The 144,179-nt window shown below is 44.5% G+C and overlaps 1 protein-coding gene across 1 annotated transcript; it reads left to right on the plus strand.

Annotated features, from left to right (window-relative positions):
• Positions 1-3,924: 3,924 nt before the first annotated feature.
• Positions 3,925-115,987, plus strand: PTH1R (parathyroid hormone 1 receptor; the record flags this gene model as incomplete). The annotated part of the gene is made up of 13 exons (XM_080639528.1): positions 3,925-4,266; positions 64,310-64,415; positions 82,181-82,291; positions 83,860-83,978; positions 94,870-94,964; positions 97,732-97,918; positions 98,915-99,068; positions 105,065-105,125; positions 106,902-106,968; positions 110,518-110,612; positions 113,317-113,458; positions 114,707-114,748; positions 115,625-115,987. The coding sequence occupies exons 1-13, from the start codon at positions 4,192-4,194 to the stop codon at positions 115,985-115,987; spliced, it is 1,617 nt and encodes a 538-aa protein (XP_080495654.1). The 5' UTR covers positions 3,925-4,191.
• Positions 115,988-144,179: the final 28,192 nt, after the last annotated feature.

Below are 144,179 nucleotides of genomic sequence, written 5' to 3' on the forward strand. Positions count from 1 at the left end.
CCGGCTGGAGACCAGTAACGAGTGGTGTCCCTCAGGGATTGGTGTTGGGACTGGTCTTGTTCAACATCTTTGTCGGTGACATGGGACAGTGGGATTGAATGAGTCCTCAGCAAGTTTGCCGATGACACCAAGCTGTGTGGTTCGGTTGATATGCCGGAAGGAAGGGATGCCATCCAGAGGGACCTCGACACGCTTGTGAGGTGGACTGATGCCAACCTGATGAAGTTTAACCTTGACAACTGCAAGGTCCTACACCTGGGTCAGAGCAATCCCAGGCACAGCTACAGGTTGGGCAGAGAAGAGATTCAGAGCAGCCCTGCAGAGAAGGACTTGGGGGTGTTGGTCGATGAGAAAATGAACATGAGCCGGCTTCAGTTTGTGCTCGCAGCCCAGAAAGCCAACTGTATCCTGGGCTGCATCAAGACAAGCGTGACCAGCAGGTCAAAGGAGGTGATCCTGCCCCTCTACTCTGCTCTTGTGAGACCTCACTTGGAGTTTTGTGTGCAGTTCTGGTGTCCTCAACATAAAAAGGACATGGAACTGTTGGAACAAGTCCAGAGGAGGGCCACGAGGATCATCAGGGGACTGGAGCACCTCCCGTATGAAGACAGGCTGAGAAAGTTGGGGCTGTTCAGCCTGGAGAAGAGAAGGCTGCGTGGAGACCTCATAGCTGCCTTCCAGTATCTGAAGGGAGCCTACAAGGATGCTGAGGAGGGACTTTTCGTCAGGGACTGTAGTGACAGGACAAGGGGTAACGGGTTCAAACTTAAACAGGGGAAGTTTATATTGGATATAAGGAAGAAATTCTTTACTGAGAGGGTGGTGAGGCACTGGAATGGGTTGCCCAGGGAGGCTGTGAATGCTCCATCCTTGGCAGTGTTCAAGGCCAGGTTGGATGAGGCCTTGGGTGGCATGGTTTAGTGTGAGGTGTCTCTGCCCATGACACAGGGGTTGGAACTAGATGATCTCAAGGTCCTTTCCAACCCTAACTATTCTATGATTCTATGAAATTAATAAATACCAGCCCCGAGGCATCCCCAGTCCAGTCCCATGCTCCATACATGAGGGACCAGATAGAGACAGGGGACCAAAATCTGGATGTAGACGTTCCCTAAACCTTACCACCACCTCCTCCTCCTGGTAGCAGCAGAAGGTGAGGGCATTTTAATATATAAGGCTTTTGCCTTCTTCTCCCATCTCTCCAAGAGAAAAAACAGCAAGGGAGCTACAATGGGGCCCCTGAAACTTTGCAGTGGATTTTTTTTTAGCTCCTTCTCAGAATGACTATAGAGCCCTGAGTACATATTTGCTCAGTCCACCTCACACTTAAGCACACAGAAGGCTCCCCTGGGGATAGGGCCTCTCCTCCCATTCCCTCCCCCAGGTTGGGCACACTGAGCTGACATGAGCCATACCCATACCCAAGAAACAAACTCCAGAAGAGCTGGAAATACTTGCCTGGAGATTCCCCAAGGAATCCTTCCTAAACCATTATGCACCCCCCACCCCTTCTTCAGCCCCTCTCCCCAGTAAGTGTCTTTGTAATATATTCCATGCTGCAAGAGCTTGAAAAACATATTTGGGAGATGTGAATGGGGTGGGGTGAGGATGGCTTTATTGCTTTTAAATCTCCCTCCTTCAGCATCCCACTCCACATCTCCCCCCTCCACATCTCTCCCTTTCTTCTTTCCCTCCTCTCTCCATTCCCATCTCTCCCCCTCCCCTCATCCTCTCCCTAACTAGAGGCCCGTGTCCCCCGCCAGCCGGAGGGAAGGGGGTAGGACAGGAATGGGCCGGGGTGGGATGGGTGGGAGGGATGCAGGACTGACCCCGTACTTCCCAGTCCGGGCACCGCCAACCAATGGGGGCCCGGCCGAGGGGGGATGTTACACCGGCCCCGCTCCTCCCGCAACCGGGGAGACCCGCCGGGGCTGGCGAGGAAAGGCAGAGGAGGAGGAGGAAGAGGTGGAGGAAAAGATTGCATCAAGAGCAGAACTTCCCTCCCCGTCACCCCCCCTTACAGGAATACAGGAAGCCCTACTCTACCTTCGCCTTGGAAAGAGCCCCTTTTCATAAAATTAGCTGAAGGCACCTATTCACAGCCACAGGGCAGTGAGAAAAAAAAAAAAAAAAAAAAAAGAAAAAAAAAAAGAGAAGGGAAAAAAAAAAGCAAGCAACAAACCAACTGTAGAGGTTGGGGTTGGGTCTTTTTTTTTCTCTTTTTTTTTTTTTTCTCCAAAAAATAAGACAGAAATGCACACAGCTCCACTCCGCGAAAACTTGATGTTTTTACCGTCTGCTCGCTGACGGACCTAGAGAGGAGGTTGGCGCGCTTTTTTCTTTACTATTACTTTTTCTGTCTTTTCCCTTCCTTGCCTCCGTTCAGCTCCTCTAAAACAACCGCTGCTTCTGCGCGGAAAAATAAACCAAAAAAACCACCAAACCACGGAGGAGAAAAAAAAAGGCAACGGGGAGGGGGGACAGGGGGGACGGACACAAAAAAGAAGATAAGGGAAGAAAAATAAAGGGGGAGGGGAAGAAAAAACCTGAAACACCACCACGACTCGATTTCCAAAGTTCCCCAAGGAGTCAGCCCGGAGCGCAGAGCCCCGTGTCCGCCTGCGAGTGTCTGCTGGCGTGTTGCATCCGTGTGATTTCCAGCCCCCTCCCCTCTTCGGTTCTCCTCCCACGTCTTAAAAATGATAAGGGGATGGTTGCCGTAGCTTGCTTTCGTCTCTTGAACAAAACCGCTGGCAGCTTGGCTTTGGGGAGATTTGGGGGGGGGACCCGTTGCTACACATAATAAATCTTTTTTTTTCCTTTCTCCTTAGTTTTATGAATGAAACCGGCCGGCTGAGCTGGGAGTAACATCCCTGCCCTGAAACTCTTCAAAATTGGTGAAATCCAGGCGGGTAGCAGCGGAGGAAGGGGGAGGGAGCCGAGCGACGGCTCCCCCGGGTACTGGGGGGAGCTCCGCAGCGACGTGATCCACGTCCCGGGCAGCCCCGAGAGAGCCCCGAGAGGCTGCGGGCTCCTCTGCCAGGTTTCTGAGGGCTTGTCCTGGGAATGGGACGGAGGACGCGGGTGCGCGAGTAGAATATATATATATATATATATATATATATATAACACAATAACAATAATAATAAAACAAAACCCCGAGGATTTCAGAACATTTCGCGGAGTAAGTGAAAAGCGTTGCTGCCGCGGGAAGAAAAACAAATCTAAAATAAACTACTTAAAAGGAGTGGCGAAGGAGGGGGAGCGATATTTCAGCCCCGTGCTTTCATGCCGTACTCAATCGGCTTTTTGAAACTGCAGATCCTTTGAGACAGAGAAGGGAGAGAGAAGCAAAAAAATAAACCACCCCTATTCGTAACTAAAACGCACTGCAACCTTGAAGGCTGGCAGAATAAACCTATTGTGGAGCTGAAACGCGCCGGGATATGCAAGGAAAAAGCCCCCAGAGTGCCACTGTTTGCGAAAAGGTAATCACTAAGTGAAAATATTTCCAAGTTTTCGCTTTTTTTAACTTTCGACTTTGCCGTTTGTTTGCATGCCGAAAAGAGAAGGAGAAAGAAAAAAAAACAAAGCGCTTTGCCCTCCACACACACACCCAAACCCCTCTGAAACTAAAAGATAAAATTACTGGATCTAAAAATAAAGCAGTGGTTAAAAGCCTCCCCCACCCTCTCCAATCTCCCACCCCTTCCACCCCTCTCTCGCCTTCTCCTTCCCTCCCTCCCTCTCTCTCCCTCTTTCTGTGTGTTTGCGTTTGACAAAGAAATTATTTGAACTTCCCACTGCCTCATAAAAAGGAAACAGAAGAGCAGTTTTGACATATGGATGTGATTTTTTCTGCTACGAGACAGATGCACACGGAAAACAAACAGCACCAGGGGCTGCAACTCTGAAGGGAGCGAAGTTGCTCTGCTTCACATGGGCTCCTCGGCTGCGTTTCGGGAGCTGCCCAGATCTCCAGCCATGAGAAAACGAAGCAAAAGACCGGGGTTTCTTGTCATGTGCCTTTCTGGCTAAAACTGTGGAAACAAACAAACAATCAAACAACACACAAATTCTGGAAGGGGGGGCGGGAGGGAAGGAGAAGGAGAAATCATCTGCAACGCTGGAAGACCTCTCGTCCTCCTACTTCCCTGAGCAAGCTTGGATGCTGGAAGAAGCCTCTTGGATATGGGATCATATCTGGTTTATCACAGTCTAGGTTTGATCCTCTGCTGCTCCGTCTTGAGTTCAGTCTACGCTCTGGTGAGTCCCTCAACCTTTTCCTTTCATATTCTTGAACGATCTTGCACGGCTGTTTCCTTGATGAGTAATTTACTGTATCAAGCATTTAGAAGGCAGAGTGCTGGGTTTGCTTTTTTATTTTTTTCAGCCCTGTGGCTTATTTCGCTGGCAGATAGTGTGTGCAGTTGGTCTCAGAGTTGCTGCACCAGATGAAATTAAAATGTCTGTATGTCTGTGTTTCCAAAAGAGTTTGAATCACTTTTAAACCACTCCGGACAGGAACGCATGCAGTTTGACAGGAGTCTGGGGAAAACATTTAGGGGATCATTTAAAAGACACCTATGGGTAAAAGGCAACTTTTCCTTTCCTTTCCTTTTCTTTTTTTTTTTTCTTTTTTTTTTTTTTTTTTCAGTCACCACCTCTCCCCAAGACATCAAATTTAATTTTAATTCAATCTTTTTAATCTGCAAATCTGCTTAATCTCAGCGAAACAGTACCCTCCTCTTTGGGATTAAATTTGGAGAGGACCTTACAGTGCAGAGCTTGCAGACAGTTTACACTCAGGAGCATGAAAGTAGTATTAACCCTTTGGTACTTGTCACTGTTTTCACCTGTTCCTGCACACGCTAGGAGCGAATATTTTTCCAGAGGTAGCAAAGGGCTGAAGTCTGTCAAAAATGCCTTGATGATGGCAGTGGGGAATGGGCTAAGAGCTACAGACCCCCTCTGCAGCCCAAAGTGGTCTCCAAAGCCCTTCTGCAGAAGTGAAGGGAAATGTCATAGGGAATTGGCCACCAGATATTAATCCACAGATGGGCATGCTGCTCTGACACGTGCTTTCCTTGCTTTCTCTGTCCCTGGAACCACCACTGTTGTTACGATTTCTCAGTGCCTTTTGGTGTAGGAAGGGACATGACCACCACCTAAAGCGGTGTCTGCTTTCCACGAGGGATGGTGATGTATTTGGAAGAGAGTAGGCTAACCCCGACCCTGGCTACAGCCAGGTCTTCCCTGACCCTCCAAGAACCATCACCCTGGGCGCTGTCCCCTGGGTTTGCTACCTTGTGCAGTGCTGGTAGGGGGGTACTGCCACCATACACCCAGCATCATGATAGAGGGAAACATCAATAAATGAGAAGAAACAGCCCCTTGGAAAACAATCATTGTTGCAGTCCATCCTTGCCTTGCTGTATTTCTAAGCACAAATAAACCTTTCAAAACCCAAAGAAAATTGGGGAAACTGGGAGGACCACTTGTAGATTTGTTAAGTTTTTAGTGTGTTTGAGGTTTCTCCCCTGTTCTGGGTTGGGATTAACATCTCCATGACCACATCTGACTTTGGGGATGATGTATCATGACAGTATAAGTCCTGCAGCACCTGCTACGTCCACCTCCACAACCCTGCTGCCGCTGAAGTCAGCACCAAAATTCCTGCTAGATTTGGTGTCATTGTTGGAAACAGTGAAAATCAGGTTCATGAAACAGGCAGATTAGAGCTTGGCAAACTTTAGGACCCAGAATAAACAGGCAAGGCTTCAGAGTGCGTCTCCAGTCCCATTCCCGGTTTATGCCTCTCTCTCGGTACATCCCAGTACCTCCAGGAGGGTGCTGAGGAACAGCCAGTGAACCAAGCATCATCCGTCTTGTGTTCCCAGTGGCTATCTTATTTTTGACACCCGCCTCACAACAGACACTTTCAGATCACAAGCCATTTGCTCAGCAGCACTGGTAGGCAACTGGATCACAGCTGAGCGTGCCCAGTGCACCAACTCAAGGTGAGCTGGACCTGGGCATAAATCTAGAGTAGAACAATAGAATCACAGAGGAACAAAAAAGCAGGGAACTTCACTGGGAAGGCTAGGGAAGGAATGCACAAGAGTATTTGCTCTTTTGTATTTCCAAAAGCCTCATACCCTCCTGTACTGATATAGGGTCCTGCCACAAGAAACCCTATTCAGTTTAATAAGGCCCAGATTGAAGTGCATGTTTCAGACACTTCCCGCGCTTTTCAAACTCAGTACTGACAGCTAAAAGACTTGCCAGAAGGTTTGAAAAGTTGTCCTGACAGTTCAGGGGCTGAGATGTTGTGTATTTCTTCTGGCATCCCCTTAAGCAGAATAAGTAGTTCAGCCCCGTGTCACCCCACTGTACACCCACTTGCAAGGCACGGAATAACTTGCAGGATGCCTAGAGCCCTGTTTATTTTTGCTGTAGTTATTTCTTTCCCAAACTAACTTGATTTTTAAATGAACTCCGAAAACACTGAATGGTGTTGACTGCGTATTTCAGCAAGGTGATATCTTGATAGCTACACACGATATCTTGATAGCTACACTATAAGAAGGGTCGTATATATACTTGATATTTGGCTAGCAGGTCTGAGTGTGTTTTATGTGCTGCTATCAACAGAAGTCACCCAAGTGCCTCATTCTTAGAAGCAACAAGCAAAAATCAATGAGAGTAGCTGCAGAACGCTGGGGATGCAGGGACTTAATTTAGAGCCAGGCTCCGTGGCAGCTTTGAGCTAAACTAAAAGTGGTACCTCATCATTCACTCCCCCAGCAAAGCAAATCAAAGCTATGTTGTGAGTTTGAGTCAGGAGGATTTCCGCAGACTGAGGCAGACGATTGCTCAGAGCTTCAGGGCACAATTCATATGTCTGAGGCTGGAAGACTTGAGTCTTGAGAACGGTGACCCTAATTGCTGGGGTCTTTGCAGCTCCCTCGTTTTGCACTTGAGAGTTGATGATGCGGAGATAAGGCAGAGAATTACATATCCCAGACCTGAAGCTGTCACTCCCATTATGCCTTTTTTTTGCCAGCAAAGATGATAGTAAAGGAACTTTTCAAAGCAAAAATGCTGAAGTAGGGCTTGGAAGTGGTTTCTTTGATTGCCTGAGCCACTGATACATCATGGGGCAGGATGCTGGCACTGAATCACTACTCCACAGCATGCAGACTGCGTGTCCCTACATTCACTGTAAACCAGGGTGGGGAAAAAAATGCTGTGGGAATGAGTCCTCAGAGTTAAAAGTGTCTGCAGAAATTGTGGCCCCCTCCATGAGCCTGCAGCCACACAAAATCCATACCGAGATCAAGATCTCTGCCTTGAGCTGTTGAGGGGCAGCTGGCAGGGACAGATGGCTGTCATTGATGTGAGGAGAAGTACTGGGTGAAGATCTGCTCTCCTCCAACTACCCAGAGAATTGCCGTGTGGATAACATGATTAACACCTGCTTGAACAGTGAGGGGAATTTCACCTGTCAGTTGAGTGCTTTGAGCCTGAAATCTTGTGGAGTGAGGGTGTAAATTTGGGTTAATTCTGCTATTTGGTCCAAGGGCTGGGGAAGCAAGATTGTCCTGAGCCAGATAGCCCTGTAAATATGGGCTTGAAAATACGATGTGTGCAAAAGGAGCTTTAAAAGTAGGGTTTGACATCAGCAGAGCAAGCGAGAAGTTAACATGTAGGCACTATGATTTTATCAGAAAGGTGCTGTCTTGCAGAAAAACCTCTCTGTGTCCCAGTCCCACTCCCAGCCAAAACCTCCATGGTTTGGTCTGCTGACGCCTTCGGTTTTCGCTTTGTTTCCTTCTATTGCGCTTCTCAGCCTGGTAGTCTCCAACCCAGCAATCATTAGGGAAGGTATTCTGCATAATAATGATGACAATGAGGACAGTGATGATGACGATGACGATTATGATGATGATCATCATCATCCACAAGTCGTCTGCAGAGCCTTGGATCAGAATAGCTCTGTTTTGGGAAACAGGTATGAGCCTGAGCTGGCTGCAATCTGCTGAGCAAAACAGGACACAGGGGATCAGATCCATGACAGATATGAAAGGGGTAGCAAAAGGGACCCTCCTTTACTGTGTGTGGGTCTTGCTTTTCAGCAGTGCTCAGTGCCTTGTAGAAGGTGCTGCGTATTAGGGGGATGCTTTTTGGCAGCAGAACGGTCTCAACGCCTTTCTGTTTGCTGCAGCCTCTGGTTCCCCAGCCCTGGCCCCACTCAGGCTGCTTGGGCAAAGCTGAAGCTTCCCTCCAGTTTTGCAGAGAAGCTGTAGCACTCTCCCAGAAATTCAAGGGGTATCCTTAGGGGATTTGAAACCTTTTCTTGCAGATATAACGCAAATAAAATACAAGCTCAGCCGAGTCACCTGGAGGAAGCTCCCAGCCTCTATTCCTGAGGAAGCTGCATCCACACAAGCATTGGTGTTAATCTCTGCTAGGAAAGTCCAGAGTAAATTAAAAAGTTCATGCCAGAGTGATACTTAGGTCACTAACAAGCCAAGACCCCAGTGCTGAGGCAGCAAAGCAGCTACATTAAGGAGGTGCTGATCAGTGTTTTGCTCTTTGACTTGTTTCTTGTTTCTCTGATCAGACCCACATCTTCATAGATCAGGAAAAGAGAAGGATTTGAAGTTGAATAATTTATAGGTGGAAGGGAAAGAGAATCATATTCTGATACAGAATATGTCCCATAACAAAAAGAATAATAATAATAAAATAATCCTATATAGAAAACCTGCAAATCCCAACTAGCTATCTAACTTCATTAACCAAAGACAGGTTCCAAGTGCAGGGAAACAATATCTGAAATTTTCATTTCTCCACACACACTTGGGAGCATGCCCATCCCTACCCCGTGTATTTATGAAAGATACCATTTTTGTTATTGTACTTTGGGATTAGCAGATATCCCCTGACTATAAAATACTCAACCACAAAATATAAAGCAAACAAGCGTCTGTGTCAGGGTAATGCATGGGCTGTGATTTCATCCAACGCGAGCCAAAAAAGTTCAGCTGCCTGGTGGCAAGTCTGACCTGAGCAGGCTGGGTTTGGTGTGAGCTTCTTGCACTGGGAAGAGGAAAAGCAACCGGGCAACTGTGCACACAGGGGTGTCAAGGCTGGAGGAAATGAAATCCGAGGTGTGCCTTTCAGGTCCAGGCAGTTGTTGTTTGGTTTCTGGCCTCCTAGAAATAGCCCTGGAGTGGTGCTTTGAGATCAGTGGGATTATTCTGGCTGGGGTGGTGTGTCTGCAGTCCCTGAGAGGGGTACTCCCAGCCTAGACAGTTCAAGCAGAGACAGCTGCTGCCCCTGCCACTGTCAGCCTTTTCTCCCATGTGCCTTTGAAAAACGATGCTGAGAGTCATCCCACAGCTGCGCATCTCATATTGCCTATCTTCCTGGGCTGTGTGTACTGATAAGTGGCTGGGCTGTAAAGATGCTGGCTGGAGGATTTCCCTCTGCTCTGGAAATGCACTGCTCAGCCCCTTCATTAAATTCAATTGAAATCAGTCCCTGGTTTGTAAAGTTATTTGGAGCACAGACACCACACATCACACAGAAACAACACCCTCTCCATCGCAGATATTACAGGCAGCTTCTGACCATGCAATATGGGGTGAGGTGGTAAAGCACCTCTTGTGGAACTCAGATATAGGGCTGGGGAAATCCGGCTCCCTGGGTTTGGTGGCAGAGCTATGGCTCCAGCTAAACCTTTCAGCCCTTGAATTTTCCTTGTGCCTGTAGACCAAAAGGAAGAAATAGCAGAGCCAGACTACGGTTGCCTTCGATTTAATCCCCTCCCAGGAACCATCCCTCATTACTGCTGGGCAGCTCCGTCCTCATCCCACACTGCTGGGAGAGGGTGAAGAAGTGCAGCATGCATTTAGATACAACCAGACTGTGCAGCTCTCTTACCTCAGGGCTGTCACTGGACTCATCTCACTCTTTTGAGCTCTGACCTCTTCAAAGTCCCTCGCCCTCTGACACTGCCTGGATCAAAGAGAGAAGCCAGCAGGGATCCCCCATCATTTTTGATGGGCTGTTTCTCTGCAAAAGGGCAAGTGTAGAAGGGTTTGTCTGTCTGCTCAGCTCCTGCTGTAACGGAAATTTTGGTGTCTCTCAATTAATAACCATTATTTAAAAAAAAAAAAAAAAAAAAAAAAAAAGGAAGTATTCCTTAGGGCAAGCCCTGACTGAAAGGAAGAACTCAAGAGAATCAGTCTATGTTAAAGATTAGACCATATCAAAGATGTTTTGCTCTGACATGGAGAATTTGCTTTCTCCAACTGTATCAACAGAGATCTTGATCCATAAAACTTCAGACTTCACTGGGCCTTGTGAAAGCTGCTGTGCTAAAGATGATCTTTGTGTTGGTAGCGATAAATAAATTACCCTCAGGGCTGAAACTCAGCCAGCAGAATACCTGCCTTGTTGGACTGAGCTTTGCTGTCTTGTGTCGCTGTCTTGTGTCATGAGAAGAAAACACCCAAACTCATGCTTGATGTACCTGGCTTGTAATTAATCCCTTTATTTCCAGAGGCCAGACTGACCCTTGCCAGTGATTAGAGGGGCTCTGTGTTTTAAGAGTTTTCCTTTCTCTTTGGAGGCTCAGCTTGGACTGACCTCTAGAAACCTGATTTTCAAGAAAGGAAAATTTTGGACTGACAGCATCATCTTAACAGATTGTACTTTGATCTTCCTGTAACACAAATCCGTTTGACAGCATTCAGGTGATGATTCAGTTGTTGAAATCTTCTGCAAGGCTGGCCTGTCTTTCTGGCTGTATTGTTTTCCTTTTATCCAGCAAAGCAGAAAGTGGACTTCTCTGCCCCTTTTCTCTCTCACCTCTCCAGCATGCCTCGTTCAATTCATTTTAGCAGCACAGGGGCTGTGTTCCTGTCTCCCTTCTTCCTTCCTGACCATGTGCACCCTTCCATGAGTCGATTCAACTCACTGAGCTTGCACAAAACTAACACAAGATAGAAAAAAGAAAATAAATGTAGAAGGTTTGTAGCTGGGTCAGTGAATGGCATCTGCACAACAAAGGCTTGGATGAATCCCCAAGTCACAGGAGGGAGACATTGGGTCACGGAAGTAGGGTCAACACAGGAGCAGCCAGCCATGTACATAGGTTTGCCCTGACACAACGGTTGTATAGTTGTATTACGTTGGCATAAAACCCACCAGATTCTCCTTTTGACAGACCTACACTGCATTGTACCTCTCCCGCTCCTTGGCAATACATACACGCACTGCAATGTGAGCTCAGTGTAGGCTTCATGCTCCCTCTGAACCTCCCCTCCATCGGCGACACAATCTGATCGATAGCACGTTTGGAAGAGTTTTCATCTGAGCAGATGAGTCTTGCACATAGTGCCAAGTGGTGGTGCAGGATAAAAAAAGCCAGGGGTATTAGATACGACCACAGTCTTGGGATTTTTTTGGGAAAAATGAGTTTAGGCTTGTAGACATGAGGTGTGTGCCACTGGGTTTCAGGGCCAGTGGACAGGACCCAGGCTTTGTATTTAGAAGTGCAGACGTCAACAAGGACTTACAAGACTCAGAGAGTACCAGCTGAGAGACAAGCTGAGAGACAACAGTTGGTACTGAGTGACCTGCTTCCTGTTGTTTGCAGGGACAGTGAAATGGTCAAGCCAAACCATTTCCGCTATGTCCAAATCAAGGCAGGCGTTAAGCCAGGCAGGACAAGGCATCCTGCCCTAGCCCACCTCTCTGACCCTATCGAAGTGCAGACCAAATGAACCTTCAAAGTCCAAAGGTGCTTGGTGTCTTTGAGTCTTTTACCGTAATGACCTTAAGTATCAGCTGCCTGTCAAATAAAGACTGATCATCAAAAGGAGACCTGGCCTTTTGGAAAAGCCCTCCTCCTAGATCAGTGTCTGGGGCAATGGCTGGAGACAGCAGTTGCTGTCTCAGCATGCAAGGCAGGCTGGTTATCTCATTTTTCACAAGGCTGCCCTGTTGCTAATCAGGGTTCCTTGATGTTATCTTTACTTCAGTCTCCCTTCTCCTCTCTGCAAGCATTTCAGTGTATTTATCTGCTTGGTCTTGCCACACTGAAAGCAAGAAGCAGCCTCAATTGCACCTGTAAAGGCTGGTTTGAAAGTCACTGGGTGTCCTTAGAAAACCTTCTGTCCTCTTCACTAAACTTTGAGACCTAAATATCTTTTTTCTGTATGTTTTCACAGAAAAGTGAGTGGTTTGCAAATCCTACCTCATGCCTGCTGTGTTTCAAGGGAGGAGGCACTTTGTAAGGAGCAGGAGATGGTGGGGAGCTACCACCTCTTGGGCACATAGCAGAGGACAAATATTGAATTAACTGAGATTCAGTGGGGTCTGGGGGACTCTGCCACTGCTTAGGACTACTAGTAAGTCATTTAATCATCATCTTATTACTTTGATCTATTCATCTGGTTTATATGCCTTGAGCACTCAAGGGATTGCAGCATCCCAGGAGAGCCCCAGGCCCATCCCCTACATCATCGATGGGAATGGTGCTGATAGCAGGCATGGAGTGGGACATTTTTTAACTCAGGAGGAAAAGGAGAGTATCAGAAGCTGGAAGGACCCTGGCCCTGCTGTCTGAGAAAGGCTAGAACCGCTGGACCCACGAGAATGTTTTGAACCTCACTTTGTTCACACTTCCCTGTTCCCTGTGCTGCTCCCCTGCTCCATCTCCCTATTGCATGGACAGCCTGTTCCGTCATTTCTGTTGCTTCCTTTCACAAGACTAGGGAGAAAGCAATAGTTTTGACCAGCCTGGAAGGCACATGGTGATCCCTCCCTGTAGGCACATGGAAGCTCACCAAAAGACAAAGTTTAGGCACAACCTCGCTCATACCCAGACTGTATCACTGCCATTTCCCTTACTCACAAGACCTGAGAATAGACTCCAACATACTTGTGGGTCCAGAGGCACCTGAAACTGTTCAGCCATAGGAAACAATAGGCTGACCTGTAGAGTAACTAATTTATGGATCTTGAAACATGTTAGGCAGTGCCTGATCTCCTCTAGGAGCAAATACGCAGTAGCCTCTTTTGTTTTGCAAAGATACAAATAAAATTTCAGAACTCAGTGAAAACCACTGGACTGATTTCCATGAACTTCACATACTTTTATTCCGTTTATCCTACTTTCACTGCCTACACCCCTGCCTTGGTTCAATGTTACCTTGACTTTCTTCTTGACTCCTACATCCCAAACCATTTCTCCTTTCAGACACTGAGCTAAAGTAGCTTTGAGACACCGGCTATGGCGAGTGATTGCAAGGAAATGACCTCTTTCTCCTGGATGCACTCAAAGAGTAAGATCGATAAAGCAGCATTATGTAGAGTATCTATTTCATGGTCAGCAATTTCACTCAGCTCAGTAAAAATGCAGCAAAAAAGATTAAAATAAAAGCAGGAGGGAGTTGATAATAGATGGGACTGCAAAGAGGTGACCAACACATGAAACTTCAAAAGCTAGAATTGCTGGCTTATCAAGAGCCATCAGCTTATGAAGCCTTTTAACATCTCATAGTTGATATCCCTGAAGTTTTCTCTGAGCTTGTGTTTTCTTCCAGTACCCTCGAGGTTGCACTTACTGAATGGCTTGCTCTAAAATGGCCTTTTCAGTAAGGAGAGGAGACAAAGAATTGAGATTTCGCACTTTCCGTTGACTTTCTGTGTGCTTTCAGCCATTTCTTCCTCTGTATGTGAAGCAAAGGCACAGAGGACTTGTGGGGAGTGCAGAGGAGTCTGCATTTGGAGACATGCTTTGTTCTTACTGTTCTTCTCTGAAAAGGATAAAAGAGGGAGAGGTGGCTCTATAGGCACTAAGGTGGAAACATTTTCCCAGTCTAAATAGCCGTGGTTGCTAAAGCGCACACCAGTAGGTGGTCAGAGGGTCTGATGTACTGTGTATAGTGCAGACGTGGCTTATTTTCACTTGTAATAAATGACCAGGACTGTTTACGCAGGCTAGCTGCTGGATGGGGACAAAGCAGGATAGGGCTGATTTCCCTTGCTTGGCTTTAGATGTCAGCAATAGATGCTCACACACCTTGGAGCTGCCCCATATCCTCAAGGGACCCTCTCAGCTGCTGAGCATCCCACCACAGACATCTGTGGCTACACCCCACAAAACCTGAGTGGGCATCAATGTCTTATTTCCTCAGCTGGGAAAGCTGTTATGTATATACATATACTTGTATATACAAGTGAGCATGTGGGTATAACTGTACAGCTCTGACTCATGCCATAGCATTGTTAAACAGCCTTGGATCATCCCACCATATGATCACACTGCAGAGTACCAGCTTCATCCCCAGTTCATTTCTCACCACGACTGGTGTTTCTCCATCAGGCTTTCACCACCACAATGAAGCATGTTTGTTGTTGTTTTGGGTTTTTTTTGTTTCATTCCTGGGATCAGATTTTCTCTGTGATTTGCCTTAGCCTCATCACAGAAACCACAAATCTCAAGGGGTCAGAGCCTTCTGCTGGCGTAAATCAGTGGTGTTCCTGTGGAGTGAAGAAAGGCCAAGAGAATCTCATCTGATGTCAATCAGTGTCACTGCAGGGAAATACGGAGAGCCGGAAGGTAAATTGGAGAAGCCAAACTGGCACATGCTGGTTCCAGTCTCCTGGCCCTGGGTTGCATCTGGATAGGAAAAGAGGATTCTGCAGATTGAGACATCCGGGCCAGATGACAAGCCCCAGTTTCCAGATGCTTCTCCAAACTGTGTTCGGCCATGCTTCAGTAGCTTCTTTTGTGGCTGGCTGCCTTGTACAATGAATGCCTTCCTGAAAGCATTTAAGCAAGAGCAGTTTGGGGGGGATCTGAAAGGGGGGAGTGTCACTCTTTTTTCTGGCTATGGTGACAGTGGGCAGAGATGCTGACAGACTGGATTTTTCAAACCACAGGACAAGGATTAATTCAGCTGTAGATTTGTGTCCATTCTTAAAGAATGCCAAAGCATGATATCTGAATCTCTGAGGCTTGAGCAAATTTAGCATCAGCACTTAAAGCAGACTGTGCAATACATAATTGTTTTTTCTTTACTCCTACCAAAATTTTTATACTGATTTTGCCCTTGCATCTCTTGGCGTCATTGGCAATGTTGGTATGATCAACAAATTGAACTTCAAGTGCCTTTTGCTTGTATTTTGTAGAACTGGAAGTGGGAAATCAAGCCATTCAAAGTTACAGCTACTGTGTACTTCTAGTTTACTCTGCCATCAGCAAAAAATTACTCAGGCTTATAGAGAAGCAGGGGGAGGGAGAGTGCTTCAGCTGCTGAAAATGTAACGGAGTCAGCTCTTGTTTTGCACCCAGGTAAGGATCCAGCCGTAGCTCTTTGCCAACAAGTCTGAACAAAAAGAGGGTCTCCATGAGGGTCAATGCGGGTATATATGCTTGGCTGACCTGACTCAGCATTTCCCAGGGCAATAAGGGCTCTTAGTTACCCAGATAAGCACAAAAATGGCCAAGTCAGAGGGACTGGCTTGGACAGAGGGACAAGTCAGTGGACAAGCCAGAGGGACAGTCAGTGGACTGACTGCCATCCTGTGAACAGAGCTGGATAGAGGAGAGGTCTGAAGTGGAGTAGGAGCAGACAGCCCGGGTGAATCCCTGCATCCTTCCATTTGCCAGTTTTCCTGTTTCTGCTGACATGGAGGTGAAACACCCATCCCTTCTGTAATTGCTATTCACCCAAATCTGCTGTGTAATAGCAGTCAGCATTGTCACTGGGACCACGCGTGGGTGAGGGTCCATAGGGCATGCACAGAGACCATGGGCATGCAACTAACATGGGCATGCAACTAACTCCTTTCCCTGCTAAAGTCACATCCAAGGTATCAACAGCTCCAAAACAGGGACTTCCACCACCATCCACCCCCCAGTATCCCTGGAGTGTTGGCATGATTCTACTCCCATGAAAGATGAATGGATGCCCATTGCAACATGCTCCAGCTCGGATTTGGCCTCTTTCAATAGGTCACAGCCTGTGCTTTTCACTTTGGGGACCTTCTTCCCTCCCCTCCATTTCTTGCTGAGGCATGAATGGCCACTACAGCTTTTCTCCCTGCCATGCCTTCCCCTATGGCTGCCTTCAGCTCCAGGTGAGCACCATGTCAAGCCCTCCAGTGTCTCCTCTGTATGCCTGGCAAAAGGAGGAGACGAGGGGGATGCCGGTGCTGACTGGTTGGAGCTGGGAGGACGTCATGCCCCAGAGCTGCCTGTACCACACTGAGGGCTTAATGTGCCATAATCACAGAGCTGGCCTTGTTGTAACAGCACCGCGACCATGCACAGCTCCCGGCTGCCGCTGGCAGCTCCCGCACTCCCTGCCCACAGTTGCTGCCGGTGGTGTTTTTGGCATGGATTCCCCCTCAGACTCCCCAAGCAAAGAGAAAAGGGGTCTGCAGGGAGGAGAGGAGTGAGCAGGGAGTGGGGTTGTGTCCCATCTCAGGCACAAATGGTGCTGACCCTATCAGTTGTGAATCAAGACATTAATCAATGTTATGGGGCTTAGGATAGGGTCAGATACCTGTGGTTTGAGGCATGCTGGCAGGACTCAGCATCGCCGGAGTCATAATACCACACACTGCTAATGAAAGAGCAGAGCTGTGACGTTCCAGGAGGCAGGGACTGGGGACGGAAAGGGGGAGGCGGCTGCTGATGAGTATGGGAAGGGAAAAGGTGAAAGAGAGAAAGAAGGAGAGAGAGAGAGAAAGAAGGAGGGAGAGAGAAAAAGAGAAAAAGAAAAAGAAAAAGAAAAAGAAAAAGAAAAAGAAAGAAAGAAAGAAAGAAAGAAAGAAAGAAAGAAAGAAAGAAAGAGAAAGAAGAAAGAAAGAGAAAGAAGAAAGAAAGAAAGAGAAAGAAAAAAAGAAAGAAAGAAAAGAAAGAGAAAGAAAGAGAAAGAAAAGAAAGACACAAAACAACAAAAAAAACCCTCACAAAACCAAAAACAAAACAACAAAAATTCCCCAAACCCACCCTCTCCAGGGTTTCTTGGTTGCTTTGCTGACAGGAGTACGACAAGAGGGCTGCCTGCTTTATAATCTGCCTGCTGAGCCTTTGACTTTCCTCTTGCATCCTCTTGTGTGGGGAGTTTGCTGCACATCCCTTCCCACAAATGCTAGCAAGAAAGTGATGATATGAGAGCATGAAGATTGATTACACCAATCAGGCAGGAGAAGTGGCAGAGGAGGGTCTGAAGGCAGGACCCTAAAGGCTGGGCCAGGAGCATGGGAGAGAAATAAATGGGATTCCTCTTCCTGGGAGCTTTGGACCAGAGGAGACAGGGCCCCTTTCCCCAGGACTGAGGATGCTTTGCTTTCCAAGACAGCATGGAACAGGTTCTCGGATGCGTCTGGCTTTCAGAAGATATTAGGTGTTATAAAGTTTTAGAAAAGCTGTCAGGAGTTCGGGTTTGGGTCCACCCAGGCAGTTTGCAGAGCTTTCAGCCCTGGTTTCTCCTCATCCCTGACAGGACACAATGGGTGAGCTCACAGCATGGGAAAAGATGGCAGGGTCTGCTATGACAAGTCAGAGGAAGACAAAGGGGTACCAGCCAGAGTGCAGCCACACCTGGGGCCTGCCCTTAGAGAAGCCGCTATGGTCCCCAGCCTCAGAACTCCCATCCAGCCCTCTGTCCTCCCAGTCCCTGGAAACACAAGCAGGAGAGCTGGCCCAGACATGTGCAGCACAAAGGGGAAAGGAACCCTAACACCATGCTGTAAGTGCACAAGGCTGGGGGAGTGGAGAGTGTAAAGAAAAAGAGGGGTTTGTGATTGTGATCAAGACCTGACCTTGCTGTGAGGGATCTGTGGCAACAGCTATGTGAAGTTGTTTTCCCTTCTATCTCTTCTGGCTGGAGGGAGGTAGGAGTCCCCACAGCAAGCAAGGCATTGACCATAACACTATCAGATTTGCTCAGAAGTAAGCTGAGATGGCTCTCGCTTTTGGAGACCATAGCCTCTCCGTCTCCAAGGGAGGGAGATAATCAGGTTTTCCTCTATAGGCAGCAGAGATTCAGCAAGGAGAGAGATGCAGTAGCAGGCACCTAAAGGGATAAGATACCATGACATCGCTGCTTTCTGCCCTGCCCTCTGGAATGCCTGGGAGGTGAACTCATAATACCATGGATATCTGTAGTGAGGCAAGATGAACCACTTGGTTGTACAAGGAGCAGAGCAGCCCTCAGGAGACTCTGTCACAGGTCCCATCAGTGCAGACTAACAGATGCTGCTTCTGCTTGTGGTCTAGACAGCCATCAGCCACCCCCAAAGAGGAAGTGCTAAGCAAAGCCCAAGCCTGTTGGCTTAGAGTTGCATCATTCTCCTGTTTTTCTCTTCTTGCTGTCCTTTACCTGTGTCTGGTTTTGTAGATTTATTACTGCATATTTTAACCACGGTGGGCTTTATGCCATCCTCCCTGGTTGTAAGACAGTAATGTTGCATTTGTGGAATCATGGTTAGCGACATCAGCAGGATGTTTTCAAAGGCTTCCTGGTTTCCATGAACACTGTCTGCTCTGAATTTGTCTTGGCAGTTGATGACAACAATAGACCTTGTAAGTCTTTTCCCCTCTGTCATATAGAAAAAAAACCTCTTCAGCCTCTGCAATACAATGGACATCTCTTTTTCCTCCTAATGAAAGAGGATTGCAGGTAGCACCCATGCTGCAGTGAAGGAGACCCTGCCTTAGGAACCCATTTGAATGATTACAGGTGGAAAATAATTACAAAATTATGACAGTGGTTTAAAATGTCACGAGCTTTTCGAAAAGGGAAATTTTTATTTTTCTTCCTTTCTCTCCCCTTATTCTGGCACTTTGGAGTTAATCATCTCCAGCTTCCTTCTGCTGCCATGGCAGGTAAACGTTTGCTTTTATTTTAAATGTGATCTTTGTGTCCCCCAGCATATGACTCCAGAAGCTAAGGCTCAAAGAAAACCAGACTTATAAAACACCAGATAAAGGAGTGGGAATTCGCAGTCCTGACACATGGCTGGCTACCCTTGTCCTTAAAGGGTAGGGAGAAATGAGTGTCCTTCAACAATTCACCTTCTCGAAGGAGCTGACAAAGTAGACATCTAAAGAGTTTTGGGGGAGTTACTGAAAGTAAAAGCTCTTTTGTTGTTTTTCACTTTCATCATCCAGCCAGTCATTCTGTGGTAGAGGAAGGTGTCAGGGCAACTTAAAAGAAAATAATCTCCTGTGTTTTCACTCCTCTGGGGATTACTGTTTTTTGTATATGAACAGGTGCTGAAAGGAAATCGGTTTCATTTGGTCGGTGTTTTGGGGAACTATGCCCATGGTCTTTTGTTACATTTGTGATGTTCAGCATTAGGATGTTGACGTTGATGTTTCCATGTTTAGATTTGGGAAATGCACCTTTGGAAAGAACAAATTCCTGCATTTTGTGCACAAATTTAAAAAGAAAAAAAAGGAGTCCTAAATGTGACTGAAAGAGGACAGTCACAGTAAGAACCGCAGAGCCAAAAGTGTGGTCCCTGGGGAATGCAGACTGTTTTGGATGAAGTGAGCACAGGTATTGCAAGTAGCTGTGTGAGCATCTTATGGGGATATTAAGGAAGCTTCTTTCTTCTCCAAATGCTCCTGTTTTCTCTTGGCTGTGTTGGAGCTGGAAGCCTTGAAAGTCAGTGACTGTCTCGTGTTCTGGTCCAGGTTCATCCCCCCTTCCCTCAGGCGTCTGGGCAGGAGATTTCTCTTGCATGCTCTGAGATATATAGGTGTCTACCTGGGCTTTGTGGTCTGAGCTTGTCCTTGGAGCTGCAGCCAGCTCAGTGATAAGCCTGGGAACAGATTCAGTTCACGCTACATAGGCAATGAAGGCTCAATTCATTTGCCTTCATGTACTCATACAGAGGCACCCAGGGCGTCTGAGATACCTGCCAATGTCAGGTAGACATGGCACAGGACCAGCAGGAAGCCATGGAGCGGGAGCTGGAGGCCAAGTGAGGTACTGCAGAGCATCAAGTTGTACTCGACACCTTGTTTCTTGCCACTGAGCAGCCTTTGGCAAAGCAAGGTTTGGGATTTTCCTCTCTGTGGTCAGTGGAGCAAGACAGAGACCTGGAAAAGATGCATTCACCCCTCACAAGCAGAGTCTGTCTTTCTCTGTTGACTAAGCTGGAGGGACTTAACCTAGGACAGCTCAAGTATATGTGGTAGATTTTGGCCTAAGTGATTATGCTGTACTAATTTCTGGACTGTTCCAATTTCTGGTCAAAACCTGCAGCTGCTGTAGTAATGCAAGGAGTTGTTACCAATAAAAATCCCTCCAAGACTGCAGCAAGGCTGAGAATTTTATCCTTCCTTTCTGTCCAGAATATAATGATGTATTTTAAGTAAAATTTTTACAATGCTTTTGCTAGGGAAAAGGGCCAGAAAACAGCCATTTATCTTCTTGTAAATAAAAATATTAAGTTCAAAAACCAGAGGGAAAATATCCACTTGAGAAGAGACTTGTGAGAAAATCATGGCAAGCTCCTGTCCCTGCCACCTGTTTGCATTTTAATGTAATGCTGAAGCTGGTACAATTGCATGGACTCCCGTCCTCTTCAGGAACACCTAAAACAACAGACAGTACCTGCTGTTTCAGGCCATGCCTGCCTGGTTTGGAGTCGGCATCTGCAGTCCTCAGTTTCATTGGCAGTGATGAACACTAAGAGGTTTGTGAAAGGTGGATAAAAATCCCAAAGCCTTTCATAAATAGATATGCGGTTTTGATACAAGGTCCACACCTCCACCAAGAAATGATGAAGAGCTTACAAATAACCAAAAAAGGTTGATAGCCACCACTCAGTCAACAGTTTCTACATTTCTGTGGCCAAGGGAGCAGTTAGCCACCAATATTTCCTTCAGACCACCATGATTTAATCCTCTGACCTTTATTTAAAAATGCTGGTGTTTACTCTGGTTCTGTAGCTTATCTGGGGATCGCTTGTCAAGACATTGTCAACCACCGGCTGTTGCAGACCATGGCATGGGAAGATCAGCTGGGATGGAGACAGAGTGTGCTGCTGGCCTCTCTTGAGCCACAGATCAGCAGGTGGGATTAATCTTATCTAGCCTTTTAAAAATTATTTCATAGAATCATAGAGTGCTTTGGGTGGGAGGGACCTCAAAGCTCATCCAGTTCCAACCCCTGCCGTGGGCAGGGACACCTTCCTCTAGACCAAATTGCTCCAAGCCCTGTCCAACCTGGCCTTGAACACTGCCAGGGATGGGGCAGCCACAGCTTCTCTGGGCAACCTGTGCCAGGGCCTCACCACCCTCACAGGGAAGAACCTTTTCCTCGTATCTGAAATAAATCTCTGTCAGGTTAAATCCGTTCCTTGTCCTGTCACTACCTGCCATTGTCAAAAGCCCCTCTCCAGCTTTCTTATTGGCCCTTTAGGCACTGGAAGCTAATCTAAAGTGTCCCCAGAGCCTTCTGTTCTCCAGGCTGAACAAGCCCAGCTCTCTCAGCCTGTCTCTGTAGCAGAGGTGCTCCAGCCCGCAAAGCATCTTCGTGGCCTCATCTGGACTCACTCCAACAGCTCCACAGCCTTCTTATTTTGGGGACCCCAAAATTTCTTGAAGTTTCTTCTACAGTCAGTCAGACCTCTCCTCTCACCCCATGTAAGGTGGTTGTTCCTGCTTTTCTTTGTGGTCTATAGAAAGAGCTTTGAATGACATACGGTATTGGATGTTTAAACTTTATATGGCTAAGGATGGAGATGGCTCTGCACCAGAATAACCTGTGTGCTATTCCTGGCTCTGCCAATCATCCTGAGGTGACTTTGAGAAGCCCCTTCCTTTTTCGGTTCTTCTGTGCTTTGCCTAACTTATTTCTTTTGGCTTGGCTTTCAACCCATCTAGGTACAAACTGAAATCTGAGGAGGTTATCACCAAAACAACTTTACACCTTAATTTCTGGGCCCTGAGCCATAAGTTCCTCAGAGGAGAGATATGTTTTGCTGCAAGCCTGTGGAAAGATAAGCACAACAGCAGCAGACTTTTATCTGTGGCCTCAAAATGTGTTTGTCCTACGAATACTAATGTAAATCTCTAGCCTGTGCCTCCCACAGGAGTCACTAATAGAGATCTATTGGTTTTAGAGTGGTGGCTGCTTTTGTTGTAGGCAAGCAGCCAAAACCAACATCTTGTCCTCCCCCTCCAAGATCTATTGTGTGAATCTAGTGTCTTATTTCAGAGGAGGCATCTTTATTTTCAGTTTTGAAGGATCCTCAGCACGGAGGGGAGCACATATACAGAGATGTGCATCTCATGGGCACTTTGGCTATGCCAACTCCTGTGCAAAGGTGGTTGATGCTAGCAGAGCAGTAGTGGATGATCTGAGGGGAAAATGAGCATGGGGGCTGGTGTTCCTCAGTGTCTGCTTGCCCCTGTAGAGGATGGAGTCTGGCCAGAGAAGCTTTCTGCTTTCTCACTGCTTCTGCTGCAAATCAACGCTGGATGGGAGGGAGGAGGGGTGTAGAAAAATCAGTTAATCGATTTGAGAAATCATTACAATGGGAACTGTGCACAACAGCTTTGTGGTTTCAGCAGCCGCTCTGAAATAAGCATCTTCCCTCTCCCCCTGCATCTGAGTGCTCATGGATATTGTTTCATACTCCCGGTCAACTGAGTAGGATAAGCTGAGCTTCTGCAGGGTATTAATTTGTTTCCTCCAAAACTGTCTCCTGTCTCATTTCTCATGAAAAGGTCTATGAAACTTTAGTATGTTTAGGAAGTGTAGCCCCTGTTAGCCTTTGGGTAAAATAACCATCCCTCATGCTATTTTTTAACATGCAAATGAACATCTCATATGCAGAACTCTTTGCCATAGGGCTGCATTATGAACAGAGGTAGAGAAGAATTCAAGTATGGACATAACAATGGCTAGAAGTACCATAAATATAACATTAATAAAATTTTTGGGATATACTATAATTCTTCAGCACATAAGCCAGTCTGCTCTAAATAAAGGCCAAGAATTTTCTTCCAGTGGAAGGCTGTTTAATAGCTGTGTGTCACAAAATTTCTTTCGCCTTCATCTGTAGCAGGTGGTGCTGGCCAGAATCAAAGGCAGGGTGCTAGAATTCAAGATCAAGAGTATCACAACCAAGCATGGTTTTGCAGTTCCTTAAGGCAGAGGTCAGACACCTGCCAGCTCCCAGGCAACAAAAGCAGAGCATTTAATGTGATATAGTCCTGAGAGTTCAAAGATTCCAGCAAATTCCAGAACTCTTTAAAGAAAAAATGCTTTGCCCATGGGAGAAAGTTAAAGACTAGTCCACTCCATTGACACACCAAACTTGTGGGCTAGCACTGGGGTCTCTGCATTGAATAACCCTCAATGGATCACCCTCCCATAAGAAAGTCTGGTTTGCTCATGCCTTCAATCATTGCAAGTCCTCCTTGCCACAACATCTTTCAGTGATGAATCTAACTGAACTTTGCATGAGTGTCTCAAACCTGCCACCCCCTGACTTTAACAGATGTCACACAACTGCTTTGTCACTCCACAGTTCTTGCAGCCAAGCACAGCTAATGCTATTAAGAACCATTCTTCTCTCTCCCTAGAAAGACCGAGTAGGCTTAAGAGGGCTCCCCACATCACATGATGTGCTTAGCCTGTATCCACCTACCTGTCAGCACAGCCTCTATCAAGTTGTTGAGGACACATTAGAAGATTTTTGGCTCAAAGGTTATGCATCTGCCATAAGTACCCCTTTTGTTCATTGTTGCTGAGCAGTCTTGTCATTCTTAGATGACAGAGTCCAGGAATAATGGTTTCTCATACATCCAGTGGAGGAGATGGCTTTGTCCCACTCTGGCAGCCCCATGAGGGTGGCCAAGCCCTATCAGCCTGGATATTCTGAGGTGGCCAAGAGCAACACAGACCTCATGATCTGTGACATGGGGGAGAGATGTCTAGTCTAGAGAAGATCAAGGAGACACATGATTACAGCCTTCCAAGACATAAAAAGCTTCTGCATAAAGGAATGAAGATTAAAAAAATGTTCCCCATGTCCCTCAGGGACAGGATTTAATGACCTTAGATTAATGCAAAGGAAATCACATTGAATGTCAGGAGAAGCTTTCTAGCAGAGAATAGTTGGGCAGGGAAGCACACTACCTCATGAAGGGAGAGAGACTGTCTGCCACTGAGAGTTTCTAAAACAGCTCCAACACCTCACCAAAGCAATTACAACCAGACTTATTTTACAGATGATTAAGAAAATTAAGATTAGATTTAGATTAAATATTATGCGGATTTAGACGAGATCTTAAGAAGTTGTTCCCTTTTGGGAAGGGAAGCGTTGCCCAGAGAAGCTGTGGCTGCCCTATCTCTGGCAGTGTTCAAGGCCAGGTTGTACAGGGCTTGGAGCAATCTGGTCTAGTGGAAAGTGTCCCTGCCCATGGCAGGAGGTTGAAACTACGTGATCTTTAAGCTCCCTTCCAACCCAAACCATTCTGTGATTCTATGATAAAATGGACACAGTCTTTCTCACCAGACCTGTCTAACAATTCATCCCTGATGGTGTTCAGGGCCAGGTTGGACAAAGCCTTGGGTTGACATGGTTTAGTGGGAGGTGTCCCTGCCCATGGCAGAGGGATTGGAACTGGATGATCTTAAGGTCCTTTCCAACCCTTACTATTCTATGATTCTATGATTCTATGACATGATTTTCCCAAAGGCCACCCAGCCTACAGCCTCCACCTTCCTCTCTGTACCCAAGACCTGTTTATTTTACCTTTCTTCTCTAAGGCAACTCCCCAACAGAGGATATATTGAAGAAAACTGATCAGGATCTTCAAAACCCCAAGACAATCCCCTCTGCGTACAATTGTCTTTCAGGGAAGGAGAGGAGGAAGCAAACAACATGTCCTAAATGATTCACTACATTTTTAATGTGTTTCTGAAAGTTGGTTTTTTTTTTGCAGATGATAGTGATGATTGGAGGATAAGATGAGCTGACTTGCTATTTTGGTGGTCCCATCACAGAATGGCAGTCCTCTAGGACAGGGAAGCCCTGTCAGCCTGAGTAGAGCTATCTAATGGAGTAAAACATTGTTGTGTGACTCTTTCTAAATGTTCTTGTCTGAAAGCTGATATCTGGGCTGTCAACAAAACCTTCCTTTCTCAAGCAGAACAAAAGCAATTTGCCTCCAGCCTGGCTGGGTTTCCTTTGTTATGCAAGTGCCAGTGGTCTTCAAGTTTTAACTGTGTAATTACATTCTCCACAGCTGGCTTCAGTTCAATGGGTTTCTTATTCACAGTCCATGGCTTCCAGGCTCTTGCACAGCATGCCAATACCTTGAAGAGCCTTCAGTGTCCCAGAATCCATGTATGTGCAAGACTTTTGATACTGTCCCCAATAACATACTCCTGGAAAAGCTAGCAGCTCATGGCTTGGACAGGAGCACTCTTTGCTGGGTCAGTAACTGACTGGATGGCCGGGGCCAGAGGGTGATGGTGAATGGTGTTGCATCCAGCTGGCAACCAGTCACCAGTGGTGTCCCTCACGGGTCTGTGCTGGCACCGGTGTTGTTCAATATTTTTATTGATGACACGGATGAGGGTATTGAGTCCTTCATCAGTAAGTTTGCAGATGACACTAAGCTGGGAGCTTGTGTCGATCTTTTGGAAGGAAGGAGGGCTCTGCAGAGAGACCCGGATAGGTTGGATAGATGGGCAGAATCCAATAAGATGAAATTTAATAAGTCTAAGTGCCGAGTCCTACATTTTGGCCATAAAAACCCCTTGCAATGTTACAAGTTGGGGACAGTGTGGCTGGATAGTGTCCAGGTAGAAAGGGACCTGGGGGTATTGGTGGATGGCCAGCTGAATATGAGCCGGCAGTGTGCCCTGGTGGCCAAGAAGGCCAATGGCATCCTAGCCTGCATTAGGAATGGTGTGGCCAGCAGAAACAGGGAGGTTATTCTTCCCCTGTACTCAGCACTGGTGAGGCCGCACCTTGAGTACGGTGTCCAGTTCTGGGCTCCTCAGTTTAAGAAGGATGTGGAAATGATTGAGTGCATCCAAAGGAGGGCAACGAGGCTGGTGAGGGGCTTGGACCACAAGCCCTGTGAGGAGCGATTGAGAGAGTTGGAGTTGTTTAGCCTGGAGAAAAGGAGACTCAGAGGTGACCTTATCACTCTCTACAGCCTCTTGAAAGGAGGTTGTAGACAGGTGGTGGTGGTTGGTCTCTTTCACCAGGCAGCAACTGACAGAACGAGAGGACACAGTCTCAAACTGCGCCAAGGAAGGTACAGGTTGGATATTAGGAAGAAATTTTTCACAGAAAGAATAATAAAATATTGGAACGGTCTGCCCAGGGTGGTGGTGGAGTCACCATCCCTGGATGTGTTTAAAAAGAGATTGGATGTGGCACTTGGTGACATGGTTTAGTCGAGGTGTAGGGCATGGGTTGGACTTGATGATCTTGAAGGTCTCTTCCAACCTGGTAATTCTGGATAACGTCACTGATTATACCAAACACATTTAAGGCTTTGTGTTGGGTGCAATCAGTGGAGCAGATTGCCAGGTATGCCCAGATCCAAGTGCAAGGCTGGGCTAATATGAGATGATTGTCCATGGGAATGACCAAGCTGACAGCTGCTTTGCATCACTGGAGCCCTGCAAAATAGCTAATGCAGGCCAGCCAAATCAGTCTGTGTAATCTTCACTGTATTTACTGTATCAGTGGTGCCTTACGGCATGTTTGTATCTGCTTCATGTTCTGACTTTCTGGGTAGGCGCATAATGTCACTGCAGAGCACAGGCACGTGGGAATCTGGTGCATGAACACAGGAGGGACTTGGATCAGCTTCTGTTTGTGCTCAAAGCAGGTGATACATGAGGAAATCTGTATCCTCTGAATCCAGACTTGGTTTCCAGGTTTTGCTGATCTGCGTTCTCCAGACATAGAAGTGGTCTGCAGAATCAAGCCTTCTAAAAGTGCTGTAAGTTCAGACCCCTGAAACATTAGATATTTTCTAAAAACTGCAGGCTACTGTCACCTGTGTATGAATCCACATGACTGGGAGAAACAGACTCCTCTGAACTGGTGTCAGTTCTGTTCCCTCATGGAAATAGCACCTGCCATGTTTTTGAGTAGTCCCGTCCAACATCTGTCTGGTTATGTACTAAATAAGTACATAGGCGGCACAAGCAACATATCTTTTCAGTTTAATTAATGTTCCCACTGCTCTTTTGCTCCTTTTTAAGGGTTATTATTTCTGCTTCCTCCTGTTTTACCCAGGAAATGTTGTGATGCTGCCTTTCACAGAGCTCCCAGGAGGTAGCGCAGATCAATTTTTAATTCTATTTCCTTTCCTTCTACTGCAGGTTTGTCTAATAGTGTAAAGCACCTAAAAGAGGTGGCAGACTGGAAACAAACAGATACATTTGCTAATACTCAGAAGGGTGGGAAATAAAGGCAGGCATCTGACCATGTATTTCTGTCTATCTTGCAGGAAAGAGCTTATTATTTTCTTGTAAAAGTCATCAGGTTGGTAAAACTTTCAGCAGTGCTATTTTTGTGCTACACTCTTTAAAAATTCAGACCCACACCAGCTCCACACCATGGTCTGTGGCAGCTGCAGGAGGAAGTGCGGTAAATGCTGTCCCAGCAGCTCTGCAGCCTTCAAAACCCTTGGGTTTTCTTACTTGTTCAGGAAGCACTTACTGAGCAATTTAGAATTACGCAAAGTAGGTCTGCCACAAGACATATTGTGTGCAGGTACACAGCATGCACCCCAAGAGCCCATTATCAGTGTTCAGCTCACGCAGCATACCAGACATTCAGGAAGGATCAGGGAAATAAGTGTGTTCAGCAAAAACCAGGTATTTTGGTCTCAAGTTCATGCAGACCTTCATCAGTTCCAGGACCCAAAATATCCCATGATGGGCTCAATAAGAAAGGCTTAGTTTGACAGGCTTCGTGCTCCAAGCTGTATCTTTTCCTCCTTATTGTAAAGCTTCCTTCAAAGACAAGGGCAATGATGCTCCTCTGTCATTGAGAAGGCTGGAGTAAAGGCTGAGAGGGGGCTCTTTTGCTTGCAGTTGTGAACCGATGGAAAAAATACAGCTGCTCTTAGTGGGACCTCAGATCTGTCCCCCTTTGTGCCAGAGGTAGAAAAAGAGATTATTCAGTGGTGATAGGACTCCAATCTGGGAGACGCAGCTCAAGCAAGTTCCCTCCCTCTCACACATGAGAGGGCATGAATACAGCAAGGACAAGGACATGAGCAGAGCAAGGACAGGGCGTATCTAGGACATGGATGTTGTGGGGAGACTGAACCCTTGAACAGGATGCCCCAGGATGAATGCAATCCCCTCAACCTGAAGCCGTGCGTCTGCCTGGTCCTTTCTCCATTTACACCCACCCCACTGGGGAGATCCAGGATCCCCGAGAGGCAGCAGCTGGAAAAAGGATGGAGCACTGCTCTTGAACCCCCTCAAGTGATGAGGAGTGGAGGACACACAGCATCAACTGGATGGACAGCCTCCCTAAACCCCTCCCCATAAGCTTTTCATGTTTTCCCCTATCAACAGAAAGGAGCTGGGCTAAATCTCCTGAGGAAGGTCCAAGGCACCGTGTTAGAAGGGAATCCCCTGATGATGGAGACGCTGGGTCTTGCTCTCCTGGTGGCATAGAAGGGCCTTTGTCTGGATATCACTGGTGGCACAGCATCATTTTCTGATGGCAGGATTCTGATCTGTGTTGCAGAGTCTCTTTGGTGCATATTTAAGTAGCCGGTAAAATATTTATGAAGCAGTATTGATCTGCTCTGTGGGCCTTCAAGGGCAGGGAGGGCAGGGCAGAAGAAGGAAGCAGAGGGAGCACTACGATTGCCGTGTCTGCCACAGTTTTCTGCAGAAGTACACCCTCAAACCCTCAAGGAAATGTTTTCTTTAAACACGAGCACTCCCACACAACTGTGGGCAGCCTAGACACTAGAACAAAGTCAACGGTTCAAACCAAACCTGACTCACCCGACAGATTTGCTGTGTATCTGATACACGGTTAAGTGAGAGGTGCGCATGTCAGTAATCACTACAGGCAGTGAGCGGTGTGGGGACCTGCAACACCAGCCCTCCAGAGCAGGTCCAGTCAGCAGCCATAGCAGGGAAGATGCAAGATCATGAGGACCACGCCAGACTTGTGTCTGGTAGGAATCCTGTCTCATTTAATTGCAAAATTATTTGGTCCTTTTTCTGCACAAACACCCCCCACCCCACCCTCTTTTGGCTGGGATGGGCACGTGCATTGATTGGTGTCTTTCCGTCAGTCTGTGGTTCATCCCTAAGGGCTTTCCTCCAGCAGGGAGATGAGGTGGAAAGGAAGAGAGGACTGTACTATCTTCCAAGCTGAGGCACTTCTCCTTTCTCTGGATGTCAGAAAGATAAGCACCTCTCTCTCAGCTGGTCACTCCAGCCGACACATCCACAGGCCATGAAGGGAATAGCCAGCTGTCAAAACCTTTCCCAAATTGAACTGTCTTCATCCAGCGCTGATTTTCCTCGGCTGGCTGAAAGCCACCTGCAGAGACTAGCTCAGATGAAACATCTTTCAGATACTTTCAGATAATTTCCAGGTACTTTCAGGTAATTTCCAGGTACTCCCAGTATCTGAAGTAGGAAGGAGGAAACCCTATTTATGTCCTCACTGTGTTCACACTGCATCCAGCACAACACCACCCAATCCTCCCTGGGGGCCTCCCAAAACACACAGAAAACACAGTACTTGCCTGTCCTGCTGTACTGGTGTAGTACTCCAGATATGTTTGCTCCACATCTCTGAAGAGGGAAGACTCATACCTGAAACAGCAGCAGGCAGAAAGACTGATCTGCACAGCTTTTCTTATGAAGAGCAGCCCTACAGCTCAGCAAATGTTCCTGACTCCCCTCTCTGTAGGTGGCCAAGAGCAGATGGCTTTGGAAACATACAACAGGTCAAACGTAATGCAACGCTTCCTTTCAATACCCAAACCATACAAAGTTCAGGGACTTCCTAAGCAAGATATTTTTCCCATGGACATACCAGACCTGAGTGGCTGTTTTGTTTATTTGTATTTTTAATCTCTCCAGCCTTTCCTTTTAGCATCCACAGTGTTTTGCATCAAGTTTTCCAACTTTACCAGAACTCACGCAGAGCTTTGCTGATTATCGAATCAGGCTGGTGGTATAAGATGGACACAGCTGATTTCTATAGTTGGCTTTACCACAAATTCACTGGGGGCTCTTGAGCACACGCGTCTTTTCCCTAGGCAGCCAGGGCACCTCTGTGTGTAGGCTCTGGAAACATCCTGGCAGCCAGCAGTCTAGATAGTCCTTCAGAACTGTGTCCTTTCCCACCACATTCCCTGCTGTGCCTTGATCTTTCACTTAGCTCTGTTTGATTTTCTGAACTAAACAGCCCACATTCCTTTCACCTGGAATAAATAGTGTGACTGAGCTGAGTTAGCAATCCAGGTATATCTGGATGCTTCAGAAGGCAGAGCAGAAAGAGGGCATCAGCAAATACCTTTTGATTCCTCTAAGATCTGAGGAATGGGTAAGTATTACTATCCTGCCCCACAGTGATAGTTTGAAGCTGGGCATGCAAAAGGTCATACAGCAGAAAATGATGTGTGGGACTTGTTGCCACAGCATGCTCTGAAGAGGACTTCATGGTCCTGTGGAGGAGCCCATTTTTCTCCACCAGCTATGTTCTTGACACAGGCTTCCCCAAAGGGTGGGCTGAACTGGTTTGGAAGAACATGGTATGTCCTTGGTGCTGTGGAGGTAAACCTGCTACCCCATCCTGGTTTCAGCTTCTCAGTTTTTTGACATTAAACTGTATGGTGCCCTCACTAGACACACTGGGTCCGAGAGACCCAGCCGGTCCATGGACCATGGATCTTATTTATGTGCTTTGCTGCACAAGTCCCGCCAGATGTCAGAGGGTCACAGGGCCATGGGACCTGGGTTTGGGGAGGGGAAAGGAAAGGAAGCAGAGGAAGATGGTCTGGCCCAGGGGTCTGCTGCTATCGCCAAGCTGGCTATCACAATAGCAGCACTGTTACCTCGTAGGCCGGCTGAGTGATGGGATTTCGCAGGGCTGTAAATCACTTTCCTGGCAGCCGTGTTCTCCTGCCCATATTGAAAAGGCTTAGGTTTCCCTCCAGCAGGAGTGATGGCAAGCTTGGGGAAGGGGGCGGAGGCCAGGTGCTGGAAACATTCAGTGGGGGCATCCCCAATCACATACCTCTGAAATCTGACCCTGGCAGGGAAGTCGATGTGGTTCAACTGACTTCAGGACCGTGCTTCTCTGTGCTAGTGCCAGAACAAACAGCTGCATTGAGGATTCCTGGGCCATTAACAGTGGCCATCCACACTGGGAATGCTTTCTCCTGCCTCTCCAGGAAGGAGGGAGGGAGGCACCACGCGCTGGCTTGTACAGCTCTCAGATGCTCTCAGGCAGCCCCATGCTCGCTTGGCATGTGTGTGCACAGTGGCATTTGCACCAGGAACTTGTTTTGGTCATGAGGGGGATGCATGCATCCTGAGTGATGTGTGGATGCAGGCAGGCTAACAAATGTGCAGACACAAATGTCCAGATACTGAGGCCCAGCAGGACATTGAAACCCTCTCAGACGAGCACTCGCACTTACTGGTCTGGGCAGACAGCTCTACAAAATCACCAGTGTGTGAAATACAGGTATGTGGTGGAGAAAGCTTTCCACCTGCTAGGAAGAGCTGTGCGATATGGCTGAAATGAGGGTAGGGGTGTCTTCTGGAGGGACCTCCTGCCATGCCTGTGTCCCTGTATCTATGAGCTGAATGCAGTCTGTCCCAGGAATCCTCTGACTTAGCTGCACTAAGTACTTGGGAACAGAATGCAATACTGAGAGGTGACAGCTCTGAGAGAGAAGAGGTGCAAACAGCCCTGAGAGCATAAACATCTTCCTGTTAAGACTGTGTTATTAGCTTCATCTGATGACTCCCAGGCAAGAAGGAAGGAAAAAGGATGGAGGACAGGAGCATAAAACATCCAGTGCTTCAGGTTTCTGCCTTGCAGTAAATGGGAGTGTTCACACTTCAAGCACAGTCCAGGTTAAGTAGAAGGTGGGGATGGGTGGCATGTCCTCTGCAAAGGACAGGTGGGTAGTGGTGGCCTGGAGAGGCAGAGAGCAGGCAGAAATCTGAATGGGGATGAAAAGACTCACTGGAAGAGGAAGACAAATTTGACGCATTAAGTGATGGTGATACTTGTGCGGTGTTAAGAAAGGTGCTGTAATCTGTCAGTTGAGTTTCTGTTTTCTATGGGGTACTTTGATGCAATTCACAGCTGTGTTTTTTGTTGGAGGGGTGTACTTAAGGAGAAGACCATGTCCTTGGAAAGTCAGATGCATTGCCTGGGCTCTCACATGAATTGAAGAAGAGCCCTCACTCATAGCATGGGCTGTAGATCTGTGTCTCTGGTCACCCATCACTCCATTGTCTCCCTGCTAACCTTGCGTGCACTGAGCCCACATGCACGCAACTAATAGTATCAAGAGAGGAAGCTAGAAAGCCCGTGGTGGTTCTGGTTGCACTGCATGCAAAGTGCGTTTGCTGGTAGAGAGCTCATGTTCTCGAACACACTGTTTACACCCACATACACGAAAACAGGCACATAATCTATGCACAGTGCTCACTGCACATAAAGAGGTGTGTAAAGTAGATCAAAGAAATCCTGTCCTAAAAACGTCTGTTTTCCCCTAAATGTTTTCCTCCAGTTAGTCTGGTGAAGATCCCACCCAGTGAGTGTCCCTCTTGTGCTGATGCCATGTGTCATCCTTGGGGTTCCCCTACACCAGCTCAAAGGGGAAGGGCTCCCTGCGTGGTGTGTGCTCATCAAAACACCCTTTGCATTAGCCATGTGTTGCAACACAGACTTTGTTCCTCTCTGGGTTTTGCACTAGCAGGGTGAATTAATAGTTCCACGCTTTTTGCAGTGGTGAAAGGACATGGTGTCACAGTGCCTCAGCCACCAGCAGTGATCTCCTATAGGCTCGCTCTTTGTCCTTGGAGCAGGTATATGCATGTAGCCAGCAGTTTCCTCACCTGCAGGTGACTGCTCAAGCCCAGTAATGGAGCAGGAAGCAGGTCTCTGGCATGTGAGATCATGTTGTCATGGGGGGAAGGAATTAACGCAATGGGGCTGTCTAGGGCACAAGGTCCTACTGGCCATAAAGCCCCAGCACTGGCTGAAATGTGGCGTGGTGGCTGCCAGGCCACATGCAGTTGGGAGAGACATGGTCCAAGAATAGGTAAGAAATGCACATGAGAACTGACAGTTTTTTATCCCTTGTATTGGGAAACTCAGACTACACAAAGGCCTTCCAAGCAGTTTAGGATGTGGATGGTGGGCTGCAACAGAACAGAACCCCTGCTTCATCTTGCACGCAGAAAGAGGGTTCCATGGTCACTGGGGCAGTGGTAAGGCTCTTTCTTACTCACTTTGCATTATTGCTTTATCATAAGCTGCCTGTGGGATCTTGGGCAGATGCACAGCACTGTCAGCAGACATCAAACTTTCAGCAAGCTTCATCTGGCATGCAGGGTTGTGGCGAGGAAGAGGTGCTTCAGCTCTGGATTTTGATTTGAGGTAAACAGCCTAGTGTTCAGAGGGGCTTTGCTAGAAGATCCAGATTGTCAGTGTTCCCAGGAGGTACATCCCCAGTGCCTGGTTGTGTCCACCATGCTGTCAGAGAAAGCCATCAAGGTTCTACTTTTTGTCCCCCTTTTTGTTGCACAGGTCAAAGGGAGAAAGCAAAACTTGCTAAATAGCTGCTGCAAAGGTGCAAGCTGTTCTGAACAACCAGCGATCTCCCAATTATCCCAGGACCACTAAAACTGCGTCTGTGACCTGTGACAGCCCCAAAAAGTCAGGGCATATCAAGCACCTGCATTTCTGAAGCTATAGACAGAACATAGAAAATAGGGCTGTGCTACAGCAGCTACTGCAGCTGATCTGGTAGGAAACCAGAGTGGGTGTAGAGATGATATATGATCTGGTGCCAAGCCTGCCAAGACAAAATCACCACCTTCAAACCTTTCTTGTACATTTGAAATAGTTCTCTGAGGTTTGGGAGATGCTGATGCAATGGCAGTCCCAAAATCAGAGCTGGCTGCTCCCCAGGCATCTGCTCTGGAGGCCCCAGCTTGTAAAAGGGAAAAGAGAGAGGAGCGACACCAAGATGAAGGGGCAGAAATGTTTTCCAAAGCCCTTCAAGTGTGTGTGTGTATGTCTATCTGTCTCCCTGTCTGTGTGCCACCTGCGGGGCAGCTGTGTAACATCAGTTGCAGCCCTAGATTATCACAGATAATCCCTGTATTTCTTGTCCCTGAATTTAACAGTTATTATTGATGGACTCGGAGTTAAATGTCTGCATAATCCTGCTCTGCTGTGGGTCCCAGGGCAGAAGTTTTTCAAGGCATAGTTGTGCTGGGGCAGGATTACTACAGTCTCTTTCAGACAGCACCACCCTGCCTCCCTGCACCCATCCCTACGGCCAGCCCTGACCCCCATGGGAGAGAAGCGCCCCTGTGGAAAGGCAGTCCGTTCTGCAGACAGACCCCAGCTCTCTGCCTGCTTTTGCATTATTTATTACTGGCCATAGATGGCAGCAAATGTCTCAAAGCATCCCGCTGTGTTGGCTGGCTGCAGATGGGAGCTGCAGGAACAAAGGCACAAGCCAGGGAAATTTCTCCATCCCTTTGCTGTATGGGCATGGTCTCTCTCCAAAAGGAGAGGGGAGCAAAGGTGCAGGTCACCAGCTGTCTCACACCCTGGGATCTCCAGTCGAGCAGGTCTAGTGGCCACTAGCAAGCAATCCCTGGATCTCCTCCAGGAGATGCTGGGATGCTCCAGGGTGCTGGGATCAACTGGGGAACTGTGAGTGAGCCAGGCCTGGTGAGACCCTCAGTGTTGCTCACCAGGAATGATCCTGAAGATGACCAAGGCCTCTCGTGACAGGACAAGGGACAATGGTTTTAAACTGAGAGAGGGTAGATTTAGATTGGACATAAGGAAGAAACTTTTTATTATGAGGATGGTGAGACACTGAAATAGGCTCCAGAATCCAGAATCTGGATGGTTCCAGAATCCAGAGAAGTTGTGGATGCTCCACCACTAGGAGTTTTCAAAGTCAGGTTGGATGGGGCTGTGAATAACCTAATGAAACATGTCCCTGCCCATTGCAGGGGTGTGAACAATCATACACAGCCCCAGGATGGGGAATGTGCTGCAACTGGGCAGGAGCGACAGCAGCAGAGAAACAGCCCTGGTTTCTTTCCTTTTGCCAGTGTAAATGCAGCCATTGAGTCCAGGTATAGAAAAAGATGACAAAACTGAGGGCTTTCCATCTATAGATCTACATAGCCACTTCTATATCAAGGCACCACCTCTGTATCAAGACAACTTCGACTTTACCAACTCCCATTTTCCAGCAAGATGACAATCTTTCCTGCTTTGCAAGAACTTAGAAAAGCCAAACACAATCAGGTCAAAAGTCTAACCAGCCCCATGCCCTGTTTCCCATACAGAATAGTCTCAGGTGCTTGGGGAAAGGAATAAAAGACAGCTCTTGGCAGTGTTCCTTCCCCTTCTTCTGCCACAGCTGCCATTTTAGGGCCACAAGCTCATGGTGTTTCACAGCCATTCCTCCATTCAGTTATTATCTGCCTTAGCAGGAGTTCCATGTGTCCTGTTTTCAGAGTAGAACCATCCTTTTCCATCAAGTCCCACACATCCCAGCCTGGTGAAGACACCTTTCTCCTCTGCAGTGTCAAGGAGGGAACTAATGATAGACCTGAAGTCCATCTGTCTGCATCCCATGCAGGTGCTAGACTTGCTGGGGGAGGCAGGCTGAGTCCCCTGTCACAGCACTAACTTCACATTTGGATATGGGTTTAGGCTCCTGCGTTGGCCAGGCTTGCTGGATGGCCTTGATGGTGTCACTTAGCCTTCCCCTACATCTTGGTTTCTTCACTGTAAGAGGCAAGGTCCTAATCCTACTTTACCTCTGGTGGCAGCTGTGCAGGGGTTGGATGTATCTGTGCATCTCACTGTCCCTAGTGTTTCAAACTATGTTACCTAGGCAGAGAAGCGAACGCCTTCCCAGCTACCTCACCACCAAGGAGAAAGTGTTGCACAAACTGCTGGATTACCGGATTCTCTCCCTCCAGCTCTTTGCTCTGCATTTTGTTATCCAGGCTCCAGACCCATGGCTGTTCTCCAGAGCCTGGAACACTGTTTCTCTGCCAGGTCCCATTCTCTCTTTGCAGTCCTTCAATTATCATTTCAGGAGTATAATCACCCAGGCAAGAGAGAGAGCAGGAGAGAGAGACAGACTGAGCAGGAGCGTGAGTTCCCCCATATGTTTCCCTCTAGAAGTGCAGAAGAGGAATGCTGTAGTTCTGTAGGTTGGCTCCTGCAATTAGCACAGCCTGTGTAATTAGGCCAAGATAGATGGTGCTGGCAAGGAAACACCTCATCAGTCTAATTTCAAACCGTTATAAAACCAGTGGATGGAAAATGAATAGCGTTCATTTGTTTTCAATTGAGAAAAGTGCAGGGTGAAGGTTGGTCTGCAGCTCCACCTCTTGCACACACGCGCACGCTCACACGTGGCTAAGTGGAACCAGAAGGGAGCAGCGAACATACAGCTGTGACAAATCCTTTGCCTCCTCGGGACGCAGAGATACTGAGGATTCAGGGCATAGTGTCAAAACCCAAATCAAAACTTTCTTTGCTGCGTCCTCTGTTTATTTGTCTGCACTCTCTGTTTATTTACTCATTTTTCTGCTCCACATCTCCTTCTGATTAGTATTTCCAAAGAAGGTTGAGCTCTCGCTTGCTGGCCAGTTTTGCATACTCCTTTTAATCCAGAATTTTACGTTCTGAACAGTGAAAGAAGGTGCTCATTGGCATGGTCTGTGTCAGAGGAGAGAAGAGATTTCAGTTCCTAGCTGTTCTCTTGAGCTGCATGTCTACACAGTATTCATATTCCCTTGATCCATTGATCTATCTTCTTTTAATTCATCTCTTTACCAGTTTTATGGCCTTTTTGCCTTCTCACAGTGCTCATCATCATCACTCTCCTTTGTCTCTCCAATCCCACCAAGCTCACCAAGCTCTTCCATTCCACCCTTTTCTGTCCTCAGCTGCATCAGGGGCTGGACAGTCTCTTACAGTGCCTGGGGGTGCTGCTGCATTCATGTCCTGTAATGGGATAAGACTGGCTGTCTCTGCCATTAGTGCATGGCTCAAGGGGAGAGAGGGGACAAATTTGGGGTCCAAAAATTAGAATCCCCCTCTTTCCCTAGAAAACAGCACTGTGATTGTCTCAGCCTAGATTTTTGCTTCTGGTTAGACATCAGACCTCTGTGCTGACTACAACTCATGCATGTCAGGGCCGAAGGCAAGACTCCGAGATTGAGTACTTCAAGTAGGATGTTGCCCTTTAAAGCACAGGAATCAACTTTGCGTTGAAATGCCTCCAGCTCAGCAGGACATCTTCCCAGAATCATGCTAGCCACTCTGTGTCCTGTCCTGGCACTGGGGAACCGTACACAGTCTCTTGGAACACAATCCCACTCGGGCAGCCTGCTTGTCTCTAAGTTTTGTTGCAGACTCCAAACTATTGCCAGGTCCAAGTTCACACATGCCAAGTTCATTTAACCTTTTGTGCTCACCAGGAGACAACATGTGGGATGATAGGGAGTGAGTAGCATCTTTTTAAATAACTCATAGTTACTTGCCATCCTCTCTTTTAGAAGCCCCTGGATACTGGTGTGGAAAAGCAGTGTGCATGTCTGGTCCTGGCAGTTGGTGCAAAGAGAGCAGGCAAGTCTATTTGGGACCCAGATGAGTTTGTGCAGTTGCTTAGTGTTATTTCTGTCATGGTAAAAGCAAAAAATCAAAATGTGTGGATGCCATTCAGTGTCTCCTTGAGGGTTCCTACCTAATCCAGGCAAGACATGAGCTCACAATCTCCAGGCTGGTTCCCTTCACTCCACTAGTGACAAACTGAGCTGAATGCCCAGAAGATCTGGATAGGGATGCTTTCATCTATATTTTCCTAGAAGCTGTTAACTTTAAACCCAAATACCAGCAGAAAGCCCAAAGATGAAAGTTCATACCTGCCCTTGGGGAGAAAACCATCTGGATTCAAATAGTACTATCTCAGTTGCCCCATTGCCAGGAATAGTTGGGATCAACTTGCCACAGCGCTAGTCAGGAACACATTAATCATGATCTGTAGATAACCACTGTCTTTCGGAGGCAGAGAGGAGAGTAAGGGATCATTGGTTTATTTTCAGCAGAGTATTTCTGGAATGAAAATTGCATGGGTTCTGGCTTTTGCTAGCATATATTATTACATACGTATAAACCCACACTCAGGCATTGCAGTTCTTAGAGCACTTTCTTCACTGCAAAAAGGCTGAGCAAGTTGTTGGTTAGCAAGGACACCCATTAGTGTGAGACATGGTCAAGAATATGTTTTCCTGAGGGCAGTTTAAGACCAGATGTCACTCTTGGCCATCAAATTGCTGTCTTTCTTGACAAAGGACTGCATCATTTTGTCCTCCAGCTGGACAGCCTTCTAAAATGGGAGACATTGGGATACACCAAATAATGCCAGTGGTGTTTTACTAAGGAAGGATTTTCCATCTAAGCCAACAGATTGAAGGCTATTTGTGGATATGAAGACATTCTCCCCCACAATGTGGAGAGGAACCAAGAATAAAGATCTAGTCTGCTAAGCTTTTCCCAGTAGTCAGTGAAGGCTCCTCCAATGGGAGCAATGATTTAGGATGGACTGAATCATCCTCCAGAGCCCAAACTTTGTCTTTTGTGGTGGACAGGAGCTGCCACAAAATTCTACTCCTAATTTAGGTGCGGTGGTATGTAAAGTTAGATGAGAGGTGTCCACGTTGTGGGAATGGTGTTTTTAGAAGGAAACATTAAAGTTACATGCAAGCTAAAAGACTAAATTTACACAGGAGAATTATGTTTCTACCAGTAATTCTTTCCTGGTTCCTCAAGGTGTTGGATCACTCTTTCTCAGCTCCTGAGCTGTGTGCTACACAGCATGTTTCCATATTTCCCCCACACATCCTCAGCATTCACATGACATCATTCTTCTGCCATTTCAAATAGTTCAGAAAGTCTTACAAAGTGCCTCAGTTGAAAGTATTTCTCACAGTATGTGGACCTATGGGACCAATAGGGACCATTAGCATGGTTCATGCCAACTAGGCGGACTAATACCACCAAGAACAACAATCTGCTTGCCATGATCCTTTTCTGAGACTTCAAGAGAAGACCAGATCTTTCAGCGTGGATTGAATCACCATCACATTTTGTGTAGGGAAGCAAAGTACTCTTGGACCAATGCCTAAAGTGTTGCTATCAGTTTTCCTTCTCAGTTCCCAGTGAAAAGGATAAGCTAGTGCCAGAGGGTGAGTGAAAGGGAGGGGGGAGGTAGTGGGACAGGAAACATGTCCATCCTCTGCTCAGGTACTGTAAAAACCTAATGAGATCCTGAGCACCTCATGTGTCTCTGGAAACCTGAGGTGTATCCTCTCCTGCATGAGGAGTGAAAGCTGTTCCATTTTGTTTTCATCCCTCTTCCATCTGCTTTACTAAGTTTGGCCCAGCTTATAACTAAAGACATTTGGCTTCTGTCTCAAGCTGTCGACCGTGTTGATAGAAGTGGTTTCCTGTTGCAGGTCTTTGTTTTGAGTGACCAGCTTTCCAGATGGCAGAGGCCACATTTCCCCTTCTCTCTTTCCGAGGCCTGTTTCCCTTCTCGTTACCTGCCAATTAGGACTCATTACCCACTGGGGACAGCTGCTTTGGGAGTTAGAAGACTGTGACTGCAGGGCTGAGTGTCTTGTGGCAGTAATTGTAGGACGTCATTGCTCTTGCTGTACTGTTCTCACAAGGAGAGCAGAGGGCTTGCTCAGCTGAACCCAGCTGGGGTCTTTTTACCCCAGTTCCTGTCTCCAAAGAGGCCAAAACCCAGACTTTTCAGAAGACATGGAAGAAACACTGTTGTGAATAAATGTGGCATAATATCCCTCCTTCTCCTTCATCTGGGTTTATTTTCTAATCTCTGACACCTGAATAAAAGCCTGAATCATCAGGGATGTCTAAGCTGTCCAAAAGTGTGGGTTTTCTTTTAAATTTGGTCCTCTAAATAAATAAGGTTTGTTTGGTTTTGCATCTACGTGTGTGCACACACATGTATTTTCCTTTACAACTGTAATTTTCAAGCAGCTTGGAATCTTCTGGAAAACTAAAAAATCTGATTTCTAGTTGAGGTTTTAAAGCTAGCCATTGCCTGCAAGCTCTGTAAAAATCAGCCATCAGTTAGAGGAAAGGAATCGAACCAGCTGGTGATCTTGCAAACTTGAAGCTGAACCTTACATTCAGCTTTATTAACCAACAAAACATCCAGAGTCCCTGAAATGCCAGATTGAAGAAAACTAGCATATACTACATCCATGATTGATGCAATGATCTGTTAGCATAAGGTATTCCTAGCTACCAAAGCCAAAAGGCTTTTCTGTATATCTCAAGGCAGAATTTCTCTCCATTATTCCAGCACAAAAGCCCCTTTCTCACAGTTAAGATGGGGCATCTCTTTTTCAGGAGACATTCACTCTGCTTTTCCAGATGGAGAATAGTCTGTGTCCTGTGCTAAAATTAAGGCACAGACACACGTATATACATCAACAAAAAGTCACAGGACTGGGTGTGCACCAAAATGCACAGTGCTCCTCTGAGTATTTCTATCTGGGGAAACAGTAATTTGATATTTGCACGTGCTGATATCCATATCTGTCTAGATGTTAGTGGACACAAATCATGTATTGTGATTGTGAGAGCACTGGTATTCTGAACCAGTCTCTCAGTAAGAGATCCTATACTCCAGCATAGTCCAGCTGACGTCAGTGTGGTGGCTTGATTTACATTGCCTGAAATTTTGGGCCCATTTGCTGTGTCTCTAGTTGGTTCATTGGGGCTGCCAATGATGGGAGAATTTGTGTCATTCAGCTGCGGTAGGCATTGAAAAATAGCATGAAGGACTCGAAAGAAATACAGCACTGGTTTTCCCAGCTTCAGGATGAGACACAGCAAAGAGAAGATGTAAATGGATGATGTTGTGTTTCTACATGTGTACTAGATTTGCTTGGGTTTGGGTAGCTCTAGACCAGCCCTGGAAATATGATGCGTAAATATCCTTTTTTTTCCCTGGCATGTGAGACAAGGAGTTCAACTTTAGGTTTTCCTGAGATGACTATATAAGGAGTCAGCTTGCTCTGTGTGTGACCAAGGCATTGAAGGGCACCTTGAGATCTTGAGGGGAGTGGTAGCTGGCTGGAAGGACTCTCCCCACAGTGATGGAATCAGCCTGGGGTGACAAGCTGATTGTCCTGGTGTCTCTTACATGGCTGGAGATAGGGGCAATGAACCCAAGCTGATGAACAACCATGAAAGGTCAGCAGAACCATGGGGCCACAGCTTTGGTGTCAGTGCTGACACAGGCTGGCCTAAAGTGCCAAACAACACAGACAGAACCTGAAGGTTAGGGTCAGAGATGATTGCATATGACCACCGCAGAGTAGGGTTCCAAGCAAACAGGATCACCCCAAACATTGATTGAGTGGGTCACCTGCTGATTGCTGGAAAAGCAGTCGAGTGCAGAGCATTTTGTCAGTAAAGCAGAAAATGGAGAGAATAAGGTTTTAGGCTAGTGATGACAAGTTGCATGCATCCTGGTTCCTAAAAAGGAGCAGCGGCCTTTGTCAGGGCAATACTGAACCCACAGCTCCTGACAGCGTCTTTAAAGAAAGATTATTCCCTGGTGGCAGAGCTGGAGGATTTCCAGAGCCAAAGAACTTACTCCTTTTGCCTCTGATAGCTAAGTTTCCCTTTTCTCATCTTCCCACCAATAATAGCAGTTCACCTGGTTGGTGAAAGGTTGGAACAAATGATCCTTGAGGTTCCTTCCAACCTAGCATTCTATGATTCTATGACATGTAGAGTACAAATATAGGTCTAACCTGCCTGACTTCAGGTTTTCTTTCACTGTTTTGTTTCCCATTTGCATATAATCATGACCTCAGAGTCCTGCTTCAGTCTCATCTTCTTGCTCTATCTCATAACTTCCAATATCCTCCTGATTCCAACAAAATTCTTTCTCCTCTGCTTCTTGTTGACACAGTTTTAGCCTCCAAATCAGGATGTGAGCACGCATTGTTTGTCGTAGTCTCTCAACCAACCTCACCCCACCAAGAATCTGTCTTCAAACAGACAAAACCTCATTAGCTCTTTTATAGCCTTGTTGATGCACGCTGGTGGCTGACTTGTTTCTGAATCTGAAGTGGGTTTCTGGAAGAGCTTTCAACAGTAGAGAACTGAGGTGCTGGGGAGGTTAAATACAGTGAGATATTTTTAGGGTTTTTTCTTTCGTCTTCTCATAAATAATGATAATCTGCTTTTGTACATGCTGAAACAATCAAGTGTAGCAGGGAGGCTTGGCTGCGATGGAGAGACAAGCAAGTCATTTGTCCTGAGGCAGGAGACAAGGTGTCAGGTTCAAGCATCACCACCATTTTCGGGAGAGCCTGGTGATCAGCAAAGTGGATTTCACACAGGGCAAACAGCAGCAGAAAAAAACTAAATCTGAGATCCAGCCAGGTGATCTGCTATTCCCCACCTCAGAGCTCTGACAGATAGAGTACTGGAAGGAAAACTTTGTTGAAACACTTGTTAAGGAGCCTATCTGGAACATCTGTCCCTGCGTAAGCCATGTCTGTTGTCTTTATGAACTCTGAGAGTGGTGGTTAACAAAAAAAAAAAAAACAAAAAAACACCAAAACAAAAAATAAGAAAGAGAATGTATTTTAAACAGCTATTCTGAGACTTACAGATGGAGAGGATGCAGAGATGCAGGAGGAAGGAGAGCAATTCACCCACCTCACTTTCAGTGGCAAGGATGGGAACCACTCCCTCTGAGCTCATATCCCAGGCTTCCTTTATAGCCAGTGAGGAAAAACAGGCACTTTTAAGGCATGATTCATGTGCTCTGTTTATGTGTCTACTTTAAGAGGAGATAAATCATGCCTGGTACTCCTGTCAACAAAACGACGTCTCTAGTAAACTAAACACTGCCAGTGCCCGGGCACCAGTTGGGACTTTTCCTTAGTATTAAATTCCTCTCACCTTCAGCATAGGGTGGCTCCATTCCAGCAGCATATCAGGGATGGTGCTTATCCTGCTGCTGACCCATGCCCAGGAATACTCTGAGAAAGCCTAAGCCGAAGGTGTGCCAGGGACCAAGCAGATCATTCCCCAGAGCCAGAGGGGTTCCCCAGCAATAACTCATTCACTGATGAACACAAATACCATCTATTTTAAGCAGATCTCAGCTGACGCTGAAGAGAGCCCAAGGTGACTAGTTCCAGTGGAGACATCTGCATTTAGTCAGCTAAATCCTTTCTAAATGTTATTTTAAAAGACTGTTGGCAATTCATACTTGTCTGATACTTTTTTTTTCCAAAGCACAGTAACAACTGGGAAGACAAGTGTGAAAGCAAATAGAGGAAAATAATACATGCACAAACACTCACAGATACATGCATTCCACTATGATCCTTGTGCTTTGCACTCCTAAAGGCATAGATAGATTACTTTTAAAAGCATCAAGCCAGATTATCTAGAGAAATATATTCTGATTTTTCAAGGGACCTTTAGGACCCAGCTTTCAGAAGATGCTGTGATTCTCTACTATATTTAAACAAGCACTTCTTGAAACTCCCAGTGTCCTGGGATATGTGATGTGGCCAGGCTAAGATGGGTAGCAGGCCTTTTAGCTGAAATTGTTCTCACTTAGAATCTCACCCCGGCAGAATTATGTATTTCTTCTTGCTCTCATTTCTCTATTAACTTCAATTTTACCCTGTAATGTGGTTCAGCCTTTTTGCCCAGGTGTTGCTTCTCTTGGTAATAAGTCATTTCCCCTTTGAAAGCATATATGAATTGGATCATACCAAACTCAGTTCAGCCACCTTTCTGTTCTGGGCTGTGAGATGCAACCAGTTGACCAGCTGTCAGTCATGGTGGCCTTGATGCTTGGGAATGGACAAGTACAGCAATGAAGTTACAGCAGAGGTGGTCCTTCTCCATGACAGCGTTGTGTCATGGAGGCACCACTCTGCCTCAATTTGGAAGCTCTGCCAGGTTGAAGAGGAGGGTGGAAAGCAATCTGCTGCTTCACTAATTAGTTTCTTCTTTACACTCAGTACTGCTGTGCTGTTGATCAGAAGACCATCTTTTATCACCATGATTAAAAGGGGTTGCAGATCTCAAAAGACTCTTGAACCCCAGCGAGAAATGGAAGCAACATGTTTCTAAGATCTAAGATCTGAGATCCAACAGGTGGTTGGAATAATTATTTACCAGTACTTCAAATCAGAGAATAGCACAGCACATTACTGTACTAACCGCTAATTAAAATTGCAAGCACCCCGCTGAAGTGGCAAGATGCACTGTAGCAGCTGGTCAGAAGATTTCCCTCAGCATATTTTTTTCCCAATGGAAATGGTTTCTTGATGAAATGGGAATGTTCATTGAAAAGCTTTTTTCATAGGAAAAAAAGTCTTTTTTTATTATTTTTTTTCCATGTAAAAAACATAAAATCTGTCTTCTTCCTTCACAAAAGGCAAAATTTTAAGCCTAAGAAAAAATCAGCTACTGACGACAAACATATTTGGCTAATATTTGTATGCATATATTTGTTTTCTATAATGAAAACTCACACAAGTACAAAGAAACAGCAACATTCTTACCGGTGCCAATTTCTTTTCTTGCAAAACTAATTGCTCTTCAACTTGCTCTGTGCTTTTTTCCTTATGGCCAAAATCCACAGTCCCAACAGCAAAGGAAAAGAAAGGAAGACCCCAGGGTCCTGGCAACAGGTTCTCCATGTGTTAAAGCATTTTACCTAGATCCAAACCAGTGATCCCTTATGAACTGGCCTTGCAGCTCCTAGGAATGATATCATATTTTGGCATCCTTTTGATAGGGTTTTCTCTTGGGAATCTTTTCTAAAGTTGCCACCATGTAGTGCTCAGAATTGCTGCTAAAGGTGAAAGAACTTGCCAGTGTTAATACTGTTATTGACATTTTTGTGTTGGGAAGAGTCTGAGGATGCAAAGAATATGAGAAACTTTGCACAGTATTCATGCAGACACCTAAAGTGTGAGAAGCTTTCTGCATCCTTATAGATAATGGAGATCTTATTCATGCTGTCCATGTATGTGAGGCACTATTTAGGTTCACCTAAAAATAGACATTTAAAATAGAGTTGATCAATCATGGCTATAAAGTATCCATTTCTCTTCATTAGCTTCAAAGGAAGTGCAGAGCTTGAATGGAAGTATCTGAGCTTTTGACACTCAAAATTGCATGGATCCCAATAAAGTTCTAGAAGTGTCTGTAACTGAATCTACCTTCCTTTTCATGTTGTATCCCACCAGGCATTGCGTACCCTTGTTATAGCAGCTTCAATTTCTTCATATTCTTTCATGCAAAGGTGCTTTTGGCATGAGGAGGAAGAGAACTTTTCTCAAATCCAGACTTCTGTCACTGCCTTGTTTCCCAAGTCCCTTCCATCATTTTTGGAAACCTATAACAATCCCTTGGTTTTGCCTACTTTTATTGCTTCAACTTTTGTCTACTGTGTAATTTTACACCGTTGCTTACTTGATATAAGATCTATCATGTTTGCCCATTGGGGCTTATACAGCAGGGTGTATTATTTCTTCTGATAACCTACCTTACCGCACTTTTTGTGCTTTTCATGGAGATCTGCCTAAGCCTGCTTTTGCCTCTGTTTATGGTTAGTCTGGAGCAGCACCGTCCACTGAAATCAGCCACTTGTGTCATAGATGGGTCAAATGAACATTGACTCATGGAGCAAAGGCATCACACAATCTGCAGCCAGGGCTGAGAACAGACATACCTATGAGGCAAAGGTGCCCAGGGACATCTGTCTTGTGTCTCATAGCAAAAGATGAAAGGTATTTTCTGAGCAAATTCGACAGAAAGACAAATAAGACATCAAGAACACTTCAGAGGTTTACCAGACTAAGGATTTTGTTGTTGCACGAGAGATATGGAAACCAAGAGCTGCAGTCAGACCCAGGGAAGTGGACGTTTGAAGAGATAGCAAGTATTTCCAATATTACAACTAATAACAGCAAGTTGGAGTGGAGGGAACTAGGGTTGGAGAGAATCTTTAACCTCAGCCTGCAAGTTTCTAATGATGAGGGGTTGGAAACCACCTGATGAAAATATCTACCCCAGAATGACAACTTCAGGTTATCTCTCGGTTTTCCCAAAACATCTGCAGGTGGCTTCCAGTTTTATCCACTCTTCAGTGATTTCTATACTCTAGGCTGGCCTAGTTTGCCATGCTGGAGTGCAAGGCTGAGAAGTGCCTGGACAGGCAAAGGTCCATCACACCCAGCCTGCTCCCCTGATCTGGATCTGCTCTACCCATCTAGGTAGACTCCAGAACAGGGAGAGGAGAGGCTGTCTCTCTTTCCCAGGCAACATCTGACTATCACAGATCTTTACAGCCAAAAAACAGCATCACATTTTAGTCCAACAGAGAAGCACACATAAACCCAGGAGTACCGAGACCCTAATTTAGGATGCCATTCAATGAAAATAGGCCTGATGGCTCAGTGCCTGCAACTACCAGCGAGTGCTGGGAGCTCACCAGTGGGTAGTGAGAGCATGGCAATGTCATGGAGGAGGACCAATGTGTTGGGGCTGCAGTGGGGCTGGAGAATAGGGTGAGAAAACCCAGAGGGGCAAGACATGTCAAGGCTGTAATAATAATAGTATGGTTTTCCTCTGTTTTAACTCTATTTTCTGACAGAGTGAGTAAATGCTGTGGGTCTCACCCACAAAAAAACAAAAAAAACCCAAACAAAAACAAAAACAAAACAAAAAAAAAGCCCCACAACAAACACAACACACCACAAAAACAAAAACAAAAAAACAAAACAAAACAAAAAAACCACACCAAGATCTCCTTGGAGATCTTGGCACAAGCTAGGAGCTCTTTTCTGCTCTTTTCTTCTTCCAGGGAACAGACTGGACCAGTTATGGTGTAGGCTACTCTGCTGGAAGATCATAGAATCATAGAATGGTTTAGGTTAGAAGGGACCTTAAAGATCATCTGGTTCCAATCCCCCTGCCACAGTCAGGGACACCTTTTACTAGACCAGATTGTTCAAAGCTACATCCAACCTAGCCTTCAGCCATTCCATCCCAAGCTGGCTCCATGTAGGCATAGTATGAACATTTTTTGCTGGGGCAGGCTGCAGTGGGGTTGACAGTCAGAAAATGCCTGAGGTTGTATGACCACTTACCACTTAGAGACTTGATTTTCACTCCACAGTGTAGAGTCGCATGAGGTACTGTAAGGATTTCCATCCCACCCACTTTATTTTGGGCCAAAATGTGGGCTCACAAAAAGCTGCTCAACAAGAAGACTTTTTTCTTTTCCAATAATTGATTGTTGCAGAGTGATTCTTTAGATACGACAAGACCCCGTGGCCTTCAGAGCACAGGATTTGAGTGCCTTTGGGTTTTTTTCCCATCTAGTTTAGGATTAATCTGGGCGTTATTCATTAACTGACACACTTAGTGCAGCTGCTGTCCTGGATGCTGCCGCAGAGACTTGTTAGATTCGTGGTTTGCTGGTTGAAAGACTGCTGTCAATGTGACAAGCTTTTGCTGACATTTCTTCTAATCTCCTACAGAGAAAACACACCTCCAAACTAAAAACAGGTGTTTGGGTTGTTTTGGGTTTTTTATTGCTACTAGAAACTACCTTGATTTGAAGGAGCTTTACTGTCACAGTGGTTTCAGTTGATTTCATGAATACAGACATTGTGGTCAAGAGAAACCTGGTTTTCCTGGAAAGCTGAGTACCATGAGAGTGCTCTGCAGCTGCTCTCCAGGAACGACAGCTTGTTGGTGTCAGCATCCTCTGGCGCAACAGCTACAGGACCGGTAAGACTTTGACTGCCTGAGCAGTTGTATTTTGCTGCCTGTTCTTATCGCACTGACTAGCAATGAGCAGGACCAGCCCATTGCTGTCTTCTCCAGCAAGTAATTATCCACATGCAAAAGGCATCCGCCTAGTCTAATGGTTTGGCTGAATATTCAGCAAGTCCTGGGCAAGCATCTAGGTTACCAGACAAATGGGAGGAAATTTCATTCAAGAAAAAAAATAATGGGGAATTCACATCTGCAGAAACCTGAATGTGGGCTGGAATGTTTCCTCTCTTCCTGCAGGGGCTTTCTCCCACCATCCTAGGACTAGGACCCAGAATGGATCCATGGTCCTAGGACCTCCCGGAGTCCTAAGAAATCTATACTCCTGCAGTCATAAAGCTGTTTCCAGCTCTCTGTTTTCAGGTCCCAGATATTTGCAAGATATGCTGAGATGACTTTCTTTGCTGGCTGTGGGTTTTTTTGCTTGGAACCTTTGCTTCCAGAGATGTTAACGAGAGATACTGTCAGGTATTGTGATAGGCAGTCTTAGTCATCTGGGTAAAACTGTGACTGTTACATACATACATACATAATGTTACATACAGTAATTTCAATATGAGATCTTCCTTTCCATTACATCAGATGGTCTTTATGGCACATCTTAGGTGGAATATGAGATGTAGACTTGTTAATGATCTTAAAGTCTTCAGGAATCCGCTAAGATAAAATGTATCAAGTGCACAGACATTAAATGATTTTCCAAAAGCTATAAGAGAAGACAGTGTCAGAGAATGGGTTTCCCCCCTGCTGTACAGTGAGGAAAAGAGGGGAAGCTCACCCAGCGTAGCAAGGAACAAAAACCAAGTTTCTGGTGTTCTAGTGTATGATGTTCCTCAATGGATAAGCCTAATTCACCCTAAGCACGTCTGCTGTGACACTCTCGGTCACAGTGGTGAGGGGAAAGTGCACTGTGATGGCACAGGGGCTGATTCCCCCAAGAGCCTCCTCCACATGCTGCACTCTCTGCAAAGCCTCCTAGGACAATGAAGCAGATGATGTATTACTGCAGAAAAAGCTGGAAAGACCTGAGAGTGCCTCTAATGTGACTGCAGAGAGGAGCCAAATCCTTGTGTACTCTGCACGGCTTTCCTGGCACCAGCCAAGGAATGCTGGCATGCCAGCTCCTCCAGAGCTATTAGTGGTGCTGTGCGCTCCAGGGCTACAGAGAATACGTGCACTGTGTTGCAGCCGCCCTGGAGATCCCACTAGGGCACACTCTTCCATGCCATCCGCCTCAGAGCTCTACTGCACCAGGGCAGGGTTAGGGTTTCAGTCCTGTGGATGGGAATGTTTTTGGCTGGCCAGAAATTCAGGTCCTCTCCAATTCTTGCAACACCCCCCTCCCTTCCCAACCTCCCCTTCCTGCTCTGAAGGTTTGTTTGCGCTTGCCTACGTGCAGCTGAGGAGAAGTTCAGGCTAGCATCAAAGCAACAGGATTATGTGCAGCCTGTCTTGAAGGGCTGGCCACCCCAAACACCCTGCACAAAACACAGCAATTCACATGTCTTCTCCTGCTAGGAGTTTGTAGCTTGTAATGACTCTCCCCAAGGCCATTTAGATACTGGAGCTGAATCCACAACACTATCTAAACTCTCAGCATTCATCTAGGTACCTACAGATCTTGGTTCCACTGTAGCTCTGAACCTGTGTCTTGTGAGAAGAACTTCTAGTGAAGGATGAGTCTCCATGTACCAAAGATATTTTCAACAGAGGCCAAATCAGCCTAGCCCAGACTTCACGGCTTCCTGCTTTTGGAACCTGCAGTTCTGATTTCAACCCTGAAAAAATCAGTGGCTACTGCTATAAGTTTATGCATAAACTGGAAAGGTTCCTGAGTCTGGGTTCATGACTGTCTTAGAAACTAAATGCCAAGCATCATTCCTTGGATGCTTTTCACCTGGGTGAAAGAGCCCTCTCCCTAGCTCAGTCATTGTGCATGAGGCATCATTCCCATATGACAGTTCGGATGCAGCCATCCTCTTTTAGAAAGTGCAAGAGTTTGACAGCAAGGATGTGGATTGTCCCATGCACCTCAGGGGCAGAGGATGGTGCAGGACAGTTTGCTTCACCACACAGACACATAGCATCTTTTCTAAGTGCAATTGTCTGCCACTTGGCTGAAAGAACACCTCTGCCCTAGACAACATCGGTAACCGATATCCTTCCTGTGGCTGCAGAGGTGCTCAGACACACAGATAGCCAACAGCCAGGCCTTAATAGACCCACCTATTTGGGTGATATTTAGTGTGAGAGGTGATCTCTTGCCCTCTGGAAATGATTATTTCTCTGTACTGACCTCTAAATTTAGGTGATATGAAGACAATTGATGCATATTTATGGGACCACATAGTCACAGCAGCCTGACATCTACCATGTCAGCTGCCCCTACTGAGAGCCTATTTTCCTGATCAAATCCATGCTGTCATTTGTCCTTGCTGTGGCTTAACCCTGTGTTGCTATCAGTCACTAGTACCTGACCTCAGCTGCCAGACATGCTGCTCAGCATATCCCACACAGGAGGGTATGTGAAGATGTATCTCAGAGAGAACAGATACTGCTGGTTTGCTGTGAGCTATCTGAGCCACCAAGGTTTCTCTGCTTTTGGCTGTGGCTGCTGGCACACGCAGTGCAGAGAGGGGAGATGGCATTCAGCCCGTACCTGCCTGGCCCACAGCCTTGGCACAGCATACACAGGGCACAAATTCCTCATCTCTCTGTGGTCCATATGCGGTAGCATCCCACCAGCAGACGTGACCTGGCACAAGTAAATCCCAAACCCTAGTACTGAGACAGGAGACTGAGGGATGTGGTATTGACCAGTTGCAGCAGAAACATCTCAGGAGCATCCACTAAGCCCCTGTATGGACATCAAAGATGGGAAAAATGAATTTAGCTTCCAGCTGACTTCTTCCTCAAATAGGAGAGAAGAACAGAGGTTTGCACCAAGCCAGCTCAGCGTTGTGTCTCTGTTATATCTATGTGTGTCTCTGGCTGAGAAGTCGCTGGAGGCTGGACGCATCTGCATGTTTGGCACTGAGAGAGCAAAATGCACACAGAGCTCTGAAAAGGAGGAGGTTAGTCTGACCTAAAGGCTTTGTGGTGTCCCAGGTCTCTAAGCTGCAGGGCACAAAAAAGAAATCAATTACAGCACAGCCTGGAGCAGATGCATTGGAAATTCAGTCAAGCCTTTGAGCAAAACAGGCTGATGATTTGCCAATGTAAGGCTGTGGAGCAGCAATTCGGACTGCAGAAGCTGTTTTCTCATTCCCATTGCAAGCAGAGCTCCCCCTGACACCAATGGAAGGGAGCTTAATATTTTTACAGCTTGTTACTGCTCATTGTAGCTGTCTGCTCTGAAATCTATCTTTTCGTCTCCTGCCACCACCCCCTTTCCAGGTGAGACATACATCCATGGAAAGGATAGAGGTAGTCAAAACTGGCAATGGTAGGAAACGTGAGAAGGCTTGCTGTGCCTGGGAGAAACTGAGGCAGTAAGGCTATCACTTCTGCTCACTTTTCAAACTCCCAATGATGCAGATGTAGTTACCTAAAAAGCTTAGATTTGCAAAGATATGTAGGTGCTGAACATCTTCAGAGTTCGATGCCAAATTAGTAAGACGAGATCATTCGGGACACCCAGATGAGGCTTTTTTTGCCTCTTGGCAAATGCTATGCCCTGTAAGTGGTAAGTTATGATTCATTAGCTAAACCAGGGTGCATGTGCTCCCAAGTCCTGGCACTATTCCTTAAGTGACCTTATAGGTTGCCTGAACTTGGACTTAGCTCCACATCTTATTGGCAGGCAATATTGGATCATTCTAGGCTTAAGAACTATGAGGAACATGGCAGGGCTACAAGGGCAGGTAGGATATAAGGGGACTCCAATGCTAAAGCAGAGATATCCTCAATGTAGTACCTTTATATGGAGATCTAGTCCATGAAGTCAGTGGACCCTAGAGCATGATGTACTTCAGTTTACAGCCTGGCATTGCTCTTTGTCACTCTATGCCTTTTCTCCAGATCAACCTCCCTTCTTTCTAGATGCTCCTCAGGGCTGTCTTGAGTTTTTCAGTGGTCCAATGGTAATGCTATAGTTCTATGATATTTTTTCCCTTGGGCCACACATCACACTTCAAGCCAGGAGGACTGGCCAAACTCTAAGAACAGTGTTCTCCTCCCCACCCCTACACTCCAAAACCATCCAGCATTATTTAGTCAACAAAGGGTTTTAATACCTAATTGATCTTTAGGTAAGTAATTCCCACTCTCACTCTCTGACTTCATATTCAGGACAGATCTGACTCAGGTGCAGAGGAGGGTATCACAGCCTCCAGCTCTTGAGAGATTTTTTGCAAGTCACATACATACACACATGAGCACACACCAATGCAGGAAAAGATTGCTTTGGCTTGATTTGAAAAAGATATTCGTATCTGTGGTATTGGGTGAGTATATGCAATATGTTATTTCTATATGTGAATCTCTATTTTGCCTAATATTGGGCGTCTAAAGACTAGTGAGGTGTGACAGTGACACACCAATTATTAGTATTCACAGATCAAAGTCACCAGAATGTTTTTTGCTTGTATTACTACTTAATAGAGGTAATAATCCTTACTACTTAATAGCAGGTGTTTACTCATAGACCTTGCTTATAATTGTCGCCTTAAACGCCTTTCAATTAGACACTCCACTGGGAGTCTTTCATTCTTCAGCATTAATAATATTAACCTGGTTTCAAACAAGCAATTTGAGTTAGCTGTGAAATGGAGAGAATCCCATTTCTGTGCAGTTTGGAGAGCTGAATAAAGACTGTCAGCATCCTCCTCCCAAACACACTCCCACGAGGCATATTGCACTTTATAACCCCTGGCTTTTTTGCTGCTGGTATGAGAAATAAAAGTTAAAAGTACTCTTTTTCTAGAGCTCTCATTTTATGATTTGATACAGATCTTTCTCCTGCACTTTTTATCAGTACTTTCCACTGTGGGAGAATGACAAGGGAATATGTGTCAGAGTCCGTTAAAACAAATCTGTTTGCATCCTTGGCTCAGCTAACTGCAGTCATCTGTCTCATCTGAGGAAAATTCTGAGTACTTGAGCAAAAGACTGAACTTCAACTCCCTCATCTGGGGAGGGTATTCCTAGAAACAATTCTAAAAATTAAAAAAAAAAAAAAAAAAAAAAAAAAAAACCAAAACCAAAACACCACACAGTGCCTGAAGCTTTGAGAACCAGGAGAGAAAACTGAAAGAGGGAATTAGTTTTGAGAGGTGCAAAAGGGGAGACAAAGGGAAAGGAGCTGGACTCCCATGAAGAATCAAGAAAAATGCATCTGTTGCTCTGAGTGATGTCGTCTGTCACATAACTGAAACAGACTTTCTGAAATAATTTTGGGACCAGAGGGCCTGTACTCAGATGATCCTCCTTGTATCTGTGATAGGAGCATGGGAAGGAGGAAAAAGGTGTCCATTTTAACAAGAGAACCCCTTACGTACCCCTTTTGGACTCTTGTTTTGCAAGACAAAATCATAAAATCATAGAACCATGGAATGGTTTGGGTTGGACGGGAACTTAAAGCCCATCCAGTTCTAACCCCCTGCCACAGGCAGGGACACCTTCCACTAGACCAGGTTACTCCAAGCTCCATCCAACCTGGCCTTGAACACTGCCAGGGATGGGACAGCCACAGCTTCTCCGGGCAACCTGTGCCAGGGCCTCACCACCCTCACAGGGAAGAACTTCTTCCTCAGATCTCATCTCAATCTCCCCTCTTCCGATTTAAATTAAATGCAAAAGGGAAAAGAAATGGTAAAAATCAAGCTTTATATCCTTGATATTTGTAAAACAGTCATTGTAAATAGCAAGGTATGAAACTAAAATTTGCCCCTCTACTCTGCTCTCGTGAGACCTCACTTGGAGTTTTGTGTGCAGTTCAGTGTCCTCAACATAAAAAGGACATGGAACTGTTGGAACAAGTGCAGTGTTCAAGGTCAGGTTGGATGAAGCCTTGGGTGGCATGGTTTAGTGTGGGGTGTCCCTGCCCATGACAGGGGGTTGGAACTAGATGATCTTAAGGTCCTTTCCAACCCTAACTATTCTATGATTCTAAAATAAACCATCTTCTGTCAAAGAACAAGGGAAAATGAGGAAGAAAGAAGCCAGCATTGCAGCTAGGCTTACATGCTAGGAAATGTGGGGGTTTACAGAGCATTTCTTTATCTCATGCCTTGAAGATGAGAGAAAGGAATAGGTGTGAGCAAAGACAAATCAAATCACAGTATCAGAGTGACTTCTACTTTGTTTTATGGTCCTCCAATATTTCAACAAGTGAGTGGAGCATAGACATAAGGTTCCATCAACAAAGAAGGGGACCTCCAAGTTTCAGGAGGGTCAGGCATCATAGTCAGTAGTCATCAAGGAGCAATCTTGCATCTCTACAGCAGCTCAGAGAGCACAGACCTGCTTTTCTAGCTTAAGCCTGCAGCCCCTGCCTTTGTCTAGACAGAGGGGACAGTCCTTGGATTCAGTTGGTGTCAAGCTTGGAAATCCAGCTGAAAAGGATAGGGTTTGTCTCATTCCACAGAGAGATCTGGAGATACGTGGACCCCTTCAGTTTAGAAGTGGCAAGGATGATAAAGGTCCTCTTCTATAGCTGTCATAGTATCACTCCATCCCAAAGAAATATTTTACTATATGGTCATAAATGCAGTGGTCATCCATGTTCAAATGCATTAATTTCCTCTGTCATGAATTATCATGAATCTGGAAGTTGTGCTTTGCCCAGGTAAATTTTCTTCCCACTCTTCTTGTTCTGTATGAATGACAAGGCTTCCTCAAGGCAAAGTGAGAGCAAATGGGATTGGAAGGTCACCAAGGAGACCAGCTTAGACTGTACTATTCACCAAGAAACAGTGACAGAATGCGACATTCCCAATTCTGCCCAGCATCTTTCTCTGACGACATTTCCTCTTTCCATTCACTGGTGTTTCTCTTTTTACAGCTGTCATGGGAGAACCATGCTGAGACCTGGTCTATATTATTCATGGGCTGAGAGGATGGATTTATGATTGAGGGCAGGACTATGTCCTACTCTTTACAGGGCAATGAGGCACTGCAAAACAGGGAGGAAAGCTTCTCAAAAGCATGTAGACACCTCCTAGACATGGAAGATCTGGGTCTGAGGGTAGGATGAAGAGTGGGGACCAGCCAGCTTGGTGAGGACAGCTGTGGGAAGCTTTCTATATCTGCAATGCAGGGTCCTTGAGACCAGCTAGCCAGAGCAGAGACATCCTGCTGTTCTGGAGCAGGCCATGGTTTGGATGGTGTGGTCAGGGGATTAAATCAAAACCACCAACTTCATTTACCCTCTGGGAGACTGGGAAAGGCAGGTAGAGGGCAGAGCAGCTTGTGCACTAAGCTCTCAGTGCTTCCCCAGCTTGTAGCTAGAGTCCTATTTCATCAGGATCCACCAAGCTCTTCCTTCCCCTTCATATTAACTCCTTTTCCCCCCATCCTCTTCTTCATCTAGGTGCTTCTTGGGTCTCCACATCCTTTCACCCTTCTGTCTTCAAGCTCTCTTGATCTGATTGATTGTCATATTCTGCTGTTTATAAGCTCAGTCTTTAAAAGGAGTAAGATGTCTTTTGAGACTGATTCCCATCCTCTGCAAGTAGGATGAGGTGAGGGGCTGACACACACCTTGCCTCGCGTGGCAGGAAAGCAACACAGGGAGCTCAGCTCATCACTCACCTGTCCAAGCTCTCACAACTGAATTCCTGCCATGCTGCATCATCGTTATGGGTGATATTGGGTGTCCATGGGTAGCACAATAGAGCTCAGGGATAAAAACAGGAGCTCCTGCTAGTCTCACGTCTGGTCCCACAACAGGTGGGTAAATCTGATGCTTATTCCCCCAGGACTTACACACTTTGCTGCTGTCATACCCCCACATTAGCATGCACTGAGCAAAGCATCTGCAGCTGGCAGAAGGGAAAAGACATCAGTCCCATTGCAGCAGCCCACACAAGCTGCAGACTCAGCTGCAGAGGTGGCTTCAGATCTGCTTTCTTCTGCTGGGGCCTGGCCTGTCCATGAGTCCAGGGTCTCCTGCTACAAAACAACCTGCCTCTTCCCATCCTTTTCACCCCTCTGGTGTTCTGAGCAAACCACAGCTCCATAGCTTTTGTGATTAGCTGCTGGCAGTGGATCATGTCTTTGCTGCTTTCACTGCAGTATCTCTGGCTGGGCCAGCTGGTACTTTGGCTTTATTTATTTTTAAATCTTTCCAGCATTAACCTGAAAGGAAATAAGTTTCAAATCACATTATTTTTTCCCCCTAATGTTGGAAATAATGCCTATTCAGTTAAATTAAATCTCTCAGGGCAGAACAAGTACCACTCCCTGCTTGCCTCCCTCAGTTAGCTCCTCTTTGCAACAAATTGCCCCGCAATGGACTTAGTTGTTGTCATCTTTTTTCTTTATGGTTTTTATGCCAAGGCACTGACAACGTGCAGGCAGAAGGTAAGAAGCGCAGAGGTAGCAGGAAATTAAGAAAGGGAATTAGATTATTTAGGCAGTGGGCAAATCCAGCACTGCCCAAATCAGAAAAGAGTAAACACAGTTTATCTGTATTTACCCTACACTGTTTCTCCACAAGGGAGATGCTGTAAGCTGTTGCTGAAATATGAAGTGCAAGACCCTTACAGTCCAAGCACAAGCCCAGAGGAGCTTTTAAAGGGCAAGGGATGTGTTTTGCCTGAAATGCCAGCTTCCAGAGTCTAGTGGTGGGGTCACGATCTCCTTCTGAACCCAACAAGGAGGTTTGCTTGCCAGAGAACACGTGTCCTGAGTGTCTGCAAAAGTCAGCATGCAAATCCAGCAAATCACAAGCATACCTGTATTTCTTCTGTGAAAAACAGCCAGGCACAGAGCACAGTTAATCACCAGTTGAGTTACAGCCTGACAGATCCTACTTTGCTATAGGACTGGCAGCAGACCCAGTAACAGAGATTGCATAGGGTACATTTTGTCCTAGAGAGCACATACAAATCCCTGGTCCTTCCATACTTGCCAGGGTTCATCTGGACCTGAGTAAACCAGCAAAAGCCGGTGGCCAGGAGATGCAGGTTTTGAGCAAACACTCATTTGCAAAGTGTAGGAAATCAGAGAAGACAAACTAGGTATCTAAGCCCAATCATAAAATAATCCATCCTCTCTCATCTAAAGGAAGGCATTTCCGTTTACTAAAAAAAACCCCAGGGATCGGGATCTCTGTTCTACACCATCCCATGTTGCCACCCCACTACTGACCAACCTCATGCAATGCTTTGTGTTGCCAACCACCTTCACACTGCCACCTTTTCCTGCTTCTGAACAATTCCCCATTGCCATGAGCTCCTGACTGACACAGTTTTGGCTCAGCTCATGGTGATGGCTACATCAGCTCCTGCCAAAGGCAGATGAATCCCTACTCTATGGCATTTAGTCGTGCCACCCTTGTCTGCATGGCTAGCATCAACACCGCATTGTCTCCAGCCCAGCCTGATGCTCTAATATCAGCAGAGGTATGCTTACCTGTAGCAGGTGCAGGTCTTGTGTTAGATTAATCTTCTAATTCTACCAGCTATCTTGACTTTAGGAGAGTTGTTCCTTCAGCAAGGCTGGAATAAAGCTCTAATTTTATTTCCTTCCCACTCATACCCTCAGCTCAATTGCAGTCTCTGTTGCAGAAAAAGGACTTGGTTTATGATCTTCTATTGATTCATTTGGTGTTTCAGTTGGTCCCTTCACCCAGGCACTGTTAGAGGAAAAACATAAAGTTCTGTCTCACTCCCCAGAGATGACTAAATGATGGTCTCTGTGTCCCCACACCAGTTCATCAGGTTCATTCCACAAAAAGACAGCAGCAACATCATACCTTCCAGAGGTGATTACCAAAATCAGCAGGGCTGGTTTGGAGTGTGACCTGCATGGTCAGATCCAGCAATGTCCCACCCTGTTCCCCCAGCCTTAGAACCCACCTCCCTTTTCCACCAGTACTGATGCTTTCATTTTCACCTTCTTCTTTTCCCAGTTTCTCCTCCTGCCTGCACCCTCTTTCTGCTTCACACCCAGCAATTACCTCATCTACTGCTGTCCAAGATGGTGATCACCAGCCATCCCTTACCTTGGGCCTGTCAAACAGCTGTGATGCTCTCAACCCCGACCAAGGAATCTGTTTGCCTTCAGCTATTTGTTGAGATCCTGCCAGGGAAGTTTCACAAAAAGGATAGTGTTATTTCTGAAAATGAGTCCCATAAACAAGAATGAATATGACCTCCCCGTTGAGATTTGGGGTTTACTTTAGCGGCTGGGAGATTAGCCAATGAAATGGAAATACCAGAAAACATTATCATAATACCCCATGGCCTCCTCTGGGGGCAAGGGAAGAGGGGGTGAGGGGAGGGAAAGCTGAACCAAAACTGATTTAACAGCCTCTAGATAGCATTGTCATTCCACCCTTCCCTGCTTGGCCTGCTTCCTGCTCTGCATTTCTGCTTTCTCTGAAAAAGGGGGAAAAAAAACCACACTTTTTTTTTTTTTTCCTGGCAAAAAACAGTGCTGGGAAACTGAGAGGTGATAACCATTGAGAAAGAGTAGCAGATGGGCTTTGATTGCAAAGCTGGGGAAGCCAGAAAGGAGCCCCATCTCTTCCAGCTGTAGCTAGTCTGAAGCAGCAGAAATGAAGTGTAAAGCTGGCACTTAGCTGTGAGGTGCTCAGCCTGAATACTTCCAGCTTGTATAAACATGATGCCAAGTAATCTCAGCGCAGGAACTTACACTGAAAAAATTCATGTGAGGACTCATGAAAAGGAATTTGCTGTCAGTTCTTTTAGAGTGATTAACTTGTGCAGGGGCACAATGACCTTGATCTCATACTTCAAAATGGATGGATTTGGGAGATACACCTACCTGTGACACTACTTCTGACCTACCTCAGATGCTTTTCTTGCTTCTAGAGCTCATGTCAGCTAAAGCTCTGCAATTAAACACCACAGATCTCAGTCTTGTTAGTGGAACCAATTACTGCAGTTGTCAGCTGCCTAAAGGGGAAAAGAGGGGAAAGAGGGAGAGGAGAGAGAATCCCTACAGCTGATCTGATTTATTTTAGGTGGTGGTTTGAGGATGGAATGAATTTCAGCTGATCTGTGTTTCTAAATACTCGGTGACTATAAGGGGTAGATACTTGACTCGGGGTAGATACTTGAGATTGGTAAATCTCATCCTGAATATTTCTAGTTAGCCAGCCAGGCAGCTATTGTATTGATAAGTACATGTGGTGTTTGTTGTTTTCTGTTGGTTAATCAGTGTCTACAGAATGAAAGGTTTTGGGCTGCAGATAAGTAGGCTTATAGCAGGGTTTTTTTGTTAGAGGTGAGTAAAATATTGAATATGTAAGCCTTTGCAAGTTGTGGCTGCAGTGCTCACCTGGATGAAGCACTTCTAGTGCTCTTATCTACTGCTTCATGGTCCTGAGCAACAGGTGTAGAGAATGCAGATTGTGCTGAGCATGTAAAATCAGACCAAACCTTGGATGTATGTTTATGTTCCCTGCCTGCTCAGAATGCACAAGCTTTCTTTGGATTTAGAAAAATAGAGAGCCTATACGTTTATATGAAAGCAGCCTTATTCAATCAATCTTCTGTCCAAACAGACAGTCCTTAAAAGCTGCAAGTTCAGGATGCTTAGAGAAAGAGACAGTTCTTACAGATGTCACCTTCTAGCTTTGGTGATCAGCAGCTTAAGATTGTTTATCACTGAAAATTTCTGCATCACAACTTTGCATCTAAGGTACAGTTTTTAACAGCTACTGATGGATTTTTTTTTTCTTTAATAATTGGTCTAATCCTATTTTGAATCCACTGTTATGATTGGCTTACATGATTTTTCCTATTCCTTTTAGACCTTCTTCTCTTCATCTTGTGCTTCACAGGTTTCAATTTTTGCAAATCTGTGACTAATCATCTTTGCACCATTGAGTGTCTTAAAGGCACATCTCTGGCCACATCTCTCCCAACCCAAGGGATCTAAATCCACTCCAAAGTAGTGACTGCTTCACTAGCATTAGCTCCCACCTGTTATGAATGCCTGCAGCCTGTACCTCAGCACTTCTGAAAATGAAGCCACTTATTTCTCTGCCTAGGGACATTCAGATTTCAAGAAGTTGTTATACATGATTGCTAATTACTTTAGCAAGGATATCCCACAGTATTTCTGGATCACGTGTTGAGACTGTTTGTTAAAGTTTTGCTGAGCCAGATCCAAGTAAGTCTAATATCATGAGTGCATCTGTGTTGCAAAGAAAATGATCTTGTGGCGTTCTTTTAACTTATGACAGCCAGGACAAAAGGGTGAGTAAGGCAGCATTGTCTTAAGATTGGAATATCCAGAGCAAGAAAATCAGATGCATGGGAAAAAGTGGTACTGAACAGTCAAAAGTGTTCTAGTAGCCAACAAGTCTGAAGCTGCTCTATGGTTTCCAGCTGTGATTCTCTGCTCTATCCTAACTCCTGTCCCTTGAACCCAAGTCTGAGCCATTTTGGTATCTCATCCAGCAGCATATGGCTCAATCCTCTGCTCCTGGAGAGCTTCCAGCTTGGCTAATGCATTAAAATGCCTCAGGAAAAGGTTTAACAGGTGATAGAGACAGGGGACACGGAGATGTTCTGAAGGCTGGAGCACTTCTTCTAAGGAGACAAGCTGAGGAAGCTGGGGTTGTTCAGCCTGGAGAGAAGGCTCCAGGGAGACTTCAGAGCATCGCGGTGCCTAAAGGGGCCCACAGGAAAGCTGGAGAGGGGCTTTTAACAAAGGCAGGTAGGGAGAATGGCTTTAAACTGACAGAGGGAGATTTAGATGAGATATTAGGAATAAATTCTTCACTATGAGGGTAGTGAGACATTGGAACAGGTTGCCCTTGGAAGTTGTGGATGCTCCATCATTAGAAGTGTTCAAGGCCAGGTTGGATGGGGCTTTGAGCAACCTGGTCTAGTGGAAGGTGTCCCTGTGCATGGCAGGGTGATTGGAACCAGATGGTTCTTAAAGTCCCTTCCAACTCAAACCATTCTATGATTCAGGACCAAAGGAGCAGCATTGCCAGGCTGCATAGTTTTCCTAAGTCTCTTGAGAATAGGTGTCTCCTTCAAGTTGCAGGACCAAATGAAAATCTATTCTTGTTCATATAGCTGTTTACATATATGTTTTAGCCTTTCTGACCCAGGAGAAACACAGAAGGATAGGTCCTAAACATACCTCTTAGCATTTGAACAAGTTCTGGGGGAGGGGAGAGAATGAGGAGTTGTGTTTGGTTTTGTTGGTTTTTTTAAGGGTCTGGCAGGTTTTCTAAATTTAAGACTAGTAACCAGGGCTCAGGAAAGCTGAGGATCCTTTAGGGTCCTGAGGGTTGGGTTCAGAGCTCTGGCCCAGCCATTCTGCCCAGGTCTGACAGTGCTCGGTGACTTTATTTCCCTTTCTGGGAAGTAAAACTTATTTTCTGTCCTGGCCTGGAGACCATATGTCCTTCTGGCTGGGAGCAGCCCTACTCTCAAAGCGCAGCCAAAGGAGCCTGAGGATTAAGCATGCAAGGGATGAATCATTTGAAATGCCTGAAGTCAGATTCTACTCTGGCCACCGTAAATCCAGACTATAACTCCTCCAGCTTTGGTGAAATTGCTCAGGGTTTGTGCAGATATAAATGACAGCAGAGTTTGACCCAGAGGCTTCATGTTTCCAATAATAGTTTAAATGTGGGATGTTGCCTTAAATATGGACAGGACAAACATCTGGAAAAGGATGGCTTTGTTTTGCATTAATGTTAACGCAGTTCTGAAACCAACTCCCACTTCTGAAGGATTTTTAGTGTGGATTTTTTCCAAGGACATGAAAAACTAACTTCTGTTTTACTCCAAGTACCCTTATCAGATCTAGCTATCCATCTGTGTGTCCATTGCTGCACCAGCTGCTCAAACATATACCATCCCTCTCCATAGGAGCACTCTGGAAAATTAAATCTGAGTTTACTTCTAAGCTGGATTTCATTAACCCTTGTTATGTCATTTATAATAAGTCTTGCTCAAAAACTGATTTGCCTTCAGCTGGTTTATCTTACTTGCTTTCCAAAATGAATTAACTTGAGTGAAGTAACCTTAATTCTGAATAGCAGCATTCTGGGGGAGTACAGCGAAGTGTCATAACCCCCCTTCAGTATGTGCTTCAGAGGGACTGAAATGAGCAGCCACCTCCATAAGCAGGCTCTACAACCCATCAACAGGTTTCCCTCTCATCTACAGGTCACACCTATCTCCACAAGGTTTTGTGGTCTTTCCTTTGCCTGCCTGTACTATGCATTGCACATCAGGATGTGGAGAGCTACCCTAGGTTTTGAATTACACATTTACAGTGGCCAGTCCCACCAGCACAGTCAATATAATAAAATAAAAAAAAGATAAAAGTTGCTTTCTGTAAACCAGTATTGCAGCCCTTGCTTAAATTATGCTTTTGTGAGTGAGTGTGCTAAATTCTCTACAAATCCAGAGAGAGGTAACGTCTCTTCTCATTGCATTTATAGCCTGATTAATCAAAACAGACACATATTAGGGAAACAGAGGCAATGAGAAGAGTGGTCGTAGTGCCTTATCAACATCCTTAATTCAGGAACCCTACAAAGTGTTACACATGGTTATTCTTTGCTTTGAACTGCTTTGGGGCAATCTTGTGTATGAGGATATTTCCCAAAGACACTCTGTCATGACTGGCAGAGAACCAGGGATGGGCCCAAACCTCAAAGATTTCACAAGGGTGGTCGGGTGCTGCAGGTCAGAGCTTGAAAAGGAGGATTGACACTAGATCAATATAGCCCACAACTTTCCTCACCATCTTACATCATGCAAATTGCAAAGCACCTGCAGGGTATGATCAGCATCACCTGTTCTGGTGGTGATGGAGATCTAGGGCAAAAAATGAATGTGGGAGGTTAAGTATACTGCTTTTTTAGGGGAAAGTGGGGAAGCAGAAAAGAACAAAGGCAGTATCACCTCAGTGTATCTGGGATCGGTACGGTGAAATGTTCATGCATTCCTGCCAAGGTGACATAAAAGACGTCTTCCTAATCTCAGGCTCTATCTGGCAGTGAGACTGGGTCTGGATGCCTGAGCAGGACATACAAGCTAAGTGCCCAAGAAGCGCAGCAGAAATTCAAAGCATCCATATTGCATTAGATCAAAGCTCCATGCGACATTTGTAGAACAAGCCTTCCCTGTGGTGGTACTCCCAGATTACTGAGGCCACCCATTTCTGATGGGAACATGCCAGCCTTATGAAGCAAGATTGTTTTTCTCTTTTTTGATGAGCAGTGAGTGCCTTTGAGAGCAAAGTATATCTCATATCAAGAAGAAACAAACAGAGGGGTGGTAAAACAGGACCGTTCCTGCCCCTCCTTTTCTTGTTCTTGACCTCTGGAGATCTCACAGGATGAGAAATCTAATTCTCCCAGGATGGTGCACACAGTTTTCCCTGAGCCTTGGTCTTTGGGCAGCAAATGCTGTAAGCTCACAGCCCTCTCTGCACATGTTCTTGGACATATAGAGATTGAAGGCCTGCATGCAGAGATGGAAATAGCACTGTATTGATGGTGGCAGGTTGCAATTCTTAAGAGGAAGAAAGGAGTCCTTGCTACAATATTGTTTACTAGGGTATTTTTCCCTCTTAGTAGTCTTGTCCCTGCAAACAGGGGCATGCCAGCCCAGAAATTGCTGGCTTCCTGTGTGTGCGTGTGTATGATGTGAATAATTGCAGTGTGTGCTTCCTTTGCCATGTATGTGGATGATTCCATGTGGCATCTTGGAAGAGGTGTTGCCTGGGACACTAACTGCTGAGCAAACAGAGATTCACATAGAGTAAGGCTGGTGGAGGAAACTGCTGATGCAAAGGAGATTATGCATTTGGATCACCTACATTATCTAATAAGTTTGTGTCCTGCTGCTCTTCACATGCTGAGGTTTAACCTCATTTCTCCCCATCACTGCAGGTGGATGCTGATGATGTCATTACCAAAGAAGAGCAGATCTTCCTACTGCTAAAAGCCAAGGCTAAGTGTGAACGACACCTCAAAGCCAAGGTCCCCAAGGTGCATGGTGAGTGTTCCCACAGCAATCCAGACTGCGTGGCTGGGGCTGGGACCAGGCTCCTCTCTGCTCAAACCCAGCACTTCCCCTTAGTCCCACACACAGAGCATATAGTTAGGTAGCTGAAGAAGGCTCAATATATTTTTCTTTCAGGTTAGGCTATCTTTAACACAAGGTGTTGTGAAGCAAAGCTGTCACAGCCTCTTTCTTCTGCTCCAGAATTCCAGATGCCAAGGGGTCAGGAGGGTGAAAGAGTCATGGGCTTACTGCCCTTATTGCTATACCCATAGCCCAGTTACCATCACCAGGCAAAGTATGGGAGATAGCGTCCACCATCAGTTCTCCCAAGATCCTTTGCGGCGTGACACCAGTGGTACGGGAAACAAAGCATCCTTCCAACAACACTTCTTTGTTTCCCTCTGACATACTCTCTCTACTCTCCTCAAATAGGCCTGAGCTCGGCTAAGCCTTTTTCTCCCACTTCCTTTCTATTTTGAGCTGCAAAATCATTACCAGATGTAAGCCTGGAGGGAGAAGGAAGGGAGAAAGCTCTCTCATGTGGGTAGCAAAGTAATGATCTCCCATTGGGTTCTTTCATCAGTTTCAGATGTGCTAATTATTGGCACCAGGTCTGTGTGCTGAGCCATCCTGCACCCACCCAGCTACTCTTGGGTGGGCATGCTGTCCCATCTCTGTTGCCTCACTGATGAGGACAAGCCAGAATGTTTCCCACCTCCACTGTTGCATCTTAGAGATCTCTTTCCCACAGCCAGCACTCTGGGAGTACCTAGAGACATCACCAGCAGAAGGAAAGGTCCCCAAAACTAGCTGTGATTTCAGAGCAGAGTTGCCTGCCCACCTGGTGTCCCTCTCCTGTTGGAAATGACAAAATGACAGCAAGAGGCCATAAAAGCCCAGCTTTCATTTTATTCCAGGCCTCCTGCTTTGCATCAACCAAAACCTCAAGCCACATCCTCAGTTGCTTCTTTGTCCTGTCCACCCAATGCCCAATTAACACCTCATTAAAAAACATATGTGCAAAGGCATTTCCTTCTGTTGTGCTATAGACCACCTACCTACCTTGGGATCTAGTGATGTCCACCAGCTGGTCTTGCTCTCACACCCTGTTTTCTAATTCTTTTCTATATGACTGTCAACCTTTAGTATTGATCTCTCTCCTTAATTGTCAGGAACAGTGTTGGTAAGGCTGGGGAGATGCATGTGACTGACAAGCAGACTTTGGGCTCTTTACTATGGTCAGTTTGATAGAGCAGAGGAATCATAGCACTGGGCTTTGCAAATACGCCTTTGTTCCTATTTTGAGACCTGGTTCTGTGATTGAGGCCAGCATTAGCTTTGCCTTTGACTGGAACAAAAAGAAATCTAATACATTTTCATTTAGATATTTCATGAACCCAAGTCCTGGCTTTGGGAAAAACTATTCTGAGCTGCTCAGTCAATAGAACTCAGGATCATTGGTGCATTCTCTGTTGCAAATCTCTGCCTAATCCCAAATAGCACAGCCAAGAGGAGGAATCACCTTGATGTCAATAATCACAGCAGTAATATGGCTTTAAAGACTCAAAGCAATCATTAGCTTTAGATCAAAGTAGTTAGATTGAATTAATCTGCAAGTGTTCCGCTAATCCAAAGGCACAATGAATTCTGATTTAGCCTTTCCCCAAAAACATTTTAAGATGTTGTGAAAGAATCTTCAGTGGCAGCGCCTCTGCAAGACCCTCAAAATTCACTCTAGCACTTCACAAACAAGGCAGCAAGTTGCCATACTGTTTCTGAGGTGGTCTAGAGTTGGTGATCACAGACAGAGGATTTTGCAATTTGAAAATGCTCTTCCCACTATGCAGAACAGCTATCATCCACTGATTTTTAAGCTACAGATGCCTCTGGATACATGAAATGATAATGTTACATGGATATTTGAGAACAGACTAACTTGATCTTCATTTTGAGGTGTATCTGCTCTTTCATGCTGCAGGAGTCAAAGGAGATGGATAGTTTTAGATCCTCTTGGGAGGTGGGGGGTGACAGAACAAAAAGCTTTAATCTGTACTCTGTTAGCTTTAATGTAATTAATTGCCTGGCTAAGGCTCAGAAGCTTTGTTTTTGCACAAAGGCTTCAGAGCCCAGGGTGAAAAGTGATTAGGTCCAGTCTTTTCCTCCTTTGATGATATGGAATCTGGGGCCTGGTTTTGATTTGTGTTAGTCACCCAAGGACATATGGGTCTGCCCTTCTCAGCCAGATGGAGGACCTCATCCTATTGCCTCTTCCCTTGCTACAGACGCAAAAGAAAAAGCCTATTAAGAGCAACATGGTCTTTACAATTAAGATGCACCAGCCCCCACCTGCAGACAATATTTATGGGGGTGAAATTGTTGCAACCTGGAGCAGTAAAAACCCTGGGCAGCCACCCCAAGCTTTCAGTATCCTGTGATATCACTTGGAGTGTTTCTGGGGAGCACCCATTTGGGTGGCAGGAGGACTCTTATAACTGCCACGGAGAACTTGAGTTGTGTTATTACACCACCAGGTCCCCTATGTGTCTTGTCTTTGGATTTCTAGTGGTGTAGGACAGAGTTGTCCCTCACAATGTATTTGTATTTTAGATATGCAAGACCTAGCCTTTCCTAGAAAGAAAACAAGGGATTCTGCAGGCAGGGAGCTGTGCCCAGGTCCATTTGACCCTCAGTTTAATAATAGTGGCAGCCTATGGCATTGATGTGCCACTATATCTATAACAAGTCTACCTACTGGCAATGAGACTGATGGTCTCCATGTGACAGGGCACAAAGGGCCTTGTCTCCTTGAAAGGTCTCCTGGATAGCATGCCTTGCAGCTCCTTCCTGTCTTGACAGCTCACAGTGCCTTCTGAAAGCAAAGCCAGACACTTAACCTGTGTCTCTGGATTTTCTCTTTATTTTCAGCAGTGTTAATAGGTCCCACTCCAAAGGCTGCTTCTGCTAGTGTAGAACAGACTTATTTTATATTAGAGGTGGGGAAAGCCATACATCATAGGGAGCAGTGCACCCCTTGGCCTGAAACAATAGAATCATAGAATCATTTAGGTTCAAAAAGATGTCTAAGATCATCGGTACCAACTATTAACTTGGCACTGAAAAGTCCACCACTAAACCATGTCCCTAAGCACCACATCTACACATCTCTTAAATTCTTTTGGGGTGGTGACCCCATCACTGCGCTGGACAGCCTGTTCCAGTGCTTGATATCCTTTCGGGCAATAAAATGTTCCTAATATCCAACCTAAACCTCCCCTGGCACAACTTGAGGCCACATCCCCTTGTTCTATCGCTTGTTACTTGGAAGAAGAGACTGACCGCCACCTCACTGCAACATCCTTTCAGGTAGCTGTAGAGAGCAGTAGGGTCTCCCCTGAGCCTCCTTTTCTCCAGATTAAACAACCCAAGTTCCCTCACCTGTTCCCCATCCCACTTACACTCCACATCCTTCGCCAGCTTTATTGCCCTTTATTGGATATGCTCCAGCACCTCAATGTCTTCCTCATTGTGAGGGGTCCAGAAGTGAACAGAGTATTTCAAGTGTGGCCTTGAATTAGTCCTGCCCAGAGGACATATAATCATAGGCTAACAACATGGAGGCTCCTTGGAGGGATTATTTCTTCCCTATAGAGTTCAAGGTTCAGTTATCAAAGATTGGTGAGAGCCTAACTACAATGCAGCAGATGCAGAGCTGGGCAAGGAGAGAAGGGGAGGTCTGGGTAATTCATCTTTTACATTGGAAAAGAAGAGGACCTTCACAGGTCTTCACATGTTACGTCTTTTTTTTTTTTTTTTTTCCTTTTTTCTTCAGGGTTTGGTTTTTTTCTTTTTTTTTTTTTTTTTTTTTAATATTTTCTTTGGGGTTGAGCTAGATGATCTCCAGAGGTCCCTTCCAACCTTCATGATTCCGTGATGTTGTATCCAGTCATCTTGCATGTTCAAGTCTGTGCTTGGTTTGTCATTCCAAAGAAGGAAAAAGGACAAGCCCACAGTGAGGCAGTAGTTTTGAGAAGATCATAAGGAAAGGTCATCATACAGTCATTAAAAGAAGAAACTTCTTCAGCCTTCCTTACGTAACTGTTTCTGGTGAGGGAAAAGATTCACATTCAGCTCTGCTTGAGAGAATCTAAATATATGTTGTTATATCCCAGACACAATTATTTACTGCCTAGCATGTCAAAGGTTAAAAAGGAGATTGAAATCTCTTCTATTAGTTCTGCTTCCCTGTGTCTGAAAGTATCAAAAAGCACTTGTGCAAGAACTGTATCTCAGCTGCCCAACCTCAGAATCTGCTTGTAGAGCCAGTATCTTCTGGGACTGTTGTAGCAGCTTCAGCATGGAGCAACTTTAAATCTGGGACAACCCTGAGGACAGCTGAGTGGTGTAGGATGTTTGAGAAAGGAGAAAGTTAAACCCCCTGGCCCAAGTCAACAAGGAGTGCTTTGGACTTGAGAGTCCCGTCTCTCCAGGGAAGCTCTTAACCACAGAGGTTACAGGAAAAGAGGCCTTTGCCCCATGGCTGTTTTAGAGCTACTTTGCATTGGACACTTATGCAAGCTCTGCAACAAGTAAAGATGGTTGTGCAGCCTGAGATCTGGGTTTCACGCCTCTGCTCTGGGGTTTTGTCCTGTACCCCTCAGTGTTTAGCATTACAGCTTGTGGATAGAGTCAGAAGAGGACTTTGAGAGACACATCCACTGCTATAGGCACTCAGGGATATTTCCCTCTCATGGCTCTCTAAGCCATGAGAAATAGGCATGTGCACTTCTGCAGACAGCCTCTGCTTCTCCGAGGAGCCTTCTGGGGGCCTCTTACTGCAAACCTGCTCTCATCAACACTTTGAGTTCATACCTGGATTTGAGCAAGGCTGAATAAAGCACTGTTCTGCCAGCTCAAAGGCAGCCAGATGGAAGGTGTGAAGAGGCAGCAGTAGTGTCTCTTCTCTCAGACAAAGGGAAAACGGAGTCCCATGGACTCCTAACTGCATGTCACATCTTGAACTGGTTCTACAGGGCATCTCAATGACAAAGGGAAGGAGTGACTTCAGTATAAGCCAGTATGGTTGATAAGACAGTTTGTCTAATGGGGACTGAGCAGAACTCAGTTATGCTAAGAGAGGTGCTGTGAGGATCTGTGTGTGTCCACAGAGGTCAGTTTTCTTATCACCAAGAAGAATGCCTTCATTTGCTATTTCAGACTCCCTTTAGCATGCAAGTATGAGCGCGCCATTGGTGCAACTGACTGACCTGAGAAGGAGTCTTTCTGGAGGAGTCTTCCTGATCTGAATCATAATGCAGCCACATAAACAGAGCCATCACAGGGAAAGGAACAGTGCTAGGAAAGAACGGTGTTGGTGTTAGCAGTACTGCATTGAGCATTACATGCTCAATTAATATCAAGAGGTTTTGAAAAGCCAGACTGCTTTATTCCCCATTGCCTTTTCTCCTTGCTCCCATACAGGCCCACTTTACATCAAGGGGTGTATGCATCCACTTAGTGCAATCAGATCTTGTGCTGCACTCACCCATGTCTATTCCTGTTCATCAGAAGTTGCCAGATACCACCTGGCAGAGGGCTGCTTGACTCCTGTCTCTGCCTGGGTGTGATCGCAGCCCAGTCTGGTGATTTATTCCACTCCACTGGTAATTGATCTGTGTTTTAGGAAGCTGTGAGGGAATTCGGGATGCCTTGATTATTATTTTTGTATGTTTTTAGATAGAAATATCATGTAAGCTGGCATGAAAGCCTGTTAGGGCTTGTGACTTCATTCTTGGGATCTGACGCACAGGGATATTTAGCACCTCGCCTCCAATCTCAAAGAAGAGTCTGTGCCAGAGCCAAGATTTGGATGCTTATCTACTTCCTCTTCAGCCAGGGCACAAGCCACAAACCACATTTCCTTTTGTCCTGGAATTCAAGGTGAAGCTACAAAGATTCAAATCCAGGTGGACAGAAACTGACAAATCTTTGGATAAATCCCACTTGACTGAAACTCAAAACTTTCATCATCATTCTCACTTTAAAGCCTCCAAGTTTGTTTTGAAATAAGGAAAGCACATTAGAAATTTTCTGCAGTGCAGTGGGTACATGGGTTCTCTTCCTCTTTTGTACATCTCATTGCTGAGTACATTTCATGGACTGCTGCTTTTCCTGGTATGAACTGGCAGATTCCTATTCAGTTTAGTGAGGGCATTGATTTATCTCAGATTCACTGATTTCTTTCACGGTTCAGGTCTGCAACTTATTTCTCCTCCCCTTCCTCCCTCTCCACCCCCTATTTGTCAACCAATATTTTACAAAGGGAAAAATTAGAATTTCAGAGATATCTATGGGTCTTAAGAAATGAAGTAACCTGGATCAGCAACGAACGTCGATTTTTGTGCTGTTATTTGCTGTTTGCTCTTTTGCCTTGCAGCTACCAACTCCTAATGCATTTACTTTGCAATCACAAACTAGAAATGGCTACACAGATTAACACAAGAAGACACACCATGGGAGGGACCTGTGTGTACAGAAATCCTGCTTGCCTCCAAGAGGAGAAATGAGATTTTGAGGCAGTTTCTGTACATCATTCTTCCATCACAGACTTGGATTTGGCATAGAGACATGCACTAGAACTGGTTCTTTGAGTGGAAAATGTGATCCTGGCTGTGCATGGATTTCATGAACTCTTCACCAGGAAGCAGCCAGCCCAGAAGAGATAAGTACTTTGAATAAAGTTCCACCATCCTCTGGAAGCAGGAAGACCTTGGTCTCCCATCTGTTCCACTTAGCGTTGTCCTTTTCCCTTTGCTGGTTTTTACTTTCTCAGTTTTATAAAGTCCACAATTTTCCTCAGCCTGCACAATTATTAGCAAGTGCCGTGTCCTTCACAGTGCAGTGACAAAAGACAGCTGTTTCCAGAGCATTTCCTACCAGAGTGGCCAGGGAGTGGTTATATGTTGTTCTCTTAATCAGCCTGCACCTTCACAAGCTTGACCAACACTGGCTTTGCCTTTGTGCCAAAGAGCTGATCTTTAATGTACCTTCAGCTACTAAAAATGGCCATAATACCCAGTATAATGAATAAATATAAAAAAATATAATAAAACTAGAACTGCATATTGTGAAGAAAGAATAGAATTGATTGGGAGTATGGAGAGTGTAATGGTGTCCACCCGTCTTGTAGAGACTGGAAAGAGATGTTTATTGGAAGTAGGCTTCCAGAGTCTGGAAGGAATGTTCACTGTCTTGTGTTTAACTTTCATCTGATTCCTGCCCTATGCAATTAGCTGTCAAAAGTGGTATTCAAATATGTTATCTGCTATTATGGTTCAGCAATATTTTGTTCACTTGAAATAAACCAGATGCAATTTATTTAGGTATGTGTCCGAGATGCATCTCAAGAGTTGAATTAGGGACTAATGAGCATCAGAGTGAATAATAGACATGCCAAGCATTTCTAGAGAGTGGAAACATGTGGTTACTATATGTATGATTGGTAGCAGTGTTGATAGTCCAAAAGAAAGTCCTAGCAAATAAAAAGGTAAAAATTTAATACAATTCTAAACTTTCTTTAACAATAATGAATTCCTGTTTATGTGTAATGATTTAAAATTCCCCTTTTTTTTCCTCCCTTTAGAAAGGTTAACTTTTTGTTTTATGCTAGCTGATGGAGGGTGAGCTTCCTCTTGTACCCCTACGATAGATTACGTAGACAGTGTCATCTGCCCCCTGCCCACCTCCCAAGCATATCTCTGAGCCTAAGAACCTGCCATGGACCCTGATCCATGGGGTGACATGGGTACAGCCTCACATGAACCTGTGCCATGGGGAGACAGGGCTGAGCCAGTCTAGTGTGATTCCATGCACCCCTCTCTCAGGATATGTGCGTCATCTGTTGCTTTTGGCTAAGGCAGTGAGGGACAGAGACCCAAAATACTCAAACAAAAAAAAAAAAGAACAAAAACAACCCAAACCTGTCCCCACAAGCATTTGGCTTCCTTTCTTCTTTTCTTTCCTTTTTTTTAATCCCCTTTTTTTCTTTAAATTTAGTCTCTAGATGAAAGCCTTTTGGAAAGAACAGGAAACCCTAAAATTTCTGTTCTACGTACAAAAATATTACATTTCAGGCATGGTGGGCAGCCTGATGCCACCCCAAAGTTAAACCTGGAAGCAGATGAAGTGAAATTCCCAGCCATATGCCATCAGAGCAGCTTTTTTTTTCTTTTTTCTTTTTCTTTTTTTTTCACCCATGAATTAAAAGCCTGTCTTTCCCTGGTTTGGAAAAGGAGATGGGACATTTTGTGGGGGAAGAAAGATTTTTACATAAACCTGTTATTAGCAAAGGCCATCGGCAATCCTTTCTCAGAGTCCTAGGTGTTCCAGCTTGCTTTGAGATGGCTTGTTTTCATAGTAAATAAACCTATTTGCTAGGGAGAGGGGTTTATTTTTAGTTGAGAAGCTGTGTGTATTTACCTAAGGTACATGGGTTGTGCAACTGAGTTTATGGCTTAATTGTCCCTAAAGGACCTATACCCAAGCCCAGGCTCTGTTTGGGCTTGCAGAAGCCAAGGATCTGCTCCTGGTTTTCTCTCCAGAGGCACAAGCACTATCCCTTGATCATCCAGCCTGCCAGGGTCTCCTCAGGGTTTCTGAGTAGCCTCAGGTGGCTTAGAAGTTAAGGGAGACAAAGGCATCCAGAGCACTCAGGAATTTCCCTAAACACCCAGACCACTATAAACCCATATCTCCTGCTCTTTCTATCTTGTTTCTGCTATGTTCTTTTGTTTTGGTTTGGTAGTTTTGAGGGGTTTTTTTACCCTTCTCTTTCTACCCTGTTTTTTGCTCTCAGTCCTTGTGGCTCTATGGTGTAGGGCCAGAACACTGGCCTAAATTCTATCATGCAAATATCAAACCACCCGTTGTTAGCGTGCTCCCAGCACAGTTTTGGCCTGGGACAGCTGTCACTGCTCCATTGGACACCATGGGGGGTCAGCATGGACCAGGAGACCTTTCAAAATAGGAGAACAGACAAGACTGTGAGGGAGAAGTTCAGATTCATGGCTTCTGTGGTTACAGGATAAATCAAAGGAGCCCTACAGAGAGATGTCTTCTTCCATCCAACCCATCTACCACAGTTACCATTCAAGACTGAAGACTATGATGACTTCCAAGGGCTTGCAGCTCTTCACAGGTAGCTGCTTGCCAGTCATGCTTGAATTAGAGCTAGCAAGAGATAGGAACTACCAACAGCTGGCCTCTACCTGCAAAGGTTTATAGGTCAAGGACTTCCCATCCCATTAAGAAATGTCTACTAGGTAGCCATATAAGTCTTGCAATACAAAGGAATAACAGGTCTCAGGAGCTTTCCCCTCTAAGGGCTGAGCATACAAGGGGTGTTCTGCCCATGGAGCACTGTTACACAGATCAGCAAAGGTCTCTGAGTAGTAATAAGCAGAACCTGTATCCATTCATCCATCCATCCCCTCCCTCTCCTTACCCTCCCCTCCAGCTGGTCAGTGCACAGAACCCATACACACAGAGATGTTCAGAGCTGCATGCACTGGCAGAGGACACACTGCACACAACTCCACTATATGTCCCCAGCTACCCATGCAGATGCCCTTGGATGCATGAGGAGCATCTTTTCCCAGAATAGACATATCCTCCCCCTAATTGCACAACACAGGTCAACAACAATACACACCCTTCCCTGCAGACATACCCACCTATACATAGGTGTATGTATGCAGGTGCTCATACACACATGCTCTGACAGTCAAGTTTGCAATGCATCTGCAACACCGCATACCCCTATACAAAGCCACTGGTCCTCCAAGCCTCCCTTTCTCCCCTTCCTGTCCCAAAATGCTGGGTCATTTTTTTTGTTGTTTCTCCTTGCCTGTTTCCAATCCCCCAAATGTCCTTCCCGTAATAGAGTGACCACAATTGCACACCATATTCCAAATGTGGTCTCCCTGGTGCCTTGCACGGTGCCAGAATAAGTTGGGCTAATTTATATTCCATACCCCTAGATAAACACCTCGAGACCGTGTTTGCATTTATCCAGCTGCCAAGCAGCCTCACAGATGGTTTTAATGTGTTCTCCACATGCATGTACCACTTGCACAGAAACTGGAATTGAGTCTGGGGGAAAAAGAAAGGAGGGAGGAGGCAAGGGAAAAGTAGCAGGCAGGAGAGAATAGCTTTCATTGCACCCTGGGGATGCAGTGTGAGCAATGAGCAGGCATGGCCAAAATATGCCTCTCCTTTCCTGTCTCTCCCACCAAAGCAACCTGGGATTTTTGACAAGGCTCAGGTGGGGAAGCAGAAATGAAGAAAAAACAAAATAAGAGATGCATGTGATGCAGCCTTTTTGGAAAGCGCTCTGTGCCTGGGCTTCAAAAGGCAAGTCCCACAGCAAAGGCATTCAACAGAGCATTTGCTTACTTCATCCTGAATATCATATTGGCTTCTGATAATGACTACAATTTAAATGCCCTGAAATTTCAACCCTCAAGGGCTAAGGAGAGTTGCAAGGCACATATATTCTAAAACTACAGTAATCTGTGCTGCTATAACTACTCTGTAGGATGGTGTTACTGTAAGGCAGTATTCATGACAGTCCAAGCAATGGTGAGATGAATGGGTACCCTACAATAGTAACCTTCAAGCACCTCAGGAACTGAGGCACACACCCTGCCTGGAGTATTTTACAGTCTAGTCTTAGAAAATGGGCAATGATGGTCTGTGATAAATGGCATGCACATGCAGAGAAGCAAATCAGATTTTCTGACCTATACTTGGTAGGTATATATCCTGTTGCGATTGATATTAGAGGAACTTGCCACTCCGTGCATTTCAATGAGGTGCTGGCAACTTCTACTTAGATGGTGAACTGACACCACACGCCTCATTTTCTCAGAGTGCTTATTTCGTGGTGGTGGTATGTCCTCTGCAGAGCTGGATGAGGAGGAGCTGTCTGGTGGTGACCTGCATCCTTGCCCAAGCACAGCCCTGGGAAGGCAGTGGATGAAGACAGCATTTAGCACTGTCTCTCCCAACACATGTCCCTCAGACAGAAGTCTGTATTTCAGTGACAGATTTGTTGCCTGAACCCTTGGGGCTGCTCTCAGCTGAACTTGAGGATTTGAACAACCTGGATTGATGGGCTGAGAAGTGAAAAACAAGCTTATAGGAAATGCTTCAGGAAACTAGGGACCCTTACTGGTGCAGGGATATGGTGGTGGAGAGAGAGGCTCAGCTCTGCCATGGCTTAGTTTGTCTTGAGGAAGCAATGAGCTGGGTGTCTCAAGGGATGCGTGCAGAATTACATTGGGAGGTCTGTTGGCATTTTTGTACCTCAGATGGAAGGATATAGTAATCTTGACTGGTTTAGAATTTCTTCTGTCCTTGTAAGTGATTGTCTCTGGTATAAGTAAGATGGTTTCTGAGACCTGGAGTAAAGGTAGATAGCCAGCCTGAAAACTGAGATGGTTTTGGGAAGCAGAAGTGACTATGCTGATCATAAGACAGCATCATACGCGATACTGAAGTAAGATGAAGGTGCACTCACCTGTCCCAGCACAAGGATAGCAGAGAAAGCTGCAAGTGACATGGTGCTCTCCTCCTCGCCCCATTCATGCCACAGGTTCCCTTTGCTTTAATGATACCATTTAAAAATTACTGAGGGAAATGGAACTTACTGGCCTCATCATAAACATTACTCATGTGAAGGGTAGACACGTCTTTTAATTTCCAGTATAAGCTTTGTTCACTGCCAGTTTACATCTCCGGTTATTTTTGCATCCTTTCGCACTTGTGTTGCTCATGTCCATTCATAGTGCTTACCAATGGGATGAGAAAAACCTTCTTTCTCATTCTCTCTTGTTGGATTAAGCAGACCAAGGCTTTTATTCTCCTCCAGGGTACCAAAAACTCTTTCCACCCTACCAGTCTTTCCAAATTGCTAGAAGACTTTTTTCCTTCCTTTCCAGCGAAGGAACTTAGGAGCTTTTCCCAGAGAGGTTATTTTGTTTCACCAATAGCAAGGACATCTTGGGACCTGTGAAACCTCTTCTAGCAGCTACTGAGGGATGAAAAAACACAATAAGTCTTAAAAGACAAACCTTTAATTCCTGCCTCAGCAGTTGACTTTTATCAACCTCATTTACCTGCCTGTGATAGGTTTGTAGTCAGGGACTGTGTTGGTCACTGATACTCACTTTCTCCATGAGTACAATTGCTCTGTCTCCCTGAACTTGTATCAAACCATGGAGACAGAAGAGGAAACACCAGGATGAGCCATCTGCAAAGCTTCTGGAAAAGAAAAAGTTCTTGCATCACTTCCAGCTACTCATGTTGTCCAGCAAAACTAATTTCTTCAGCACTAAAGTAGTCAGTCATCTCCTCCAAACAATGAGAAACTCTGGTGCAATACCCAACTTCCCTGTCTTCATCCATGAGAGTTATGGCTCTGAATTTAGAGGAGCTTCACCGGCATACATAAATGCCTGAGAAATCATTGCCTGAATGACTGATACACATCCAAGATGCTTGGGATGTGGGATATGTGTGAGATTTTCTTGTTTTCTTGAAAGTTTTATGAATTCCTTCTGACTTACGTCTTCAGTGAATCCTACTGTTTCTTCCAAAGAAAGAAATGTTTTGCATTCCCAGTTTGCTTAGAACATGTAGCTCTGTGTCCCAAACCTACTCACCTATATCAATCCAAACAGCGTATTTGAACCTTCAAATTATTTTTCACCTAAAAATGAAATTTTTTGAGAGCTTTTCGATTGGCACTTAGGATGAACTGGATCCCTTCTGATTATCTATGCTTCTAAATATCGTTAAGTGTCCCAAGAGAGACTGACTTATATTAAGCATGCCAAAAGCACACTACTTGCAGGTGGTGCATTTTTTTTCTAATGACAGCTTATAAAAAAAGGTTGCAAATTTTTTTAAAATTTATTTTAAAACATAGCCATCAGGAGAAATTGTTGGCTTGCGGATTCTTTTTATTGCTTTCCTGAAACTCCTCACCGTTTTTCAGATTTCTTCTTGTAACTAGTGTAGATTTCTTTTGAGAAATGACCACGGAAAAGAAAAACAACAGAGAGAAGCCAAGTTGTTAGTACTGTTAATGTTTTTATAAACCAATAAAAAAATGTTGGAGGAAATATTTGGGAAAACAAACCAAAGGAAAAGTCTTGTTTAGATTCCAGCACAATACCAATGAAATATATGGTATTTTCTCTCCTCATTGTATAATCAGCTCAGTTATTAAGTGACCTCTAGAGTGAGTAAAATAGGAGAAAGTTGGAGGCAGAAGGTGCAGAATTTGGTCCCAGTAGTCTCAAGCTGTTAAAATTAATGACAAAGGTGCCACATGGCTGGGTGCACCAGAGAAGACTGGGTCAGGGAGTAAGGAAGGGATGTGGGGAATCATAGAATGATAGAATGGTTTGGGTTGGAAAGGACCTTAAAGCTCATCTAGTTCCAGCCCCATTGCCACAGGCAGGGACACCTTCCACTAGTCTGGGTTGCTCAAAGCCCTGTCCAGCCTGGCCTTGAATTGTTCCAGGAATGGGACATCTACCACCCTGGAGGCAACCTGTTCCAGTGCTTCACCATGCTCATTGTAAAAAATTTCTTCCTCATATCTAGTCCGAATAAATGCTCTTTTAGTTTAAAGCCATTACCCCTTGTCCTGTCAGAAGGTTGATGGTTTGTTTCTTAGATGGAAAAATAAAGGTATTGGAGGGAGGAGTGAGAGAAGGACAGTGGGGCTCCTGTATGGGACAACAGACATATACAGAGGGGAGAAAGAGCTTTTGGCTGTGTTAAAATCCAGGAAAGTATATCAAGCAGTCAGAAAGCATGGCTGGTCCAATATTTCCATTTTGCAAAATATTTTCCAAGAGTTTCAATCAATCTAGAAACTTTTCAATTCTTTCTGCAACCAGGAGATCCAGAGGCACCTGACTTGACCTGTTGATGTTCCCTCCAGCTTCCCCCTACCACAAACTAGTAGTTAGTAGTCCTTCTTCCCAGCCCAATTCCTCTCCCCTTGCCTTACCTATGGCACCCTGCACTGGCAAGTAACAGCCATGCTGTGTCTAATTTTAAGTTATGCATGTGCCAGGTGGCTAGTCAGTTGGCAAAGGCTGGTTGCCGGGTGGCAGGCACCAAATGCTCACCTGCTCTTTACTGATTGTCTATCACCATGAAATTGGAAGACTGAGATGTCTTACTCCTCCTTCAAATTTGGCTGAAATGTATTTTCCAAGCACAGAGTGGGGAGAGGGAGCCAGGGGATGATGGAGAGATGGAGAGCAGGCTACAAAGGTTTTTCTGTGTTGCAGCAGTTCATGGTAACAATGACAGATTCATTTGCATCTTTTCTTAGGGCATTTGGATGCTTTCTGAAGATCGATTCCCACCAAACCCTAATCAGTTTAAATGAATCAATTCCATGGGTCAATACACAGAGGCAATAAAATATTTCAGATGCAGTGAGAAGCAGCAAGCCTGATTTTTTTTTTTTTTTTTTCCAAACTTTTGGGGCAGCTGATGGCTTCCCAAATTGTCCACATGATAAAACACCAGTCCAGAGGTGTCCCAGCACCTGTGTGCACTGGTTCCCGCATACAGCTTTCAACCCTCTGCTTTTTGCAAGGATTGTGGGGATCAAAGTACCCCAAAAGAAACAATTGTATATTTTGTTATCCAGAAAGCATTGTTTTCTTTTGAATGAGTCCATTTCAAATGTGTGTGTGTATGTTTACACTGTAAGGAGGGTATACCCATCAGATGCTTTTCCACCACAATATTTTCTGGACAAATATTGTAGTATGATACTAAATGAAATACTTACAAGTGAAGGCTGACATTTGTAAGCTATTCTGAAGATCATAGAAAAGTGCAAGGTTTTTCTCTCAGCATTTCAGAGCATGACATTTTCTTCTCAGTGTTGTTTCTCCCTGGCATTCATTTTCAAGTTTACCCAAATCTATTTATTTGTAAAAAGAATTGGTTTTATTTTAGGTAAGACCACTTTGAGTGCTAAATTAAATTTTTATTTACTTTCTTGTCTGCAAAAAAAAAACCTCAGAGACAATAACATTTTGTCCTAATCCAAATTCTGTGGGCTACTTTTTTTCCTTTTTATTTTGATCCTTCCAGAGAACTGGAAAATAAATAAACCAGTTTTCACAGTGTAAGTAATCCTGCAACATAATGAGCCAAAGGGAAGGGCTTTCCTGGTTTCCATGAATAGCAAATATAGTATTATTCTTCCTCTAATGTGACTGGAAGTGTAGCAAATGCAATAAGCTTCTTCCTCTTTTTTTATCAAAACAATACTGAGGAATTTAGCTCCCCTATCCTCACTCCCAGTTAAAGTTTTAGAAGATAGGCAGTGATTAGTTGGGTCTTCTTTATCAGCACTAAATTAAACATAAGAAATCGGCTGCTTAGAATTTTTCTGTTGTTTTTCATATCCTGAAATACCAGCAAACTGAATTGATCACTGCCAGCTCTGACCCTGGAGGGTACCATACCAGCGAAAGGTCTTTAAAGCAATTCTGGATCCTTATTTAATCATGTGAAAACACATTCATTATAAAGGATAAATTGCAGTTTGATTGAAAGATTACTAAGGCACTAGCTTTATACTAATGAAACATGCTGAGATCTTGGCTGTGCTTATCATTTCTTTTCAAGTGGAGCTCTTTTGCAGATAAGAGCAGTCTGTTCCATTTTATTTTGATTCACGTATAACTCCTCTCTGTCAGACACTTTTTCAGGCTGTTGATAAACTCCTTCATTGGCTGCCATGGGTACAGAGGGCAGATGCAGTTCTGAAACCAGACCTCGGGTAGACTCACCATTTTCTGCTCTTCACTTCAAATCTCTACTGCAGCTGGTTTTAATTGATAGGTGCAGCTAATGCAGGCCAACGCAAAAGCATATGTAAACACCAGGTTAGCTTTGGGTGCATAGTCCTACCTGCCCATGTTGAATGTCTGCATCTGAGTTGGAACTGGATCCCTTTTAGAGCTGGAAGTTTATGGATGAAAAGCTGCAGAAATGGGTGGTTGACAAGCTGGAAGGATAGAAGAGGTGGAGAACAGGGTTTGAGTTCCCTCTTTTTAAAGCAGTGTTGAAAATGAGGTCAAGTTCCACAGTTTTTGAGATGCCTGGAGGATTTCTCAGCATTTCTAAATGTGGATAAGTTCTGGCTTTGTCCCTTGCAGAAAAAATGAACAGATGATGAGGAACATGAGACTGACAGGAGGGTGGGCACTCATCTCCCAGGGAAGTCTATCATCTCCATCTCTGGTATCTCAGCTGCTTCAGAAGCTGGTGGCAAATCCCATGGGCTGCAGAGCTCCTTAGCCCTCTTAGCCCACACAGGACATAACCTGGAGGCCTTGAATGATCAGCTGGTACCTTATTTGTGAAGAGAGAAGCAAAGCTTCTCATAATTATGGGTCATTAAAAGACCTGCTTAATTTTTTCTCAAGTTCTGGATAATTGCAAAATTACAATATGTACGTACATACTTGCCAATTTTTAAAAAAGAAAAAAAGGTTTAGGGAAAAAGGGCAGACATGGGGAAGCTGGGAAAGCTCAGCCATGTTACCCTGTGCTTGGCAGCAGGCAAGTGGCCAATTACTGTGCATGCACTGCCAGCCAATTAGCATGGGCACAGCTCCAAATCAATCAGTGCATGATTGCTCTATATCTTGCACCATGATGAAATCATAGGAAAACAGAGGTAGAGGGACAATGGCGAAGTCATAAGCAAAAAGGCTGTCAGATGGGAAAGGATGCAAATCTTTACGAAACAGAAATTCCATTGTTTCACACCTCATGAGGCAAGGAAATTAAATATTCTCTATGTATGGTTAGAAATACTGCTACAGACACCTCTCTATAGATTCTTGCTAGTCTTAGTGTTACTTAAAGGAACACCCAAATTCAGGGACACAAGCACATCTGACAAAGCAGCAGAGCATTGTGGTATAGCATAGCACCGGCTGATGTACATAATGAGTTAAAATTACAGCTGAATTTGGATTAATGATATATAGACATTAAATCACAGCCCTCCTACTCCATGGGCATGAGTACCTTCCCTGAACTGGTAGCTTTGAGCTTCACAGTAATGTAGCCACAGCATAATCCAGGTCCTTGCTAGCATAGGCTCAGATATGTGCTGCCATATCAAGGTTATACATAACCAAACTCTCTTGGGTTTCTTCATGTTTCGCATCGGTCTACAGAGTCCTGACTAGTCAGGTCCTCTTGTTCTCCACTCTGCTGCCCTGCCCCATTTTCATTTCTTCCAGCCCACACGGGAAAGCAACTTTCCAAAATTGTTGACCACTCTCATCAGCTATTATCCCATAGAATCCTAGAATCCCAGGTTGGAAGGGACCTCAGGGATCATCTGGTCCAACCTTTTGGCAAAGCATGATCTAGACTGGATGGTCCAGCACCCTGTCCAACCGAATCTTAAAAGTGTCCCATGTTGTGGAATCAAGTCTGACTGTGTCCTTCTGAAATAAAACTTGTGAAAAGTTGTACCTTCTGGAGCTAAACACTAAGAAGAAAATTGCACTGATGACTAAGAGAGGTTTTCTTGAACTGAGTGACAGTATTGCCGGCTTTTTCAAGAAGAGCCCTCTCCAAACAGCAGGACTCTGGAGGTCCAATTACTCCTTTTTATCTTTGTGTCTCTTGCACAGATGGCTTCTGTCTTCCTGAGTGGGATGGTATCGTCTGCTGGCCTGAAGGTGTGCCAGGCAAAGTGGTGGCTATGCCATGTCCTGAGTACATCTATGACTTCAATCACAAAGGTACGTGTTGACTTTAGTGTCAGCAAAGCCTGGTAAGCTGCAGCAATGGGAGGCCTGGGAATCAGAAAATTAAAAATCCTCTTTAGCATCCCCATTTTATCACATGGTGACTCCCCCCCAATCAGGAGTAAAGCCAGAGAAAGGGAAGTAAAGAAACAGCCACTATGGTTTTATGCTGAAAGAAAAGCTCTGTTTTAACCTAGACAATGACAAGTTTCCCACCTGCCCAACCCAGACTGTAATGGGGTGAGGCACTGATTGGGGTGTCTAATTAGGGTTATAAGCACCAACTGCATGCTTACAACTTGGTAGTCTTGCAGCATTACAAATCTGTATTTGTTTGACACTACAAACTGCATACTAATAGAAACCTGCAAGATACTCTTCCAATTTATATTCCTCACGCGTTTGTTAATTCTAGCCCCTGATCTCTGCCCAGACCCCTACGGTGGGTTTCTGAGAACAGCGCCAGTAACCAGAACATGTGAATTCCTCCCCATCTCACTTTCCCTCAGGCAGCACATTTCTTGGCTTGCTTGTGGTGCCGCAAAGTCTGTGCATGTTTTCAGAAGCAATTGAAGTACACTCGCTCCTCAGTGTATTTTCAAAGCTAAAGCATTCTCTTTTCTCAGGGAAAGCTGTGCACCCAAAGGCTGAAAAATTAGGGAATTAAGACTATATGTTCCCACAGAGCACTGATGCTCTTTTCAGAAAACAAGGAATGATATTCCAGTGCACCGCAGTTGCTCATAGTCTGTCCTGACTTTTCTAGAAGGATCTGTGAGCTGAGCCAGCTTAACCCCTGGCTGATGACCTCTCACAGAGGCACTGAACATGCACTTCACACTAGAGGCCAGGAGGAACAGGCAATCCATCCTTTTTCTCTTCACAATCCAACATGGCATAGATTCCCCACTGCACTGATATCCACTGGCCAAATCAGCTAGTGTGGGAGTCAGATTAAGACTGACAGATTAAGGTGCAGAGGTCTCTGTGAGCTCTCTCTCTGTAGTCACAGGACAGACAGATCTGTTGACTGGTTTCATGTCCGTTAACTGTAATGTGTAACTTCTTACACACAGTTCATGAAATGATACTCACCAGCCCAAAACTCTGCACATGGATGCTTTTATCTGCCAGCTGAAACCTAAGATGAAACTTTGCCTTCTCTTCTTTCTTCAGCATCATGTGAAGGGTAGCCATATTAAAATATATCTTGAGGTGCACTGAATCTGTAAAAAAGCAGCATAATATAGATTACTGATTATTTTCATAGGGAGAGCTACAACTCTGAGGATTATTTTGTGCTTTGGGACTTTTTAAAGCATCTCTCCTTGGTTTGTAGACCCTATATCTTAACCTAAACTAAGTGCAACTTTTTATTAGCTCTCTGGTGTTTCTCAGCTAGAAAATTGATAAAGTTGCCAAGGAGATGGAAACTGTTCTTGCAGCTGAGCTTCAAAGCAGGCAGGAGGCATAAAGGTCGATAAGAACCACCACTGGGAGAAGCTTTTCCTGCTCTACCAGGTCTAGTCCTGTTTACTCTGTCTCTCCTTTCTCTCCCAAAGGCCATGCTTATCGCCGGTGTGACCTGAACGGGAGCTGGGAGCTGGTCCCAGGCAACAACCGCACCTGGGCAAACTACAGTGAATGTGCCAAGTTTCTCACCAACGAGACGAGGGAAAGGGTAGGCAATTGCATTTGTGCATGCAGCATGAAGTGTTGGCCTCATCCATGGCTAACACTAGGAGCATTTTCTTATTTACAACCCTTGATGAGCTAGAGTTTGCTGCCTCCTCTTGGAAACTATGGCCGAGCTTGCCAAAGCCATATCTTTGTTTTGATGCGAAATTATTTTAATTTGAATTTGAAATTGTCCTCAAAGCCAGAAAGGGTTCGTCCACCTGCCATGATCCCATTTGTAAAGATATCTTGGGGAAACCTGAAACGGGCTCAGGGACACTAAGAAGTGGCTGGAGCTTGTTCCATGCCATTGAGGCTTCCTCTTCCCTACCAGCCAATAATTTTACTACCAGGTTGTTACCAATAATTCCAATGTTTACGTGCTTGTCTGTGCTAGGAGACGTACAAACACAGCCAAAAAAAAGGTGTTAATCAAACCGGTAGCAATCCTGTTTCTGTAGGTGATTAATAGAGAACCTCTTGGTTGAGAGGTATAAATGAAGGATCAGAGCTTTTTACATAGTCTGTTCATTGGAGACGGGTAGCGACAAAATCCTTTGCTAAAGCAAATTAACATATAAGAACGGATCTTGAACTAATTCTGGTGTAGTCACAATTTTGAAACAGAGACACCAGTCCAGAGTTAGAGAAAGGATTCCTAGCACATGAAGGAAAAAAAAGGAGGGGGGAGTTGGGGTCAAGGAGGGGTTGCCTATCAATACATCAGATCTATGTGCCTTATTTTCACACAAATTCAGGTCATTGGCAAAATAGTACCTGACAGAAATTTCCTACCTCTCTGTCTGTGTCTGAGCCGAGCTGGGACTCTGTGGTGCTACTGAATGCCTCCCAAGCTGGGTGCATCACAGAAGCAATTCTATGCTAACGTGACAGCAAAGCTGTCAGTGGAGTCACCTAAGAGGATGTGACCTTCTCATTTCTCAGAGAAAGACATTTCTGCCCACATGAGGTTGCCGCTCTATTTCTGTAATTTGCAAAGAATTTAGCAGAAACCTTTGTTTTCTCAGGGGTACTTGGAAGATGTCCTCCTTGGATATGGCATTAGGGAGTGATCATTTGCAGCACGGGTTATTTTCAGACAAGCTTCACAGTGGGGAGCAGGCTTGAGGATAATACACGGTCCGTTTGGGAGAATGTTCTTAATTTTAAATCCATCCACAGCATAGGGGTTTTTTTGCCCTTTTTTTTTTTTTTCTCAGCAGTGAAGCAACGTATGAATGAAGTTGTTTAGTAAGGAAAGATGTTATTTGAACATCTGCATGCTTTATATCACACAGTCAAGGAACAGACAAGCTTGTATAGACCAGGTACTACTCCAGCTACTTAATAGCAAAGCATGTTGTCTCAGTGCCGGACAATATTCACATTTAGATCAAGTTTGGTGGGATTTATATTTTCCCAGTCCATATAGTGAAAACAACTATTTTAGCCCCAGAGATTTCTGGGAAGTTTCTGATTTTTAAGTCATTAAAATCTTACACTAAGGGCTTTAGATATGGACCTATTGGAGAGGGTCTAGACGAGGGCCACAAAAATGATCAGAAGGCTGGAGCACGTCTCCTGTGAGGAAAGGTAGAGAGGGTGGGAATTGTTCAGCCTGGAGAAGAAAAGGCTCTGAGGACCTGTTGCAATAGAATGAGGCGTAATGCTTTTAAACTAAAAGAGGGAAAATTCAGGCTGGATGTGAGGAAGAAATTTTCTACATCAAGGGTGGTAAAATACTGCCACAGGTTGCCCAGAGAGGTGGTAGATGCACCATCCCTGGAGACATTCAAGGCCAGGCTGGATGTGATTCTGAGCAACCTGATCTAGTTGAAGATGTCCCTGCTCATTGTAGAGGTGTGGGACTAGATGACCTTTGAAGGTCCCTTCCAATCCAAACTATCCTATGATTTTATGATTTTAAGTTGCACAACTTCTTGAACTCTCTGAAGTCATTGTCTCCCCTGTTCAACCCCTCTCAGCCATGTCCTGAGGTGGGGGTTGTCTGCTTCAGACTTCTCCATCCAAGCAACTCTCCTAGGCTTCCCTTAGGGAAAAGAGGTCCTTTCTTTTAAATATCCCAGGCTGGCAGCTAGGACTTGGTCAAGGCAAAACTGTAGGAGAAGGGCACAGGGAAGAAGACAGTTGCCCATTTTTTACTAGCACAAGGAAGAAATAAAGACCACCACCCCCAGGCTGGTAAAAAGGCTGAAAGCAGTCTGTTGTCATGGGTTTCATGTATCTGTTTCTGTCTGTGTCCCCTGAGTAGAGAGGTGGTCACTGCACAGATAGGGAACATGGACTGTGCTTCCTAATGGAGAGATACTTGATGAGGTGTCATGATGCAGAAAACTGCATTTTCACTCTCAACCTCTCCTCTTACTTGGAAAATGACTGCTTCTCATAGAATCATAGAATGATTTGGGTTGGAAGGGACCTTAAAGCTCATCCAGTTCCAAACTACCCTTCCATGGGCAGGGACACCTTCCACTAGACCAGGTTGCTCCAAGCCCCGTCCAACCTGGCCTTGAACACTGCCAGGGATGGGGCAGCCACAGCTTCTCTGGGCAACCTGTGCCAGGGCCTCACCGCCCTCACAGGGAAGAACTTCCTCATATCCCATTTAAATCTCCCCTCTGTCAGTTTAAAGCCATCCCCCCTTGTCCCATCACTCCTTGTTCTATCCCGACATGCCCTTGTCAAAAGCCCCTCTCCAGCTTTCTTGTCAGCCCCTTTAGGCACTGGAAGCTGCTCTAAGATGTGCCCGGAGCCTTCTCTTCTCCAGGCTGAACAAGCCCAGCTCTCTCAGCCTGTCTGTCAGCATAGGAAAGATTCTCCAGCCCTCAGAGCATCTTTGTGGCTTCCTCTGGACTCACTTCAACAGGTCCACATCCTTCTTGTGTTTCCCCAGTTTTGGAATTGTATCTTGATTAACAAATGCTTTCCAACAGCATATATTACTCACTATGATAAGTATTATTAACCTTGTATTTGCAAGAGGTTGCTTTCCTCAGTCCAGTCCTGCACTCACCTCATAGTGACATAGCTGCATGTGCTCATGTAGTTGCCTTGTTTTACCATACAGGTGGCTTCATTTTAGTAACAAGTGAAGCAATGTGTACACACTGTGAGTCTCTTGAGGCTCCTGGAATGAAAAGCACTCTGGAAATAAAACAAAAAGAAAAGGAATATCCATCTTTTATTTCTCATTTGGGTGATGACTTCCAGAGAGCGAGGAAGGACTCTTGTCTTTCACACCCAAGAGTGGCTCTGAAGCACTGGTATTAATAAACCTTCTTTGATTTATTTTTTTTTTGAAGTAAATATGTTAAGAGATGTCAGAATTGGGGAATTTGGCAAGATAGACTAGTCGTCTTTAGAGGGAGATTGTTTTCTATTATTACGTCTTCCCCTGGGGAACAACATCTTTGCATCACCAGTAACAGCTGCATTTAACAAACATTATGAAAGGAGATCATGGGCTGACTCGCAAGTAGGACAGCATCTGAACAGATGCAACCAGAGGAACTTGTGAGAAACTATGCATTAGAAAGCATTAGGAAAAATGTCTGTCTGTTACTAGATATATATATATCTGCATTACTATCCCTAGAAATAGGCCTGTATTTATAGATAGGCATGTGTACAGATACACACACTTAAATAAACACCCACGTCCATGCGCACACACACATATATATGTCCATGTATGTTTGTTTAAGTGTGTAGTTTTCTCATTTTAGCCACTGTGGGATAATTATAAGATTGACCAAAGCAGCAAACACAGAGCCCCAGAGAAAGTTTGCATCTTTCGCTACCTTTTCCTGAACCATATGAGTAGGATTATTTCACACAGAGCAGCATGGAAACCCCTTTCTGAAATTAGCAAAGTATGCTAAAGCCATCAGAGCCAGGAGAATTAACAGCTCGTAACTGCCCAGTGAGCAATTGCTCTTGGGTTGTTTTCTAAGGGAAAATTAGCACTGCTAAAGGACGCTGGATTGACAGCACTGAAGATTGATGTCCTCTCTTTAGCCGGGAAAGCAGGTAGGTTGCAGCTAGCTATTGAAGTGTGTTTCCCCAGATATCTTGCAGATAGCATTAATCTTGATGCAAACAACCATGTCCCCCGCATGGTCTGTAGAAGACAATTGTTTAGCAAGGATTAGTAAGAAGCTTTGTGGAAAGGTGTCTTAGTAGCATGTCGGGGGAAGACAAGACAGTTTTCTTTGTGTCTTTGGGCAGTGCTGAAAGCCACCACTACACCACAGTCTGTATATATTCTACCATATTCTTCTTTTAAGATAACACTTCACCAGTGCAGCAGAGACGATGGAAAATCTTGCTCTCCAACTGCTTCTCCAGGAGGCATGTATGGGCATCCCCCATCCTAAATACATCCTGTATCTTCAGAAAGGCTCCCTGCCTCTGAACAGATAAGATGAGATCTGTGGCTTTCCACCCCAGCACCCTGATCAGGCTTTGTTTATTTTCCATCAGTGTTTAGAGAAGGTGGGACAAGGGAAGGGAAGGAAAGGGAATGTATTGGCCAGTGTTCACTCTTTGAGGAAGGTGGTGTGGTTAAACACCAGCTGTTTATCTGTCTCCTGTGTGTTTCACATTGCTGAACCGCAAGCTGCTGAACACTGGGAGAGGTATACAGCTATACAGCATTGCTACGTAACCACTAGATGACAGACACATAGGGGGGTGTGTGTATATATATTCTATATATATTCTATATTTGATCTGTACTTAAGCATCTGTTCATGGGCATGTAGAAGACAGGGAGCACAGGTAAAAGGACCTTTGGTCTGGCCAAGATTAGCCATTTGCTTACAGCTTTCATAGGTTCCCTTAAAAACAGGAGGGCTACCTGTGTTCTTAGAGTTCCTCAATCTTTGGATAAAATGTGGCACACGTGGAAAGTCCTGGTGTGCCCTTGTCATTAAGAAACAGCTTTTGAGCAATTTCTCTCCAAAACCCATGGTAACACTTCGACTACAGCCCCCTTCCACACATCCCAGCCAACAGCAGCACCTTTCAGCATGGTAATTTTTCTTGTCACCTTTTCAGACATTACAGGAGTAATGGCATATTTTGCACAATAAGCAGAAATTTCCTTCATTCCCATATCCCCCAAAACAACACTAATGCCAAACATGGGGAGGGGGGGGTTAAGCAAGTCAAACCCAGCCTGTTTTCAAGGATGAGCTTAAGGGTAAACATGACCTCCATCTACTGAAGTCATGGGGAAGGGAAATATAAGCCAGCAACTTGGGAGGTTAGCTCAGCTTGGAAGCCACCAGCCTAGCAAGATGGACCATCCTAAGATCTAATCTCACTGCACCAATCCTGTCTTCATCTGCTACTGCTTGTTTATATCATGGTGGGTTTACTGCTTCTAGGGAAATCAGAAAGGCCTCCAGACTCCGTGGCATGTCAAACACAATGGCAAAGGCACAGCATGTTGCAGGGCTGCTTTATCTAAACTCCATTGTTCAAACCAACAATTTTCTATGCTTGGCCTTTGTTCTTGGAGGTCTCTGGGGTCCTTTTAAAAGCAAACAACTTTGTGTAGCCTCAAACTGATGGCATAAAACTTGTTTACATAGTTTATATTGAGTCATACAGATGAAATGCCATCAGTGTCATACATTTACACCATGAAAGATGGGCAGATGTTTTAAGTATGTGTAGGAATAAAAAAAATGCATCTTCGAGATGTGTTCATTCTTACAATCAACCCTGTAATTTACTCCTTATATCACGCCTATACTTTCAGTCTAGGGGCTTTGGAAATCACTGACTGTTTTGTGCCTTTTGCAAAATACCCCTTCTCCCTGCCATTAAGCTTTTTTTTTTTAATCATGTCTATTGTAAAAAAAAAAAAAAAAGATGAGAAAAGCAATGAATAAAGCTACTGACAGAGTCTTTCTGGCATTGCTTATCATTCAAAGCAGTAAAATGCTTCCCCTGTTAATTTCAAACATGTCATTAGCAACATCTGAATCAGCAGCTTTGTGAAACTTTGCAGATACTTGATCTGGAAAGCCCTTGCTTTCCAGAATATATAAGCCTTGCTTATATACTGCTAATCCCACCCTTCAGTATAGCCTGCCAACCCCTCAAAATACCTCTGGATCCATTTCAGCTTCACAACATAAATGTTGCAGAATCTTGCTTTTGTCTAACAAAGGGAAAAGGGAAAAGGATGAAAGGAGAAAGTTGGATACAGGGCACAGTGCAGTGATACTCAGAATGGAGTTTGTCACCAGTCATCTAGAAAATATGTCTCAGTCACCCATGTCCCTCTCTGTGACACTCAAAGGAAACAGGACATATGAAGAGCAAAGCCCTGAAGTTTTCAGACAGATGCTGAAACATAGGTGACGTTTATGCCCAGAGTTAAATGAGGTGTCCTAAGGTGTATAAGACAACTACAAGAGAACTGCGGATACCACACAGAACCTAGAGGAAACCCATTCCCTTATGTAAAAGCGGCTTGAAGCCAGACAGAACACTTGAGGGTCTAAAACGACACGTGTAAAGATAATTTAATTGAGTCCTAAGTGTTGCAAGACCTCTTACCTGAGACTCAAATGGATGGGACTTGCTGTATAAATGTAAACACTTCTGTTTGAGTTAGCCATTCTGGACAATGCTTATGACAACCCAGCCAGTACAGCTGATGGCTGAGGGCACCATCCTCTCATTAAAATAGAAGCACCTCTTCCTTACAGCTGCTGGGCCCTTAGGTGGCCAGCTCTGATGGAGCCATCAACATCATAGACACCTAAATTAGAGGACCACATCCACTTTGATAAGCTCATATAACCATACTAGAATTTGAGGGAGCAGAAATACCATTCACACAGAAGGTCCTACACCTGGTTGCAATGCAAGAGTAAAAGCACAGCCATGGTTTCACAATGGACAGGGCCTCGAAAGTCTCATGCCTGGTGCTCTGATTTAGCTTTGACCTGTCCTGCAGCAGAAAGCGGTTTTCTTAAGGATTCAGATCAATGCAAATTATCTCCTTATTGGTGGAAGTGGGCAAATTAGGAGTCAGATTAAGCCCCAAGCACAGTATGAAAATGTAACAGCCAGCTACTCTGAGGGTCACACACCTGGAAGAAGTCCAAACCACAGGGAGTGGAGAATGCAGGGATCCTTGTGGGAGGGGGCCACATCCAGCCCATGGATGCCCATGGTGGCTAGGTTTTGTTTATTTTGTATTTTCCATGCACCCTCTGAGTTCATGCAGAAGCCACCTTCAGCTCTCTATTGGTTTCCTGTTTTCCTAAAGCTGCCAGGCTGTTGTGAAGTTTCTACCCTGAGGTCAGGCTGGTGGAAAGCTGAGAGGCAAAGGGGAGCAGAGAGGAAGTCTCCCACCAAACCAAGAGGGAGGGGGAAAAAGGAGATCTTGTTACAGGTCAATACAGCTGAAATAGTACTTAATGTTTTTTGCAGCTTGGTTTATTGTGAGTCTCTGAGTTATGGCTGGATCGAGATTGGGAAGGCAGGACCAGGTGGGCTAGCTCACTGCAGAAAGATCATTTCACCTGGCTATATAAGACAGATGGCTGTGGTTTGGTGGAGCTTTGCAATGTGTGATCGAGAGGATGAGGGTGATAAAGTGCCCTGAGAATGCGCAGTGCCTGAAGGCACCACAGAGCATGACCTAGAGAGGATACATAATGCATGACTTGATCAGAAGTCACTTTTCCAACCCCAAAACCAGCTCAGCCACAACAGGGGACTTCATCCTGCCCAGCATCCTTCAGGATCAACCATGACTAGCTCAGCCTTGTGAAGGGAAGGTTTCCAGAGCACTCTTTTGCAAGCTCTGTTGGCAAGGGAATTGGACAAGTTGGGTACTCCTTAAGGAGATGGCAAGTGCAATAAGCACAGGAAAAATTTAAGAAACAGGAAGAAAGGCGAGGGGGATCAGATCCATCCACAACTTTCCCACACCTTCCCCATATTATGCTGTTCCCAATGTCGTATTACGCTCTTTTATAAGAGCAAGCAGTGGCAGGACAAGGGGGAATGGCTTTAAACTGAAAGAAGGTAGATTTAGGTTAGATATTAGGAAGAAGTTCTTCCCTGTGAGGGTGGTGAGGCCCTGGCACAGGTTGCCCAGAGAAGCTGTGGCTGCCCCATCCCTGGCAGTGTTCAAGGCCAGGTTGGATGGGGCTTGAAGCAACCTGGTCTAGTGGAAGGTGTCCCTGCCTGTGGCAGGGGGTTGGAGCTGGATGGGCTCTAAGGTCCCAACTCAGACCATTCTATGATTTTCTTCTAGGGTTTATCCCAGCAGGGCATGGTATGGGGTGGGGATAGGGCAACTTTCAAGGACACCAGTTTTGAAACTGATGTTCCATAACCTTGATTCTGTATTGTAAGTGTTACAGTACTTTGCTGATAATCTCAGCCCCTGGCATCATAGGTATTGAGGTTTTGTCCAAGGTTTTCTTTAGCTTTTTCTCAGCTTTTCTTTTTTTCAGTGCACATGTGTCAGCAGTTGAAACAGTGAAGGATTACTACAGGAGTCAAATCAGAAGATTTGGTTAAAGTACCGAACTTTTTAAACCGGAGTCTCATGGTGTGGTGAGGCTAGATTTTTGCAGGGTGGGTTGCTTCTTCCAAAAGATCTGTGGATGACCATTGATGCTCAGTTTATCTTCAGGGTGGATTTATAAGATAAATCAGGTAGAGCTCCTGTTGTGGCAGGATGGTCTACTAAGTAGTGTGCTGTCCTGAGACTATGGTGGTCCAGGTTGTGACCATGGTTTGGCCATGCATGACCTTTGTGGTCTTCTGTTAATTATTTAAATTGCCATCCATCTCAGCTCCAATGAGAGGGCTCTCAGACCATGGAGTTGGTTGTTTCAGCTGGCAGATGACTCAATATTTTGTTACCTGGAGGACCTTTCCTGATTCAGCATTGTGGTTTCCACCAAGCTGGGACCTCCCTTGTGCTAGGAGATGAGTGAGACCTGGAATTGCCTTTAGAGTTGTGGTAGGATTTTTTTCCTCCTGGGTAAATTCAAGTCTCACCATTCCTGAGCATGAACACTCCTGGGAACTAGCAAGCATGAGCTGCCCTCCAAGGGGCTGCCCTATGCAGCCTTTTGGAGAACCTCAACCTTTTGCTTCTGAGGCTTTTCCCAAGGACCTAAGCCCTCCATCTGAAAAATCACATTCCCTGAAGGCTTCCCATCATGACACAGGGTAAGATTTGTGGCATCTATCTATGCAAGCAGGCACACCAGCATGCATGCCTGCATGCATGTGTATGTCTTGGCAGTTCTGACTCAATATCCTTTCAAAAAGAGGCCCTGTGGTTAATCAGAGGAATTAACCACAGCCTCTGAAAACGTCCTGCCAGCCAATCAGCAGGCCCTTCCCAAGACCATTGCTGCTACAACGGTGTCATTGTCCGATGGGAACAAGGATCTTTCTGGTTAAGTTTCTGAATGGGTATCAGGGACACTTTTGTTCAGCTGGGCATAGTAACACCTCACAACTAATGACCTACAAAGAATCCTAAACCTGGAGTAGGATTTTTTATTTTATTTCAAATTTTCACCATTTTCCAGTTCAACAAGGATTCCTGCTTGGCAGTGGGAAGCGCTTAGAAGGGAAGGAGATTTTTTTTTTCCCCTAAAGCTCTCAAATCTGCTTACAGTGGCTTTTTAGTGCCTGCTGCCTGCACAGATATATAGAAATATATATATATATAAATACACACATACACACGCACTAGGTTAATATTGCCAAGTGCACCACTCTACCAATGGAAACCACAAAGAAACATTCACATATCTGGGGATTCTGATGTAATAGGGATGAGGTTTCACATTCCAGGACAGCATTTCTAGATTCAAATAAAAATCAGAGCTGTCATTCACAGCTCAGCATTACTAATGTTGTTGTAACCCAGTGGGTGGGGTGAGGGAAAAGCGGGAGGAAGGAGAGGAAGCAAAGAGAAAGATGCTGAATTTGTTGATTTCTTTGGGTTTTATTTCTAATTTCAGACGATGAAAGACAGTACAAGCTAGGATGGTGGCAGATGTTTTAACCCTTTTCAGGCAGATATTCAGTAATCCCTGAGTTAAGTTGCATGCCCCAGCACAGGATGAAGAAAAACATCTCAGTATTTAATGGAAACCTTAGGGTTTCTAAGGCCAACTCTAAAATAAAAGGGGGCCAAGAGAACTAAACCCTGCTATAGGATTAATTACTATAAGCTCTCCTGTGACAGTACCATTTCCAGCGGGGCTTTGGCAAGCTAAAGTTGTGTCTGGTTTGGATAACCGCAGTCACTGGCTGCTTTTGATTTTAAAAAAAAATGAACGCAGGTGATTTCTTCTCATATCCCGCAGCCAAAACATATTCTCCCCATGTTTTCTGTGGTGGGTTGACACTCCACCAGCATGGACATCGGTCATTCAGCAATGGTATGGCATAGCCTTATGAATAAATTTTAAAGTTCCATAAAAAATCCCAGGTCAGTGGGCATTTTGTTCAAGCAAAAGTTGCCAAGTGATCTCTGGATTTGGCTGAGAGTTTGTAAAGCGCTTTGGGTTCCTTTGGGATGAAAATGCTGCAAAACTCCCAGGCACGGGATTAACCCAACTCCATCACTTGTCCCTTGCAAAAGTCCTGTCTCCCCACAGTCATTAGGAAAAACGAATACTGCTTTCAAAGCTGATCTTACATCAAAAAGGTGACAAGAAGTATGATTGCCAAAGGTTTCCTAGACCCCAAGCTGTGTGCCCCTAGCCAAGTATGATAGCCTGAATCTCTGTGCTGCTACCATGGTTGTGTTACAATGCAGTAGGACGCGTTCTAATGTGACGCTATTTTTTCCATCATTTGTACTGCAGGAGGTCTTTGATCGCCTCTATTTGATTTATACTGTTGGATACTCCATCTCTCTGGGATCCCTCACAGTTGCTGTCCTTATCCTGGGATACTTCAGGTAGGCGGCTCTGTTTCTACCTAAGTGAGTTCTCACTAGACTGGAAAAGCCTCAGGCTTTCCTAAAAGATAAAACTGGGGTGGCATGTGCTTCTTCAGCAAGCCACAAGAGGTTGCATCTGTGATTTGGGCTGTGTTAGTGGCATGTAGGTCAAATTTCTTGGGGGATGGTGGGTGGAATGTCTGAGCTTCTTCCTTTTGCCTGCAACTGAGTTTTCTAGACCCTCTCTGTCGCAAAGGGGAAGAGAGGCAACTTCTGAAGAGGTGTATCTCACTTGGAAGAGTATCTGCGGTTTTCTGTCCCTATTACCCCTTCAGATGACTGGCTTAGATTTAGATGGCTAATATTTAGATAGTTAAGGTTTCATAAGGGAATTTCCGCTTTAAACCCAAATATTCATGAAAGACAGACCAGTCGAATGGGACCCCATCCAAAAATGACCGCTCACCCTCCTAACTCTGATTGTCTGCCCTCCCTTTCCATCACCCCTGCCAGGGGATGTCGACCCCTAGATACATCTTGAACCCATGCCATCCTTTCCTCGAACCTGGTTGTTGCATCTTCTTGCTGCCACAGAGACCATGGGATGTAATGGATGAAAGGAGTCGCTCATGGCTAGAAGTTTGTCCTTTGGGAAACCATACCTGATGAGCTGCAGATAGAATGGGTGCTGACCCTCAATCCCCTGAGTCCCAGATTTGCCTCCCTTCAGTGGCTGGCAGTATCTTCTAGCAGACAGCAAGACCCAGACAACAGCTGTGAAGAGAAATTCTCCACACAGCAAACAGCCAAGTGGTGCGTGCAGTTAGACTCAGCAGCTCCCATCATGCAAGCTCAAGCTAAGCCTCAGACACATACCACTGGGAATAAAATGTGTGGCCTTTGGCTCTAAAAGTGCTCAGGCATCTCTGTGAACAAGTTGAGGTCAAGGGGATTTACTTGGATAGCAGAGCATCCCAGCACCTGAATCCATGACACACTAGAGCCAAAGGGGACTGCAGATCCCTCCTGGAGACACTTCATGTGATGTAGTTCCAGAACCCATCCCTGCCACCACCCTCCTGTTCTCTCAACCCATTCCCTTCTGTTTCATTTCCCACCGGACAGTGGCAGGTTGTTCAAATATTTAATGTTCATGTATGGAAGAGTACTCCTAGTTTCAGGAGACAAACTCTGTCTTTATTCATGTAGTCAGAGCTCTCCATTTACAGCCCAGGCTACACAGGCAACTGTGCTAAAATGTCTTTGTCCCGGGGATCAAAGCAGCAGCAGGTACCAAGCCAGATTTTATTCCAGATAAGACATAATCCAGAAATTCTGTGATCACCTTTCAAATGCAGGGAACAAAGCCCATCTTCTTTTGAGCTTTGACTTTTTATTTACATTTCTGGAGCTAGGGGTTTAAGTGGGTATGAATTTATTCCTGCATGGTTAGCCAGGCAACTGAGCTATAGAGAAAGAAGGAGACCTCAACAGGCCAGTTAATTCTTTCTTCTCCCCAAAGGCATGACCACTGTTTCTAAAACACACCTCGTAAATACAAGCCTAACCCATTCACTTCTTACCATCCAGCTTTTCCCCAAAAAGGATCTTAAAGCGCTTTACAATCAGCATTTGGGGTCATTGCTGCCATTGCTGGGGTGGAGCCCAGAAACTGCTCAACATGACCAAACAAAGGATAGCATCTCTAACTGAAACAAGAAAGCAGCCGAGCACTCTATAGTAACTATTATAGTTGCTACTAAATTTGGAGTGGGCACAAAGATTAGCAGTTTACAAGAACCTCTGCAAGGTTTTTAGTGGCCATGAGGACTCTAGCCTTTGTAGTTCATTTCCTCTACACAAAGTGCAGATTAATGTGAAGTTTTCAAATGCAGGGTTTGACTCTGAGAAGGATGTATTTGTTGGAGGGGTGGATTTAACAGTGAAAGGGACACGCACAGGATACACACTTTAGTATTGGTGACCACTGTGCATGTATCCTGCCTTCTGTCTGTACATCTTGGAAAGTAACTGCATGTCTGATGCACACTCATTGCATGTACACTGAGTACCAGGGACATGCCTGCCATGCACACACTGCACAGCTATCATTGGCTCACTGAACACACATTGCACACCAAATGTACGTTCCCTGAATGTACCCTGCACATTGGATGCATGCTAACTGCACATACCCTACACGTCAGCTGCGCATCCACTGCATTTGTCCTGATGTTCACCAGATGTGAAGACACTGCACATGTGCTTCATACAAATGCACTTCTCACTGCCTCCAGGTGCATGCATACTGCACACACACTGCACTCCAGATTTGCATACACTGAGTAGGGACTGCGTACCACATACCCTCCTCCAGCTGCATGTGCACTGCACACACACCATCCTCCAGGTGTAGACTCACTGCCCGCACTGCCCACTGCATGCATGTTCACTATCCATGCCCAACACAGGCAAAATGCAGCCCTATTTCTTTGCAAGATTTCACAGCCAGAAATAAAGGAGTTTAAATGAGTACAGGCATAGCATTGTCCTAATGCAAAGTCAGCAGCAGTGTGCTGCAGCCAAAACCCTGGAGAAGGTATTAATTCATTTACCAACCCCATGGGTGAATCATGAGCACAGGGTAGCAGTGGCACTAGCACTGCTTCCCATGGTGACACAGTACTTATGAGAGGAGCTGGGGCTCTTCAGAAGCAGAGGTAAGCCTGAGACAGTCCAACAGATGGTCTAAAATACTCCAATCCTTCTCTGTCTCCTCCTCCAGACGTTTGCACTGCACTAGAAACTACATCCACATGCACCTGTTTGTCTCCTTCATGCTGAGAGCTGTGAGCATCTTTGTGAAGGACGCAGTCTTGTACTCTGGGTCAGCTTTGGAGGAGATGGAAAGGATCTCAGAGGAAGACTTGAAATCCATCACTGAAGCACCTCCAGCAGATAAATCGCAGTTTGTGAGTATCACTGGAGCAGACTATTTGCCAGGCTTCGTGCCTCTGTCCTCTCTGTTCAACACCTGGCCACTTTCATGGGGGTTTTCCACCCTACTGAGGGACATCAGCTCCCCCTCTTTCCCTCACTCTCCATAGCCTCTCTCCATCCTTTCCCAAGCCCTCTCAAAGAAGGGTGGCTTTACCCCACTGTGCCAGAAGGACAGGAGAGCCTTGAGTTGCAGTCAGGGTTTTCCTCTCATGAAAGCAAAGGATTCCAGGTCACTGTGGAGTGAGAGGTCAGCTTATGAATCTATTAAAGATTAGTATGTCCTGGGAGTCTCTACCAGGTCTGCTATCTTGCTGCTTAGGTCTGTTCAGAAAACACCTTGACACTGTGGTTGAAATTGTCTTAGAGGACCAGTTACCAAAGCCTACAGCAGCCATCTAGAGTGTCTTCACAGTCACTGAGGGAAGACAGGCAGCCCTGGAGGACCCTGTCTTGGATGTCCACAACAGAATGGGATGACTCACCTTCAGCATGGTGCCCATATCTCTTCATGAGCTGAGGAGGGATTCGTACTTCCAAGTGATGTGACTTGCATCAGGTCACCCAGACCAAGGCTACAGCCCTTTCCTCCCTAACATAGACAAGAGACACAGGGAAAAGATGAAAGACAAGCCTTTGAAAGTGTGTGTGACCATCACCACTGGGATTGCGAGAGAGTAGGATGAGGTCAACATCTCCACAAGTGCCCTGTACTCTTGCACCTCTCAACTCACCTGCTATTGGACACCCAATGTTAAGCTGAGAGGAAGCCTTTTTCTCAATTGGTCATCTCTTTTGTTCTTGCACTGATTCTTCCCCCTTGTAAAAGCCCTGGAACAGAATTTTCTGATTTATTTTTTTCCTTTCTCCATCTTGTTTTCCATCCTATTTTGGTAAATTATGGTTTTATGCAGAACAAGAATTTTACATCGTGTTCCACACGTAACCCTGTCTTTCTGTGGTCATTGCAGGTAGGCTGTAAAGTAGCGGTTACCTTCTTCCTTTACTTCCTGGCAACCAATTACTACTGGATTCTGGTGGAAGGGCTCTATCTCCACAGCCTCATCTTCATGGCATTTTTCTCAGAGAAGAAATATCTTTGGGGATTCACATTATTTGGCTGGGGTAAGTCATGGCTGCTCCTTACAGCTGATCTGTAAGAAGCTTGTTGGAGGTGTTTTTGAAGCAGATAGTACATATACATAAATATACGAGGGGAGAGAGGCAGGGTAAGCACCAGAGACACAATGTCTCTTGCAAGGACAGGTTAGCTCTCTTGTGAAACCATTATCGTTTCTAAATTGTCGTATTTAAACTGTGGCACTTCCGGGATTTCTGGAAGGATCAGCCCAAACTTGCAGTGACAGCACATCCTGCCATTCTTCCAGGGCACCAAATATCTGCATGTGATAGCTGATTTTAGTGCACCTTCTGAGTTATCCCCATCTCTGCCAAGTGCCTCCTGCTGAGAAACAGGCATTGGGCTGGAGGAGCAGAAAATTGCATGAGGCTGTGAGCATCTGCTCCCAGTGACAGACCTAAGCTCTGATTTCCTGCCTCATATCTCAGTTGCTTTAAAAAGCTCCTGAGGTTTCATGAGTGTTGGAACACCAGGAGAAACCTCCAATCTGTGGGGAAGACTTTTCTTTTTCCTTTTCTTTTAACCTGGGCATCTTTTCCCTGGAGTAAGGAAAAAGGAGAGGGATGTGGGTGCAGGGAGGGTGCTCATTAGCAGAATACTTTGTGGGCACACACATTTCAGACGAGAATGTGCTTTCTGTTCACTTCTGGCATTAGCCCTGGCTTGCAAGGAGTTATGAGGTGCTGGTAAGCTGAGGACAATATAACAACTGCCCACAGTTGTCTGAAGTGTGTGGACTATAAGGGAGAACAGGAAACATATTACAAAATCCTTGAGGATATAACTGAAAATAATGGGGTGTAGGCCTACAAAGGACTTAACAGCAGGAAAGAACTGTTCAGAGGTGTCTATGGTTATCTCCAAACTGTATGGCCCAGGACCACTACCACAGAAAAGACCAAAATGTACTTGGCCACATCCTGACTGCATTTTAGGGCAAGATTAATGTGCGCACCACACCATCCACATTCCAGAACATGATTTCTTCTGAAAGAAAACCGGTCTCTAACAGTGGAGTTCTGAGCAAGCCAGATAGTGCAGAACTGAGTTTATGGAGAATTGGAGGGTTTTGCTTTAGGAGAGCAAGCAAAAGATTCAGTAACACAGGGCAGTCTGGCCTGCAGGACTCTCTCCAGCTTTCCTCTTTCCAAAGTGTCATATGGGCAAGAAGGGGACGAGAAGCTCCTTGCTAACCTCATGTTCAGCTGGTGTATAGGTCAGAAACTGGTGGTGCTGTCATATGATAAAGATGGGAAGTGTAAATATGAGTCTCAAAGTGGACATCCATTTCTCAGGCAAAGTCTAGTCCGAACCAGCTGGTAGGTACCCGTAGAGTACTGAAGCACAGAAGGGTCACAGGGAGGCTCAGAGAGTGCAATGAAGGCTGAATAGATTGGGATTTAAAATCCCTATTTTCACAATTTCTGTAGAAATCCAGGAGTGTGAAGTATGTGGATGGTGGAAACCCCTTGCCACCTTGGGAGCTGAACTAGACAATCCTTCCAGGTCCCATCCGATACAAACCATTCTATGATTCTGTGTGTGATTCTGTGACTCTGTGAAGTATTTTGGAGACAGGGCATTTCTTACTGCAGCCACAGACAGCACTTTAGATGTCACCTCTTTTTTAATACAAATGAACAAAAAACAAATCCAGAAAAACCCCAAACTCATCCTTTTCCAAACCTTCAAGGTACATAAAATTTGCTTCTCAGAAAATGGCATTAAACTGTACAGAGCAGACATAAAAAAGCAATTCCCTAGAGTAAATTCTGGAAAAGAGGGAAACAGCTGGAAAATAATGCCATATGTTTAACAAGAAAAACCAACTTGATGCTGCTCGTAATGCAGCCAAAGGAAAACAGTTTAACAGGCATGGTTTTCTCTCATTAATTCTTCCAGCCACTGCCAGAGTATAATCATTTTATCAGAGTAACCACAAAGCTGAAGTCACACCTGTCACAACACCAATCGCCCATGTGCTTCCAAAAGTTTGAGGCTGCTCAGTTTAAATTCCTCTGGAATGAGAACATAGGATCCCTCTAGTTGCATTCAGTTTTGCTTTGTTTTGATTAGCATGATAATGTACACACACACCCGCACAGATGTATTGTTTTGATAGCTTTTGGGCACTTGAAAGGGCAACCCAATCCAAGACCCACTGGAGATAGTGGAAGAACTCCAGTTCCCTGCAGTGGGCACTGGATCCTGCCCATACCACAGAAATGAATAACAGGGAATCAGTGATAAATAATTATAACCTTCCACATAGGTACAGAAAAGACAAGTTTGCCCTAAAAGATCTTATTTTTTTTTGTTTGTTTGCTTGCATAACAATAAACAGTGGTGCATTTATCCTGCCTGGAAATTTCCAAGGTGGGAGGAAGGAGCAAAAATCACCCTACAACATCTTATTTCCAGACTACTGAAGAAACCAGAACATATAGTTACTCTTTGATGTCATACCCAAAGATTTCTGTTGAATCTTTTCCATCCACATCCTCACTGGCACAAGGGAGCATAGCTCCTTAAAAGTCTGCAGCACCCTTCTTGCAAGGGAGACACTGACGACAGAAAGGAACTTGTTCCTTGCCAGTACCCAGCAAAAATAAATAAATAATGGTATTATGGGAAACAATAAATTCCCCAGCAGACTTCAAGTTCCCTGCAGCTGTTTTATGAAGGAAGTCTAAGAAGCATGACCAATAGCTAGAAAACCCAAGCTGATTCCACTGGCATTTTTCCTTCACACCGTGTTAAATTCACTGCCACTGGCTGGACTGCACTGGCTTGCAGCTATGGTGCAAATGAGGATTGCAGGAAAAGACAGATATATCGATGTGGTACTGTTAGAGGTGCTCAGGTCCAAAAACCCCATGATGGTGAACCCTGAATGTTTATCTAAGCAGAAATCATCCTTGACTGAAAGCATTCATACCTAACAGGATAAGAGGCAAAAGAGAATATTACTAGCCCTATTTAATATTAAGAAACTATGACACAGGGAGGCAGAAAAAACACATGCATTGTTCATGAGAGAGGTTTTCAAATAGCAGGGAGCTGAGACCAGATTTCTGTAGACCTACATAAGGTGTTTATTCATAAGCTTTCTTCTAGTAGTCGCTTTGCAGCCACCTCCCTTACTCGCAGCTTTGACACATGCGTGAAAGCCACTTTCCCAACTGCTAGCAGACATGTACACAAGAAAAGCAACAAAGGAGAGCAAGGGGTTGGAATGGCCACCAGACTTTGCCCAGCTTGAGGTTTGCACATTTTCCAGCTGCTGGGGAGATACCTGACTTTATAGCACCTGCATTGTACACACTGTGTGTATTGACTGGAAATGCACAGCGCATACAATGTGGATTCTGTAGAAGTCACTCACAGCATCACCGCCCGGTGGGGTTCATCCTGCGTCACACCGGTCGTGCACGTGGGGTACATAAGTGCAAGGGGAAGGACACACATGCATCCATCCACACCTGCATCTGTCTGCTCACAGCCACCCAGGAGATCACAGGCTTTTTGGAGACTTGCTTTTCCTTCTCTGGTGAGGTGGCCAGATGCATTTAATCGCAAATTACTTTCCTGCTCACAGAGATGCATCCTCTCAGGTTTCTTGCTGTTTCCAGATATCCTTGGATGTCTAGCTTAGAGGATTTCAGTCCTGATTGGGGGTTAATGGTTCTCCCATCAATGAGTGCTATGAGTGCTCAGCAGGAGGGACTGTCAATCCTGGGGCATCAGAGACCAGAACTTTCAGATGGAGACACCAGAAAGTCAGTTGTCACCCTCTGAAAGTAAAAGACATGCCAGAGGCAAAGCTAAACCTTCTGAATCTTCATGTTGAAAGACTAGCTTACCACAGTGGGAGAATTAGATCTAGAAATTACCTGACAGGCCAAGCACAACATGATATGTTGGTGTAGAAAGAATCTAAACATGAGGCAGAGGAAAAGGAGGGAGAGGATTCATACCACTTTTTGTGAGTTGAAAAACATACCACTTTTTGTGAGTTGCAAAAGAAGAATGATGTTAAAGACACAGAAAGACAAGCATAGCAATAAAACCAATGCCAGGAATTCACTTGGTGTGTTTTGCAGAAAATATCAAGAATCCTTTTCCTAAGCCTGCCTGAATGAAATGAGGCAGCAGCACACAGGGATTTTTTTAGGAGTAAACCCACACATAGGGATTTTTTAGGAGTAATTATTTTCTTCTGTATTCTTTATTGTCTCTAGGAACCTTGAACACAGCACAGAATTAGTACGAATGGGGTCAGTATCTCTTCTGAAGTGCAGGACAGGCTAGAGAGGAACAAGCACACATCAAACACATCCAAATCTCTGAAACAGTCTTTCAAACTTAGAGCTTCACAATAGTGGGTAAACATCTACTGTCTTGCAGGCGGCAGCAGGCATGTCAGCCTCTCAACACAGCCAGTTTCTCAGTTGATATAAACTGGAATATCATCAATGATATCAGCACAGTTACATGCATTTAAGCCTTTGATAGCCAGTAGTCTGGAGCATGCACATATTTTTCATAGATAGGAGATTAACAGTGAGGAGGAAACAGACAGTGTTTGTTACAATAAATCATCACCCTCCCCAGGCCCTAGGCTTCAGCATGCTCATGGGTTCCCAGTGCAATAGGTTAAGTATTTTCTTTCCAATGCCAGCCATTGCAGGGGATTGTAGAGAAGGGTGCATTCCTTATAAATGTATCTTTGTAGGCAGCAGTGCTGCAGTGGTCCTGAGTGAGGCTCTGTGCTTAATTATTTATGCTTTCTTATATTACCATGGCATTTAAAGTTTGAACCAAGATAACGGCCCCGTTGTCCATGTGTGTATGAGACAGGCATCCCTGCTCCACACCCCAGGTCAGGAAAGCGCTCGTGGTCAGGAAAGCCTTTAAGCACCCTAATGAGACTTAAGTGCATGCTGAAAGTTAAGCGTGTGCTTATGCATGCCGAGCCCCAACGAGCTGAGACTGTGAACAGCATATTTACAGTCATCAGTGATAAATGTCGCCTTTATTTATTTTTTATTTTTTTTCTCACCTGAAAGGGGCTATTCTTCTTGAATTTGTGGAAGCTACTGTGGATTTGATCCTGCCTTGTAAGGGAAGCCAGTAGGGGACTCAGTTGTACAAATAAAGCAGAACTGGACCCTAAAAAAATAAATAGAAGGTTCCATTTGGTTATTGATGATTCTTCACCTTTTCACAGCGAAAAGATGAAGCCCAGTGTAACTGTGCTGAAATAAGGATGGTTCATTTGGGAGTGAACCTCTGACTAGAATATTCTGCAAGCATTACTCTAAATTCTAACATTTATCTGCTTCATGCAGCAAGTCTCTCACTCTTAACAAGCTTCTAATCCATCCAGCCCTGTGCTGGGAGAAACAGTCTGAGCGTGACTCCAGATACACCTTTCTTTGATGTCAGGGGAAGGGAACAAATACCTTGGGAAAGGTGTGCTGCATTAAACCCTTCTCTGCTTCAAATAGAATGAGTGGGCTAGAGCAGGTATCAGTTACCCAGGTTCAAGCACTGCAGGTTGTGTATCTATAAAGTAGCATTAGAGAAAGGCATGGAACATGATGATTTATCCTGTTAAGTCCATGACCATCCCAGGCGAGACCACACGGGTATCTCCCAAACATGAATCAGGAGATAGCTTAAGCCTGGACAGCTCCTGGGATTTTGGAAAACTGTTTCAAAAGCCAGGACAGTTCATTGGGGTGGACATGCCCAGACTATGACATTTGTCTTCCAGAAAATATTCCCTGCCACCGTTTGGTTTGTCATTTGGCCTACAGAAGAGACATGACACCAAGACCAGGCTTTCCTGGTCTAATTATGCTTAAATACTTAAAATTGCTTCTTCCACCTTCCTCTATCCCACTCCACCTGGACTTATGGTAATGGATCCCTCCAGTCCCCCTTCTCACCCTGTTTGACCTGTGTTTTTTTGCAGGACTCCCTGCTGTATTTGTTACAGCATGGGCCAGCGTGAGAGCCACTCTAGCCGACACAGAGTAAGTTGCATTGTTTTCTTCTCTCTCTTTTACGAGTTACGCTTTTGTGGGGCTTTTGGCAAAGCCAGAAGAGATTCCTACCACAAAGTTAACAAACTTCTGGGGGTAAGTGTGGCAGGAAAGGACAAAGTGGGTGCAACTTTCCCAGCTTTCCTTTCATTTTACAGGATGTGATAAATGTGAACACTTGCACCTGTTATGCCTGGGGCTAAAGGGCACTGCTTCACAGCCAGGCAGAGACAGGACAGGGATCTTTAAAATCCTGAATGAGTGGGAATGAAGTTGAGAGATAACAGGCTCAGCACAGTGTTGATGAGGTGAGGAAGCTGTAACTCCTCCTTGCAGGAGGTGTGGATGCCAGCATGTCCTTAGGTTTAAAAAGCATTTGTACAAATTCATGGAAGATAAATTTCTCTAGAAGTCTTACTCAGTAATGCTCTGGCTCAGGAAGCCATCCTGAACAGCAAATTGTTGGAAGAAAAATCTAGAAAAACATTGCTACCTGCTTAGGTCGAACTGCTGTTCCACCCTAAATATTAGCTTCCGGGTACTGTCAGAAAAAAGGTACAGATCTTCTGTAGTTCTTCTTTAGAATCTTTTTAGAATCTTTAGATCTTCTTTAGTTCTACACATGCACCCTCATGGCCTCATATTCTTACAGTGCTGAATGAAGGTTCCATAGCATCCAACCCTCAAATCTCCAAACAATCGCATTTTCTCCCCATGATGCACAGGCTTGACCACACAAAGGGTTTCACCAGCCCATGATCTGCCAGTGAAAGTGTGGGGTCCCCAGGTAGCTTTCCCTAGGAGGACACTGGTTTCCAAATGGGATATCAGCTCCGGGTTTGGAAGGATGGAGTAGCACAGCTACTGAGGTCTGACGCATCTGCACTGGCACAGGCTGATCCTCATCTTTCAGTCAGCCCTGGTGGTTTCTCTGCCCCTGCCTCTCACTTTCCTTGAATAGCTGCCTGGGCAGTATTTGGCCAGTGAAACGAAAACTGCAGCTGCCCTGTGGGGGCTGTCTGGCTCAGATAAAGAAAAGCCTGTGGCACTCCTCTCTCTGTGGTTGGAGAGAATTCAGAGTAATTAACACTGAGTGACCTTATTTAATAGCTGCTGGAAACTCCTGGGAGGAAATAGTGTTCAGCCCCTTCTTGGCAGACGGAATAGCCCAATATCCACACCACCAACAGTTTGCCCTTCCAGTCCTCACTTGGATAAGGGCTAAAGACAAAAAGTAGATAAAGGCTTTTGTGAGGCATGGCTGGGTCTCATTGCAAGAGCAGGGCTGAAGGAAGCCCAGGAACTGAACGTAGAACCACAATGTTGTCCTCACCACCGTGTCTTCAGACAGGACCCATGCAACATTGTGCAGATTTATTTCAAGGGGTAATATTTAGTCATTTCAGCCTGTTGTTTTCATGAAGACTGTAGTTTTTTACAGTAAGAAGGTGAAGAAGTGGAAAAGGGTGCGTTCCTGCCCAGAAGCAGGAACAAGTCTTTGTGGCTGTGAAAAGACCTGTTCCAGCATCCGGACAGCATGACTTTAAATGTGTCTAGTAGTGATTTCAGTTTTGTATATTATAACAGCAGGAGAAGGGCCTAATTTCAAAGCCATGACAACTGAAGGCAGGGATAGAGCTAAGTCCTTCCACCACATCAGGCTTTGGAGGAACCCATTCTTTCAGGGTGGATTTATCCAACAAGACGCTTGACTCTATTGCTGTTTCTAACCAATGGTTTCCTGATGGGATGTCAATCTTTTTTCAGGTGTTGGGACTTGAGTGCTGGCAATTTAAAATGGATTATTCAGGTGCCCATCCTGGCAGCTATCGTGGTGAGTACTGGGTGATTGCAAGGAGTGGAAGCAGTGCCTTTGGTTGATGCAGGGCCAGTGGGAAGAGTTGAGCCAGACTGCCCTACTCTAATCACCCTGTTAACGTAGCTCCTGCCTTAATACCATGGATTCTGTATATATCCAGTTTAAGGGATTTATATTTGACCTGCCTCTAAGTTTGATGGCTGCATACTGCAGAGGGCTTAAGAGCAACTTCAAGTTTTGCTTAGGGGAGAAGAATGACACAGGAGTAAGATGCTAAAATCATTAGTTAAACAAATATTCAAGTCAATATTCCCAACCCATGTGATATGGGGGGAACCCCTCAGGGCTTGTAACATGTTCTCAGCAGGCATCTCCAGTGGGAAGAACTGGAATTTGAGTTCTGTAACTAGACCAAACCTTTTCCCCAGTCATGCTTCAGTGTCATCAGATTGTCTCAGACAATCGTTCTGAACTGATAAAAGCTCAAAGGTGGGGATGGAAATTAAACCATCCCAGCTATGACTGGACATGATGATAATCACTGATGGAGGATTACTTCAGCCCCTGCCCAACAACCAGAGGGAACAGAAAGGATGTAACATTATCCAGTCACAGGACTGAGCTCTCACAAGCTGAAGAACTCATTATAAGATGCGATTATCTGCACAAAGGTAATTTGATGGGTAGTGTGTGCTTGCAAGAGCAGGGTACTAATTAGCTAGAGAATGTGCTTTCATAGTTTCCTTTAAATACCCTTTCTTCCCTCTCAATCTCTATGGTTCTCCATTACTCTATCTTCTGATTGTTACATGAGAGCATGCAGAAAAGCTTGTCCACTCCCACACATCCTAGGTCCTCTTTACATTCATCCATGAATCTCTCTACAGTCTTCAGAGGGTTTTGCATCAAGCTGTATATAATTCCTTACTACTCACAAATCAGGAAGCCTTAGAAGATGATCAGTGTGGGTGAGAGAAAAATCAGACCATCTGCATATAAACAGCAGGAAAGTTTCTGAGGTGAACATGCTCATACATGCGATTAGATGAGCTGCTTTGGAGTTGGGGGGCTTTTTGATTCATCAGAATTTCCTTTTGGTGGAAATTCTCCACCTGGCTCTAGCAACTAGTTCTGCACCTTGGAAGAAACAAATCACCAAGCCCACATTGTAGTCATTGGAAATGAAATAGTAGGATGGAGAACAAAGTTCAGATAGTTCAACTAGATGAATGCCAGCAACCCCATTGCATTTAATTTAAAGCCCAATTAGCAGAAAAGAAAGAGCTCAATTAAGGCTTGTCCTTGTAAAAACAATGTTTCTCCAAGAGGCTCTGCTGTGCTTATACCCTGGCTATTTGCAAATGCAGCTATTTATCATGAAAAATATTCTGTGGGTTGTTTCTGTTTAATTTCTGTGGGTTCATATTGTTCACTTGGCTGCCTTTTCAATTCCCACACTAGCTTGTCATATGTTGCTGGACTAGCTTCGGCATTTTCTGGATGTAGTGCAGAGAATTTGGAGGCTGAGGGGCTTAAAATCCATCCATTCTGCTGGTAGCTTTGATGTTATTCAGTAGTCTGGATTTCTTTTGAAACTTAGCACTTTTCAGGAAGTCAGAGGAGTTTCCCTCTTGACTGTGATACAGTTGGACATCTTCAATTTAGCCAACAAATGCAGAACAAAATCCCACTTTTGAGCTTCTGAAGCTAGAAAAACTCGTATGAGAAACAAAGTCTGCCCTTTTTTTTTCTTTTCTTTCCCTTCCCTTTCAGACTGGTTTCCAATGAAAATTAATTAAATGCCCCTGGCTGTATTCTCTGCCTGTTGGTCTGTCCATCTCTCCCTTATAGCTTTTGTGCCAATCAGTAAATTCCAACCAAATGTAACGAAGGCAGTGGGGTTGCATGGATGTTGAATTCCCACAAACCTCATGAAAACAGTTGAGTAGATATGACAGAAAAGTTCTACTAATGCGCCTTCAAGGGAATGGGTGTAGTACAACCTTACCTCCTTTTTAATACAGAGGAGAGCTGTTCAAAATGAACTTGCACCTCATTAAAGGAGAAGGAATCCAACCACAGAAGACAAAGCCATAGCAAACCAGGCCGTGTTCATTCAGTGGCTCAGGGAACTACTTGTTTTAATAGTGAGGATAATTAAACGTTGGAACGACTTAGCAATGGTTGTGGTAGGATCTCCGTCATGGAAACACTGAAACCCAGATCTGCTATAACTCAAACAAAAATTAATACAAGGAGGTCTTATGGACTGCATTTTGCAGGAGATCAGACTAGAAGTTCACGATGGTCCCTTCTGGCATAAAACTATGAGCCTGTGTGTGGCATGGTCAGTTGTTTCCTTGAAATGCCACTCTACTGGCATCTGAGAAGTCAAATGACTGCTGCAAGCCTCAAAAGAAACCCAGAGGCATCAGCATTAGCCCAGCAACATGGATCAGCCCATTGGACAGTTATACAATGGTTCTGTTTGTGGCCTTCCATAGTCCCAAAAACAGGTTAGTCTGGGGCACCAGCAGATGTAAACCCAGCCCTAGTGAAACCAGTCTCTGAAGAGCTCCAAAAAGCTGAGAATCCCTCAAACATCTCCTGATTTCCCCCCTCTGGTAAGTGCCAGTGTAGCCATAAAATGGTGCCATTGCCTTTTGCAGCACGGGTCACCATGAGCATGTTCCTGTAGGACTGGATTAGCTCAGTTGAGCAGCTGGCCACAAGATGGGCTCATAGAGATGGCTCCCTGAGTAGGAAGTAGGTATTATTTACTGTCCTTGTCTAGTCCATACTAAACACCCCTCCAGAGGAACACTTAGCAGTGTACATAGAACAGAAGTTTTACAGTTCTATTGCCTTTCTGCATTCTTGATCTGTCGTGTCTACTTAGGGCTACTCCATGTCTTTGTCATGGTGCAGTTTGCTTACTCTTCTTTCCTTTTGCACAATAAAATATGGAAAGGCATCTTACTAATGCTTCTTTTAGCCAGAGGGTATTTTATTCTCAGGTGGGCTGCAAGAGACAAATATAACCTTATTTCAGTCTGCTCCTTAGATCCCAAGCTAAGTTTGAGAGATTTACAAGGCTATGAAAATGACCCATATTACTGTATGGAGTTTTTAAAAGAGATGATGTGAAAAATATCGAGAGTTGTCCGTAGTCCACGCCTCAAAATATAAGCACTGCCTTATATACTGATATCATATCCAGTTATCAGGTGTCTGCCAGGCTAGCTAGCTCAGATGTAGGTGTATCCACGTGAGATGCCCACACCTTGTCAGAGACAGCTGTTCCCTTCTCTCTCTCAACCATTCAGGTTGAACACAGATTACTAGGTCCCATCAAACCCTTTGGGGTCTTTCCTGGGGGGCTCATCCCTTCCACAGGACAAGCTCCCCCAGAAGGAGCTTTACACACAGCATGATCAGGTCACTGCCACAGCCCCTTGACTCATCTTGGGGAAAGCATTAACTGAACAGCATTATCATTGACTGCATCTTTATTAACAGTTATCCTTTCTTTGTTGTGTTGTTTCTTTTTCCCATCTCTTCCAGGTAAATTTTATTCTTTTTATCAATATTATCAGAGTCCTAGCAACCAAGCTACGAGAGACGAATGCAGGGAGGTGTGACTCAAGACAACAGTACAGGTGAGTCACGTACCCTTTCCACTTTTGGGGAGATGTCAAAGTCTTTGTTTCACCCCTTGACTAGAGAAGGAACCTAGGGTGACTAGTTAATAGTGTTTACACTGTAGACACCTAAAATAAGGTGAAACAAATGCTGTCTTCCAAGTCTGGTAATGCAGAATGAATCAACAGCAGTTGAAACATCTCCTAAGCTTTTCAAATCCAACCTGGGGGACCTGCCATGTAGTTTAAAGAAATGAATTCAATTTCCAGCCAGTTTGGCCTTGAAACAAAAGTTCAAAAATAAAAACATTGCATTTGCTGTTGGAGTCCCTAAAACTTGTATCGGTTTATTTTTTTCATTTCTCTCGTGTACTTTGTAAAACTTGGTCTGTGTTAAATCTGCATTTCAGCGGATGTTTCAGTGTCTTTATCATAGAATCATAGAATAGTTAGGGTTGGAAAGGACCTTAAGATCATCTAGTTCCAGCCCCCCTGCCATGGGCAGGGACACCTCACACTAAACCATATCACCCAAGGCCTCATCCAACCTGGCCTTGAACACTGCCAAGGATGGAGCATTCACAACCTCCCTGGGCAACCCATTCCAGTGCCTCACCACCCTCTCAGTAAAGAATTTCTTCCTTATATCCAATCTAAACTTCCCCTGTTTAAGTTTGAACCCCTTACCCCTTGTCCTGTCACTACAGTCCCTGATGAATAGTCCATCCTCAGCATCCCTGTAGGCCCCCTTCAGATACTGGAAGGCTGCTGTGAGGTCTCCATGCAGCCTTCTCTTCTCCAGGCTGAACAGCCCCAACTTTCTCAGCCTGTCTCCATACGGGAGGTGCTCCAGTCCCCTGATCATCCTCATGGCCCTCCTCTGGACTTGTTCCAACAGTTCCATGTCCTTTTTATGTTGAGGACACCAGAACTGAAAGAAAAAAAGGATTCCTGACTCTTTGCTGGAAAACTGGCATCTCCCTCCTTGTTTTGTTTTCCTTTGTTCTGCCAGCTCTTCTCTCTTGATAATTTAGGATATTTGTAGCATGGTCAAAACTGAACAGAAAAAGCTGATTGTTGAGACACCTTGGCTGCTTGTTTGCTCCCAAGGCTTCTTGTAATCTCCTGAGCTTGACTGACCAGCATGACACATGCAAAGTCAGGGAGGAGGGGCAGAAAGATTTGGGCAGCAAACCATGAGCTCATTGCTACCATCTCACTCTCCAAACACAAGATGTTTCATTTGAAGCAGGAATGAGATTTGGCAGGAAAACACCTCTCTGTTTTGCTTTGCTGCCCTGTCAGGGCTCTGATTTATCTATTTGTTTATTTCCTCCTGGCTGAAGCTTGCTATTAATTATGGTTTGGATGCAGCCTTCTCGTTTTAATATGTTAATTCCCTCAGCGGTTTCCAGTTGCTGGACAGAGGAGTTACCAGGTCTTTCTGGTAATGATGTCCGCCCTTCTCAATCATGGCCTATACTTGATGACTTGCTGTAACTCTTGGCAGAATGTTTAATCCTTCAATTAATATCACTTCCAGGCAAGGCTGGTTCCCTCAGGAGCAAACGCAGCCAAGTACTCAGGGTTGCACTGTACCTCCCCCCAGTCCCCAGCGCAGGTCCTCTGCTGAGGTGAAGCTGCTTCTTTAAAAAGGGGCTTTCCAAGTGAGACGGCAGTCCAAAGCACCTCCTGAGAGGGTTCACCATGCTTATCCTGTAGTGCACCATCCTCTTCCCTTTGATGTCTAGAGGAATTCTGCTCCTAGATGCACTTCACTCTCCACCAGCCCTGCTGTTTGTACAGGAGGCACTAACCCAGGGTGAACCTTCGTGTCTTGCTTCAATAAACAGACTGAATCACAGAATCACAAAATCGTTGAGGTTGGAAGATACCTCTGGAGGTCTTGTAGCCAAAGCCTCCCTGCTCCAGCATTGTCAGTTACTGTAGGTTGTAGAGGACCATGTTCAGTTGTCATAAGCTGAAGCAGACCATCCTTTAGAGACAAACTGACTTGAGGGAAAACAGCTGAAAGAGGGTAAATTTAGACTGGGTATAAAGGAAGAAGTTCTTCCCTGTGAGGGTGGTGAGGCCCTGGCACAGGTTGCCCAGAGAAGCTGTGGCTGCCCCATCCCTGGCAGTGTTCAAGACCAGGTTGGATGGGGCTTGGAGCAACCTGGTCTAGTGGAAGGTGTCCCTGCCCATGGCAGGGGGTTGGAACTGGATGAGCTTTAAGGTCCCTTCCAACCCAAACCACTCCATGGTTCTATGATGACAAGGGGATTTAGTGCCAGTCAGAGGCTGCGCGCTGGAAGCAGCAGTGCAAATTTCTTTCCAGTCACCTTTCCACCCTGTAGCCATGATCCTGACCCAAAGACAGGGATAGTCTGAGGCTGAAAAAGACATCTCAGAGTCTTAATCTCCAGTATATATAGCATCACATGGGGGCATGTATGTGAAGAAGGTTAGACTAGCACATCAACGCATGCCTGAGGATGGACTGGGTTGTGTCACATGCTGTAAGAGAAGTAGCAGTTTGAAACTGCAGGGGGACACAGGGCCTGTGTAAATGTAAGATACCCAAACCTTGTCAAGAGGACATGTAAGCAGGTACGAAATTACATTCAACTTGTGCCCAAGGTACGAGGTGGACAAGTCTGGCTGGGAGGTTTGCTCCATCCACTAATTTCCTCTGTGTCTTTCTCTCTTCTTATTGCTATAGGAAGCTGCTGAAATCTACCCTCGTCCTTATGCCTCTGTTTGGCGTTCACTATATTGTTTTCATGGCTATGCCATACACAGATGTGTCAGGGATTCTTTGGCAAGTTCAAATGCACTATGAAATGCTGTTCAACTCTTTCCAGGTACTGTAACTGTTAAACTATGGGGAAGAACTGAAAGAATTTCAATGGGGTGGGGAGAGAAATGAAAGTGTAAGGTTGTCTTTGGAAGCAGGGCTGTTTTTACAATACACCAGATTTCATTCACAAGGTGATTTGACAGTATTTTAACATCAACTATGTTTTATATTTGCTAAACACAACATATAAAGGCTCAGTGTGTTCAACAAAAAAATGTTCCTGCTGAAAGATAACTTGCCCCACAGAATAAATCCCTTTAAATCCAGGTTAGATGTAAGCTGGTAGAGATCCACAGAGACATGTTGTTTCAAATTAGCTTCCATTTTGCTTGTCCCAAAGTTGCCTTTCAGTCCTGTGAATGGATTCCTCAGTTTTAGGTTTGAGCAAAAGGCAGGTTCAGTTACAGGACTGGTCCTATATAAGACACAGCAGCAAGAATATGTAACCCTCTACAAACAAAGCAGTGTTTGATTGTTACTGCACACTCTTCCCTGAGAGATTAACTTCTGGTTCATATGCTACTACCTATTGTCGTGGTTGACCAGTGTGGATGATGAAATGTGGACAGTGGGTCTGGCCAGGTGATGGTTTAGAGAAACTGCAAGAGAGATGGGAAGCAAGCTTATATTCATGTGCTTCCACAATCCCTGTTGGGTGTAGATAGGATGAAATAGTAGGTTACATCAACAAGACCTGGGTAAGCTATTGGCCAACAAAAAGATGTGGATGGTTTGCTCACTTCTGAATTCCTTTGCTGATTCCATTAAGCCCGTTCTGCGCCACACCCAGGCTACCCCACTTACAGCCAGAGCTGGAAAAGCCCCATCAGGACCACCTTCCACTCTAACATCCTGCAGCAGGATGAGCTACATGTAAAACACTAGAAATGTTTATCCAATAGTTTGTAAACATGCCCAATGAGGTAGATGCCACCAACTTCCCAGGCACCCATCAGCATCTTGGAACCTTTGCAATAGATCTGGGGGTGAAAATAGTCCCACGGCTAAACCGTGACCCAGAAGGCTTATATAGTCTTATCTAATTTGTCAATAGTCTGCAGGAAAATGTCTATGTTGATCTGTCTCTCATGTGCTACTGAACAATGCAAGGTTTCTTACACACATTATATACTGCATACTATGAATGTCATTGATTTCAGAGGAACACAGGGATGCTGGGCAGTGTCATCAGAAAAGAAATACTCACATGCAGCAAGATTAACATTAGTATGTTGTTTCTTCTTCCTTCTAGGGATTTTTTGTTGCCATCATATACTGTTTTTGCAATGGAGAGGTATGTCACCAGCTTCTTAATTATTTCTCTCCTTTGTTACATTAGTTTCACACACATATGGTAAAGCAGATGCACATCAGCATATCCTCACTTATTCTAGAGACACAACCCTGTTTTGTACTCAGTGAAAGATCTGCCAGTGTACATAGAAATTTCCTATCCTTGGTTTTGACATATAAGACATCCAGGTCAATATGTCACCAATAAATAACCTACTGGAAGTAGCTAATGGAGGGTAAAAAATGTGTTTTTTCTTTTCCTGGCATAAGTGCTGTTTAGTGTTGCTTAATTTGAGATCTGTGGCAGAAAGAAAAGTGGATCAATAGAGTAGCTGCCTAACCAGCAAGCTCTTTTGATTGCCCAGGCTTTTCTGACCTTTTTTCTATTTCCAAAGTAATAATGCTTTAATGTCTTTTTTTTTTTTTTTTTTTTTCACTAATTCCCTCTGTTCCTGCTAACTAAGAAACTAGATGGTCAGTGGCTATACACTGAGAAAGAAAAGAATGTGGCCCAGCATAAGACTGGTCCAGCGTAAGGCTGGCTTGGCCTAAGCTTATGGATTTTAAGGCTAAATGCAACTACAAATACGCTGCTTAAGTTTTACAGCATAAAACCGAGATAAAATACATACCATAAGGGGAGCTGATCATGTCGCTTAACCCTAGGAGAGGGTTAACACATATTTCAGTTAGATGTTTTCAGCTATTCAAGCTTTCCAATGTCAAATATTTCATTTGGAATGGGCAGATTTAATGTGAATTTAGTGTTCCTTCCAATTTCACTCCCCAGAACGTTTCTCACCCATGCTGTGGATACTACCTCCTTCTGCCTCCCTCTGCTCCTACTTACGCTTTTTTTCCCCCCTTTGCCTCTCAGGTCCAAGCAGAAATAAAGAAGTCATGGAGCAGGTGGACATTAGCACTTGACTTTAAAAGGAAAGCACGAAGTGGGAGCACAACCTATAGTTATGGACCAATGGTTTCCCACACCAGCATCACAAATGTAGCCACAAGAGGAGCACTTGCCCTCCATCTCAATACAAGACTTATACCAGGGACCCTCAATGGACACCGGAATTTGCCAGGTTATGTAAAAAATGGCTCCATTTCTGAAAACTCCATGCCTTCTTCAGGACCAGAGCAGTACAACAAAGATGAGGAGTACCTGAATGGCTCTGGCCTTTACGATGGAGACAGACCTACAGTACTTGTTGAAGAAGAAAGAGAGACAGTGATGTAAAGAGAGAAAGAGACAAAAGAAGCAAAAGGATGAAAAAGGTTCCTGGAGAGCATTTAGTGGGCAAAAAAGTATCAGGCCACGCATTGGATGCCAAGGGTTTCCATACAGTTTCTCTGTTCTGTGGAACGAGAAGTTAAGTTATATGGGAAAAAAAATGTGAGCCACCAATGTGGCCAGCTGTCGATCACATACATATTCTCAAGTGATCTAAGTCTCCGTGGTGTTAACAGAAGCAGGGCTATCTAGATCCACAACCTTGCTACTGTTGAACAACCGAGATGCTGGGAGTTCATGAAGGAGGGCTGCATAGCAGCAATGTGGTCCTTGGACCTCTTGGAGAGTGTGGGCAGCCGAGGAGGACAGGACTCTCACCCAGTAAAACAAGAGTCTTGCAGGGATTGTACAGTGCCATCTTCTTGTGAGGGTACAAGCCACCCTGAGCATCAGTGTCTTCAGTTTGGTTTGCTGTTTCCCTATGAAGTTTGCCTGGTAACACACACAACACTGATCAAGACCCATTGCGGGGTCATAGCTGCCCACTCTTTCAGATAAGCACTCAATGCAGACAGCTCAGTACCACTGGTCGCATGTTCTTCCCTTCAGCAGTCTCACTCCTTGTCAAAATGCTCCTCTGGGGTGAGCAGGCTTAACAGCTCATGGTTGCTGAATGCAGGCAGACAACTTTGTTCTCCTTTCCCTGACCTGAGTTCCAGTAGCAAGCCAGAAACCAGTGCAGTTTCAGGATGGAAAATGTGCTTGTCAGAATGTGTGACATTTTTGTTCTTCCAGATGCAGCAGAGAGAGGGGCCCACCAAGTGTGTTGAGGCAGGGTGGGGAATTGGCAGATCTTGGGTATATGTGCCTATGTGTGTGTGGCTAAAATCAGTTCAGAGAGTAGCTAGCTCAGCCCTCCCTTTTTGTGGGTGCTCACGGAAACAGGCTTCAGTCAGTTTTTAAACCTCTAAATTGCTTCTTGTTCCACCCTCTGAATTTCCTGTTTCTTACTAGCCAAAACCCTCATTAAGAGAAAGACTCCATCAACAGTCTGCCTGTATCACCCAGCAGCAGAAGCTGCTGGATACAGACAGACAAACCTAAGCTCATGAGATCCAAAGGCAATATTTGCTGGATAAAAGCACAGGAATTGCTCATGGATGGTTACCTTTGAACATCTTCTGAACTTTCCTATTCTTTGCGTTTTGATCACGCACACATATATGTGCACCAGGTCAGAGTCTTAGCTGTTGTTAACAAGTCTAACTTCAACCAGATGAGAAAATGCTATTGCTCAGATGGGGAAATGTTATTGCAGTTACCTCTGAAAGGTAACTGCACAAGGAAATGCCTTCTTCTTACAGGAGACAAAGGCCAGGAAGATTTTGTCACCATGCAGTTTCCCTTGCTGGTGATTTTTGCAGGGTGTACCAAAAGGTTGCTCTCTGATATACATCATCTTTAACAGCAATGAAGAGGTACAGTCCTTCTTGGCAACCCATGTGTTGTGTTGGGGCTGCCACACCAGCAGATCATCTAGCGAAGGGTCTCTGACATTTTCCAAGCATGAGACAAGATTGCCCAGAAGTGGGAAATCAGAACAGTGACCAAACTTCCTGTTGCAGTACGCGCTTCCCCAAAGGAAGGACTCTTGCTGAGCCAGCCTGGATCCTCAATTCAGCCCCTGTCATAACACCACTATTCGCTTGCTCCAGTCTAAGAGTCAGCTCCTCATGGTGCTTTTTCATTTTTTTATTATTTCTTTTTTTCCTCTTGGCAGGTTTCTAGTAACTGAAATATTTCAGCTGCACCTGACTGTTACTCAAATGGAATAGGAAAGAGGTATTGGGCAAGTTTGCAGAAATCCTCTGGGACATAGGTGGGGCCAATGGGATAATCTACCTTCTATCCTGATGCCTTAGATACTGCTGCTGAGTCACATCAACCAGAAATTCTGAGATACATCCAGTCAATGCAATCAGCTGGTCTTCTGAGAGGAAATTACTAACTTCCCCAAAATTCTGAAGGAGATCAGGAAAAGCAGTGGGACCTTGACTCTGTATCCCACATCTTTAAACAACCTCTCAGGTTAGGGCCTGATCCAAATCCCAGTAAAGTCAAGGAGAAAACCTCTTCCCTTCAATATCTCTGAGTTTTGGATTCAGACGTGGTAGGGTATGTGGTGGATGAGAGGCAGTCCTCTGTCAGACACTGAAACTCTAGCTACAGACATACATGAGCAGGTCTTTATGAGCCAGTATTTATCTGTGACATTCTATTCCTCTTTGTGTCATTAAAGTAAGTGAAATATCATCAAAAACATTTTACACCAAATGGCAGCTATTTAAATGTAAGGTTTTCAAAGAGTAATCTTTCATGCTCAATAATTATTGTTGTTGTTGTTGTTATTCCTATAACAATACTAGCAATAGTATTACAGAGAAGTTAAGTAATATTGCAAGAGAAGTCAACTCTAGTGAAAGTGTGGCATGAGGATCTAACCAGCTCTGCAGAAATCTGGGTCAGCCCAGCTATGCTCACTGCTTGTCTTTTACCCACAGATGCTGGTATAGCTTCTGGAGGCAATCAGAGGGGGCAGAAGTTATTAATGGTTGGCTGCCAGAGTGTGTACAGCTGCGTTATTTAGCATCCCATGTGGCTCAACCACCAATGAGAGAGAAGAACATTGAATATGCTGGCTGTGGCTTTCCGGCTTTCCAGCTTTCCAGAAGTACATTGTGCTTAAATCCTGCCAAGTAGATGCAATGACCCTCCAGATTTTTTTCACTCAAAGAGATTTCTTAGTATCATTTCATTGCTGGAACAAAGGAAAACAAAAAAAAAAACCCAACCAAAACACCCCACCAGTGACTCACTCTTTGCTTGTATTTGTTGTTTAGAATTCAATATTAATAACATGTTTAGCAATTACTTAGCAAAGTTCAGTGAATTAGCAAAAGCCATAAAATTATTTATTAACAAATACAACACCCCTCTTAGAATGCAGCCCTCACTGAAATGCATTTGTCACTCGTTTAGAATAAATGTCTGAGAAATGTTGTTAAGTGGAGATAAAAGTTACATGCACAAGGGATGTACAGGGGAAGAAATATTTTCTTAATCCTTTCAGTTACAAATCATGCATACTAGATTTTTATTTTTTTTTCCTGGGTGTTCATGTGCATGAGCAATATGCATGTAAAAATTCGGAAAATGCGGATAGCAAAACAGGGGAGTAACTGTCATTAAGGCACAGCAGACTGTATGTTTGTCAAAGTCTGTTCCTGTCATTCCTGGGCTGATACCAAACTGTTGATCGAATATATAGTCATGATCTATTATCTAGATATTCAAGGACATCCTTCACTGGTTTTAGTGAGGAAGGGGTTAGACCTGTGATGTCTAAAACCAGAGAAGAAACCACAGTTTGCCCTGGAAGGGCAAACAGAATGATCCTGCTGGCATTTATCCAAAGCTTCTAGATTCAGAGTGGGCTCCCCTTCGCTTCCTCCATCACCAGGAGATGCGGGCATTTCTCAAGGACAGTTTATGGCCATCCAAAGTTCTGAGTCCACCTGGGGTGACAGTTCCTTTCCTGTCTGATTTACTAATGCAAACATACCCCAAAAGCCACAGAAAGCAAAAACATGGTGAGGTGAGGGTGCATTTGTCTGTGATTCATCAACGGACCACTGCAAACGTTCAGGCAGGACAGGGTTTGTGACCTACATCCTGGTTGAGATTCAACATGGGATTGTGGAGCAGAGAGAGCATATTGCTTTGGAGTCAGTGTACAACAAACACATAGGCAGAGAGACTTTCTCAATTTCACTTCAAGGAGGTCCATAGGAGCTGGTTGCCTGTATTCTTCTAGTTTTCCCTTCTCCATGGTGTCAGATTTGTGGCCTTTTTCTTCCCATCTTGTAAAGCAGCTGGCAATGCTCAGGAGTCCTTAGATCCCCCCACTTCCCTTAGCCTGCTGGGCTGGTACAGGCCAAGCTGTGTACTGCAATATCCCAGCTGACTGGCTCACACAGGGAGGAATCTCCTTGCCCAGTAACTCCAGTGCCACAGAGTTGTTGGGCTTGGGCAGGGGAATCTCCACCCCTGGAAGGTTCTTCTCATCCTACCAGCCCAGCACCTCTTCTATTCTCATCGACAGCAGCACAGTCTATTTTCCTTTGTGAATCCTTCTTAGTTGATCTACCTCCTCTCTGGATGGACACAGAGCTGTTAAATGTTCCTCAGCCTTGTGTTTCTTAAGGATTACTTTTGGCAACAACCTTCTCATTTCTGCTTTGCCTGGATATGTGCAGACAAATGTTTTTACACCTTCTATATACTGCTTGGTCTAGGTTCAGATGAGATCATGTCTTGTCCTTTTCCTCACCATTCCTCGACTCTTCTTCTCGTCTGATACATATTAAAGCCAAATTAGTTCACAAAGATCTCCTGAAATTGAATTCTTCAGCCAGGGATTGGCTTTGTGTATCTGTTTATGAGCAACTGGCTGCAGGTCATAAAACATCCACAGTGCTGGTAAAAATTTACCATTTTTTAAACCATAAAAATATATTCAGAGGAAAGTTTTTATGGGGTGGTTTTTTGGTTGTTGTGGGGTTTTTTTGTTGTGGTTTTTTTTTTTTTTTTACAAACTCAATGGCTGGCTTAGAAGTTTTTATATTTCAGGTTTTGATGTTTCAAAAAGTGAAGAAACTTCATTTATAGGTTGGGTTCTCTTGCTTTTTCACTGGCTGATTTTTCTACACACCTAGAAAGCTTCAGGCATAATTACTGATGATGAGGAGAGTGATCAGTATATCTCTTAACTCAACTGAATCTCTCACTATGGTCAATGACTTTCATCTGAGATAGGACTGCATGAAATAAGAGAAAGCACTTTAAGAGTTGACCTTTAAGGGAGAGTTTGTATGAACCTGTGAAGTCTTTCAATGTGCTACCTTGCTTCTTATTTAGTGTATGTGCTTTTTAATATGTGTTGGTGCTCATGAGTTTGCTAAAATCCTATCTGTGCCTTGTTACGGAAAGTTATGCAGCAGTAATATGGTTCACATCCTCTCTTTCTGGCCTTATCTGAATTTTATGCCGTTTTAGCTGTAACAGGAAGCAAAAGGATAAAAAAATCTGGGGCAGTATTTTCCAGACTTGGGGGGTAATGCTCTTCAACTGTTCATCCTATGCCACAAATAGGCATTGCACTGATGTTTGCAAGATGCTCAGCAGGTGAGGAAGCTTTGTTTTATGACCATAGGCAGGTTAATGTAGATCTTCACCATGCCACTGCCCTGCTGACAGCACCTGCTAGGGAAGAGACCATGTTGCACCCTCAGGCAGGTCTCAGAAAATTTACATTTTTCAATGAGCTTCATGCTGGAGCAGAGTTGCTGTTTGATTTTTTGTTATTTTTACTGCTATTGCTGATGGGCTGCCACATTCTGCAGAGTAAACAGAGGATATGTATCATATCCCTGGCCAGCTACAGAGCTTTCCAAGTATCCAGTGTGATTCTCCAGACAGAGTAGATTTCATATCCCATTCCTCTAGGGTGTCTTGAAATGAGAAAAATATTAAATTGTAAAGAAAATGAGTTTGTGAAAGACCCTATAAATAAATTTCCATCATGATTGGCCATGGCTGTCTGGATTTACCTGGAAAACATTATAATTCACAAAATGTATGAGAAAAATAAAGAGCACGTCCCTCCCTGCAGACATTCACTGGGAGGTGATTCTCCTGGTTTTGCCTATGGAAGTGAAAGGTTGAACCTGCCAGACAGCAAATAATGTTGACCCATAGGAACATTTTGTTTTGAGGCAGCAAATCCTGCCATCTCTATAAAAAATAGTTTTTATATGGGGCTTCTCCTGTTCCACCCAAACTATTTTTGTGGCCTCTCATAAAATCAAAACTCAAGCTTAGCTCTTAGATAATGGTGGGAGAGCAAAAGAATGCAGAGATGAGTTGTTGTAAAGACACATAAATAACTGAACAACATGAAAACAGAATTCCACCACTTTGATTTAAAAAAAAAAAAAAAAAAAAAAAAAAAAAAGAAAAAAAATAGCCTGGGAAATCCAGATTGATTTTGCTTTCATTCATGAAGAACAAAAAATGCGAGTTGGCATTTCTTGTGTTGCTTCGGGGTTTTTTTCACTCAGTAGTGCTCAGCTGGCCAGAAAGCTTGAAGAAATCTGGCCAGAAATCTGTTCTTAGCGTTTGCGTGTCCTGTTTGACCTCTCTGTAGGAAATCTTCCACAGGCCATGGTGAATGAATTGGCATAGAGAGACATGCATGGACATGAGACTCAGAACTCACCTTTGCCTATGACCACCTACTGGTCATTTAAAGCTCAGAGACATCAAGCAACCTTATGCTGAGGTAGAAATATTGCTCACCCACTTAATTTAGTGTTTAAATTAATTTAATGGTTAACTTTGCTGTCTATACATAAGCTTTGTAATAGGCAAAGGTGCTTTTTTACTTAGCATTAAAAGGCATCTTCACTGGCTGCTCTTTGGTCCGTAGAAGGTTTTGAATATTTAAGAGCAGGTATATTCTACAGAGAATCAGCAGTTGAAGCTAGGACTGAGATGTCACCTTTTAGCAATGCTAGCGGGCTCCCGTGAACCTACTTCAACTGTAGCACTGGGCTTATGGTGGACCATGAACCATTTTAGATCTTTGAGGCTGCTTTTCCCCACAGAAAGGGCACAAAAAGGACATCAGCAGGGTGGATACACCTACCCTCTATATAGATCCCAAATTCAGATTGGTTAGAATTCTTCTCCACACTTAACTTCTTTTTTCCAAACTGGCTCTACAAAACAACCCCCAAAAACTTATTTAAAGAATTCAGTTAAGCATTTTGTTTTCAATTTTAACTGGATGCAAATTCAGAGGTTTTTTATGGCTAGAAGCCAATCTCAACTCTCAGTTTCAAAACTAACTCAGAGCATCATGATGGAAACGTGATTTGCTGAGATCAGCTGCACCAGTGCTCTGGTCTCATCATACCCATCACACCAGGTTCAGAGCACAGATACTCAGGGTGGAAGGTCACCCTGCCGAAACAGCCTCTTTTTGGTTAATTTATATGAAAAGGGCACAGAGCAAAAAAAAGACTTGCTGTCTTTAAGCCACTCTTAAGAAGGATTATAAACAATAAAATAGTAATTCTGAATTATCATTTGATTATTTCATCAGGTTCTGTTGAGTGCTCTGATGGGATCTGTTCAGTGTCTGGCTTTCTGGCTTCTCCCAAGTAGACAGTTCTCTGTGATGGACAGAATAGCTATAATAAGTGGACAGAGTCATTCAAAGCTGGTCTCTAGGGCGGGATAGTTAGAAACAGACCTGATGTTTATTTTATTTCATTGGCAGAAGGCAGGAGATACTCTACTGAAGTTAATCGAGTTAACTCAGTCCAATGCCAAGGCAAAACAGATCTGAATCTAGACCACAGTTCAAGAATCATGTACAATTTGCATAATGGAATTAAAATAAAGCTTCCAACTCTAGCTACAGAAATACTCTGCTGAGAATTAGAGACCAGGCTTGCTGTTTAGGATTAAATAAAAGGACACCCAAGGCATCTGCTGTCACATAGAACAATCGTGGTTTATCTGTTCCTGTCCAGATCAGCCTGTTCACCCCCCTGCCATACACTGTGGTTATTTAGCCACGCTCAGCTGTTTTAATTGTCAGGGAATTTTCTTAGCCCCCTTTTTCTTTTTTCTTTTCTTTTCTTTTCTTTTCTTTTTCCTTTTCTTCTCTTTTCTTTTCTTTTCTTTTTTCTTTTCTTTCCTCTTTTCTTTCTTCTCTTTTTCTTTTTTTCTTTTCTTCTCTTTTCCTTTCTTTTCTTTCTTTTCTCTCTTTTCTCTTCTCTTTTCTTTTCTTTTTTCTTTCCTCTTCTCCTTTCCTTTCCTTTCCTTTCCTTTCCTTTTCTATCCTACTTGTGTGTGAACTCAGATCCTCCAACTTTCATGCCGTATTCCAAGTTTAAACTAGCTCTGCAGTACAAAAAGTTCAAGATAATATCATCATTTTGCCAGAACTTGGGAGGCAAGTGGGAAAAAGAATGTCACATGGGAGCATTAAAAGAAATATTAAATAAGGTTCCTCTGAAACCTTTCCCACAGACCAGGGAAAGGTTTGCTAACCTTCAACTGAACTTGCTCATGTTTTGCTCATAGAAGATCTCAAGCCATTCAGTATGACCTGCAAAGCTCACAAAATGCTTTTCCACTGTCTTCAGAGGGCTTGTGGTTAAGAGGTGGTACACTGTTGTTAAATATTGTTGTTTAATTTAAGGTTAATGTTCTGATTTCCTCATGTGGTTTCTGCATCCTTCTCTAGGTTGGTCCATTCGTGCTGCTGCTTCAGGGCACACCTGCAGAACTGTCCCTTGAACTCCCTTTGCATATGTGGCATGTAGTCATTACTGCACCCACCTGTGCCCATCTCCTCTCTGACGGAGTCTCTTGATGGCATCAGCACTGATGAGCAATGATGCTGTTTTGTAAGGGTGCCAAAGGCAACATTTGCAGGAACAGAGTGAAACAAGCTTTGTCCTAATTCGGAATGACTTTGCAAGACTCCAGCAAGGGAGGGAAGGTCTGGAAATCAGCTCAGAGTCTGTCAGGGGCCAGGAACAAAAGAAAAAGTTATGGAAGAGCTGACACAGATGATCAGAAGTAATTAGGAAGTTTAATAAATCTGTCTTCTTTTCAGGCAGACCTCCCTAGCCAGTACAGTTCTGACAGAGGTAGACTTCATTGCACAATTACGCTTTCTCCTAAAAAGGTGATGACTTGAGAGAGTAAACGAGGAGAATGTAACAAAGTCAGTATGACTTTCTCTTCTTTTCCTCACTGGCACTTTTTCCATCTTTTTCACCTGAAAAAATGGAGTACATTAGAACAACCTCAAAGTGAGAAACCTGGAATCCAGAATCATTTCACCTGAGTCCCACAGAATAACTTCTGTCTATAACCATAGCAATTGTTTTCCTGGCATATTAACTAAGGAATTTGATGGTATTTTATCATCTTTCTCAGACTGAAGTTTAATGATTCTGGGGTAGTGATGTGGTGTGCAACAACGCAGCTGTGCTGGCATCAATTTGGGATTAAACCCTAACCCCATGAAAATCAACACCAAAATGTCTGTTGATTTCAATGGAGTGGGTTTCACCCATAAATTCTGAAGAGGAAAAGGGTAATTATTCAAATAAATTACCCCTCCTGCTCCCAAAACCTTTCTTGCAACCCATATTTCAGGATATCTTTTTGCTTTAGATGAATAGATAAGAAAAGCAAGGCCAGAAAGCAGACATCAAGAGGTAGAAGATGGTCTGAGTGCCAGTCTTCTTTCTTGAAATGCTTCACAAGTGACAACATTAGGCTTTTGTACTGGTATCAGCTTCTACACATGGGTATTTAGGATGTGGTAGATATTTGGCTAGAAAAAGGCATGGGATTAAAATATTTGAGATGGATGTGATTAGTGTGCATTGGGTTTCCAGAATGCCTGGGCCTGCATCCTCTGAAATAGAGATACAATATCCCCTCAGAAGACTGTTTAAAACAAGCTTAAATGAAGGGTGTTCGCCAAACAGGCAGACCTTGGGTACCTAAAACAGAAGACAAAACAATGACTTCACCAGGGAAGCAGCAACTATTTAAACCAGAGCATTATGAGAGGCATGAGCCCATCTAAACATAGAGCTGGGTGCTTCTCACAAGGCCAAGCTTTTACTTCCTTATTTTTGTCTGTCTAAATTAATCATTCTTCCTTGAGAGCTACTGGAAGGAGTGAACAAGAAGCCATTTGTTGTTAGAGGTAAAATATTTTAAAGGACAGGTATGAGGTCGAGCTGGTTGGAGAGGTAAGTCAGCTGGTTGCAGAAGAAGAAGGACGGGCATAGGAAAGCACTATCACCCAAACCCATCCCCTTGGCCCATCCCCATGTTCAGAAACACTATGTCAATGTCTTGCCATCTGCATGAGCTGAGGTATGCATGAAAAGACAGACCTGCTGCTAAAACTCATTACTTCGTCTCAACAACTTCAGGGTGACCCACCCAGTCATGGTGGTTACCAGATGTGGTAGGGTCTGGACATTAGAAAAAGGCCTTGGCCATTCCCAGCAGTCTTCCAGGCTCTGCCCAGGGAGTCTGTTTTCAATATATTGGCTCCTTTTTTTCCAGTCTGAGCAGGAGGGAAAGGAGCTGGGGTGTGTTCGTCCCCCTCCAACGTGAGTGCTTTCACTGAAGTGGTTTTAAGACCTTGTTTCACTTCAGAAGAGGGAGAAAACTGAAAAAAATTAAAGGACAAAACTGTGATTTCTTTCATGTGTTACAGGGACATTACCTTGTGTGTGTCGTCAGGCAGGCATTTGGTTTACATTCCTCCACTTCTGCTTTCTGTATGGACCAAAGTAACAAGCGGAAAATGAGAAACCACAGCTGTATGTAAAAGGGAATTAAAATAAAAAGAAACCTTTACAGATTCTCAAGCAGTATTTCTTATGTGTCTTTTCCTGTGTATAGGACTCAGAGCCCCAAAAATCCTTCAGGGTCACCCTTAGAATGGAGGTGGGTTAGGTACACCTCAGGGTTCATGAGGAGGGAGCTCCATGAGCTACTCCAGTTCATTATGAATACAGAAACATGGGAGTGGTCTACGTCTCTAGAAACCCTTTGGGAAGACCTCACACTGGGTGGCTTAAATACCCACTTAAGCTTGTGTTTTTCAGGAGCTCTAGGAACAAGCCTGGTCAGTTCCCATCCATGCTTCTGCTGGGCAGCACCTTCTGGAAACACTCTAATTCAACCTTCTCCTTCTGCCTGGTTTAGCTCTAACAGTTAAATAAGGAAGCTGATATACTGAAGTTAAAATTTGAGGTTTCTCCTCCCACAGTTTAGTCATGACATTTCTTTTGATGGAAGAGTGTACTTTGCACAGGAGGAAGCATAAGGCAAAAGCTCTCCTTACCCCAACATTTAACACATTGTACACATTCTGCAGGTTGTGTACCACCACTCTAGTAGTAGTCGCATTCCAGCAATATTTTCAGGAAAGCCAACCAATGACTACAGATGGAAACAGGGAGTAAAAATTTTCTGCTCTTTTAAAGGGATAAACTTAAACGGTTGGACTGATTTGAAAAAACATTGAGGCCCCAGCAGCAAGGAGCAGGAGCACTGCTGACCAAACGCAGTTTCACAAATGCTTGCTCCAGATGGAGCTCTGTGGGTCTTGGCTGAGAATGAGATGGGCTACTGTACAGATTGTCTTGATCCCTTTCACTGACATCAATGTCAACATTAGATAACATCTAGGAGAGAGAGCAATCACACTGCAGAAGGTGTTCACCCTTACAGATCTCCTCACCCTTATCCCACGTGGCTGTCTACGATGCCACTTCAGTGTGATGCAGAAGGTCCAACTCCCATCTCATTCCCATTGTTTACATACAAGCAAGCTTTGCTCACAGGTTGTAACCTGACCTCTGGATCTTGCTAGAAATAGGCTGGGTATAGTCCAAATCTTTTCTTTCAGCCAGGGTTTCTTCCACCTTAATGGAGAAGATAGGATAGAGCACATTGCAGCCCATCCGCCTCCAGGTGTCCTGGCCTCAGTTCTTCCCCAGCACAGCATAGATGAATTCAGACCCAATACAAGCTAGCAAATGACCAACCACTTGGACAACAGTTGCTTGGGTGATGCAGTCCAGTGAGTCTGAGCCTTTCCTTCATCTCATATTAAGACTAAGTGTTTCCCACATCCTTTGCATTAACTTTCACTGGAGTAAGAGTTCATTGCATCTCTGGCAATGGCCCTAAACGTCAGCTGGAGAATGCAACAGAAAATTGCAGAACAAAAATAAAACAGTGGCAAAAGGCCAATTGGACAAATCACCCTCTTCTCTCTCCCTAGTCCCAAAGCATGGTGCCTTCTAAATCTATTGGTCTAATGTGGTTGCAGTGGCTATTTTGAAGGATGCTCTCATGCCAGCTGGTACACTCACAGTATCAGTGTCATGACAGGCGCCTTGTTCCATTCTCAGCTATGCAATGCCTTCATCCAGCATGGCACAAACAATGCAGGGTAGTTTCCTGGAGCACTGCCCTCACAGAGAGAGAAGGCTGTAACTGGGCATGAGCAAATTCTGCTGCTCATGAGTATGAAATACAATCATAGTCAAACCTGACTGATGGAGACCTTTACAGAATGTCATCCCCACTTGACTGGACTGCTCAGTAGATTCAAACACTCTTTGGAACTAATTTCTCCTGTAACCTTTCCCCTCTCATTTAGCCATTCCAAAGCTAATTGGTTTCAGAGTCCACAACTAAGCAGTCAAATTTTGTTATGCACAGGGCCTAAATTCATAGCGACTCTTGCTTCAGGCAGTCCTATGTGAGACTGGGACTCCTCTACACTGTACAAACAAATGGTGAATTAAACCAGCTGATGCCAGCTGTGCACACCCTGCACTGCTGGTTACACAGCACCAAGCTGCTTTCTTCCCTGACATCATGAGCCAGAGAAAATGTGACTTTATGAACCATCCCATTCTGCGGTAGCATGGGTAACAGGTTGGGCTGGGCTGTTTATGGGGACAGGTAAAGCAAGAGCAGCACGGGATGTTGGAAGCTCCTATGTTGATCATATGCAGGATATCTAGTTAGGCAGAACCATTTTGCCTGTGAAGCAGAAAGGAAGATGATGCACCACTGCAGGGAAACATCAGCACAGCATGATGTTTTTGCTGCAGTGGTGCAGGAGCTGGCAGAACAAAGGGTGACAGTACATTCTTCCTGGAGCTGGGCTGAGCCACAAAGGTAACCTTATGCCATATCCCTAGATACTTAGCCATTCTACTCCCACCCATGCTGCCAGGAGTTTTACTAATAAGAAGGTTCCTCTTCAACTCTTTTCTGTATCTTGAGCCAATAGTTCAACCCAGACAAGGGCAGATGAGAGCTAAATGCCCTTAAACGCAACCTAGGTGAACCTGGACAGGGACGTAGTGATGCTGAATCAAGGAAAGACGAATAAACAAGTCACATCTAGGTAGACATAAAAATATACATTTCCCCCACCATGAGAAAAATAATTCAGTTCGCTGCTAGCTGTCGATTCCAAAATCCAATTGTCGGTTCCAAATCTATTCAGTTCTCTCCCAAAGAACAAAAACTTTATAAAGAATTTTCCATTTCTCCACTGAATGCCACAAAGATTAACAAGTAATATTAGCTCCACTGAAGTACCTTCATCTGCCCATGGAAAATAGAGGACATCTAAGCAGCCAAACTTTGAGCAAGAAATTAAATCCAAACTATGTCTGTTTGGAAGCAATATCCCTTTGGAGAAGAGAAGGATTGATATCTGCCAAAGTGCTAACAGATGGTTTTTATATGCAGTACTGTATAAATTTTCTGTAGGAGGAACACTGGATGCAGCAATGGCGCATGATTAATCTGAAGCAGCAGGTGTATTGCAAATCACGTTTCAAGCTGGTCTGTGTGTGTGTGGTGAGGAAGGAGGGCTTCATCAAGTGGTAAATTGTGGCCACCTATGCAGTAGGATGTCAGCCAACTAGGCTATTCCATGAGTCTATCTTGAGTATATCTATCAGTTCCAGCAACAAAATAGCTCATGCAATACTTGTTGAATGTGCTTTATGGCTTGCTTGGGAGACAGCATAGTAGCAAAAACACCATTACAAAGCAGGAACCTGTAATTCTAATTTTTAAAGGCAGCTCATTCCTACTTATGCACAGTTCCCACTAGTTTGAAAAGGAATAAAATGAACAGTCCCTTCCAACTTTAAATTTTAAGCTTGATTTTGCAAGATTTCTGCCCATGTCTCCCCCAGTATTGCTGCAGTTCTTCCTCTCTCCTGAAAGAATAAGCAGTCTTGGAGGACATCTTAGCTCCCAGAAGCTGAACAGAGCAGCCCTCATTAACCGTTTCAGAGAAACCATGGTGTTATTCTAGATACAAAGCCAGTCTGTCAAGCAATGAAATCTTGACCTTTTAGAGGGCCACAAACTGAAAGGCTCATCTGGCACATGAGATCTCTCTTGTGGGAGAGCCCAGGAGTTAGGCTGTAGCTGAGAAATAATTCCTACCCAACTGTAGGAATTACTTTTAACCCAATACAGCTCCAGACAAGACAAGACCAAGTCAATCCTCTAGCCTTTCTCCCATACCATAACCTTGTAGTCTAGATCTGAGTGGTCAGCAGTGAATATCAACGATTTCCATCAGTCACTGGTGTTGCAGAACAGGAAAGAAACTCTGATATTGAAAACGTGCGAGATGCCAGCCTTCCAAGTAGAAAGGAAGGAGTCATGTCTGCATGACAGAGATATCACCAATCAAATGCAAAGCCAATTCTTTCTCATGATGTGGTTCCTACCTAACAGTAGATAATTGCAGATTCACTGAGAGTTCAATTAGAAGACAGTATCTGCAGAGAAAGTGCTAAAGGAACGTGAGCTGGGACCAAGAAAGATTCAGCTTACAAGACCCTTAACATGAGAGTCCTGGAAGCGTTGTAATACCGAGGTGAGACGAAGGGAGCAGGAAGTATGCAAAGAAATGAGTGAATAAACGACCAGGGTGAGTCTGCTGGAACAAGAAATGTTTTTGGCGAACATGAGCTTCTCCAAAATGTCAAGCATTATTTATTCACTTACGCCTAAGCCTGGGGAACATCTTGTTTAAATCACACACAACGGCATGGTCAGGCCCTGCACGCAAGTAAATCAGTGTAATGTCACTGAGATCCAAGAGATGATGTTGATTTACACAGGCATATCGCAACTTCAGTTGGTAGGGAGGCACTTAGGCTACCAGCCAGGATATTGTGTAGGAAAAAAGGAAGAAGATATAAAGTGGAAAAGGTCTGTGGCATGAAGCAAGGTCCTTGCTGGTGAATGTAATCATGGTAAAAGAGGTTAAAGTGAAATCTTGCTGAAACCCTTCCCACCTGCTTTTGCTATGGTCAGCACATGAACAGCTCCTGAATGCACTCTGGGGACTTTTCTCCCATTTCATAACTTGTAAAAGATGCATCTCAACCCCAAAGCTCTTCTGCTGCCTGTGAAGGAAGGTTGCAGTGGGGGAGATACACCTGGAGGCACTCCCAGGTGGGACATGCAGTAGATGGAGCTTCAGGGTATCAGTGAGTTTCATAGCTCCCAGAAGGATTTTCTTTATGTTTGTCCCTCCTTATTTTAATAGGCCTACTTCCAAGAGGTGTAGTTGGACTAGGCACAGTTTGAAATTCCTCCACCTTTTATTTTTAACCTGCATGTTCATAATGATGCTTGAGCTCCTGCAGCTTTAGTACTAGGAGAGGCAGTTGCAGGTATCTCATGAGCTCCTCAATGTCAGTGCTTCAATCTGTTCCCTTCCCTAACAAAATTCCAGACCTTACCCTCCCTTTCCTGAAGGAACCAAGGCAAAGGGGGTTGCACAGCTGCCTGCTCTAAGTGGGGGAGTGTTTGGAGAAATAAGCAGCACATTACAGTTTGTATTAATAAACTAGCAGCTGATATTTCATTATTAAATGGATTTTTTTCTTCTTTTTCCAACATTACATAGTGCCATATCCAGACTCGGATGCTGTCTGTACTTCCCTGATCTGTATCTTCATTGTAAAACCTTGCTTTCCCAAATTGAGGGTGCTGCTGTTTCTAGTTACCTACAGAGAAACAATAGTGACTGCCACGAATTATGCCCTGGGAGTGCAGAAAGGACATCTGGAAAAGGGGACACCAGACCGCAGAGTCTAGGGGATAGTCAGGATTGCTGTAGGTGACTCTGGTGTGCAAAATTACTCACAAACTCATCAGATGCTGCTTAAAAGTCAGCCAGCTTGCCTGTGCTGCTTTGGATCAACAATCCAGAGTCAAGTCTATAAAACATGATCTCCTATTTTGCTTTTGGGAAGAAAAAGATCATGTTATATTTGACTTCAGGTTAGACTTGAACCATGTTTAGTTTTTCTCCGCAGCCGTGAGGACTGGAAATTTAATTTTGGTTTTGAAAGAAAGCTGGCTTCTCTGGTAACCACAGGACTTTCGGAGTGGAGTCCTGAGAGGAAAATGCCAGCTCTTGGGAAACCTGCAATAAATTCACAAGAACCAGCAATGCTGTCTGAGAGTCATTTGGGGGAGTGTCTGGCAAGAAAAAGATGAAGGAAAAGAAGACACGAGTCTAATCCAGAGGGATCCATCCAATCCAACGCAATTATTCTTGTTTATTATTGTGCACATTTTTCTGATCAGCTCCTATCTGCCAGCGTGATGCCACTGAGTCCTAATCTACACAATAAGGAAAACACATCTTTGTTGCATTCTGAATCATTTCCCTAGACAAAAGCATCTGGTTTTTTTTTTGGGAATGGGTTCTTAAGTTTCTGCAAAGAAATCAAAAGTTAAACATCTGGAATGCAGCAAAAGTCATGCTGAAAATATATCTTTCCCTCACTCCCCCAGCAAATTACAGCAATGGTCGGAGGTTTTGCCTTCTCTTGTATTCAGCTCAGTCCTGTCTTGTTCATTCACCCTCCCACCACCATCTTCCCTCATGTTGCTATGCGTCTGAGGTAAAGGCATTTCATAAATCTTCATGTGATCTGAGATCTTCTCTGCATTCAGCTTAAAAGTAGAAATGGACCCAAAATTAATTCCACACTGAAAAGATACTTGTGAGCCTCAGTGGCAGAAGGTCTACATTATCTTGAGTGCTTCTCCAAAATGGGGCCCACAGGAAACCTGGAGAGGGGCTTTTCACAAGGGCAGGTAGGGACAGGACAAGCGGAATGGCTTTAAACTGACAAGAGAGGAGATTGAGATGAGATCTGAGGAAGAAGTTCTTCCCTGTGAGGGTGCTGAGGCCCTGGCACAGGTTGCCCAGAGAAGCTGTGGCTGCCCCATCCCTGGCAGTGTTCAAGGCCAGATTGAATGGAGCTTGGAGCAACCTGGTCTGTGGGAAGGTATCTCTGCCCTTGGAGGGGGGTTGGAACTATATGGTCTTTATGGTGCCTTCCTACCATAAGATTCTATGAATAAACATTGTCTGTAGAGAGGAGACCACACAAGAGGTTTTCAGCACAGCAGGGCATCAATATCCAGTTCAAATTATTAGAGTGGTCTCACACATAGAGTGCATAAAATGATCTTACTGTAATGCTTATTAAGTCTGATCAGTAGAATTATTATTAATATATAATCATCTCCTTTGTGTCACAGTGAAAATGCAAGAGGAACAGTCTGACACAGAGAAAGAGAGAAAAGCAAGCTCAGCAGAGGAATTATTTAGGGAAAGCTTTAAATGGGAGATACGTGGGACAGAGAAGGTACCTCTGCTTTACGATCAAGTTCCCTGCTTTAAGCCATCAGAAAGAGATGCCACTCAAACTGAGACTTTCAGGGACCCTCCAGACCTGCTCCAGGGCTTCATCTCTGTGAGCTCAGGTGCCTTGAAGGATCTTGCTAGACATCTACAGATTTTTCATCATGGGGGGAGTCAGATCTCAGGACAATTGGTGTCTCAATGTAGTGAAGATATCAGGAACAGAAAAAAGTCCTGGAGACTCAAGTCATTTGCTTATTTTTGCACTTGAAGCACAGTGTGATTACAGAAGCCAGCTTCAGTCAATCTGGACCATACTGTCTCTGGTTCCTGTTATGCAAACCCCAACGTGAGAACCAACCAGTCTTACAGGGTTAACAATTTTAGACCAGCCAGCTTTTCTGAATGTTTTCACTTGAGTAAGGCCATTTCTCTTCATAGGCAAGTTTTTCAGACAGTTCTCCATTACTTTAAACTCAAACTACACTAACCTTTTCTTGTGGTTGTTCTGAGCCAGCCAAATCCCCTTGTACAGGATGTTACAGCTTGTACTCATATCTGTACTATCTCTGCAGTTACACACTCCTACCTAAGTTAGGTTGTTATTGGTTTCCTCACTACTGCTGAGTCTGATTTTCAGCTCCCTTTGACTTGAAGCTACTGTTTTGCTCTTCGTACTTTCTGTACTTTTGCCCACAATTGTGCATGGGATGAGTTTTCAAAAACGCCTCTTGTGATATTGAAACAAAGAGAATCGCCACTCCGGATATACAGCGCAGACTTCGAAAATATAATCCCCACATCTCCACATTAGTTTTGAGAGGCTGAAGAAAGAGTTTCCCATGCTGACACACGTATTATCACCCCAGATTTACATTCATGCATTGCTAAAATGAATAGGGTAATCTGCCCCTCTCCACACTTCTGTTGCCACAAAAGTCCTGGCATGGAGCTGGATGAATGGTGGGAGTTTTGGTTCAGTGGCTGAGTTGAAAACTGAGGAAAAAGGGGAAGGAGGAGAGAGGAAAGAATTCAGCAGGCAAGATAAAAATTATTTTTGACAATTACTTACTTCTGAACTTTCCATTTGGGGTCAACCGGAGAAGTTTTATTTGACACAAAACTCAATATTACATATTTAATCCTAGAGTTATTTAGCCCTGCTGTTGATGCCTGAGCTTTGAATTTAAAGTCACTTTGTAATGGAGTATTCCACTCCTATAAGGCAAAAGCTGAAAAGTTTTATTTTTCAGTGTCAAAGCTACACAGCAGTTTGTCCTCAGCCCCATGGGGTGTCCCTGTGGGGACATATTTTTCCCTGCCAGGGCAAAAATAATGACATTTTTATTCATGTGTGCATGGGGATTTTTTTGCTGAGGGTGTCTGATGCAGTATGAAAGCTGTCTCACCAGCTGTCAGAGCAATACGTTTTTAACATGAACTTGTGCATGGATGTTTTGCGACTTGCAAATACAGTGAGAGCTTGTGTGGGCACACAATTCCTGCTGAGACACCACTGCAGGACCGTGCATCGTGTGTCATGCAAAGTGCCAGCTGAGTACACAGGGCTTGCCACACAGAACTGAGACACAGTAACATGTTCCATGTCTCCTACACATGCAAATTATCTCCCAGAAAGCAGTCCACTACAGCTTAAGATGTAGATAGTGCACTTCATTGCCTATAGAGACCAGATGGGCACAGGTAGGTGGTAAACCATGATTCACCATCAAGGCTATTCCTACTTGGACCAATGCTGAAACCAGCCTCTAGAGCATCCACTCAACGTATGGGTTTTATGGGGAGCTCAGGGACTCAGGCTTCCAGTCCTGCCTTGTGTTCTGCTCAGACAGCCATTAATTACCCCATTCCTCTAACAGTCCCAGACCAGGAGGTAGAAGGGATGCAGAAAACCACATTCTGCTCTTCCCTGTGACTGATCCTAGCATAGCTTTTGTTCTTCATGAGTATGACTCCAGTTATCCTATGTCCCATATCCCTGAGTGACAACCCCAAAGAGGAGAGGAGAGGAGAGGAGAGGAGAGGAGAGGAGAGGAGAGGAGAGGAGAGGAGAGGAGAGGAGAGGAGAGGAGAAAGGAGAAGGGAGAAAGGAGAAAGGAAAAAGGAGAAGGGAGAAAGGAAAAAGGAAAAGGGAGAAGGGAGAAAGGAGAAAGGAGAAAGGAAAAGGGAGAAGGGAGAAAGGAGGAGAAAGGAAAAGAAAGGAGAAGGGGGAAAGGAGAAAGGAAAGGTGAATCGATTCTTTTTCCTTGTCCATGAACCTTTTCTGGTTGGATGAACACTCTAATAAAAGTCCACTTGCCTGGATGCTGCTCACAAAGTTCGGTGAGCAGTATAGAGTCTGGAGATGGTAGTCATGAATTTGCTGGTTCATATACCATCATGCACTTCACATGGATTTGCTGGTTCATAGACCAGAGTAAGTGAGAAATGCCAGGAAGTCTTCAAAATGTTGTATGCAGAGGACAGGGAGATTTGTAAGGCATTTCTTCTCCCGGTCATACACATTGCGTGGGCACATACTGCAATGCCCTGTATTTCTGAATACTTCCATACTTTCTATGTCAATTCCTTCCCCTCTATGTTTGTCCCTCCGGCTTCCTCCTTTTCTACACTCATATCCCACTTCTTTAGCCTCTAGGTAAACCCCAGATCCCCACCAAAAAAACTAACCCAAGATTATTGCCTTCTAGGAAGAGAAATCTCTGGTCACTGAAAAATTAAGTTCTATGCCCTCACACATTTCAGCATCCCTTTGGGACAGCATAGCCTGCTTGTTTGTTTTTCACAAGATCTCAAAAGCACTTATTAAACAGTTTGACACCCCAAAAAAGTCTCTCTCAATACTGATAGTTAAACTACTTGGGATAAACTAAAATATTCCACAAATTGCTTTTACCTTTTTCATCCATCAACTGGTTTTATTTTATAGTCTCTGTAAAGAGAATTGATATCAAGATGAGGACATGCATATGTTGTATTAGTTCAGAAGAACTACGTAGCTTTGGAGCATATGATGCTGCTGGGTGAGAAGGTGAATCCTAGGGAACTGGGATTCTCAGCCGACAGTCCTCAGCACTTTTATATCATTGGGAGGAAAAGTACTTCTGAAGAAGCTTGCCTGGATGATCTGAATGTACTTTACAAGTTGCATTCTTTCAACACAGACACCCAGACATGTGGGCTGTGATAAACAGTGTGTTACTCATTGTGCAAAATTGCCAAGAAAAAATAAAGTTGAGAGTCCCAGATGCAAGTTTGTAGGATCTGATAACCTCCCTAGTCCTGCCATGGCCTCTGTGGGTAACCCCCATCTCTTGCACCTTGGGTCCTCAGTGGTGAATGAAGTTCGGGTGCAGCCAGGCTTGGGAGAGGCCAGAGGCTAATGGTGCAAGAGCCATCCTCAAGTTGTTTATGGAGTACTTAGCACCAGTGAATCACAACTCTGATAGATGCTGGGAAGTGGAAGAGAAGTCAGTCTGAATCTCTTACAGAAAGCAACAAAACAAGCCTCCAGTTTTTGAAGTTCCTTCAAAATGACCTTTACAGAGTAATGAACTTAATTTACCTCAGAAGGATGAGCTGTTTCTAATGTGATTCAAACCTACTGCCATGGGGATTACTGCCAAGGCAACTGCATGCATGGGTAATTTAGTAATTCCCTCCACTGCCTGCCTATGAGCAAAGTCTATGTGAAGACTGAATGCCACCGAGGTGTGCAGCTTTGCAGACTAATTGCATATTTTGCTATACCACTCACCTACTAAAGATGCCAGGTCCAAGCAACTGAGAGAATTCAATAGGTCTCAGTGTGATGGTAAAATATATATATATGTATAAAAATCAGCTTTATTGAATGTATCCAGCTTAGGTTCAGGGGTTAATGAAAGTCAGATGAAGATGCCAGCCCTTTGATGTGCTGCTGGCTGTGAGGCAGCTTCTCAACCAAAACCCTAGTGAGTGTCATGACAGAGGCATTTTTTGCAAGAGGCAAAAAGCTGCAAGTAACTGCAAGCATTGGTTTGCAAAAACAATTTGATTGGAAAATAAGGCTTAAGTTTCTTCCAGTTCTAAGCTGACCACAAAGAGTGCACTCAGCTAAAAGCCAGGATTATTCCTAACAGAGGTTCATTTACATTGATGTCATAGAGTACTATAAAAAACTGAGAACAATTTTTATTATTATCAATATTATTACTTCAAGTACAGCGTCAAACTCTGTGACTCTAAATCAGTGCAATTCTGGGAACTTCCGCTACAGAATTGACTCACAGGTTTTAATAAGACTTGTAATCTTCCAGAAAATTTATTGTCATCAAAACCAATGTAACAGAGTCTGGGCACAGATGACTGTGAAGCTGGAAGGACAATGGCATATAAGAGGTTAGATTTGAATATCTCATTAGCCCATCTTGCTTTAAAACCTACAAATCTATAAAAGGCTGTTTGGAGGTTCTTATTATAGAGACATTACACTATTTCTTCCTGTATTCTCTGCCCAGACAACTCTTTTACAACAGGTGATAAACAACCAGCCTTCATTATCATTTGATTATATTACCCTTTGGATCAAATCCAATAATATGAGCATCTTCCTTCTCCAAACATCTCTGATTAGTTTATACCCTCTGAAATTATTCATTTCCTTAACTAAAGTCCTCTTCCCTGGTAAACACTATATATTTACATGCATCTCCAGTCTCATTAGCTTTGCACAGGCCAGAAGACACCTGTCCACCATCCAGCTTTAAGCAGATGCCAGGAGATCGCTCTCTGTGGCAAAGCGGAATGATTTTGCTGTCATTCTCAATGCTTTGTATATCTTTCTAAACAGCTCCCTCTATATACCTCTCTGTGCTTTTGATAACAAGTGTATTTCTCTATCCTTACCATGTTTGTATGAAGCCCATTCCATAGAGGAGATTTCCAAAAGCATGGGTACAGTTAAAAGACCTAAATCCATATGAAAGCCTATAGAATTTGTTGCTTATTTTGCACTGCTGAGATTTCCCCAGAAAAGGTTTTAATGATGACATTTCCCCACGTCCCTTTTTTTCCTCATACGTATCAACCTACCAAGCTGTTGTATGAGCACCAAATACTCTTGTTTCCGTCAGGACACACCAGGTTAGCTGAAACAGGCGAAGCAAACCCGATCTAAGTTTATTGTATTATCTCTTCTCAGCCGGGAACTGAACCCTGAAAAATATCCTGGGTCTAATCTCTATGTGACAGAGGCTAAAGAGTCTTTGTTCCCCCATCTTGTTCCAGCTCAACCTCCCTCTAACTCTAGAAGCTGCCTAGGTGCCATCACCAAGTAAAGAACCAAAGTTGGGAGACCAGGTGCCAAGTATGTGCTGTTGATGTGGATTTGCCAGGACTGATGAACCCTAGTAGGACATGTAGGTGAATGGATTTTTCTCTGAAGGAGGTCAACAGCCTGGCCAGAGGCATGGCTCTGTTTCTCCCCTGGAGTAGGGAAAAGCACACCAAGGTCACTCCTGAAGATTAGATCAAGTCCAGCATTCTGGTGGCACTTCAGTCAGCAATTGCCCATACATTAGCATACTGCCTGCAAAGCCTTTACTGTCACCCTGGGGCTACCCAGCTCCCATCTGTACATCTACTATAGCTCCACATTCATTTATAAATGCTTCCTTCTCTCTTGCCTGAAACCATCACCAGATGGAAAAGCCTTTTCTTGCAGACATCTCATTTCTGCCTCGTCTTTTTAGGTGCAAACTGGGGAGGTAGGAAATGCTCCCATAGCTTCCAGACTTGGAACAAGCTGGAAAGCTGGAAACAAGCACACAATGCTGATTTTCTAAGCTCAGATTCAAAGTCCTTCAAAAAGAGTTTGGTGAACACCATGGCAGCACATGAAGTGACCTGTGCCCTGGGGTGCACAAGCACTGAAGACTCCAGAGACCTCTGGAGTAGTGCTGGAGGACTGTGGAATGAGTCAAACCTAATGCAGACCTGGACACATTGGCCTGGGAGAGCTATGCCTAGAACAGTGTCTTTCTAAGGTCCAGGACAGTGCTAGTTGGCCTAGGCCAAAACCATGCCAGATCATGCCAGTATTTGCATATTATCTTCTATTTAATATCTTCATAAGTGATCTGGACAATGAGATCGAGTGTACCACAGTAAAGCACTCTGCAAACAGCTAATGGAAAGTGCTACAAGAAGAGCAGAATAGCTTAAGGACTCATGCAGGCAGCTTCATAATATCTCAGCTTATCACTGCCAGGAATAACACTCTTCTTTTTCCCCAAGGGGAGGAAATTCTAATGCTTTTTCATTATAAAATATATCTTGGCCAAAAAAAAAAAAAAAAGAAAATAGAAGAAGAATAAGGATTAAATACATGACCTTGTGTAGCTGGGGAGTTTTCAGATAAAGAACAGAGAAAAATATTCAGAGCAAATGAAGAGCCAATTAATGGGTAATTTGTTTGTATCATTTAGCAAGTCCTGCTGAGCACCTGGGGGATGCTATTGCAAGGGAAGCCAGGGACTAGTTCTCCTAGATGTAAGCAGATTAACTTTCCTTTGTCTAAAACTCATGCATTTTGTATTACTCCACAGGAAGAGAGATCACAGGTTCATGTCCCTAACTTCACCTTGCCTGACAGAACTTATCTTATACATCTATCAGGAGGCAATGGAAAAGAGAACTGTTTGTTAAGTAAGGTCAGTCTCCCACTGACATCCTGGGATTCATCTTGGGGTTGAATTCTCCCCTGCATAAAGAGACAGACAGGAGGAAGTCATCCTACCTATCTTACAGTCAGGGGGCAGGTCCCAGACACATCTGTTGTCTCCCTCCCTCCCTCTCCATCATATCTCCATTAGTGTATCATATATATCAATGTTTTTATATCTATCAACTCCAAAACAACCCTCCTGCCTGAGCCCAAATGTTCCCCACAGACTGTTAGTTCTTCAAGGCATGAAAGTGCTAACTTTCAGTTGAATAACTGATCTTTTTTATTGTCCTGAAACCCCAGGCACAATCTGAATCCTTCATGTTCTCCTGCACATACTGTATTAGATGCTGTATGAACCCAGAGAAGAAAGACACCACTACTCCCAGGGATGCTGAGCTCCAACAGCTTAATGCAGTTGTGACAATACAATGACTGTAAATAGCAATATGGGTATTATAACCACCCTATTGATAAGCCCCTACAGTAAGGACTCTTGGCTCTCTGCATTTCCTCTCTTAGTAAATTATGTTTTCCTGGAACCCTTTCATGGTGACAAATTGCATGAAGCCCCATAGGCACGTTCTCTTGCTTAATCAGAAGGCTAAGTGGACTCAGATGCCTGGCCTGAACTCAAATTATAACGCTTGTCAGCAGTTGACGTGCTGCTTTCCTAACAGTCAGCTCTCACTTCTTGACACATTGCCGGAATCTGGTAAAGCAGCAGTGCTTCCTAAAAACATTTGTTACACCCCCAGCAAGAAGCACCCCAAGTGACAAGCGTGAGTCATTAGATGGAAGATCAGCAGACAGAAGTGAATGCCTTTCTCAGCGAAAAATAGCATGAAAACAAAAGAAAATTAATAAAAATGAAAAGCAGAGATCTAATGTACTCACTGAGTAATTATGGCAACAAAAGCACGCACCAAGCTAAGAGCTTCCATGGAAGAAAAAGCTGAATACTGAGATTTCAAGCCTATTTACTGCAGATCTTGATTCTGCTCCATTTGTATGCAGGACATACAACCTGCCCAGAACTCCCCACGTAAGAAGAAACCACATACAAGCAAGTTTCCTGCATTTCTCCAAAGCCCTTAGAAGTCATTCAGATGCCCAAAATATGGGCTGGCTGGTAACATTCTGTGGTCTACCTGCAACCCAATGTCCACCCACAGCAGGGGTAAGAGCATAGAGACAGAGGGAAACATGTGGGGACCATTTGCAGTTTCACCTCCAGATTCATCTCCTCACTCAATTTGCCATTTTCACTTGCAAATCTCAGGAATTTCCTCTGCTTTGATATAATAATCCACTTGGATTTATGAGTTCCAACCTAGGAAGCATAGTGTTACTAATCCAGTGATTATAATCCCTTTAAATTCTCCCTGGATTAATCATGGGAAAAAAGATAAGAAGGTGAATGGATCTTTTTGTGTGTGTGTGTAGTTATAAAACAGAGTTTCTGGCTATTAAATGTACTATTAAAACTTCATTTTCATTCTGTGGCAAACTTCACTGACCTGTCTTTATTCTAATTATGTTAATAACATCCTAAAATCACCTCAAAGGTGAGGAAGTTACATTAGTTGCTCTCACTTCCTGTTTGACACTATTGTTTTATGTTGCTATGCACTGTGAAACACCGTATTTCACCCAAAAATTCCTGCCAGTTTTCAAAAAGCTGCCATGTCTCTAAAAGAGCCCGTATTATCTGAGCTTCCTACCAGCTCAAGTCAACCAAGCCTTTTTGTTTAAGCAGGTATCCCACATCTCAAATTATTCAAGAGAAATGTCAGCCTTTATTTCAAATCAGTTTAACACTAAAAAATAAAATAATTCTGCAGCCACACTGAAATTCACTCAGGATAAGGTGTTCTGCTGGTGTGGAAAATAAACTAGCTGAGTTCATCTCAGGAGGAAGCTGTGGTGCTGGAGCATGTTCATGGGTACCAGGACACATCATTACCTGATTAATGGCTAGAAAATGACCTCTTGCAGAGCTAGTGATGGACTCTCTGATGAGCTCCAGGGTGTTCATCTGGTGGGTTTCTCTCTCATCTGGCAATAATCCATAAATTGCCCCTGGGGAGAGCCTTTCCACTAGCTTCAACAAGCAGTGTGTCCAGTCTTGCCCAGTAGAGCCAGGCTCATCTGAAAAAATAAAGACGTGTTTTGTGCCATGCAGACAGCACCCAGGACAACTGGGAGTGAATGCCCCTCCTTCAGGATCTCTAGCTCATGGACTTGGAGAGCTAGCTGGGGTGGTGGGAAGAGAAGTGGTAAGAAGCAAGGAGAGAGGAAGGGGCATCCCACAGTCCCAGGATACCTGGTTAGCAAAAGAACTACTGTCCCACCAGTTCCTTAACCATAGCAGAAATAATTTAGTTATCTGGAATGGAACAGACTGAGTTGATTCTTGGAGAGCTGAAGAAAGCAAGTGTGGTTTTGTCAAGGGAACAAAGGAATACTAAGGTGATCAATGGGGCTGTGGAGACCATTCTCAGAACAGTAAAGCACCATGGACAACAACATCATGATCAAAGGGAGGGAGCCACAAGGGACTAGCCATTGACTGAGTGATGATGACCATTAAATGCTCTTGATCCTTGAGACTAGGTGAGTTTATTCATCCTGCCAGGAAGGGAGCAGGAAAGCATCAGCTTTTGGGGTGGAGTGAGACACAACCAGCTGAGGACATGAGAATTAGCCTATAAAATATGGCTTTGAATGGAAATTTGGAAAAAAAAAAGAAAAAAAAAGTGAAGTCACTGCATTCATAAATATGTGCAAGGGAGCTTAGAAGAAAAGCAGGTGCAGAAATCAATTTGGTAGAAGGGAAACAATTTTCAACCTGACACCTTAATATAAGCTCATCTGATGACTGAAACAAAGATACCAATGTGATCTGAGATGCTTTGTCTGCAGGTTCAAGTGACATCCTTGCTAAACTCCTCCAGGCACAGTAATCCAGGAGAGGGCTTTATGGGTCAACAGTCCCCTGAAACTTCAGAGCTTCATCCTGCAGAAGCTCTGTGTCTCTGCCATAAATTACATCAGTAACGTCGCTTCAGATTTGGTGGAGCATCGCAATGCAAGAAGCTTTCAGCTGTAACAGTACAACTACATGCTGGACATGCTGTTCTTAAAAAAACAGAAAAACAAAAAAATAAACAGAAAACCCACCAAAAAAAAAAAAACAACCCACCTCCAAAAAAAAATATTAAATCACCACCTTATTTTATGATATGCCAGTTGTATTTTTAGGCTAAATATGTACCTTGTAAATTGAAGGGAACCTGTTTGATGTAAAATCTAGCGGAGGCAAGTTAATGTAGCTTTTCCCTGAGGGTGTTGTGTCTAACCTCAGGCAACTTCATCTCAGATACTGTAAAGTGAAAAGCAACGGGTGTCTTCTCTCCTTCAGGGCTTCAGAGCATAAGAGAAAACTGTGTTCAAAATATGTTGCCGTTTCCGCAATAATCTGTAGTTTCCAGCACTGCCCTTATTGTGATAGCCATATTTTGTGTATTCATAGCATTGTTTTGAAATGAGAGAGCTTCTTTCTAATTCAGTTTGTTTATGTTTGCATGCAAATGTAGACTAAGAAAATTCACAGATGTAGCGTGCCATATCTGTTGTAGAAAAGAATGCACATGCAGATTTCTTTTGTGATGGGAATGGAGACTTTCAGATTAATTAAAAGAGATCCTTAATATACAAACCAGCCTCATTTAAGAATGAGCTCTTTCCTTGCAATTAGCCCCACAAAAATTAAAAAAAAAGAAAACCACACTTGCATTCACCACTCATTTAATTGGGAGCCTTTTTTAAATGCAAGTTGTTTTGCTGCTATGTTTTCTAGATCCAGGTGTTCTGATTGTCTGCAATTACATACAATTACTTGATTAGATGTGAGGCAGACCTAGCCTTTTACTGGAATCACAGCTTTCATGATTCACATGGTTAAAATGAGTTAAAAAGCATTAATCACTTCAGACTAGATACTCAGAGCAGGAAAAATTGACCAAGTTACCTTGACTTCAGTAAAGCTGCACAGGTTTATATTGGGCTGA

This window comes from Psittacula echo (assembly GCF_963264785.1).
Source record: "Psittacula echo genome assembly, chromosome: 2".
Taxonomy (NCBI): domain Eukaryota; kingdom Metazoa; phylum Chordata; class Aves; order Psittaciformes; family Psittacidae; genus Psittacula; species Psittacula echo.